Source organism: Anarhichas minor, unplaced genomic scaffold (genome assembly GCF_050575085.1).
Source record: "Anarhichas minor isolate MPS153535 unplaced genomic scaffold, ASM5057508v1 ptg000004l, whole genome shotgun sequence".
In the NCBI taxonomy this organism is placed as follows: domain Eukaryota; kingdom Metazoa; phylum Chordata; class Actinopteri; order Perciformes; family Anarhichadidae; genus Anarhichas; species Anarhichas minor.
In genome coordinates, this window is record NW_027466450.1 from 1670043 (window position 1) to 1783700 (window position 113658).

Sequence of the window (113658 nt, forward strand, 5' to 3'; positions counted from 1 at the left end):
GTTAAAAAGAAATGCTATTGTTATTTGTACAAAAGCGGTTGATGTTTATAGTCGGGGGTTTGGAATGAAATGCTGAAGGGACACAACCTCTACATGCTCCATGTGACAAAGAACAGGACAGTCAGTGAAAAGTGATGTTATGAAAGCCATGTGAAGCGTGTACGTGATGAACTACGAGAGCTTATTTTCAGAGGCTTCCAACAGCATCTCGTGGCCATCCCAAGTGAAGTTGCTTTGTTGTCATGGAGATTGTTTAGTTACTATCACGTGACTTATGTTTGGCATTTCTGTCACCGTCTCCTTCACATAACGGAACATGGTGTCAGTGAGGAGGAGGATGGGGAAAAGGAGATGCAACTCCATCTGCTAAAGAATGCCATAATGTAAATGAAAACAAGCATACATTTTTGGGGGAAATAAATGTGTGTAATACCTGACTTTATTTCCAGCTGGGAAGTATTTTATTTGTAAAAGCAGTTAGACAGGAATGGACAGCCGGGTTAATCGGCAGCCAGCACTGAAACAGGTTCTGGCCCGTTGATGGCTGCCAAATCTGGAATTATGAACGTGGGCCTATTATTATATGATATATATATATTATTATATTATACTGAATTCCCTGTGTGGGTGACTAAAATAAGATGTCCTGACGTGTTTGTCAAAGTGTTATTTACTGCTTTTTTTCATGTTGGAATAAAAGTTAAATATTTAACATTCCAGGAAATGTGTTCACATTGTACCAGAAAGTTATCCAAATATGTTACAATAGTTTTTGGAAGAAGGCCTACAGACTTAATTTTTTTCTTTACTATTAATAGATGGATATTTTCTAATTAAATAGTAATATATGAGCTCTCTTTTCGCTTTATTTTGCTAAAATAATCTATTGAAATACTGGGGCATTCCCCATGAATACAAATATATTTTCTTAATGTCTTACTTAAAATTCCAGGGAAAAAAACGTTCAAGCTACATCATTTATTTGCTTGTATTTAAAAAAAAAAGTGGATATGCTAAAGATAGCACAGTATTATTGATGCATGCATGAACTCAGTGTTCCACCTTAATGGCTTGTAAATAAAAAACATGTGTATGTATATATAAAAATGCAGTACCTTTATACAAGAGCTCAGAGACGTATTGTGAATTGTATAAACTGTATAATATCAATGTCGAATGAGAATACTTAATTTAGAAATTTAAATCACAAACTGTTTTTCCAGGGCACATGAATCACAACAAGATTTTTGTTGTTCACCTAACACTTTGTCATTTGTGTCTTTCCAGACTCTACAGTTTTGCAGCCATCTTTATAGAGTTCCCAGTGACTACCTTCAATCACTTAGCTGGTCCTCTTACGGTTTGAATTATTTTTGTACTTGCATCTGTTCACAATGACTGGGCGTTACTCTGACTACATTAAGTCCTCTAATCTGCGTAGAAAGTCAGCATCCACCGTCAATAAGCGTCTGGAAACACTCTGTAACTTTCAAAGCTGCGTTACTGAGGCATTTGATCCCATTGACAGTTCAGAGAAAAATGTTGTTGACAGTGATCAGGAATTTGAAAATATGATTGAGTGTGGAGCAGAGACTGTGACGGAAACTAATTGCAGAGGCGAAACTTTGATGGAAACTGAGTCTGAGACTATGATCGAAAAGGAATGTGGAGACCATTTTCAGGAAGAACCAGAGTGCAGAAATGAGGCTGATGGTGATAATAGTCAACAGCCAAGCCTCAGTGCTAGCTTGGTTAATTGGGCCTTGGAGTATGGCATCACTTTGGTTGCATTAACTGCCTTGCTGTCTATTTTGAGGTGTCACCATCCATCACTGCAGTCTCACCAAGTTTATGTGACAGATGTGGAATTTTTGGATGTTATATATATATACTGGAGTTCCTCTGTGTTAATATTACCAAAAAAATGTTTTTGTCTATGTGCCCTGCGTTATTAGTTAATGTTTTGTAATTTATCATACTTAATTGTTTTCGGGTTTGCCTCTTTTTTCAATTTTGTCTTTCAGGTCACCTATTTTAGCCTTGTTGGAGGGTTGACCATTAAGGAGACTGGAGAGGAGTCTGGAGAGTCCTTGGCAAGATGGTGTCAAACACATTGGCAAAGACAATCAACTGGAGAGGGGTCAATGGAAAAACAGGCTTTGATTCCCTTGGTTTAAAAGATGTTGTTTGGAGTAAGTATTTATTGGTTTCTTTCATTCTGAATCTTTAACACTTAACAGACACTAGTCTGTCAATACATCAATAAATGACGTTTTTTAAATAAAATTAAGATTATTTCAATGCATTTTAAACACTAGTCAGAAGTGCTCCACAGCATTGAGCATAGTAGTAATCAGTGTCACCAAGAAATTAATGACTAGAAATTAATTATTTGTACTTTTCGACTCTCAACATACCAGTTTTCAACATGTCGGAGCTCTAAATAGGGTATTTAGATATCAAACGTTTACAAGGTTCATCACTTTTTATAGTTTACATGTTATTCTATTTATATGGCAGACACAACACTATACACTATGCGCTGAATTTATTACATTATACGTTTCTTCAACTCCTTTTGGTCCTTTTAGGGTCTATTTTGATGTAAAGCATACAGTATAGCACTTTGATGTGATTGACTTGATAAGTTTTTAATGGGTGATAAGTGGGTGATTGTGGCTAAGTGGATAGCAGGGCCGTCTTTCAATCAGAGGGTCGGTGGTTCGAACCCCGGCACCGGCTCCACTAGTCGCATGTCGATGTGTCCTTGAGCAAGACACTTAACCCCAAAAATTGCTCCCGTAGCTGTGCCTACGGTGTGGAAATGTGATAGACTCTGAATTGTAAGTCGCTTTGGATAAAAGCGTCTGCTAAATGACTGTAATGTAATGAACATGGCCAGTGACCGGTGTATCTCTTCCTTTTAAAGAATCAGTCCGTCGCAATTCTGTTACCGCAAATGCAAGCGATGGAGAAACGGAGCGCTTTATAAAGCGATGGCTCCAGCTGGCATCCGATCGAGATGGAGGGAGAAGAGAGTGGGCCTTGAGGCAAGTGACCCCTGAACCACAGTCTTAGTAAGTGTGCTTTCAATACTCAACACATTCTCACCCCAATGTGTCAGTGCTACTAAGCTTCAAACAATGACTGTACGTTCCCCTCTAGTGTCAGTTTTGGATGTGTCAGGGACGCTCATTACATGCATACGTGTCTTATACAAAAAAAGAAATTCCCACCTCGACAGGAAGGTATGGTTTAGGCAACAAAACCACTTATTTACTGTTGGTTTAGGAAAAGAGAGTCTGAGTCTTGTGACTTACGATAATGACTCACTTGACTAACAATACCTTAGTTACGCATGTTTACAACAGTGTTCTCCTTGACAAAAGTCCTGTGTTTGTTTGACCCATTTATCACTCTCCGGCTTGTGTGGACTATCTCACACTCTACACTACATCAGTTCTGAGCTTGTATTAAGAACGCAGGTGTGTTTGTGTTGGAAGCCTGGTGCGTCACATACAGTGTGTCGCACAGGCGTTGCCGGTGTCAGACATTTTATTACATTATATACAGACACGATATTTGATGCATAAGGAGTGAGAACGATGTGCAATACTATTGATAGATTTACCATTTATGTTTTGTAAATTGTGAGATCTCACCACTCTCTTTCTTGTCTCTGTTTCTACCAGGCTGCAACCTCCGGGTTTGAAGATTGGCATTTGAAGCCACTGCCGGAGTGACAACTAGTTCTCTACCACGGTGTGGTGTTGTTTGTGTTTTCATTTTAATTTAATTTTACCCTTTTAATACTGTATATGTTATAAATGCTTAAAACAGTGTGAACAAAAAATTAAATGAACGGATTTGAATTTCATCAAGTTTCTCTTTGTAAATTGTACATGAACAGAACTTTTGAGATTACAAAAATGAAACTCAACCTATTTTACATCTTCTCAAACTGTTTTGTTTGCCTAGAGTTTTCAGTGTCCATGCTACAGGCTGTTATATTTGTCCATGTCGAGGCGTTTTTTAGCTCCTGGGTAGTCCCTGAAGCAGTTCCTTTCCAGCTGAAGACAGAGCCCAACCTTGCACTCCTCACACATCCAGTCATCCTGTCTCCTCCTGTCCATCCTCCTCCAAAAATCTCACTGGACTTTCCTCTCCCAGGTAGATATCCTCGACATTCCTTCCACTATTTACAAAATGACTACGACGATTCTGGGGCGTCATTCATGCCGAGTCGGCAACCGGGCCAGAGCCGAGTTCGGGCCGATGCTGGCTCCGGTTATTTTCGATTATGGCCCAGTGACGGCAGTGTTGGCACCCGAAATCGGGCCGGTGTATTCGGCCCGATTCTGGGGCGTCATTCATGCCGAGACTCAGCTGAGTCAGCAACCGGACCCGGCCCGACGCGTTTCTTCAGTACCTGTTCAGTAACTCAGTAACCTGTACAGTGCATTAATCTAGTGCACACTGTCAATGCATAAATAACTGTAATGGTAACTCTTCTGTTCGTAAAAAGAAAAGAAAACAAACAATACCACACAGTTAACTCTGAAATGAAAACATGAAACATTTGGTCCATTAACAAAGAGAATATACATATATGTCTCAATATACTCACAACTTCTTATCTTTCTGCTAGCTTAAATGCACATTTGGCGCCACGCACACCAATCCCATACAGCACTACACAAACGGGAATAAACATCTTCAGTACAGTATACACATTATGCTCTTAAACATGAAAGATAACAGAATGTATGTAGGATGGTCTATAACTGTTATTAGCAAACGTTATTAGCCTTCTAGCTCTCTCCTGAATGCTCAGCACATGCTAATAACATCTGTAACGATCAGACCAATTTAATCACCATCGGCGCATTTAGCGTCAAACAATACATTTCCTGACTTCTATACACACATATTAACGTACATCTTTTGATCATTTTGTACAGAAATAACATTTAGAACATATTTACTTACACGGAAAACAACTAACGCTCCACAGGTTATCCGCTCGAAAAGAAAGACTTCACTTCCGGTTTCGCTCTTTACGTCCCAGCTTTCTCTGTAGTACAGCGCCCTCTAGTGGCTTTAGTGGCAACATCAGTTTTCCCACTAGGCTACACTTATAAAGAGGGAGAAGCTGTTTTTGTTTGGTATAGCCCATGCACTGTAAAAACTGTGATTGGCTTTAATTAATATCTCCTAAATAAATAATAGTAACCTTTACATAATAAAAAAGACTGTAAAGTTTGGAATTATATTGAGCTGAATTCAACATATTTCAATTATTTATTAATGACATTTACACCGATGTCATGACGTTACACCGAGCTGCCTTTTGTGGACTGTCCATCACGAATACAAGATTGAATCCAAGAGTATAATCTAAAATGCAGAAAAGAGAAAAGTGATATATCAATCGAACCTCAACGATACTACCGGTAACATCGGTGTGTGTAGCTATATATTGCGACGTCTTCGGGCAGTAGAAGCCACACTGTCAAAATGTCTTGCGAAATTTTCTAGTATTTATATATAATACATATTTTTTAGGTATTTATTTTACTACTCTAGTTGCATCAGTAGATTTATCCTGAATTCACCAAAAAACACAATAAATAATGCATCATTTGCATATTCAAGAAACTATATCTATATTATATATTATATATCTATATAAGTTTTTACAGATGGGTATGTTAATATATAATCTACAGCCTGATTTATAGAACATTTTCTTCTTAAAAACATTGCGAAAATTGATGCTTTTTCATGGCGGTTGAAAGTGTTTGCAAATTTACAAGTGACACAAAGATATATCCTAAATTCCCTCTGTAAAAACCTTTGACACTAATATACATAATTAATAAGATAATGCTTAAGTTGCATATTCAAGCATAACATTTTTGGAAACCGTGAAATACAAATGGGGATATTTATTAGTTGTAGAAATGAAGCCGTCATTCAAAGTAACTGAAAATGGAATGATAGCAGCAGTTATTGTGTGACTGAGACCAAACTGATTTTACTGCTCAAGACACTTTTAAGGACATTTTCTTGAGAATGGGTTCAATCATTTTGTTTAGCTAAGTTAACGTTACATGACAAAACTAGGAAATGCTGAAATCATTGTTGAAACGGCGACTACAAGCGGCCGCCGACGACATATTTGAGCTGTTTGACAAAACGGTAGAAGATTACGAGCAGGAACTGTGTCGCTTAAAAGACAACGAGAGACAACACAAACTGCTGGATGTGGTTTTCAACCCTACACTTCGATTAAACAGATCAGGTTTGTACAATTTCAACGTTTTTCTCAACGTTTAGTCACATTTTAGTGGCAGTTTCCATGTACAGTAGCTAACGGTAGCATTAGTTAGCTAATTATTTCACGTTAGACATTGTTTTAACTATCTGTTTTCAGTGAGGCCCTTTTTCAGTGTCTGTTTTTTGTATACTCATTTTCTTTCGAGTTTTAGACTTTGTTTTTACTTGAAATCTCTCTAACTTGCAAAATAAAATATGTGTGACTAAGTGAGCTACAATAAACTAAAGTTCAGGAATAGTTGTTATTTATTAAGACTTTAACACAAATACGTTTCTACTAGTTTCCTAGAAAATGGCTGCCACTGCCACTAATGTTTTTGTAGTAATATAGATAAAATGAACACCGCTGAACATCATCACTGATCTCACTAATGTAGTATTGACCAGTGTGAAGTCACAGTTGTCCATAATGTGCTCCTTGCAGATGTCCAGCAGCTGCTGGTGGTTAAAGATGATGCCCCCCTGAGTGATACGAATTGATGGTCAGCTGGTGCGCCCTGACGCAGCAGTCATATCCGCACGTTTCATTGATTAGGGACAGGCTGTATAGAGTGAGTCGTGACACTCAGTCAGATCAAGAAAACACAGTTGTTGGTGCCGAAAAGCCGTCGGGAAATTATTTTCCAGGCGGCTCACTATAACCCGATGGCTGGCCACATGGGATATGAAAAAACACTGGACCGGATAATGACCCGAATTTATTTGCCAGGCATTCGGGGGGATGTGCGCCGTTGGTGTGCATCCTGCCCAGAGTGTCAATTGGTAAACCAGCCGGCCATTCCGAGGGCGCCTTTGCGTCCTCTACCATTAATGGAGGTCCCGTTCGAGCGAATCGGCATGGACCTCATCGGGCCATTTCACCGGAGTGCACGTGGATATCGCTTTGTGTTAGTCCTGGTGGATTACGCAACACGATATCACGAGGCAGTGCCGTTGCGCAACATTCCTGCAAAAAGTGTCGCGCAGGCTCTGTTTCAGGACTGACCAGGGCACCTCGTTCATGTCACGCACACTGAGAGAACTTTACGGATTGCTGGGCATTAAATCTATTCGGACCAGTGTGTACCACCCACAGACCAATGGTTTGGTGGAGCGTCTGAATAAGACTTTAAAGTCCATGATCCGTAAATGTATTAACGAAGATGTACGCAATTGGGATAAATGGCTTGATCCTCTGTTGTTTGCAGTACGGGAGGTTCCCCAGGCCTCCACGGGATTTTCTCTCTTCGAACTACTGTTTGGCAGGACACCACGGGGGGTGCTCGACCTGATTAAAGAAAACTGGGCGGAAGGTCCGAGCACCGGGAAAAGTGAGATCCAATACATCCTGGACCTGCGAGCAAAACTCCACACACTGGGTTGAATGTCACGTGAGAATTTGCTCCAGGCCCAGGAACGTCAACAACGGCTGTACAACAGAGGGGCCAGGCTGAGACAATTCACACCGGGAGAAAAGGTACTTGTATTGCTTCCTTCTTCCAGCTCTAAACTCCTTGCCAAGTGGCAAGGGCCCTTTGTGGTGGGGATGTCGATTATGAAGTTGTGCGTTCTGACAGGGGCGGAGCTACACAGATCTACCACCTCAACCTCCTCCTCCTCCATGGAGAGAGGCTGAGTCTGTTTCTCTGGTGTCCGCGGTATCTGAGGGTGAGGAGCTGGGGCCTGAGGTTTCAAAAATCCACCTCGCTCCTTTGTGAAGCCCACCTCTCCGGGACCCAGAGAACAGACATTGCCCAGTTGCAAAAGCAGTTTGCTGACGTGTTCTCCCTCCGGCCAGGACGCACAGACCTCATAGAGCACCAAATCGAGACTCCCCTGGGCGTGACGGTGAGGTTACGCCCCTACAGGTTACCTGAACACAAAATAAAAGTGGTTCAGAGGGAATTGGCGGAATTGGGAATTCACTAATATAGTATTGACCAGTGTGAAGTCACAGTTGTCCATAATGTGCTCCTTGCAGATGTCCAGCAGCTGCTGGTGATTAAAGATGATGCCCCCCCTGAGTGGAGCCCCAGCCTGGACCAGGAGGACCCAGAGCCCCTCCACCTTAAAGAGGAGCCAGAGGAACTCTGGACCGGTCTGGAGGGAAAACATCTCAGTGGGCTGCAGGAGGCCGATATCACCAGGCTGATATCACCATTCACTGCTGTTCCTGTGAAGAGGGAAGATGATGAAGAGAAGCCTCAGTCTTCCCAGCTTCATCAAAGCCAAAGGGACGAGGACAGAGAAGTAGAGCTTCCAGCCAGCAGCTCAGCTAAGCAAATAAAAACAGAAAGTGACGGAGAGGACCGTGGAGGATCAGAACCAGCCAGGAGTCTGGATCAAGATATTCAACCACAAACTGATGGAACGGCTTTAGACTCTTCTGAGACTGAATTCAGTTATGAAGACTGGCAAGCACCTCTGTCAGATCCTGAATATCTGGAGAAGATGTGCCTGCAGGGGAAGGTGAGTCACTTGCAGGCAAAAAAAAAATGGGACCTCAAGAAAAAGTATAAAGTATGTGCAACTACAAGTTAATTAACACGTTTGCCAACATTCATTTCGCTGCTGTTGTTTTTGTTAACCGTCTTGATTGTCCTCTGCCTTAGGATTGCAAGTATCCAGGGTCAGGAGAGGGAGTGAGTGTGAAACCCACTGCTGCAACTTGGCCGTGGTTTGTCCTCATGGATGAGATGTTGGGACAGAGGCCGTCTATAAACCCCCCTGTCCTAATTGCCTCCATCCCTGAGGACACACCAGGGCCAAGTAGCGCAGTGGGTGACCAGGAGGAGGCAGCGGAGGAGGAGGAGGAAAGTCAGCCAGGGCCAAGCCAGGCAGGAAAAGGAAAGAGAAAGAGAAAGGGAGAGGATAAGGATGAGCTGATGGAGCTGATGAGGTTCCAGAGGGAGGCAGAGGAGAGAAGAGTGCAGGAGAGCAGAGAAATAATGGACAGGCTCTTTTCTCTACTGGAGAAACTGATTGATAAATGATTGATAAATAATGTGAATTAATGTAAATTAAATCAAATAAAGTTTTTTTGTTAAATACATTGTTTTATTTTTTATTTTTGGCAACCAATGAACGGAAGTTATTATTATTATTGGACTGAGGAGTGACGTAGAGACGCCGTATACGTCTCTGGTAGAGAGAGACCTAGAGATTGAGACCATAAACTCATGTTTACAATGTTTACTGAGGTAATAAATCAAGAGAGAAGTAGAGTAATTTTCTCATAGACTTCTATACAACCAGAGGAGTCGCCCCCTGATGGACACTAGAGAGAATGCAGCTTTAACACATGAAGCATCGGATTCACTCGGCAGAACCGGAGGTTGCCGCCTGATTTAAACGAGTCTCAGTGAGAGCGATCAGCTGACCTAAGCTGACCAGTTTAAATACCATAGTTTAAATATTATTGAATATTCAATATTAGCTAAATAACTAGAACATTTCGCAGGAAATTTTGACAGTGTGGCTTCTACTGCCCGAAGACGTCGCAATATATATACACGCCAATGTTACCGGTAGTCTTTACCAGTAGTGACGCTCCCATAATTTCTGTATTTGAGATATAAACCTTTGTTTGAGAAGCCTTTGGAAATGGTGGGAGCTGACGCTTTCATTCTGAGCTTCATGTTAAGATATCCCAGTGAGCATTTTTCCGTTGAAAAGACGTCTACGCCCAACGTTGAAAAGACGTTCAGAATTGGTTCAAAAGTGAAAGTTTTTTCGCCGACTATTTGTAGACATTGATTAAAGGTTCACGCTTAGACCATTTCAACGTGATTTGCAATACTACAATTTTTCGTCCTCTACATTGTGCTAATAATAATATATCAGGATTTTAGAGGCTTACTAAGAAACCACATCCACATTTATCAGTTGAAAGCCAGTATTGGAAATCATGTTGAAACCTGGTCTAAACGTGAACGTTGAATCAACTTCTTCAAATAGTCGGCTAAAAAACTTTCACTTTTCAACGTCACCGTGTTTTAACCGTCAAAATGCTCTCAGATCAATATATAGCAACTAAATACTTAATGTTAGTAACACATCAACAGTTTCCACTTACAGGACAAAAAACCAAGTGACACAGGCAACAGTTAATTTGTATTTATTAAGCAAAATATAAATATAAACAATGTTCTTTATATATAATCTCTTTTTCCTACTTTAAAAGTCGTTTTCAAAGCCACACAGGAGCTGGTTTCAGGAGATCTGCCATATTTTCAAGCTGGACATCTGTAAATAAAGTATTTAAAAACATATTCACTTTTAGACCAGTTTTGAAGGTCTCTTCACCGGAGACCATAGACATATTTTAAACGTGTTTTCAACGGAACGATGCTGACCTGGATATTACACAGTATATACTTTATATTGTTTGTATATTGCTATAAACCAAACAACAATGTTTTGACCGTGTTCTTATTAGTACCTTACTTTGTTTTACTCACGTCCTCCACATTTAAACTGTGTACAGCCCCACTCGCTGTCCGTAGTGTATTTTACATGTGAAATGTCCTAAATAAGGGGTGTCAAACTCATTTTCACTCCGGGCCACATCAGCATCATGGTTTCCCTCAAAGGGCCGGTTGTAACGGTAATGGTGCGTTCACACCAAACGCGGCGCGAATTATTCGCCCGAGTAGATTACATACAAAGTCTATGCACAGACGCGATGAGACTGGCGCGGCGCAAATTTGCGATGGCGTGGCGCGATTGTCCCGAATTCGCGTCCAACGCCAAATCGCCCCAAACTCATGAGTTGAAATTTTTCAACTTCGGCGAAATATTCGCGTTACGCCCCGGCGCGATAGCCTATCAGCGTTGAGATGTTTCTCCTGTCATCACTGACTTCCTGCCGTTGTTGAATCAGGAAATAAATACTGTAGCCGTCTGTGTTCACCCAGAGCTCTACGATACCTCATACCAATAGAGACCGGACCAAACTATCTGTATACATGTGTGTGTGTAAAGCATATGGTACAAACAATGAGTAGATGCTGCCGTATTTACGTCTAGATGTCTAGTTATTCTGAGTGTTGGTGGAGCTGCTACAATGTTAGCATAGCCTAGCACCGATCCATCTGAGCTCCATTGAGAAGACAAGTAGCCTACAAATCGGCATCATTACGTAGTTATTTCGGAGTCCTTTTTTGTCGGTTTATTGCCGTTAAATCACAGCCAAATCAGTTTATTTTGTGTTCATACAGCTGTAGTAAACAGCGACGTGTGGCTTTGCTAGACACAGTGAATACACCTCGATAAAATCCACAGAGCTCCTCTGGACAATATTATGAACCCAGACGTGACGCCGTTTAGTTTCCCGGGATATCTGTGACTTCCACAACACGTACTAAGCAGAAATAGAGGTTATTTTTTCCATGGTTGATGACGGACAGTTGAACAGCTTTCAGGGTGATAAGCCACGCCCACTCTCCGGCGCGATTCGCTCAAATGAACACAAATGGTCCCCGGTGAGACCGAGACCGAATTCGCGCTGTGTTTGGTGTGAACACGGCATAAGACTGTATAACTGTAACTACTCCCTAACTTATTGTTAAATAACTCTCTCTGCATTTGATTATTGTTTATTCAAGTGTAAAAATATTGTACATGCAGTTATATAAATGTAAAATGATATTTAAGCACATTTCTGTTATTATAACATAAATCATTATAATTTAGGGTTAAGAAACCCACATTACTCTATCAAAGATCAAACTTTTAAAGAAAATAACAAAGACAAATATTATCAAACACAAGTTATTACATTAACTTTATTCAAAGCTATTTTTGTCACCTCTCTGCATCACTAATGTCCCTCCCTGTCGTTGTCCCGTGCATGGCAGCTACATCCAAGAGCTCCTCACTGAGAGTTAGGTCTTATAAACACGGATAGATGCACTGTATCCGTGTTGTCTGTGCTTTCATCAACAGCTAATGAAGAAGACAATTACTGCTCGTCTATTCGGCTAGCTGTGTTGTTAGATTGCCTGCTAGTTCCTGAACTCGGTCTGCGATGGTGTTTCTTCACAAACTGACATTTGTAAAAGTCTGTATCTGATCGGAGCACACCTGCTCACATACCTTTAGCATGCACTAGGCCAGGGGTCGGCAACCTTTACTCTCCAAAGAGCCATTTTGCTCTATTTTCCACCAAATAAAATTTGTCTGGAGCCGCAAAAATGTTTTGTATATAGTTATATTATATATACAAAAACTATAGTTTGTTGTATTTATGAAATTATAGAACAAGAATAAAGACAATTCTTGACATTTTATTGCTATTTTACCTGTTATAACAATATCAAGCTCTTATGAAGAGGAGAGTTTGCTGCAGCAGTTGAGAAATCATCTCCAGCTTGATACTTTTCAGCAAATGCTGTGTGTTTGTTCTGGAAGTGACATTCAACATTACATTTTTTGCACATATCAAACATACAGGTAAGCCAGCATCGTTGGCAGTGAAAGCAAATTAATACGTCCACGCAGAATTAAACTCTATTTTCCTCCGTGACCGTTTACCGAGGGCGGGGGTCTGCAAATTATGATTAGCCACCTGCAGGGAAAGGCGCTTGACAGGTGTTAAAGGATGTGACGCACATTTTAGTTGACTAAATATTAAAACATTTTTATTTAAGGTCAGGTATTACTGACCTTGTTGTCTTTACTAGCAGCTGTTGTCCAGTTAAAGTCTGCATACACACTCAGAAAGGATGTGTTAATATCATACACACTTCTTGTGTTAGTACTATTTCAACACGTGTTGAAATATGCAATGTTTGTGTTAAAATAGCACAAATATTTCACAGGAGTGACCAACACAACATGTGTTAAATTATTGTCCAATCGAGTTACACACTGCGGTGCCAACGTCATCATCCAAATAAAAACCCTCCCAAAAGTCAATCCATTTTTACTACTCCACACTCCAATCCAGTAGGTGGCGGTAATGTTGGTTTGTCAACCGCCATTCTGTTCCCGCCTCTCTCCTACAGCGCTAATTACAATTATGCAAATTAGGCGATGACGTCATTTAGCGACTTCTAGCGACTTTTAGGACAGCCAATAGCTACTTTCCTTACTGAGGAGTTGGCAACACTGCCACCATTAACATCCAAAGAAGAAGAAGAACGTTCGTTACTTATGACTGTGACAGCGGGTTGCTGAGGCGAGGAAAGTAAACGCAAACAGGTAAGTTAGTCATCAATATTAGCGCTAATACTGTTCAAAATTCGTTTCCGAGCTTGTGAAATGTGGCAGAGTTTTTGAAAATGTTCATTGGAAAACAGTAACTCAACAAGTGGTAATTAACTTTAATGTTGTATCGCGACGGCATTAAAAGTGAATACGTAGCTAACTGCTTTCTCCATATTGGCGTACACTACTAGTGTCGTGTGTTTATGTTTGCTGTGAAATATGGAATGAGCTAAACGTTATTTAATTGTATGGGTCTGCATCTTATCTGATGCTCCAAGCTAACGTTAACGTGATGGATGCTGTCACCGGTCAAAGTCGGAATGAGTGACGGTTGCGTTAATAGCATTATTTTAGCAGACAGCTCACGGTAATGTTAACGTTAAATGTTACCATTCCTTTCTTGAAAGTTAACGATAACACAAGATTAGCCTTATAGCTATTTACCATGATGTAAAACAGAGCGTGCTACATTTAGCAAGTGTTTTTGACAAGGCAAGCTGAAGTAATAAGCATTAAGAGGGTGGGTTAGCGTCATGTTTCTTCGTGCAGTCGGTACAGTAGGTTGTAATGCTTTCCACTATCTATACTGTAATGCAGGTTAACGTAAGTAGGTTGTGAACAAAATTAGCAGTCAAGTGGTAAAGGCGGGAAAAGGAAGATTCGCAAGCTAGCTAGATTTTCTGGACGGCGCCACTTTGTTCATTGTTCAGGCGTTTCAATCTCAAAATTATTTTTCAAATCAGTTGGAGGAAGTTCTGTCAGTAATAATGTGTGATATGTTGATACGGTACAAACAATTTAACTGGGTTAAGTTGGGATAGTGGATGTCACATTTGCAAAATAACACTATTATTTGCTTTTTTTTACAGCTTTCAAATGGAAGAACAGTGTTCCTAGATGGCAGGGAGATGTGTAAGAAGATTCATCAACTGAACACTATTGCAGAAATTCTTGATGCCTGCAAAAGTTAATTGACTTGTAATGCAGAATGTGATAGATTTCTAAAATTTAACACAGATTTTAGTGAATTCATTGACACAGACATCAACGACAATGTCCAAAACTTTGACAAATATCAAATTTTGTTCAAGTCAATCAAGCCAAATGACCCACGGAAGCAGCTGGTATGTATATTTACATAGATACAAATAGTTATGTACACAGTGATCAAGTTGGAATATTGTTATTGTACAGAGATGCAATAGGTGTGATACTGATGTGCAGCTGTACATTTACATTGTTCCTGATCAATCAGTGACATTATTTTCTTTTTAAGGCTGAACCACCAAGTACAGATGCAGCTGGTCCAAGTGGTCAGTAGGAGGTATGTGTCTGAGAGATGCATAGATACTAGTATCAGATATTGGGCTGATATTTGTATAATAATTCCATCCATCCATCCATTATCCAAACCGCTTATCCTGTTGAGGGTCGCGGGGCGCTGGAGCCGATCCCAGCTAACATTGGGCGAAGGCAGGGAACACCCTGGACAGGTCGCCAGTTCATCGCAGGGCACATATAGAGACATTCACGCTCACATTCACACCTACGGGCAATTTCGAGTCTCCAAATAACCTAAGCTGCATGTCTTTGGACTGTGGGAGGAAGCCGGAGAACCCGGAGGGAACCCACGCTGCAACGGGGAGAACGTGCAAACTCCACACAGAAGGACCACCCGGGATCGGGGGTCGAACCCGGGTCCCTCTTGCTGTGAGGTGACAGTGCTAGCCACTACACCACCGTGCAGCCCTGTATAATAATTATAATAATAATTTCATCCTATACCAAGATTTAACTGTTGAATGATTTATTTTGCTCATGGAAGCATGTTGGATCTCTTCTGCTCCATATTGTAAGGCTGTGAACACTATCTTCTCAATTATTATTACTCTTGTTCAAGCGGTGACATCATTTTCTTTTAAAGGCTGAACAGTTGAGTGCCGGTGCAGCTCGTCCAAGTAGTCAACTGGAGGTATGTGTCTATTGGATATACTAGTATCCGATATTGGGCCGATACCATGGTAAAACGTCTAGTGACCTGATGTTCAATTTGGCATAGTGGGGGGTTGGTGTTTGTGTCAAGGACCATTGCATGTAAAATGGAATATGTTCTTTGCAACTTGCCTTCCCAGAATGGTCAAGGACAAATTGATGGTGCGCACAGATTTGATGCAGCCAGTCTGACACCGCTCATTGAGAGCAAGGCCCCAAGTGTACTAGCCGAATATGAAAAATCAGGAACACTCTCCAGAAAACTTATTGTCTGTGATCTGGTGGAGCGAAGGGGATTGTGAGTTAAGAGGTTATGAATATAAAGATCTTGCTTTTCTATCAAACCATTCAAATCATTGGTGACAATTAAATACAGTAGTTCATGCTTCTGAAATTGTGCAGGACATATTCAGGGAAACTAATGTGACCATTTAAAGTAATCACAAGGTAGTTATTTCAAACATGTAATTAACCGTGGTGAAATTCACTCCTCATGAATGCATTGTAACATAAATGTATGTATTCTCTGTTCTCTATACAAGCCTTGTATAGTTTTCTATTTTTTCTGGCCTCAAGATTCTTCATTTTGCTTTCAGTTACCCTTCAAATGCTGACAAACTGATTTTGGCTAAAAGCATAATACCAGTCTTCCCATCACTGCAGCTTGACACAGGGCTGAGATGTGAGTGGAGCTGGGCCTGGATAAAGGTGGAGCTGGGCCTGGATAAAGGTGGAGCTGGGCCTGGATAAAGGTGGAGGTCTAAACAGACGTGCGTACAGCTTCCCGCTGTCACAGTGTTTTAAATACATTGATAAGGCAGGGTATGCTCAATGCAGCCTCTGCTCCAAGGGCTCACATGTCCTCTCATCACACTGTTCACTGTAATGACCACAGCCAGTGTACTAACAGTCCCAACAGTCCCACGTTGCTCCCAAGAACCCTGAAGTAATGAGAGGGTTAAGGTGCCTGTACCTTCATTTCAGCGGGTTGCTAATGCAGAGGTGTGTATAGATCACAGCTATTATTTTACTCTTGATAAGTTACCTCAGCCAGAGTAGATTATCATTTTCATTTAGATAATTGAACTGGATTGAATGCATATTAATTGCAAATAGAAGATAGGCCACAATTCTAACAGCTTTACAGTAACAGTAGAAGTTAATATGAAGCCATACAGTAACAGGGTTCAATGAAAACTAATCACTTTCTTTGTACAGGCAATGGTTCTCGCTACTCTTGCTATCTTTGTTTTTATTTGACCAAAACCTTTGAAAATGAGACCTCGGTCTCAATGGATTTTGTCTAAATAAAGGTTAATATTAATAATAGAGCAGAAATACTGATTAATAACTGAATAAATTAGTTTTTTGCTTAAAGTAAATGTCTTATCACTTAATTTTATTCTCAGAGTACACCAGAATGCTACATTTTAAAGCTCATATTTAAAATAAAATTCTCGGAGCACCCCCCCCCCCGACAGCGTTTCGGGCTCGTCACCTTTTTCACCTCTCATGTGTTTGCAGGTATGCACTTAGCGTCAAAGCCCGACACTCTTCCTGAGGGCTGACGTAGCGCATCCTGATTAAACTCTATTTTCAGATTAAAAGATTAAAAAAACATCCAGAAACTGGATCTTTGAGTGTGAACTTTGATTGAATTGGTCATTTTAGGGAGCAGGAGAGAAGGGAGCATCTCATGTCTAAGGCTCCATAAGACATAACACATATTTGGGGCTTGTCCTCCCTTTTTGTTCCTGTTGTCTCATCAGCTAGATGCAGTTAATAAGTCAATCATTGAGTTGTTAGCGGTGGCATAATGTTTATCGTTGGCCAGGCAGCAACACAGGGTTGCACGTTGTAAAGTACAGATATAAATAGTCTGTGTTATATGCCCTCCATGTGGCGAAGGTTGCCTCATGTACTCTGTGGTTGATGAGCACCTTGGAGCCGACAAAGCCAGATTTTCCTAATCACTTCAACAGCAACATCAACGTTATTGCCGCTGATGGTGCCAAGCCCTAACTCTTTGACTTTCTTTTCTCCACGAGCGCTGGCGAGCACTTCCACAGAAGTTGAGTGATTGCACATTGAAATGTCAGTATGCCCGCTGAAATAATTAAAAACGCACAATTGATCGGCGAGGCTGCATCCACACGTTGTATTCCATTTGAGAGCCACGCTTGTAAACTAGTTACACTCAGACATGTTGAAAGACTTTTTTTCATTTCATTATGTGGTCATGAGATGCATTTGGTTCTGTCGGCACGTGTTAAAAGTGAATATAGTTTCTTATAATGACGTAGAGGAAGAAACATCAATATAAGGCTGGTGACCAGGCAAAAATACTTAAAAATACTTATTTATTCTCATATTTTAGACACGGTGAACAAGTCCTATCAGAGCTGAGCCCTCCTATCATTTGTATGTGCAACTGTTTCATCCTGTAAATATGGAGAAAATGAAAAACATATTTTGGAATCGCTATAAATAATGAGCTCAAAGCAGAGAGGAGGACGTGTTATCTGGTTTCCATCTGAGATTCATTTCTCCCAATTTTCAGAGAAACCATTCAACAGTGCAGCAGTCTTTCTATCCCATTTGTTATGTGCCTTGATGCTGTACATATCCAAAGCGGGATATCGTATGTAAATCTGTCATCTTAATGATTGGAGTCCCAAGGAAGCCGCGCTGAAATGTCAAAGAGCCAGAGGATGTGGTTAAAGGTTTCCCGTGGACTTATTGACCTCTAGTAGGTCATTTTTAAAATCATTTCTTCCTACACATGACCATAATGTTATGCTTAAAATAAGGGAAATATGTGACAGAAATGGTTAAGGTATGGTTAATGAACACGCTACTTCCTGCAGTTGTTGGTACAGAATGTTGGTACAGAAAACTCCTGTGCACTGGATTGTCGACTAGTGTCGAAACTGAATTACACCATGCACAATGAGCGCCATAAAAACATGATAAAAGTAAAGTGATAATACGGGATTGAGCTGAGGACTCAGGAGTAAATCTCATAGTATCAACTCATTTGCAATCCAAATCTATCTCTGGAGCAGATCTATCCCTGAGTTTGAATCATGTGGCAACCTGGTGATTCAGCTCCAAGAAAAAAAAAAACGAGCGCTTGTCAGATGTAATTTGAAAAAGCGGTTGTTAGCTTTCCACATTTTCCATATCAGTTTGCTTCCTAAAAGACAAATTCCTCATTATTGAGTAACCTGGTAACGGATGTGGACATAAATCCCCCCCGGCAGTCAATCTCCACAGAGCACGCTCTCAATTTCCAACCCGACCACTCAGCTTGAGCTGCTAGTTCAGTTCGTCTAAGCTTTTTCCAATTACATACTATATGCGCTCCACATGCTACCATGCTACAGTGAGCCCTTACAAGGTCTGCTGAGTGTTAAACCCCAGGTCAGGTCTTACTGTACGCCAGCGCTGACAATCTCTGGCGAGGGACTATAAGCTGCAGGCACTCACCTGCTCCTATACTCGCTCCTTTGCCCGAAGCCGTGTTTCACTTTTAATCGTGCTTCATTCTCCTTCAAGTATGAAGGAAATTTGGAGCAATTTGGAGTCCGTTGTGTCAACAGTTAACAATGTGTTTCTGTCAAGTGCTTTGCCCTTTGAAAATATTCACTACAGAAGCACCCAGAAGATATTGGAGTGTGTTATTAAGAGAAATGGCCTGACAGTGTTGATGCCTCAAGTGATACTCGAAATGTAGTCGACACATTTTCACTTCTACTGCGCTAAACTCTGGATTTATTTCCCTCCTGCAACTGATTGAAAGACCCAATTCAAGTTAAAGCCAAAGATCACATTTATTTCACTGCTGGTCAAAAGTGCAGAGATTCCTACCTACCCGGATCCTCTGATCTCAACTGCGTCGTGTTTCATGGCTTTAAAAGGATACGGCTTCTATATTTTTCTAACTGTCAACAAATCATTTTGTCAATACTTTCCGACTTTCTTACCCTGTCTGTGAAACTCACCCAAAGCACCAAAGACATAAATCTTTCAAAATGAGCGAGATATATTTTTCATAAAAAAACGAGGCTCAGTTATTTCCTAAAACAGCAGGGCACTGTAGCTTTTATCAAACCTTACTCAAACAGGAGCAAATGGACCATTTCTCGGGGACTATTTTCAGCAGCGGATGAAAACTCATTTGGTGTTCTAGTGAGTATTTACTTAATATGGAATTGATTCAAAATAAACTTCAAAATAAGGCTTTGCGTACACAGGCAATACTTTTTAGTAGGATTAATTATTTGCTGCTTTTGGTCTTTTCATGGGATTTGCTACCAGCTGTATCCTTCAACAGATGTAGGGTATGACTCATTTTCAGTTCACTTTATTTAATCATTCAATTATAAAACTCTGAAGGAGGACATGGCCGCTAAATGAAAATGAAACGCAGACCTCCTCCAGGTCACCACAGCTCTGTCTTACCCTGCAGATTAGGACATGAATTAGAACCCACCATCCCTGATGCACCAGACCAATCACACTGACTATGTGGGCGCTCCTTTGAAAAGTGCAGGGCTCCTGTTTGATTGATAATCATATTCATTCATGTCCTTGATGGAGTCTCATTCCCTTTAATCCATGAGGCATGATGAATGATTTGAGGCTTAATTGGTGAAACAATTATCCCCCTCTCTCTCTCTCCCTCTCTCTCTCTATCTCCCAATTTCTCCCTCACAATTTGACCTTAAAAAAGGACAAATTTGATAACAGATTAAGGTGAAGATAAAGGACATTAAAGGTATATTTGCTCAATTACAGTACACATAAGAAATGTCAAAGACAGTGCTACAGTAAGCACTGCAGATGTGTTTTCCGACAGATGGATTATTGTGACGTGGCGGGCATGTTGGAAATAGCCTGGCAAGCAGAGCATCCCTCACAGCAATGTGTCACACTGGGATTTAACGGTTCATGGCAATGGTCACTGGGGGAGCAGTGTGAATAATTAGTTCAAACACAGACAGTGTTTCATCCGGTCATCAGGCACAGTGACAGATGTGTAGCAACAACGGGCAAAGAGAGGGTCCTTCATAAGAGGAAGTCAGTTTTATATATATAAATATATGTATATATATGTATAATATATATATTTATATATATATATTTATTTATTCATATAGAGTGGGCTGCCCAAGGCAAGTCATTTGTATATACGTAGATATATGTCACTTACACACTTCCTTAATAATACATTACATTTGTATATTAATACATGCACTGTTCATATGTCTTAATGTATATATGCATGTATTGATGTATTTTTCATCACACATTTGTATATATATATATATATATATATGATTTTAGTGTTTCATGTCCAGTTTTGTCTTGTTTTAGAGCTTCTGGTCTCGAATCCCAGCTCGGCTCATTCATTACCTCTCTGATATATTTTCTAGTATTTTTAGGGATTAAAAATAAAGGTTCAGTTAGCGGAGATGGGCGGCTTCTTGGAATATGGGAAGTGAGCATGTCAGGCATTTTCAAAATGTTCTCATTATTATCTGCATGTTATGTGCACTTGCCAGGCTTGCCACTGATAAATCTCCTTTCAGGAATCAGCTGACTGTGTGAGCATGGAAAGCTAAGCTAGCTATCAGACAGTAAATACCTCCAAACTGTAGCTTGTTGAACCATTCACTGTTCATGTAAATGTACCAACACCGGACATAACATGGTGGTGTTGATATTCACATCCATCTTTATATTGTCTTATACTTCTCTTCACTGCATGTTAAACCTTTTCAATAGGTTAAATCGCCGTAGGTATGAATTAACATGATGCTGACCTGTCCTCAAGGTTCCTGCTGGATGTTGGGCTGGATCCGGATCATCAATAACCGGCTCACTGACTATAAAAGTAACAGCAGCAAATGGGACTGACAGAACACGACATAGGTCATTAATGGCTGTGGAGCCAGTGCACGAGTGCATATCGTTCAGATGGCCGCAGTATAACTATTAAGCACTTAAGAAATGCTATAAATCAAGCACAGGGAAACTGATCAGAGAGCAGCATTAATGACGCTGTGTAATATGTCTTGATAATACGAGCATCATGTCCTAAAACTCGTGCATGTGGAGATGAAAGATGCAGTAGGCCCAGGTTTAATAACATGGTAGACAACTGTTGAAAGTTTTAATATATATTAATAATATAAAAATGCTGTAACATTTTAAATAGCACATTTAGTTGTATAGGTGTGTCTTAAATCATCTACTGCACTGCCTCTCTGCTACCACACTCACCACTACGGTTATTTTATGGGCTGCGGGCTTTGAGTTTGTAAGTATTTTATTAAAGTATCCTTATCATTGTTAAAGTTGCAAAATATAGCTTTTATTACATACACACGACAGGAAAAACAACTGAGAATGTAGTATCACATTTGTAAAGCTCTTTGACCGTGTTGATGGAAAAAGGTAACGAGTTGAATGCAACTATTATTTCCATACGGCTTCCAGGTGTAGATTCTTTATTTCTTTTTGCCACTACCACTGGGGGGCGCCAACATTTGGAAATTTCAAAATCCAAGTTACAATTTTGAGTTATTTCTCCACACACAACCTTAGACATACATTGATTTAAAACAACACCACGTCTTAATCTGCACTCTTTGTAGCACCCTCTTGTCTACTTTCATGTCTAACGCTAGAATCCCATTTCCTGCCAGGTTTCCAGCCCGCCCCGCAGGCAGCCTGCGGGTGGATGCTGTTGTGTGTTTTTTGGCTTGGTGGTGCTGGGTCAGTAGTGCTGTGTGTGTGTGCGTGTGTTTTGAAAAGAACAGACTAATGATGGCATCACCACTCACTTGATGCAGCCAAGAGAGTCTCTTCGTTCAATTATTAAATCCTGATGTGTAGAGCCAGCTCTCACGCTCAGGCCAGTATCTCTGCAGCTTGTCTCAATTAGCTTCTCTGTGTGCTGTATATGTCTCTATAAAATCCAAAACCTGAGTCATAAGATTAGCTTTTTACGACACACAAAACGCAGTTACTTCTCTTTGCCTTTTGCATGGCAGCGTAATGCCCAGTGCACGCACTGCATATTTAATCTTTGAAGTCCCAAACGGTAACACTGAAGGGTTTCCTCATATGTCTTGTTCCATTCATACATCAAGCGAAAAGAAAAACAACACTGCTCTGTCGTGGCTGTCTCGGGCTTGTCGGTAACAACGGAGCAGACCTTACTCCCCTCAGAAGAATCTGTTTGGAACTAGGGTGTGCCCCAAGTGGTTCCCCAGATTCAATGCCCGCACGTCATGCTCAGGATACAATGCACTCTTGTGACAGAGACAGGAGATGTCACCGCGTACATGCGCTGTGTTTTCTTTGTGCAGTACGCCAACATAGCTGCTGCCCAAGGCAAGATAGAGACGGAGGAAGAAAGAAGAAAGACTTGGCAGGGATATCTTACCAGATGCTCAGCCACCGTGTGGAAGAGTTTTTCGGCCCTGCATGCCGGCTGCAGGGAGGTATTGTTTCATACATATATATATATATATATATATATGTAGAGGATATCAGGTGCATTGGACTGCAGTCTAGTTTAAGCTATTACCCATGGGTTTAGATAGATTTACAGTGCAAGAATACCTCTTGAGACTGCAAGCCGTCAGTCTCTCAATACTGACTGATAAAGTCTGACTGAGCACCAAGCCCATTCATTCATATTGAAGACATACATTACATGTCTATGATAAGGCTAAATCGTTTTGTTCATTATCATTATTAAGTCATTTAAGAGTAAACAGGGCTTTGATTGTAATCTATTTCAGCTGTGGTGAGCATTTAGAGGAGAATGCCTGCGTTTGTGAGGTCGATTCAACATAAAGTACAATCTGTGTTCACTATGTGCAACATGTGTGACTCATTGATGCGTCTCTTTGTGCTACGGCACAGAGGAATGATGACACATCAGGCTGTGGATACACAGATGCACTGAAATGTAGTGGGTTGAAGGTCTTTTCAGATTTGTTGATAATAATAAAAGTTATGCTCAATTTTTTTTTTTACTTTCAAAGAATTCAACACAAATTCCGTTTTCCTACTAGATGAAGCTAAAGAGCAATGTTAGATCGAACCAAGCGGTGTGATAATGCAAGAATTATACAATGCACATTTTGAATCACATTAATCACGTCTTGCAAAGCGATGAGATGCATCTCATCTCCACGTGGAACTCTCTAATGAGCGGCCTTGCTGAGAATGCTTGCGCCGTGTATCATTTCCAGCCGTGCACACTGATAATAAGCACTGTGCTTCTCACTTGAGGCGTGGAGAGCGGCTGATTTGCTGGCCCATGCCAAAACCCTGAATGCTTCACTCACCCGAACCATGTTGGCCTCAAAACCAGTCCCTACACCGGACCGTTTGACTTCGGAGAGTAGGAAACAGGACAAATCACCGCTCCTTTGTCCCGTTAGTGGGTCGTTCCACCGGGGACGCGCTCGGCTGGTGGATTGCCAAGATTCGTTAAAGCCCTGATCCACATTCTCGCGTATTCTTTTGGACATTAGCAGCTTTGTTTTTGCATAATTGTTTTGCCCTCTATTGTAATTGTCTCCTGTCTCTCTTAGTCCTTCTCCGTCTGTCTTTGCAGCCGGCACATTCTGTGACACCTAGGCCAAAGGATGTGCTCTCAGCACTTTAAAAAAAAACCCGGAATAAAACCCCGTAGGAAGTGTCGATAGAGCAGAAAATTGCCCTTGGTGGTCCCTTAAGTGAGTCGGGGAAATTAGGTAGCCATGGAGATATAGCTGCCACAGAGGCTCCACTTAGCAGCTCACCACACTCAACAGGTGTTTGTTTACCACTTTTACCTTTTATTCAGTTCTTTGGGCTGGCATAGCCAAAGGGCAAAGAACCCTCAGTCAGGAAGTACGTATACAAATATCTATCGACGCATTCTTCTCCCACTGTATTGCCATTTAATGAAAGATGAGTTTCTGCTGGCCAGTGTGATATCGCTGCAGGCCATTCCCACGCACGATGAACAGCTTGGCCTGGCTTTCCAATGGCCTTATTAGCTGTCAAGAAGTTGTCACTGTTGTGACAAATCAGACCGAGCAGTGTGTTGTGTGGCCAAACAAAGCGGTTATTCTTCACCCACTTTTCGAAAGCACCCATATTTCAACAGCATTTGACAAAGGAAGTAGCCCGTGTCCAACTGTCTTCCTCTCTCTACTGACAGTGCTTTAAATGTGCTCGAGTAAATGAATCAGCATACACACACACACAGCACAGATATGTCACATGCTCATTGACCTGAATTAACATGCATCAAATAAACATTTTGGCTGCTCCATCACACTTCATAAACCGGGTGACAGGTGGGAAATATGGCGTGATTTTATTACGCCGATTTCATTTCCTGTCAAGCGTTTCTAATGGCGGCAGGCGCGACGAACAGACCCGACTGTAAACGGGGTTCATTGAAACTCCGCTCTGTGTTCATGCCCCCCCCCCTCCCAACCCACCCCAGAGGGAATCTTAATGTTCTCGTGTAAATATCTTTTTGATGAAGTCTTATAAGATGTGATTACTCTTAATGGGCCAATCTGCTGGCGCCCTGCTGTAAAACCCTGCTCATGATAGCGTTAATGCGCGCTAATGTGGACCACGTCGCCTCTCACCTAGTTGGAGACCACACAATGTGACTGATGATACGGCTCCTCTGAATTCTGTAAGCTTCCTGATTGATTAGGCTGTGATAGACTTTGAGATTTCACAGTTGCGGCTGGTGTGTGTGTGTGGATGTATTCTCAAATAGCAGGATAGCACACGAGCTGATGAGCTTTTTTATTTTTGATTCATAGAAACCCCATGATATTTATTGCACCTGTTGCAATCAAGGCGAAAACACTTAACATTTGCTTTTTAGCTTCATTGAAATAAACAAAGACCCAAAGAGCAGCATATTAAGGCTGGCAGTGTTGTCATGATAAAACGTCCTTCAAGTTCCCTCTGAACGCTGGCAATTAATCTTGAAAGCTGTTCATATTTTCTCTGGCGCATCTTTCGAGGCGGGAGGGAAATCAATGGCTAAGCTAAGTAATGAATTCCTATTGGCCTGCAGCAGCATGTGCACTGGCGCTGCCACTGTGTGCAGTGGTACTGAGAGGCTCTGGAAAACAATTTCACTTCTCACGGATGAGCCATAATTCACCCCTTACACAACACTCTCACCATGACATCCTTATCAATACAGTATGCTTCCCATGGTTACCACTTCCTGATTTGACTCCGGACAAATTATTTTTGCTCACAGTGCCATTCATCATTTCCATTGCAGTTAAAAGGGAAAAGTTTCATAAAAGAGGAACGCATCCTTTTCTAGGAGATATATTCTTAACTGCAGCCTTGTTTGACTGAATATTTTTTGTACATGTTGGGTGAATTTTGAGAAAAAAACTCAGTCCAGTGTTGTAAACTCTTTCCAAAAAAGGTATCTAACAGCACTAGCTCCAAATGTAGCGAAGCAAAAAAAGTTGCCAAGTCGGCAACACTGACAGCCCGTCCCCCTCAGGCCTCCATCCAAAGCCACTCCCCCAAAATGTTCATCATGAACTTAAACAACAAACATGGCTTGTGCTAGTACTCACAACTGTTAAGCTGGCAGCTTGCTGAGGACTCTTGCAGCGCACAATGAGTGCACAGGCAGAGTGCACAAAGGCAGACAGGCAGGCAGCTAGACAGGCAGGCAGGTGGGCCGTCCAATTACTTCATTCTTTCTGACTGAAATGATTGGACGGGCTTATTTCAGTCCTACATCTGCCACAGATATACCAGTTTTTTTAATTTTTATGACGGAGCATTTCATTTGTTGATTGCTGTTGGGATGTAATGAGATAGAAGATATAGCTAATTAGTTAAAGTAAGGAGTGGTTCATGTCGGCCAATCACTCACATTGCCTGAGTTTCCTTTTTCCTCTTTATATATATATATATTTTTTTATTTTACTGAAAAAAACATTTGGTTGTACATGTACAATTTTCAAAGCCTTTTCAAAGCCGTCTGCTTTGGCCCTTTTGGTGATGTTAGATCTCTTTCCAGATACTCTGACATCACTCCTCCCCACCTCCCTCAGGTATGAGAATAAACATTTTTATAAAGGGTGTGGTAGTTGAAGACATGGCTAATCACCCATAAACACAACTTTCATAACCTTAGTATTGTAGATACTGAACCGTAAAGCTGCATTAATCAATATCTGTACGTGAACAATGGGTCAAATAACTACTTGTCGTGTGAAAGGAGTCACAACCGTTCCCGGCTCTGTAGTTCCCTTTAGTTCTACAGAACGTTTTGCTGTCTTTCAGCACATTGTTCTGGGCCGCAGCTTTACTGCTTTGGTGTGTTTGTTGTGATCAACCTTGGTTTCCACAAAGAAAACTCTGATCAACCCACTGCAGTTACACTCCCTCAGCTAGTCCCACTGAAGTTAGTGACTAGCTCGTGAACACAGCGGAGAAATCAGCAGCTAAAGCCAAATATTCCCCTCAGGAGTGGGGGGGGGGGGGGGGGGGGGGACCAAAACAGAGATCGGAGAGTGAATATTGAAATTGCTGTCTTTGGGTGCACGGAAACACAACTCCATATGAATGCTAATGTTGCGCTGTGTCAGCAAGATTCATAAAAAAAAAAAAAGCAAAGGATTTGTTCAACGTGGGTGTGATGTTGATTTTGTGGAGCTCTCCCCCTTAATGGGGACAAAGGAAACTATCATTATTTATTCATTTAATGTTTTAACCATCGTGTAATCGCCTTGTGGCATTAAATGCTGAGGGATTGAATGTAATCTTTGGTTTTGCATAAAAATCTGTGAACTGCAAAGCTTGGGAAATGGGGCACACAGCACTGTAGCAGGTAGGAAGCCCATATCATAGCTTTTAAATTGCCATCATGCAAAGCACTGACAATGCAGCACACAGCTCATCCATAAAACACAAGCCGAGGAGCGAGCAGCCTCACCCACAGCACAGCAGAAAGCAATTCATAGCTGCGAGGGTGAGTCTTGATAGGATGCTTTGGTTGGGAACGGTGATGATGGACGAATAAATCACCTGCATTTGGCTCCAAACTTGGACCTGAAAAAGCAGCCAACAAGTGTGGGGGGGGTGAACGCTGGCTATGTTTTATTTTGGTGCGATGTTTTTGCAGTCACTTGCAGATTGTTAGCACACCGTTTGTTTTCAAAACTAAATAGGATTTGTTGCGTTGCATATGCGGTTCTCTTCCAACTGCTGCTCCCCATGCTGGCCCTGGAGAAAGGAGAGAAATGTTGAGGTGTGAAATTGGGAATCACTTGGAGCGCTACGTAGGCGACTCATCTCTCTTATCGGCTGGACCATTTCAAATGCGATTTCCATTTCCATGTGTTCTCTGCATGTGGGTGCCATCTTGTGTGGTGATCACCATTTGGTCATCGCCCACTGAGCGAGATTTAAGGCTCAAAACAGCCGGCAGTCCACGAATGCAATCATTTACAGTATGCATATGTACACGTGCAACCAGCCGAAATGCCACATTTAAACAGTAGACACCTTTCACACACAGACATGCATTCCCTTTAACAGTCAGCAGACACATGTAAACACATGTGCTTCAATCAAATTGTCACACAAACTTAATTAGATATCTAATCCTCCCCTCCTTTCAGATTCATAAGCAATATTAAATTTTTTATCATATCAGAAAATGTCATCAGGTTTTTTGCATTATGAGAGAAGCACATATTGAAAAACTTTGGGAATACAGTGGACCACATACAGGATAACAGAAACAGCAGTATGCATGTAACAAGCATGTACAACTTTGAATCAGGAGTTACATAATTAAACATGTTTTATGCTAGCCATGCTGCTACACCATAACCTCCTGCGTGCTGGTACCCTTTATGTTTTTTTCATCCCTGCCCCTCAGACAGCCAGAGTCCACCACTGACTGAGAGGGCTGCATTTTGTATATTGTCTGTCACTACTAAATGTATAATTTGCTAATGGGGGTCACACTAAATTTAATGAAAGCCATAAATGGAATACCCCCCCACCCCCCACACACACACGTCAACCTCTCCTCTGTGATCTGTGGTACCCTAAAACTAAATGCAAAATGTTGCATCTAAATCATTGATTTTACGGTTGCCTACAACTGCAAACCTCACACTCTTATATTTTAAGGCGTTCCAGGGCAAAAATAAACCATGCAAGAGTCTGCTGATGCACACACACACACACACACACACACACACACACGGACATTGAATGTGTAGCAGCTACTCACCATTACCATGATGAAAAGTCATCTCTTTGTGGCCTTTGATCTGCTGTTTCTCTGCATCCTCTCGGTGCACAGAGCTGGATAATGAGTCAGCGGCACAACAGTCCTGAATAAAGTATCTCTGCATGGATTCAATAATTCTATTTCAAAGCCCCAGCTGAGCTGAGACACGGCAGGCTTGGTTTGACCGATGGATCTGTGACTGATGCGGATAAATCATCTCCAAGGTCATTGCTGGGCTCCACATGAGACCCTGTTAGTGGAATGAAGCCACGCAGAGAGACATTTTATATATTATAGTTGAGACAATTCAGCTGAGGTGATGGTCACTACAGTGTTAAAATAGCTGCGTACATTAGATAATGATGCTATGGATGACAGTAAGTGGACATTTATGGACTGAGCAGTACTGTGGAAATCCCTAGGCTGTCATAAGGCAACGGACCATGATGCCCCTCAGGGTGATCCCAGTGGAGTTCTTTATTCTTCAGAATGAGCAGTATAAGATAGAAAAGTAGCATAGTATGGCAAAGTCTAGGAGAGTGGTAAAGCAATAGTCTATTAAAGTTTTTCACCCTATACATTTTCCACATTCAAGCAGCACCAGGCAAAATTGGAAATGTTCCCATGCTTCGAGGCATTTTGAGTATGCAGCCAGACCTTTAGACGGATGTTTATGAGGGAAAGAAATGAGAATATGATTTCCACAAGTTTTGCACAATGTGTTCTCTAAGTTATGATGGCTCTGGAACTAGAGCCAGGACTTTGTTGTGGTTTTAAGCCACCTTGAACCTCTGCAAGGTCTTGAGCAAGGTTTGATTTTGATGCCTCTGACGGTGGCCACAGCAATTATTATCCAGCAGCCATGAATCATGAAGTTTAACTACCACACTGAGAATTTAAGAAAAAAACAAAACTATTCCACTGCTGAATATCAGGCTGCACCGAGCAGCCAACCAGTCACTGTTGACAGGAAAATCAAGACTTACGTCGATAAATAAAACCTACTCCACCCACAACCTCACACCAACAACACATTTGAGCATTTCATATACACTTCTGTTACAAAGTTCTTACTGCCCTTTTACTCTTACATGTATTCTACTGTATAAGTCCACAACCACATCATCATACTTCTCAGATGTGTCTGCGTTAGCTAGAGCCAGGAGGCAATTAGCTTAGCTTGCCACTTCACCAGTTTTGAAGATTTTTTCCACGCCCTTGTGCCCTGCACCGACCTCCGCTGTGGCCTCGCTTCCCAGATCTCTTTGCCCCTCATGGACGCAGCTTTTGGGATTTTTTCGAACCCTGGCAAATAAAGTCCGCCGGTATCTCGCTATCTTCGCCACAGTCCACAGGGAAACGGAAAAGGAGTTTCCTAGCAGGTCCCTCCACTGGAACAAATCCTGGCATCCATCCATCCATCCATCGAAGGCCACTTTTGTCAGCAGGCCTAAACCCGCTCTGCTGTCTCCTCTGGGCCAGGTTTATGCTCGCCTAACTGACCGCTCGCACCAGTGTGCCGCTCAAGTGTCTCCGCCATGGCCACTAAACCCGGGGCTTTTTTCCCTGAAGCTAGTCACGCACATCAGGGAGGCCATGATGGCTTCTCTGATCCTCACCACATGGCGGTGTCCAGAATTGTGGCAGGGCAAACCATAATTCGGCCATTTCATCCTGCCATGAAGGCTATGCAGACAGATGTTTTTTTGTGCATCCTTTGGTGAGGCGCTCTTTGAAGGGAATAGGGCAACAGAAACCTGTCGCGGTTCTCTCACACCACAGTGGGATTTACCACTGGTGCTGTACGCTCTTGGGGGGTCCTCCTTTTGAGTTGATAGCCCAAATATCTCACTAGATCTCTCAAGACAGCATGCCTCATAGCCCTGAAATTGGCTGAGAGAGTGGCTTACCTACGCATGTGTTCTTCCCTCCACCTCATCAGAATGAGGCAGAAGAAGTGTGTCTCCGACTCTTCCCAGTTCGCGCTTTATCTCAGTATGTTATACGCATGGCAGACTTTAGGCGGACACAGCAGCTGTTTGTCTCACTGACTGTGTGACGCAATAACACAAGCCAACAGTGCAGCGCGGGTTGACCGGGCACACTCCACGAGAACTTTATCCTGATCTACGACCCTCGTCAGAGGGATGACAGTGACAGACATCTTTCATCCGTTTCTATCTGCGAGATGTATCTGAGTTTTCCCTGACTTACTCAATGTAAAATGCGCTAGACGGCAAATGAAGCGTTGCCTGACACTGGCACTTTTACGCACGTGTCAAACGGTACGCCTCTGATCCGATCATCACAGATTAGTGGGCTGCATGGGGACTGGTGCATAATGTCCCACTCTCTTGCAGCGAGAGTCCTGTTTGAAGAGGTTGTAACATCACTCGGCCTTCTTTTTTTCCCACACAGGGCTGACATGGTGGTAACCGATGCACAGTCAGTGCCTCCCTGCATTATTACGCGTGGCATTTACAGTTTAAGAACTAGTGTACGTTGGCTGCTTGTGGACCTTGTTGTCAAAGTGGAGCAGAAACTCAGCTTCGCCCTTAAACCAATAGTGGCAAAGCCTAATCGATAAAGAACGTTAGTTACCTATTGTAACTCTAGGTTCCATGAGTATAGGCTTAGCCCTCTAAGCCGTGGGCCCCTCTGGCTCCAACTATGCCAGTTTAAGAAGTGCTGGTTGATATTGGGAGCAGAACTATGGTTGCATTGCTGTTATATGTCGCAAGTGCAGACATAACGGCAGGCACAAGGTTGCGAAAAAAAATTACGCAAGTAGGGATAAACCCAATTGTGAGAGCTCTTAGAGGGTTACACTTAGACTCAAGTTTTGTCATGTCTGCCTGTGTTCAACTGATTAGGGATGTAGATTGTCACATCCAACTCCTGGCTAGAATGCAAATAAAAGTGCATTTAAAGGGACAGTGTGTAGGACTTGGTGGTATCGAGCCGTGGTAAGGTGAGATGCAAAGTGCAAAACCACGGAAACCATCCTGAACATAATAACACTACTTTAGGAGCAACAGAAGTTAGTACCGAGGTTTTGCACTCTGCGTTTGATATTCTCGTGATTTCACATGCATGTCGGAGAAATATGGTGGCCTTCGGGTAACTTAAAAATGTGAAAGGCCTCCTCTAGTGCCAGTGTTTGGTTTGTCGGTTCGGGGCTACTGTAGAAACAGAGCGGTGTTACTCGGCAGACTCCATGAAGAAGTCCCACTCCCCATCTTATTCTAAGCGAATGGAAACTCAATAATTCTTAGTTTCAGGTAATTATACACTCATGAAAACATAGTTTTCATTTATGCTAATAGATCCCCGAAATGCTACACACTGTGTAAGTGTGTTGTGAATAACCATTGATAACATTAAGTGCTGGTATCATGTTGTGCTGCGCGAAGCCCCAAAACATTTAGAAGCCTCTTGTATCCACACATTACATTGTTCAAGTTTGTCCTGGAGACAGGCTTAAATTGATGGGGAAGCAATGTTAAGTTATTAGTAACGCTGAATTAATTTGATCTGACAATAGCGAACGCATGTCACACACAGAATGATCAAAAGAAGCAACATCAAATTGTGGGCTGACTCAGAAAAACTGGAGCAAATTATGCTTTTTTTCAACACAGGGGTTTTAAGGATTTCACTTGACAATGCAATTTCCTTGGCTTCAAGGTTTTATTAATTCCAGACCCCAGCAATTAGCTCATTTTATCACCACATTGCTCCAGAGAATAGCTTATGCTAAAAGGTTTCTCCAAACAAACTCTTTAAAGTTGCGGTCACAGCTGGGTGCTTTAGTTCTTCACCAGAGTGGAGTCACACGGAGCTGCGAGGACTCATAGCTGTTGCTGTTGGGATGAAGAACAGAACCTGGCACATGCACTGAGGCAGAATGACAGTGAGCACCTCTAATCCTCTGCTCTAATCCACCTCTACTAAAGGCAACTTGCCCGCTTTTAGCAGAGGTACATCACTCGCCAGAACACCTGATTCAGCAGGCACAGTAGCCAAATGCCTGAAATCTACTGAATAGAATATAAAGAACATCCTATTATCATAATGTGATAATAAAAGAGGGATATGCAGACAGCACTGTATTCAGTTACAGCTTTGTGGGCCTTTTTTAGTGGCTTTAAGCTGTTTATAATATCTCTGGTATTTTCTATAGAGTTCTCTCTGAGGTGTGTGCATTTTATTTGGTGTCTAATTTGTTTGCACACACATAAGACGTCCAGATGATGAAAAATAAGAAGAAATTTGACAGGATTGGTCAAGAAGCCACATGCTTATATAATGGACCTCTCAATATAATGAGAAAAACAAACTGTAACACAAAAGGGTAAAAAAGAACTAAGATAAGCTAACAATGAATGTATATATTATATATATATATTCACAATCTTCACAACAACACTATGAAGGCCTTACACAATAATATACAGGTCACAAAATACATTTGATGTCTTTATCTGAAGGAATAAGCTATTAAAATATATAAATCTCACGGCCAGTGTTCCGATTCAACACTTTTTCTCTCCGTCTCCTCTCGTTCATTCCAGCCTTACATCCCCGTCACAGGTGGGGGAGTAAGTCTGTTTCCCATTCGGCGACATAATCTCCGCTCTAAATGTATTGCATGTTTTGGATGATCTTAGATTTGCTTATTACATGCAGGCTTTTATTCCCAGGATTATCTTGCTGAGTGACGGAGAAGTGTTTCACTTGGCGGAGAGAATCCTGCGGGCCTGCGGGCCTCCGATAACAAGAACACAAATTGGCAGTGTCTTTAAAGAGAGTCGATTCAAATTAAACGGATGGGTGTTCTAAAAACAGTCACTGGGAGAGGTGACTGATGTCTTTTGCTGAATGTGTAATGATGACTCATTTGTGTAGAATATCCCCACTAAAGACAGCTGAAAAATAATGTGATTGGGGCTGGTTTTCTTTGGAAGTGTTGGGAGGAGAAACAGCATGGGACAAGCATAAACCTGTCAGATATGGTTTTAAAACAAAAGCTAAAGGGGTGCCGTTAAATTACAATGGTGAAGGCGGAAACATCTGTCTGTGATATGAAATTGGAGTTACAGAGTTGTTAGCCTTTGTCCGGTTCGGAAGCTGGAAAGTCAATTTTCACGATGCCGTTTAAACACCTAATACGTCGTCTTTTAGCTATTACCTCAGATGGAATATAAGGCTCACAAGCACCAGCTCCTTCTCTTTTGTGTTCCACCGAGGAGCACGATAATGAGGGTAATAACATCTGCAACACATGGACTCTTCAACACGGTAATGAAGATTTGATTTACTAGTATCTGCCCTCTGGGTCTGAGTAACCCGAGGCTGCAATCACGCTCAGCGCTTTCATGCTTCATTCCAAATGGCTTCTCTCGTATCTTTTTTTTTTTTTTTTGTGTGTTTTTGGTTGGCTGTAAATTTAGCAAGACATAGTAGCATGTATCTAATACACAGAAAGCACAGGGGACCATATTTGCAGTAGGAGATGTGTCATTAAGAGTTAGGGGGAAACTAGGTCATATTTTTAAGACATCAGCTTGCATGTTGCATATCTGATGAGATGAGCCCAAGATCAGAATTGAAAATATGTGGATGATTTGATATTGAACATGTGTTAAAAAGACTGTAGACCGGCTTTAGAATATCTTAAACTAGGCAGAAACAGACTTGCAGTGTGTGCATATGAGAATACAGCCCTTCCAACGTTAGAGGAGTGTCCACAGTATCACACCAGTTACAATAAACAACTATTACCAGGTCACCGTACTCAAATAATGAAATATACAATTACAATGACCCGTGCCTGAAGGTTACTTTGATTACTTTGCAAACTCATCATGAATGCAAAACAACCACAACCAGTGCAACAAGTGTCACTTTGCCAAAGAAAATCATGATAGACTAATGGGCAACACATTTTGACGATGAAAAAAAAATCAATAAAAGTCTTTCCCTTTCCCAAACACTGGTCGTAGTTTTGACGGCAGATTCTTAGAACACCCGGTAGCAGCAGGTCCTGCAGCATCAGTTGCTTCGGCGAATGCCCCAAAATGACAAATGTTTAAACTTAAGTGACAAAGCCCTCTAGCGGCCATTAGGATGAGGACTCCTGTCTGTCTGGAGCAAAGGAGGATATGTGTAACATGGTTACAGAGCCACAAAGTCTGCCCAGGGACGAGGTTGATTTGGGAGACCACAGATTCATTTCTGTTTCCTGCTGACAGTCAGTGTTGGTTTCTTTCAAAAGACTATCAGTACTGTGGACGAAGATAGAACAATGTTAGGTTAAACGGCAATAAACACATTGGGCCCCATTCAGCAATATGCACATAGAAATGTTCTTACTCTGGGCACAAAATATGTGTGCTTATTAAATGACTTATAGATTAATGACGCACACTGGCCAATTTAGTTCTTCTCGCCGCGCGCAGGTAAGTGAATCAGAATCATTGTAAATTGATAGGTGCGTGCCCGCTGTTCACAATCAGCATACTGCCACGCTCCCATGTCTCTACATAATGGAATACGCCTCGAGGTGTATCATGGGGAAAGCGGTGAAGTTGTTGTAAAAGAGAAGCATGGCCCCTAAAGCAAAAAAAAAAAAAAAGGACTGACATACACAACTGAACATTGGCTACATGTGCTCAATTTCATGGCACTAGGAATTGTCAATGAAAATTCTGAAAAATTAAAAGTGTTCCATTTCAATATACGCTACGAGTGGTACACTTCATTTTTGAAGTCGAATATTCTAATTATGACAATGATTAATGAGCTTTCTTAGATATTTAATACATTGCATTAATGCATTAGTAAATGAATGGCTTTGAATATTGTCTGTTAAAACCTTTTTTAAATGCATGCAGTTTTCAAATTCTAAACATTAAGTTGAAAGGCGTGTGTTAACATTTTGTAAGACAGCCGGGTCTTCATCGTTTTTGGCGTAAGCATTTTCCGAGGCAGTTATACATTTGTTCATAGAACAAATTCAGGATAGAAAATATTGATAAATCCTAGATTTGTGCCTATAAACTGTTTGTGAATGAGACTAATTGTGTCTCATGTCAGTGCAGACTTTTTCTGCACTAAACCAGACCGTGATCTTTCCCTAACAGAGTGCCGTGAGTCCCTTAACATAACCATGAAAAAGTTTAATTTGGCAGCAGTCACACAATATTGATATCCGACATAAAACAGTCGGGTGGGAGCGCATATGAAATACTTTGTTAATAAACATTTAAGTGATACATTCAGCATCAACATTGTTATGACATGCAAGATAAGTACATTTGCCCATCATGTTAATATGAAACGTAATCCAGTCTGCCACATTACATTCCCTTCAAAACCTATTTGCTGTTACAAATGCGTTCTATATGAATGAGACAGGGTTGGTGCTGCACGCTGAGCACCCTCACCTCCCTCACCTTAAACAGCCTCAACACGCTTTTTTCAGTCTTACTGGTCTCCTGAAAAACATGCCCATTTCAGTTGGCTTCAGTTAAACCCTTAGAGAAAAAAACAGAAGTGAAAATAGCTGATAATGACGATGACTTAACCCCGTGATGGCATTGCGACACGTTCACGCGATTCGACTGATTGTGACACAAATTGAAGAAGCCTGCTAGTTGAATAGAGAGTTTTATGATGTTGTTTATCTGGATTTAGTGTCTTGCTTCCATCAAATCTCCTCAGTATTCTGTTTTGCCGCTGCCACTGTGTTGTAACTCACCATTCTTCAATGATTCCTGAGCAGCCGTTTCTTCTCCTGCTGAAGCTATTAGGATCTTGCCACCAGGTTGGGCATGTAGCTCTGCTCTAGTCTTGCTGTATAAGGAGAATAATATTACCGGCTGTAATATTAATAACAACTCCAATCAGCAAATTTTACAACGCAGGGTGAAACCTAGCCTGCAGCCTGCTTCACACAGCAAAGGTGTCTTGGAAAGACAGCACGATGCCAATTCCAAACATGGCATATGACTTCTTCTTTTTTGCAATGATATCCATTTATATTTAGAGACACATTTGACTAATTACCATATCTTAAGATGGTAATATACTAATTTAAGATCTGCCCTCAGACTCACCCTTCTGCCTGGATCCTGAACACCTAGTGAGGGAAGAGAGAGGAAGGAGTAATTGATGTGAGTATAAGGCATGACAATGCATGTAATCATGGTGAATCTTTTTTGCCAATAAAGCGGGATAAAGACTGCCAAATCACAGCTCTCTGATGGCCCCCGCTTCATGTGACGTCGATACTCTCATCTTCACATGAGATTGGATGTAGGGGGTGTAGCGCTCTACGTTTGAAGCAACCCCCGGCTCACAAAGCCACCGCATGGATTTCAAATCCAATTATTGCAGCAGCAGATCACAGGACAGCTGAGTTTGAAATACCCTCCACATTAAAATGAGAGAATGAGTGGACATGGTGTATCTCTATATGCATCACCTGAGAAAGAAGATTATACAGCGCAATAATTCAATTCTTTGTTTCATATTTTAAAGGATTAACACCACATATGTCTGTGTTGTGTGTGACTGCTTATACTGTCTGGCTATTGTATGGAAAGCCGCCCTACTTTGTCCTGAGTTTATTAACTCCAATGGGAGAGGTGAACCTAAACACACATTATGACCGATTGTTTCACTCCGTGGACCCATTGGACCCATTTTTCACAAGCCACATATCTTTGTTTGTCAGATAAGTTCAAATCAACCACTGTCGTTGCCTCAGCCTTAACAAGTGGTTCTGTTGCCTAAACCTAACTTCCTGTGAAAAAGGAAGTTTATTTTGAAAGGACGTAAATCCTGTTACGAGCGTTAATTGACACCCCCTCCCGACACACTCAGCAACTAACACTAGACACTACATAGGGTGTGATATCCGACACAAAGGGGCACTGACCATATGGCGATATTTGACGAGTTAGGAGTGCGAATGTGTTGACGTTTGAAAAAAATTTAAAAATAGTAAATAAATCAAGCTAATTTTACAAAGAGACAGAAATAGAGCCTGCACTCTGTATAGAATGAAAGCTGTCAAATTGCCACTGAAGTTTCAGTAGCTGATAGTGTGGAAAGTGCAATGATGTCGGATATGTAGATCTGCCTTTAGCTGTGCAGCCTCATCTCATCACCGGATGGAAACGGATAGATTTGTTGATGATGGGTATTTTCTGAAAAGAGAACCCTGTTATGGACCGAGAATGGGATTGCAAATGACAGAATGAAACAGAGGTAGCTCATATCGCAAGACCTTCAGTGCAACTGGAAAACCTATTCTCTTTCTAGATAAGAACGAATCTGCATTGTGGAGACGGTGTGAATCTTTAATAAACACCTGAAAATAGCTGTGGTGCTGACTATACACTAAAACATGTCAAAAACAATCAAGCAGGGTACGGCGTGCAGTTGGAATCAGCAGGCTCTGACATTATTCAGAGGAGACAGCATCCCTAATGCAGGGAGCCCTTTGAAAAAGCATATTTTGTGTGTTCCATGCACTGTGAAACAGGGAAGCTGGCTGACGGAAAGAACAGTAAATTGGGAGAAATTGGATGAGGCGGTTTGTGGCTTTGCCCTGCAAATCAGCAGCATTTCTTTTTCTTTTTTTTTCAACATCAGTATATCTACAGCAGTAAATAACATGGCCACAAGTGCAACCTGCCAAATGAACTGGATCTTTAATTTACATACCTAACGTTTTTGGGGTATTTGCCTCTCCTCTGGGATTTGTTCCAGGAATATATTGTAACAGGCAACAAAGGAGGTTTGATTTTTCATTTCACAGTCAGACAAATATCCTTTGAACATGGTTATAAAGAGTCACTTATGTATATAGAATGATTTTGTTGTTCATTTGCTTTTTTGAGAATACCCTCTATCTTCAAAGAAGTGTCCTTGTTTTTCTTGATCAAAGGCACTCAAGAAGGACTAAAGCTTGTTATCCAACAACAAATGTCCTTTTATATAATTATAATTTGCAACACCAAAAGCATTATGAGAAAATAAAAATGCAGCCTGAATTAGATTTTTTACGTGACTTAACAAAAAGATGAAATGTATGTTTTAATAAATATAACTGTCCCGTTGCTAAATGTTCTTGCTGTGTCACTTGTTGTGTATAAAATACTGTTGAGAAGCTCGTAGCACTTGGTTATGTGTTGGGCATGGTTGGAATAAGGATGCCAATACTCTAAATTATAATATTCAATGTTGTCATTGTCAAAAATCCCATGCAAAGACTATCATTTGCTAAGTGTTAGCCAGTCTCTCAACAAATTCTGATTTGCCGACCCTGTGAAAGGCAACCAATGGGCCCCAAGGCCTTTAGTTCCTTCTGCAAGTCTCTGTCATTTCTTAACGGCAGAATCATAGACTCGATGTAAGAAGTGGACGTAGTCATCGTGACATCACCCGTTGGTTTGTTGACTAACGTTATGAAGCCTCGAGTTCGAAGATTTTGTCCGTCTCCATCTTGGATTATGGCGGCCGCCATCTTGACTTTTTGCAACCACTGAACACAAGTAAGCATATTTGGAATGCGGAAAAGTGATGTAGAGACAAATCAAGTGAGAAGTAGGGTCATGTGCTCATTGACTTCCATACAATCTGTCTTCTGTTTGCAACCAGAGGAGTCGCCCCCTGCTGGCCAGTGGAGAGAATGCATGTTTTAAGACACTTCCGCATTGGATTCACTCGGCAGAACCGGAGGTTGCCGTCTGGGCAAAATAAGTCGGATTTGTCAGTTGCAGTTTTTAAAGGCAACATTCAAAGTTGGCCCCTATTCCCCCGTCTCAACGAGGGTCACAGTGCTTCATCACGTAAAAGCCTACCCCAGATTCACTCTCGCTTTGGATCAAGCTCTGTCAGCTTGTCGTTAATTCCTCTTGGATGCATCCTTACAATCTGGCACCTGATCGCTACGTTTTTATAGAAAGGTACCAGACAGAGCAAATAAGGAAATCCAGGCAGAGGGCAGGGTTACTTCTAGTGGGTCATAAGTGATGATTGAGAGTATATGCATTGTTTTTTAGGACAACTGGGCACTGTAACTGTTGTAATGATAACAGTAATACATAGCACATTTGTTGGAGACTATTTTCAGCAGCAGTGTGGCTCAATAATGTGTTTTTAATCGATTTTGGACAAAAATGGGGCTCTGTGGCAGAGAACAATAAGTTAATAGGCTTTATCAAATACTTTTTTGTTGGTTTTGGTCTTGTCATTGGAGTGCTTTTGTTGCTTAAACCCAATTTAACCGGAAAGAAATGTTGCCACTGACCGTAATCCAAGCAATTAAGTTTCCGATAAAAAATGTTTGACAAAACAAATTAGTATACAAATGCAATGCCTAGCAGATTGATTTGTGTTATCACTGGGGATTAAATCCAGACTGTGCAGCTGAAGGGAGGCCTGCAGACAGAGGAAATAATAAAAGATAGGAGTGCTCGTTACTGAGGGAAAGTTATCTACAAAATTCAAATCATATAAATCAAATATTCATATTATGTATCATCAAGGACAGTTTAATCCATCATTGTGGAAAATGTTGTCGGCCCTAGCCTGAAATGTGGAAGCCAAGGCACATGCTGTATCTGCAATGTCATCAAAAGAGACTCTGAAGTTGGCCAGAGAGGGACAGACTGTAAATACTGTGACAGCACCTGGGGTGATTCTCCTGTGATATTGATACATTTTTAGCAAACTGTAGATGAGGGAAAGTCATCTGTTGGCGACTGTCTGCCAGCTCCTTTGAGGTCAGGCTCTATAATCCACTGTGAAATATATAAACCCGACTAGGGATGCCATGAAATTAACTTAATTTTCTGGCAAAAGCTTTAAAAAAGAGCCAACATATGCAAAAGCCAATATCTCATTATCATAATATCCCAGCCATCATGGATACAGTGACTGAACAATTTGGAATTTGTTTTGATTCTCTTTTGAATCCTTAAGATTTATTTATAATTCAATGTGATGTGACGCGTCACTTATCCTTGTGGGGAGTTGTCTTTTTGCTCTCCTCAAAGCCTGGAATTATTGATTATTTTCATTATCAAGTATTCTCCCTACTGTATTATTCTGACATAAATCAAGTAATAAAGTAAGCAATAAAGTAATAAGTAATATATATGGTGTTTTAGTTGGGTATGCTATGAATCACTGGCAGATATAGGCACAGCCTCTTTTGGACATTTGAGTGACCTTTGCGCGACATTTAGAGATGCCCCATGCTTCAGTTAACACAATATGATTTGATAAAACTATTTTACCATAAAATAATATCATAGAAGTAACCAGAGATGAAGTGAAGACTGCATACCACCGAGTCTGCTCGCTCTTCAGCAACAACGCCTGGTTTGGCACTTGGAGTGTCAAATAATGTCTTCAACACATCAGTTAGGTTTGCATCATAAATATTAACAGCGTGAATAAAACCACACAGCACTACAATCTGCAGAGGACCAATATAATTGCTGAAGCTGACTCTACCATTTGCTCGACTTTTTGTGGTGTCATGAGTTAGGAGTTCCAGTTGTCAAAACAAAGAGTTGGACCACAGTGAACAAAAACAGAGATTTTGTGGGTGACTTAGTGTGCATAGGGAACACTGAACCGTTGCAAAACGACATAGACCAGTCAAAGTCAGCTGATGTGTGGTAGTAAAGTAAAAAACAGACACAGCTCTCGTCACGTACCTGTATGTACATTATGTACGATGGCATCACAGAAAATTATTTGATCAGCACTGATCGACACGTATAGAAATAATTCACAGTCCGCCTGGCAACAGAAACGGGGACATATGAAAATACGAATGACTGTATTAACTAAAACACAACGGACAGACTGGGGTTTAATGAGCTGAAAGAAAATAAAACAAGGCAGCTTATAGTCGTCATTCCAGAGCATCCCACTTGCTGCCAGTAAAGTCAGATACTAATAGTCACACCCCTTTCAAAAGATTTGTATTTGTTAATTTCAAAAGTGCAAGTCAGATCCCTTTAAGAGGATACGACATTTAAACATACACTTTCCATATCTTCCTAGAAAATGAATCGATAGGGTAAACCACACTAGGCCATGGAGCAGCTAAAAGCAGCTGTCTGCCACAGTGTCATTGTTTTCATACCTTTGCACTGTCTTTCAAATTATACACAGAGACTCGAAAACTGATTAGCAAATTACACAATAGGGGCATTGTGGCTTCCAGACAATGCCTCTGGTAGCCGTGTTTCCGCCTGAGCTTCCCTTAAAGATTTTGAACCATAACAGACATATCATTTCCATAACACACAATGTATTTAACTCTGGTGATTGGGGAACTCACAGTTCAAGTTTTGTTTGGAGAGAGGAAGAGCAAATACAAAATGGGAACACACGCTCCACTGCACTCCTCTGTCGTGTGCAATAGTTTAACTCGATGCAAAATCTAATTTGAAATGTATTACACCACTGCCAGATCAGCAAAAAATGTTTCACAATCACGATTATGCTTACATCCAGATGGAAGGGCTCCCCCAGTCGATTTGGGCTATCTCCCCAATTAATTGACTATTGGACCAGAATAATTTGAAATGCTGCAGAATGCTTTTAACACATTTATTAATTTGAACACAACAATTATTCACAACCCCTTTACAGCTATTTTGGTATTCCGCATGACTAGGCTATAAACTTTCTGTCACATGCAATAGCTTTCGCTGCTGTAAAGATGGCTACTAGAGGCCTTCTTACGCCTCAGCTCCTAAACGTGAAGGTTGGATTTAGGAAGCAGTCCACCGAACTGTATCAAAGTTGTGAAAAATAGGAAGGCTACTTTACTTTGAGGTCCCTAGAAACTTTTATTTTATTTTGGAAACCTCATAAAACACACACGCACACAAAAAGATAATATCCTATTATTTATATATTCTTTTACTAAACTAACTAAGGAACTAACTTTACTGACGCTTAATTTGTCTATTAATACAATTTGGAAAAGCTAAATCACTATCAGTAGTCTATTAGCTTAAGGTTTGGGATAAGAAATATGGGCTTACCTTCGTTAGCCGGCTAGCATTACACCAGCTAACGTTAATTAAGCCATTGGTCTCAATTACTGTGTCCAATTACAGCAAAGATTAGACTAACGAATAGCTAGTACTTCTTAATGGATCAAATTCAGCTACTAGGCAGTCCTGATAAACTTTAGACTTGACGTTGCGTTTAAATTACTGTACTTTACTGTCCGTTTGTGCCACTATTTTTGCTTTTGGTGAATGTCAAAGTGTCCATTCTTTGACATCTTCATGCCCAAATAGTAGTGCAGAAACCCCGAGCACCTCCTGAAGCAAAGAAGCTGCTTCATAACTTTCCTCAGCAAGGCATGCTTGCAGCTACTTGGTGTGTAGCTATTTTTTTAATGTTTTATTCAGACATTTATGTCCACTCTATTCACATTTTCAGAGCTGAGGCACAGTTTTTAATGAATATGGTCGTGAAAGGGCAAGCCCCGTATTTTAATGTGGTGCCTGCCTCGCCGATTCTTTCCGGTCGCGTCTTTCCCCTCCTTTCCCCCCCATGTATTATTCAAGTTGCGACCAAAGAGCTTCGCCGGTTGAGACTGAGTGCTCGTTGACGTCAGCGAACTTCTCCAGCGGTAGAGGAGCCGAGGTCTGAGGAGGGGAGAGGAGGGAATGAGACTGCTGGATGTGGACCTCAGACCGTGGAGCGCCGTGCACCGTGGGCTTTTTTTTATTTTCTACTACGGGACTTTTTCGGACCTCTTCTTGTTTCGGTGTAAGTACAGGCAGTCTCATTTGTTTTGCCCCCCTCCCCTACCACCCCCCTCTTTGGCGATGAGGACTGAGATTCCCTCACTGCTTCGGAGTTTAGCGGTCGAGTTTCTCGACAATCTCTCGTGTATCGGTGCACACGTTTGCAACCTGCGAGACGTTGCCCTGCCGTCAAAAAAGTCTGAAGTTGACATTGTTCCCGTGGAGTACTTAGCATGTGTTTTCAGCTTTTTATTCAGTCAAGGAATGTGCTACACGTTTGTGTTTCCGTAATGAATGCACGCAACCGGACCTAACGGGAAACTTTGTTGCGCAAGTCCAGTGCAAGGTGGATTCTGAGCTAGCGTCGAGTTCAGCCTCTCTTTCGTGCTATATTATTTTTATTTTTTTACTAGTTGTCATTTTGAAGCAAAAACACGGCAAAATATCTGCGTGTCACCCACTCGCTTTGACCCTCTTTGACAGTTTTCGTAGCGAAACCAGCGGCGCTGACATTTGTATGTCCAGTGCCGGGTAGATATGTTGTGTCAGTCGTCGTTGTTGATGATGATGATGATGATGGAGGTATACACGATAATAAATGTCTACTTCTTACGGTGTCTAAATATAAACGACTCAGGTTAAGCTGCTGTACCTCAAACACATCTATTCTTTGGTTGTGAGCTAATGTAAAATATCTTCTGAGGCACTATTTCAAGAGTTTTGCTCATATTTGCTGTGAGTGTGTACAACCCGTGTGTGTGTGTGTGTGTGTGTGTGTGTGTGTGTGTGTGTGTGTAGACTGAGGCTTTGGGATGTTGAGAGCATTATTGTCAGGGGGAGGGGGGGTATGGAGACAAGGGGCTCCCAGCCTTCAGAATGAACAAGGATCTATTCAATGACATCTACCTTTCATCCTCACTTGTCAGACATCCCGTCTACACGACTGTTTTCAATAGGAACTCGGCAACCTGACAATGGCTTTATGAATTGCTGTTGCCATTGTGTTGCTGTGAGCTATTAATAACGTAAGTAATGGATATAAAAACCCACTTGCTTTGATGTTGGATAAGCGTCTGACTGTGTGGCACTTCTGGTTTTCTGTTCCAGGGTTCTCATTTCATGGCTGAGGAGTCACCGGTTTCTTTTTTTTTTTTTTTTTGGTGGTTGTGAAAGAGAGGTCTTTGGGAAACTTGTTGAAGTCAGCAATAACCATTGTTTCACACATTCTCAATCTGCCGTGTGCCTTTTTTTTTGTAACAGGTTGATGGGGGTAACATGCGTTGAACAATCTCTGGATGTTTTGCAGCCACCGGCAGCAGTTATTGAGTTGCTGCTCTCCAAGTGGCTCATGATTTATGCTGTGAATATCAGCATGAATTAGCCCTGAGGCTACTACAAATTGCAATTCAGGACAGTGTTAGTAGACCGTAGTAGTAGAGCAAGGTGATCTTGTAAATCTGATTCCAAGCAGAGTTGAATAAAGCTCATGTGGATGTAGTGAAAAAGCCTTACTCAGCTTCAAAATAGTGGTGATTATGAATTGCTGGCAATGTTGTAAAGTTTGTTTAAGAAGCTGTAAAAATAAAAAATAAAAATAAAAATCTCCTGAAAAATGTCTGTAATTCACTGTTGATGGAGAATATCATTAACAGTACATATTCAGGTTTAACAGGACGGATTTGAAATAGCAGGTGTGCATGCAGGCTTTTGTCATATATTGTTGTTTTCAGCCATCATTCGCCGTGTCACGTTTTAGGTCTAGGAGCCTCATGTCCAAAGGGTTTCAACACACGGTACAATGTCTGCATATGAATGGAAGGAGTGTCAGTGTTATAACAGGGGATATAAGAGCCATTTTGAGACATCCTGTGCCTCATAGTATAAACAGACACACAAATTAAATCTCTTTTTCCTTTTTTTGGTCGCCCCATTGTTTGCCTTTTTTCTTGTCAAACGAAAATATGCTTTGGATGATGTAAACAGGAAGTGCAGGGTTGCCATGTGGAGGGAGCCTTTTTTTTTTTACAATTCTTTACATCTTGGTCACACGCCTGTTTGTACTCTGTGCATTAATGAGTACATGGTTAATCAGCATGATCACTCTCCATTCTGATTGGATTCCTCAGCAGACTGAAGGAGTTTATTCTCAGTGGACATCTTCACTTGTACTGTATTTAAAAAAACAGTAATAAGTTGTGATTTCAGTCGTCTGTTTGTGACATCTGTGTGTTCAGACAAAATAGAATCAACAAAAGGGGGTGTCGGCTTAGCGTGCAACAGGTTCAGAGGGTTGAATATATCGGTAGATTGCATTTAACAAACACAGACAGACACACACCGGTGTTAAGTTACCTGGAGCAGGATTTAACACAATCAATCCCCCGCTGAGCTGAATCACACACATCCTGACACGTCTCGCTGTCAGATGGAGCAACTAGACGAGGGCTCGAGCGGTGTAGCCTGACTCACTGAACACGTGGCCTTCTGCTCGTTCGCAGAGCTCAACAGCTTAACATTTACTGCAGAAATAGGCAGCCGACTGATCCATTAGTCGATCGACAGAAATAGGAAGGAGAAAAAAAAAGAAGAAAACAAAAAGCCTTTATTGTCATCGTAGATAATTAAACACAAAATGTAGGATCGCAGAGGATAATTAGCTGGAGGGTTCGCTGCATTTCTCTCATCTGTTATTGTTAGGTGGAAATCTTACCTTTCACTAATTTTTGGGACATTTTTTTAGAAACAATTATTTACTAAATTGGAAAATGAATGGGCAGAATATTTGATAATGAATGTTAGTTCATAGAAGCCCTGCTAACATTGAAAGTGATTGTTTCTTCGTTTGGCTTGCCAGCATGTATTACACTGACCTACACCTCTAAATGTGTGTGGCCCTCTTGTCTGTAAGTATACCGTGCTTAGCGCTATCGGGGGGGGGGGAACATTCTTAGATGCGTTATGCATTTATGACTCAATGCAGAAAACTCGATAATCGGAAATTTAGACCTCAGTTCTCAACGTGATTCCCTGATTGCAACAGACGTAATGCACGTGCGTCTTGTTTGCGTTCTAAGCTAGGCTAAATACTAGCGGCGTTTTGGTGAGGCTGAGCATGAGCAGCCGAATATGGATACAATCCGACCGGCACCCCCTGGTTTAAAAGCTAACTTATGGAAGCATTTCGCTTCTTCTTCTTCCGGCCAACTAGGGAAGGGCGAAGTGAGTCAACAAGTTGAGTGCAACTTTTTTTGCCAAGGAGTTTTATTTATTTTCTTGTTGGTTCTCTTTGCAGTGCTTGGAAGTGTAACCCTCCAGTCGACACGTCTCTTCTATTTGTTGCTAATATTAAATTAATAAAAGATAATTGAAGTAAATTCATCTGTTTTTTAAAATTATGAATCATTACAAATATGCGGTGTTTAGAAAATAGCAGATATTTATAATCGCATCGTAGCGCTCTGAACCGGAATAGAATCGTGAGGTGCCGAGAGATTCCCAGCCCTAGCAATCGCACCTGCTCTTTGACTCAGTAACAGTTAATATATAGTCATACCTAGACCTGTCAATATAACTACTTTAGTCAGACGATATATTGTCCCAAAAATAATGTAGATAAACAATATTATTGTCATTTAAACACCATTTTAATGCAACTTATATATTGATCATATAATAGAATAATAATGTGTGTACACACTGTTTAATACCTTTTTTAAGTCTTAAAGATATTCAGGAATTGGAATGTGAAAAAAAAAAAAAAAATATATATATATATATAGATGGATAAATACAACCAGACAACCCAAAAAAAATAAAAAAAGTGGTCTCTCAGCCCAAAATGTTCAGCCCACACCGAAGCTATGGAGTGCGGCTTATTCTTCCAATCTTTCTAGCTGTTCAAAGGCCATCTTCACTTCACCTGGTTCCTTTTAGCTGTGTGTGTGTGTGTGTGTGTGTGTGTGGAGGAGATGTCTCAGCCATGCCCCCCGCCCACGCAGAGCAGATGAGGGGACAGATGCAGCGAAACCAGAAATGACAGCAAAAAAAACACGTGTCTCGCCGTAGTTTTTTTTTTCTTTTCTTCATTCGGCTTAAAAATAAATGCTTTGAAAAAAAAATAAAAAATGCTTCGGCACGGTGCCCAAGTCTTCTAGCGGTAGGGGAAACCCCGCTGTTTATTCTGGCATCGTGTTGGAGACGTTCTGATGTAAACAAACACAACGGGGTCATGTTGTATGACAAGTCGATAGTGGAATTATCATTCTGGTTAAGAGGGGAGAAAAAAACCTGCTTTGGCTTGTTTGTATTTTTTTAAACCAATCACAATCCTCTTGGGCGGTGCTCTTGCTAATTCTGTGCCGTCTATAGTGATTGTGATTACAGTAATGGCTCGCCCATACTGACTATCGCATCCGAGAAATGACCGCGTTAGTTAGGAAAAGCGATCGTGTTGCCGCTCTAATGTTGACATCACTCATGTGTGCCACTCGCCGCCGGCCTTCAGAAGGTCTTCTCCGTGCGAGATCACACAGTGACTGATAACATCATCACCGATCTGCTCTGTGCTCGCCATTCCTCACTGTCACCGGAGAAAAACTCTATCAACAACAAGTTCATCTTTCCACCTAGAGCCGTTTGTTGTCAGATCGCGGGAAAAGCCTCTTCGTCAGTCGGAAACATCAGAGAGCTTCTCCTCCAGCGCGACTACTGCAGGCTCTTACACCCCGGGAATCAAGTTTGAGCAGGATGATTACACGGCCGCTTATTACCGCCTCAATTTTCCCCAACGTCGTCACGTCCGTTTCGAAATCAAATCCCTCGTGTGGGCTAAAAGAAACACACCAGTGATTTTTGCCTCAGTCAAAGACAATTGATATTTGTGTCTTGCAGGGCGAAGGTGTCGACTCCTACAAATGTCAAAGCCTTTGTTCTCACCGTCTCTGTGATTTAATTAGTCCGCTCGGCATCTCAATTAATCACGAGCTTCTGCAAATGAGACGGCTGAGGTAAACTTGGGTCTATGCATGTAACTGCCTGTTTTCCATACTCATGTCCCGTTTTCTTCTGTCCCTGGATGAGACTGGTTCATATATAGCGCTGTTCCAGTCTACCGACCGCTCAAAGCGCTTTACAACACACGCCTACCCGTTCATACGCTGATTGGCTGCCAAGGTGCCAACCTGTTCATCAGGAAAAAGGTTAGAGCGTTCGCAGTGCCTTGCTCAAGGACACTTGGGACACGCTCTCTAGGGGAGCCGGGGATCAAACCGCGAAGCTTACAATTACTAAACAACTGCGCTAACTCCTGAGCCACGCCGCCCCCATATTGTAAAAAGCTTCTTTTCTAGTGCTAATGGTTCTTTTCTTTTTTTTGTTAACTTCATATGTGTCATTCTGGAAGAATATTAAGATGCACGAAGAGGAAAAAATAAATGAATACTGAAGTCCCAGGCACTTGAAAAGGTATATTTGACACTCTGTGCTGTGATGTTTGAGATGGAAATAACACTTTTTATGACACTTTCTAATGCATAAATTATTTTAAAAGGCTGGCATAGATAACCCAGAAGGTAGACGGTAGCTTCAGTTATATTTCAATTAAACCCGCAATACAATGTGCAGTTATAGCTGTATAAAGTAATCTTAACACTTGTGTTTATTGCCCTCCTTTTGACCCGTGGGTCATTAACATAAAGGCTAACCATACCATCCCTTAAACATAGAATTTCAGTTGTCGATACCAATACCAATGAATACCAATTCCAGTAATCCCTCAAACCTCATTACCTAGTTCAATACCATGGTACAAAACCAAAACAATGAATCCCATGTGTCCCATGTCATTCTGTGTTTGACACATTATTAATCCTTGATCCGCCTCTAGTTAAACACATCATAATGCTATCATTTTCCTGTAAGTAGGTCAGCGTCGGGGCTTATTCCAGTCCGGCGTATGAGATTGGTCTATTTCTGTCTATTAATTGCTCTGCTGATCAATAGAAAATTAATTGGCAACTGTAATGGCCAAGCATTCTTGGTTAACAAGGTTTTACAAGTTTTCTTTTTTTTTATTTGTCATTGGTTAACAGGTTGGTTGCACAGTAAATTCCGATTGTAGTTTCACTAAATCAAGCTTCTAAATGTTAAAGAGTTGCTGCCTTTCTCTATTCAACAGCAAACTGATTATCTTTGGGTTCTTCAACCATTCGTTGACACAAAACAAGCAATATGGGGATGTCACCATGGGGCTATGGAATATTGCAACTGAAACATGTTATTGACCAAATAAAGTAAAATGTAAGTTTAGAACTCAGTATGTTTTTTTTGAGATGGATCCACCACTGACTGGACTTACCAGGTCAGAATTGACGTCGCGGACATGCTCGTATTGGAGTCTATACCACAGGAAGCTACATTGCTTCTGTGCAGTAGCAGTAAAAACTGGTGCTGATCTGTAATCACACCGCTGCTCTTTGACTCAATAGATTTTTGTAGAGGTTGATGTAATATAATTATGTCCACTAACATAATGGGACTTGATCAAATATACATACAACAACAAAAAGAACCAAGCCGATATTATAGACGTTTTTGTTGTCTGGACACATTTTATTTTATTTTTTATAGCAGTTGGACCTTTAAAAAGCCGAATGAGTCAAGGGTAAATAAATCTGCCAAATAAGTGAAAGCAACAAGGTTCCGGCCCTAATGAAAACTTTCAGCGTGATAAATGAACCGTAATATTGGCCCGGCTCCTCGTATCCTACATTACAGACCAAAATGGAAATGGCTTCTCTGTAAAAAAAAAAAAAAAAAGAAAGAAAGTCCCATACTCTAGTTGTGCCTTAAGGGCTTCATTCAGGCTCAGCACTTACCGCCTCACTTCTGTGACAACTCGTAATGCAATATTTCTCCCAATGTCGGGAAACGTTATGAAGTGTTGTGGTATTCACAGCGCTCGCTCGTACAATAGAAAGCTTCCGTTTCATTGGTAGTACTTTGAAAGGTCAGCTGGTCAAGATTGAAATATGCTGAGATGCAAACTGAATTGTCAAAGAGTAGTGCCGACACCAAGGTAGGCAGCAGAACTGTACCATGGGAAACTATAGGTCAGTCGGTGCATATCTGTTTTTACCACAAGCCTCCACATGTGCTTTATCAAGAATATCATTTGTAATGTCGGGGACTAATTGGTGTCCATAGCTCTTAGTGATTATTTAACACACTGCATGTAACCGTACAGTCCGTCTATGTTAAATAATATGTGCTTCTACAAAAGGATGCTACGCCTTTCCATTTGTAAGTTGTTTGAGCACAGCCTCTGTGTAAATGTGGCTTGTTGGCAAACCTGTGGGATTTTTACTGATATAATATTTCTGAATTATGCAGTTTTAATTTGTATTGCACTATTGTGTGCAGTAATAACTCTTGTAGCATAATGTGCTAATATTGTTAAGAGCTATTATAGCTATTGATATTAACTCATTGCAAATATATCAGTATTGGCATGTAGTTTTTCTTTTATCTGTCAAAAGACAGTTGCAATCATTTTCATTTTTTTATAGTTTGCCCAAAACCAAAGTGATAAAATCATTTATTATGGCTAGCATACTCCTGATTATGTAGATGATGCTATTTCAGCCGGAGAATTAATAAACAATGATTAAAATAATCAAAAATAAATACATTGCAATGTTTAATTACCGCCCCGCTGATTATTTTCTCCTAATTGTACGAGTAAATTGCCGTAAGATAACAAGTTTGTAGACCTAAAAGTGACGGCCGTTAAAGTGCACAACAACGAGGATAGTTGGGTATCCCAAACTGGCATTCGGACGACTCCAAAAAATGTCACTAGAAAGTTTGTTGCAGCGATATTTGAGTTCCGTTTACCGGAACCCTTTAAAAGTTTGTAGACCAGAAAATAGATGAACGAGTGCGAGAGGCACTTTCTGCATTCGTAACCATCTGTTGCCCGTTGACATTCGGATGGAAACGTCTTTCCGGGATAGGTCAGATGGATCTAAATCACAACCTGAGACGAGGGGAGCCGATAACCGAGGTAAATGGAGCAGGCGAGCTGATGAGAAAGAGCTCCCATCAGCCTCATTACATTATTGCTTTCACACTGTGACCCCAGACCTCCTCTGATTTGAGGCAAATCACGACGGCTGATTTGAATTAATGCGGCCTCGCGTCTCTGGCTCTGCGTGCGGCGCTGCATGCTGTTCCTGTCTCCCTCTGTTACACTTTCCCGCCCTTCCTGTCTGAACTCATCGAAAAGGCATTTGTAAAAGCTAAAATGCCCCCGACACGATTCACACATTTGCAGACGTGTAGCTATTAATATGCTCCCTTGTAGTGTTTCATTCCACTGTGTGTTTTGAAGAACGGGTGCTTGTGTTAACGCAGTGTAGTGTTTTAAATCGAACAAGAAGAAACCTGTGACTTGAGCATGTTTTTTCGTGTCATTGAAGGCTGGGTCAGCGCAGAATGCCAATGAGGAGTGCTTGGCTTAGTTTAGGCACGAATAACGTTTTACATTCTGATTAATGAAAGTCTCTCTGCAATCTAATTTCCTGATGAATGTGGCCTCCGCCTTTTTGTAAGGGATAAGCTAATGGGATGAGAAACACGGCTTTCGAACAATTAGCGCTCGTAGCTATCAAAATTTGATAGCGGTGGTCAGGTTCGCTAGACACAAGACGTGGGCCGAATGCGAAGTCGCTTTGCGGTGTTTTAATGCTTTTCGTATCGTTCATATCTTCTCTTGGCAGCGAGCTCCTCAGCGTCAAAGGAGATGACCTTTTATTGTGTTGTGGAAATCCATGTTGTCAAATTCCCAAAAGATTTCAAAAGTCCAAATCCACGGGGTAACGCATGTTGTTCGCCCAGGAGTACATTTGTATTCCTGCAGCTCTGTGCGCGCTCAAGACCCTGTGGCAGCTTATTTGACTCATGGCTCACCCACACTGTAGTGCAGAATAAGCTCTCCACTGAGACAAGAAAGCCGAACTTCACTCTCCCGCTTTGATCAAACATTCAGTGAAAACGCTTGCTACTGGCTGGAATCAAACGCACTGCCATGTAAGTCAATGAAACCACATCAGACAAAGGAGGGCCGCACAAAGACAGCTATAGTTGTCTTTGTGCGGTTCCATTTAAATATTCTAATACCAGGGGTGTGTACTTTGGTATAAGTACTGCTACATTATATAACTTTACATACCATTTAAAGCTACTCATGTTAAAAAAAAAAACTGTCCACTTAATCTCCCCCCCAAAAAAAATGCTCTTTTTGAGTACAAAACTTTAAAATGCTACTTTGCTTGTCAGCAACCAGTCATATGGTAACTCAGGAGGAACTTTGGCTTTGTAGTGCTCTGATTAATATGGCATGCAGTTAACACACCAGTCATCATTTTGTTTTCATGAAAACTGAACTCCTGGCTTTTGCTCTGGAGAGATATTTCACTTTGAATGGTGCTATAGATCATTTTAAATTCCGAGCATAGCTATTGCCTCCACGCGGCTCTCAACATGGCATCGGCTGAGCCGCTGACTTGCAGCTAACAGTGTTAACAACGGAAAAGTGCTGACAGAGCCAATAGTCCTAACCTGGAGGCGAAAAACGGGGGGGTGGGAAAAACATTTTCTATTTTAGAACAACATTTAGATATTGTGTTTGTCACATTTACAAAGCTGAACATCTCTCATTTGTCATAAATTATTTTGGAACTGGGCGAACATGTTCGTTTCTCAGTTCCTCATTTCTAAATATCGTTTATAGCCCTGGCCCCTGATTGATGTTTGTGATCACTATCAAAATATGTGTACATATGTCTACATATGCTATGATACTACAGATCTGCATATCAAAGTGTAAGAAGATGCTGCTATAGACGTAGAGCTGTAGGTGACAGGCGCATAATGCATGTTATGCAAACATCATCCTCGACCATGTAGAGATTTGTCACAACCGGCCCCACCAACGCGTCTCTTGTTTGGTCTCGTTACTGGTGAGCGCTGATGGCTTCGACCAAATCAGACAGACTTAACACCGTCGGCGCTGGTGTTACAATTCGGGCCGACGCTTTATGACACGTGTCGTCTTGATCCAGCACCTCCCAAAAAAATCAATGGCACACGACCATCCGAGGCGTCCCCGGTTAATTCAAGAAGTCGTCCTGTTGTGGGCGAAAAGAACCCACTGCTTTTTATGGCTCTTTTATTTCTTGATGAGTACCATTCATTTCCAGTGGCAGGCTTCATCGCTCCGCAGCTGGCTTTTTTTCTTCTTCTTTTTTATCCGGTTGAGACAGCATGACTGCATTATCCTCCTCCTGGTAATGAATTGGCAGGAGTTATGTGTGTTTTATTGCTATTGTTTAGCACTTTAGTTGGGAGGCTGATTTCTCTGTTCATTCTCTGAGTATATGGCATATCTCATCCTTGCAGGCCTGAATGGCTATCTATGTGTTGTAGATGTTTTGCCAAGGCTGCAGTCTGTGGAATAAATACTTATCCTTCTCAAGTACATTAGTTATTTATCTTCTACACTGTCAGCCTGGAAGCTTCCCCCATAAAGATCATTCACATTAAAGCTAATTAGATTTATTCGGGCTCGTTACGATGCCGCCTCCCCGCGCAAATTTCATTGTTGTTTGTTTGCGCTCTGAGTTGACTACGACATAAAGCTTCTTTATCACTGTGGCATATACTTGGCTGCCTCAGCTAAGTCGCTTCTCCAACATTATTGTGGTTTGTTCAAAGAAAGATATAACGTCAAGAGAATTGAAAACCAATTACCGATAATAACCCGCGTCATCTATCTGTGGGCAGACCCTCTTTTTCCTCATCTGCTGTCAGGCTACATAATCTTGCATGTCTCCGAAGCCAACAAGCACAAATCTACTAAAAAAGATGGATAAATCATTTTGAGCGTCACAACCCCTTTTGTGAGATGACTTGTTTCACGATCAGCATTTGATCAATTTGGTATTATGTGGAAAGTCTAGAAGAGCTGCAAGATTGAATTATTTCAACCCCCATTCATGTTAGCATCGTGCTAGCTAGCTAGTTTGCCAACTTGATCGGCAGGAGTCTCAAAAGTAGCGTGCAGCAGTGATAGCCGACAATAAGTGTTGTATACACTGTACATATGTGATCAATTCTCAACGACCCGACCCGTTACTTATTAAAAACCATAATTCCTAAGGACAATACTCTTGAAACTGCAAACCACACCATTTGTTCCCCCCCCCCCCCCCCCCCCCATGTCACTATGAGAATGTAAATATATGTACATTGATAATGCGTTTGTGATTACCTTAGTAAATGGATGTAGATGTGCGACATCAACACAATATTTCAGTTATTTGATCGCCGTACATAATGGGGGAAAATGTTAAAACTAATACAAATGTGGTTACAAAATAAAACATTGTTATAACATGTTTGGTCATATCGTCCAGCCCTAACACATCACTTAACAAACATCTACAGAAGCAGAATTCTAAGTGTAATATTCCCTTCACTATTAGCTCTGTTAGTCTCTCTTTTTAAGGAAATATCAAGCTTTCTAAATGCTCCATTTCCGCCATTTCCATCACCGTGTCCTCCAGCTATAGTCGCTTACTTTGTTTTTCTGCTGCTGTGTTGTATTGTACTGCTGAATCTGCAGTGAATGGCCAAAACAGTAAATTTGGAGGCTGTTTAACTAAAACAAAGAGCTTAAAGACCCTCTAAAGCTCTGCAGAGCCGAGAGAAGCTGCAGAGAGCAGGGTGATGATTCTCAGTGTGCTCTTCACTACAAACTGCACCTTTGACATTACACTTGGAAAAAGTTCCGTTGTGGATGTTTTCGATGTCGCACTGTCACAGCAAACCAGGATTGTTTTCAGTCTCCTGTCAGCCGTTTCTTCGCTTTATCCCACTCAGCAGCTTGGTTGGTGGTTGCTTGGAAAGCTCGTCTGGCAGCATGGCCAAAAAATGAGGCCAGTGACGAAATCCAGTGTGTAATTGCAGAACTCACAGCAGCCTGGGTTAGCTCTTTGTGCAGGAGCTGAGATACAGACCCGGAGGGTGACTTCTCAGGGACCGTTGATGCGAGCCCGGCCGGATAGTCAAGTCGATACCATTTAAATATTATATCAGAAATTGCAAACTTGCCCCACAGGGCTTTACAATCTGTACAATCTGTAATTTACTAAATGGACATCATGCTGTATTGAAGAAGACTTGAAGCTATAGCGATTACTGAAGTAGTGAATCAAGTGAGAAGTAGGGTCATTTTCTCGTAGACTTCTATACAATCAGACTTGTTTTTGCAACCAGAGGAGTCGCCCCCTGATGGCCATTAGAAAGAATGCAAGTTTAAGGCTCTACCACATTGACGCGGAGGTCGCCTCCTGATACCAGTTTTGACTGCAGTTGGTACAATTCTAATAATCACAGAATTTTGTATTTTAGAGTACACCGAAAGAAAAGAAAAATATTTGACTTTTCCTTCAGGTTTACATCAAAAACCTGACAAATCACTCTCAAAACATTACATTTACATTACAGTCATTTAGCAGACGCTTTTATCCAAAGCGACTTACAATTCAGATTCTATCACACCGTAGGCACAGCTACGGGAGCAATTTGGGGTGAAGTGTCTTGCTCAAGGACACATCGACATGCGCCTAGCGGAGCCGGGGATCGAACCGCCGACCCTCTAAACAAAGTATTAAGACGTGCTGGAACAAAAACACATCAAACATATGGAAAAGAATAGCAGCCAACGTGTGATTTGATGATTTTGGATTACATACTGGCAGAGTATCCTGCAGCGTTGTCTCTTTTTTTTTTACAATAGTCTGCCATCAAAGCCAAAACACGGCTTCGAAAACTTCCCTTGTCATGAGGAAAATTAGAAGTCACAAAATTCCCGACACTTAGCTGAGGACTTTCGTCACACTAGCGTGACCGAAGGAGACATCTCTCAAAAATATGAGGGAATGGTCACGCTCTGCAAATATCCTCCATTTGCATCTGCATATTTTTAGATAACTCGGTCGCTTTAAGTTGCATTGTAGCCATTCTTCTCTAACGTTCCCGCACACGCAAACAACGGGTATTGGGACCTTTGTCACCTTCACAAAGCACACATTTTCTTTTCTCTTTCTCTGTCCTTATCTTGACCTTTCAAAATCCGATGTCCCAACTTTGTCATTTGTTCCAGCGGGGCAAAGCTCATCTTCTCCCCTCCCCAGGCTTCTTTCTTCCCGCCATGCCTTTGCTGTAGCCCCTGATTGTGCCTCCTTCATCTTGTCACGGCCCTCTCGCTGTCACAGAGGAACAGACAGTGATGGATGCTAATCACTTTGCCTGTGTGCCCGCCCCCCCCGTTGTCACCGTTAGCGATGTACCTGCACCTCCTTGTTGAGCTCGGGCTGCATTCATTGTGCGTCGCATAAAGAAGTATGCACACATTAAAAAAATGTGAAAAATAAACGAGAAATATCTGTGTATTTCTACTAAATCATTACCTCAAACTACAAATACAAAAAAACTGATTTCTCCCTCTGATGTGAAATACAAAGTGAGCTTTCCCCGGCCTCTAATCTACTCTGCTATTCATATTGGGTTTATAAAGTGCAGGAAATGAAACACTTTACAGTCTGAGACAGTCTGAAATATCCAATATTATCTTCTTTTTTTTGTGGGCCCAAAACCATTTATTTCTTCTTCGCTAAAAAGATGAAGTTCAGGCTGGGAGAGGTCTCTCGGTGAAGCTACCTCCAAATAACCACTTTGATCTGGGCGGGAGTCGTGTCCTGTTTGTTTGCACAGATGGCTTTGTTGTGTTTATTGCTGTGGATTGTTGCTCACTGTAATCGTTTGAAATATTTCTGGGCAGCTGATTAAAACGTATGCGGCACAAAACTGTTAGAATTCAATCCACCCCACCCACCAGTTCATAAAGCCCTTTTGTAACATTATCTTTGGATTATTTGGTTAAAGTACATACATTGTGGTGTGGCATGCACTGTTTAAACACATTTCTGCCATTTTTGATTTGACAAAGCTAGGAGCGAGCTCCATACACACTCCTAAACAACGCGTTGTGGTTTGATGAGTGCCTCTCTGTGGTCCATTTCCAGTAAAGAGCTGCTGCAATTTACTATAAATGAAAATCAGCCACATGTCACTGAGTGAAGGACATCAACCCTCTCAGAATGATGCCTGATGTCTAGAAACTTGGTGGACAAAATGCATGAAAGCATGTTACGTCCTAAAACTCTTAAGTCCGATGGATTTGTGTTCATAATCCTGGAGAAGAAATAATGGTCCTGAGTGGTGGGGAGTTCCCAGGCTTTTAACTGTCTTTTTTTTTGCTTTGTCTAACATGCAAATGGTAAAATACCAACAATTAGGAAACCAGAATATTTGACATTTCTGCTGGAAAAATAACTTTGTTTGATTAATCTGATAGCTGTGTTGACTTCAAATAATAGCCAAGAGGCTTTCCCAACATAGACCATCAATGACTAAATGGACATTTCATTAGGCTCATCATTCCAAAAGTCCGTACTGTGTTTGGTCATAACTCCTTTCATTTTGCCGCTGCAAAGGACTGGAACTCACTACAAAACACACTCAAACTAACAGCTCTCACCTCTCTCAACATGTTCAAACATAAGCTGCAACAAGTTATAGTTGACTGCTGTACTTGCTGACCAGCCCTCACTTCTCTTTCTTTCTTCCATTTATTTTTATTTTTTTTACAAATAACATCCAGTAATCTGCCTTTTATTTTGTACATAGTGTTTATTATTTTTGTCATTTTTCCATTGTTTGTCATACTGTATTGTATCTGTGTTGTTTGTGTAACTTGTGTGGACTGTGCTACTGCCTCTTGGCCAGGTCATCATTGAAAATGAGAATTGGTTCTCAATTGATTTTACCTGGTTAAATAAAGGTTAAATAAATAAAAACATTATTTCCTACATGAGTCGAAAGAAATGTTGAAAAATATGATTTTTCTCATTTTCTTTTTTTTTTGTTTGGTGAAAGTGAGGACAACAGAATTTGTTCAAAACAGGGCCCTGCCCTGAATACTCCCCTGAACAATTGACCCGCCCACAATGGATTGTGGAATATTGAGGGCTGTGAAGTGCACTGCTTTTATGTCCAAACCATGGGGACAATTCCCCGTCGGTTAGTCGGTTATGCCATCATTTAGTGTAGAAATGAGGAGGCTCCGGCCCGTGAACAGTTGCCGGATCTCGTCTTTCTTCGGGGGCCGTGAGCTGGCAAATCCGTGGCTCATTGAGTCCGACGGTAACCAGGTTTACGTACAAGGCAGTGAAGCGTATTGACCTGAAACGTATTCTTCACTGGAGCTTTCCCTTGATTCAATAGGCACCATCCTCGTGGAATAGTGTCACCGTCATTTGTCCTTTCCTGCTCCTGATGGCCCATTCACCTCGGTCTCTGAGTGACGAGCAATGGATATGAATCAAAGCCAAGTTTGACTTTTGACCCTGGCACTTTTTAAGTTACAGACGGTAACTTGTTTAGTAGTAAAGAAAAAATGACTGTGTTCGAGACTCCTCGGCTCTGATTGGTGGTCAACAGCCATCAGGAGCAGAGGAACGTTTCACAGATCTATCTCATGTACTACTGTCAGGATATATTGACAGTTTGAGGAAAATATGACAAAAAGTCATTGTTATTATAATAACCAACGGTAGCTTTAAAGTCACAATTTGAACAAGCTCAGAGTAAATGATTCTCTGTCCATTTATTCATCTTTATTATCATACATACCCACCAAAAATGGGATAACAAGTCGTGCAGACTTTAATATATATTTATATATGTTATGTTGCTGCTTTTGTTGTCAGGTGTTCCGCAATAACTTTGATTTACAAGCACACATAGTAGCTGCTCACCCAAACAGCCCAGCAGGGAGGTTAGCTATGTGCAAGGGCACAAAATCTTTCTTTTTTATTATTATTTATTTCTCAGCTTTGCGATCACAGCTACTGTGCACTCTTAGTAGGACAGCTGTTCTTTACAGACTGTGGCAAGGTTATCTGGAGCTTGATAAATACTGTATATCATAGTGAATTATGTAGCCGGCCCACCTGCAGTGTGCAAAAAAGGCTCGCATCCAAAGATATTCAATATATATGCAGGAGATGACAATTTGTTTCCAAGCGAGAGCCTGATGACTCGTTCAGCATTGGAGCAATATTAATGACTCGGCGTAAACGCTCTTGATCTGCCCCGCGGTGAGTTTTGAGCTCCGTGTAAGAACTGAGGGATTCCTGATCAAGATGAGCTGGAAGGAGTCCGAAGATGTGTTTGGTTTTGCTCAAGTTACCGTCGAGGCCTTTTTTCCCCTGTCACAGCTCCTCCGTACACTGACAAAGAATGATCGCCCCGTTGGCAGATTGTTTTGGCCACTGGCCCACACATGCATTGAACTTTCAAGTTGGCACGAGGTTCCGCCTTTCTTTTGCGTGACTGGAATCCACTCCAGGGGAAGTTCAGTCCAGGAGTCTTTAATGTGGGGCCGGGTAGGAATATACCCAAGCCGTGTGTCTCAACAGCGTCAGTAAGTTCAGGAAAAGGTTGCCGCGTCAGTCTTGCGGGCACACTTTGACTTCAGGAAACATGATACACAAGAGAATCAGCAAAATGTCAAAAAAATACGAGCAATTAATTCCATCCCACAAATTGCAGTCATTATAGAATATGTCCATAGCCTAAAACAACCTCCAGAGGGAATACCATAAGGGAAGCCATGAATTTAAATGTGATTTAATACACATATATTTTTTATTTACAGGGAATGTGAAATAGTGCCTGTTCCCTGGAGGGTTTTGACTACTGAATGGGTGAAGTAAATGTGACTCTGACATATATTATGTCTGTTTCATATTCGATAGAAAGATAGGAGAGAGAATTTTGTCCACAGATGGACTATAAAAAGAAATTGTTTCTAAATGGAACAATGAATTGCCACCCTCACTGCCATGCAGAGTCACCATGATAATACGTTTTCAGGAAACTGTCTTCTCAAGAAAATGAGAAGACTGTAATCCAATTTACCGTCTTCGTTTGTCCCACTTGTGAGTTTCCTCAGTGTGCTACAGTATTGGAGTTGCTCAGCATAGTCTCCCATTGTCATCCATCTTTAGTGGTACACTTGGCCCAGAGACGGTATTAAAGTTAATGAAAGCGGATGACTCCCCATCACTGGCTTGGACATATTGTCTAACGTGTTCCCGTCAAATTTGAAAATCAAAACTGAAGTCTGCTGTCAACACATCACAGCTGCCGAGATGCTTCCAAAGATCAACACATTTGGGAAAGGTCGCTTTTCTAAGAATAGACGTGGAAGGTTTGGAGGAAAGGGCACTGCTGAGTAGAAGCTCAAGAACAACCAGCGTCATTGCAAGACATGTACAGCGTCAAAATAACACCAAAGTTCTGCTTAATATTAGCGGTACAAAGACTGGAATGGGCATATATTTGCGTATTCATCTCAAGATATGGGAATGAGCAGTTCCAGGAGAGAAGTGCTTGCCATTCAATCGCTGGAAAATGCAATTCTTACAGGCAAAACCTTCAACTGTCAAAAGTGTTCGATACCAAATCGCACCTTTTGTTTTTTTCAGTGGTGTTCCCTAAAGTCTTGGTGTCTTAATGTGGTATTTTGAAGGAATTCTTGGCCATTTTTGATCAATTTTCAATTGCTATAAAATCATTAATCTCACACCAAATCGGTGTAAATGGTATCATCCAAGGACTTGCTGAAAATACCTATGATACATATAAGAGCTTGGGTATGGCTATCATATACTTGCATCATAATGTTCTAAGCCCTTATATACTGCCTATACAAAACACAATATTTACTACAGATTCATGACTAGAAACACTTCACACACAGTGCTGTGCTGCTTCTCAGATTAATCTTTAGGTTCCCAGCTTTCAGGTGATGTATACCGTTTATATCTGGCATATATTGTTGACCTGCTATCTCCCTCCGAAGATCCCCTCTCCCCTCAAAAAAAAAAGACAAAAATGTGACTGTGGTGAGTCGAGTGGAAGATGTTAGAAATGCTGCTTGCCCTCCGTCACACTTTGCTGATTCCACTCACTGAAGTGTATTTGTCTCTGAATTGAGTCGAAAGGACTCATTTTTGGTTTCCTAGAAGAGAAAATAATGAATGTCAGGCATTCAGTCACCTCGAGATTAAGGCTGTTTTTAAGCAATGTCTACATTTTTCCTTGAGTGCCTCCTCGAAGGAAGCTGCCATCAGAGGACGTGTCCGACTCTTCACTTCGGCTTCAACTCTGAGTTTCCTCTTTGCCCTGTTTGGGGGCCCGATCACATCTTTCTACCTTTTTTATATTGTGCAATATTGCAATGCAGCTATTTAAGGAGATTGACTCTCTTGGTTTTCTCTGGGCCATATAATGTTTTTCTGATACATTTTTACATTCAATTAGAAGTTCAACAAACCTTTATTGACACTAGTATAAAAAACAAAATCACAATTCTTAGGCCTGGGGAGCTTGTTGCGGAAGGGCGCTGCAAAGGAATACTCCGAGTCGAGAGTGTTTTCAGGACGCCAGCTGCACAGTCGGGAAGCAGGGATTGATTCGAGCAGAGCCCCCTGTGGTGCCGGTTCGGCAACCGGGCCCCAGGAGGCGTGGTGAAATGGAGAGATTTTGACTAAAACACAGGCAAATTCTAGCAGCAGCCTAAGTGTACCACTTTCAGTCCATCGGGTCGAAAAACTTTCTTAGACACCTGTAAAGTTCTGCGACTGCATCGTGCACAGTTGCGATGCTTTCACAGACATATAAACACCCCGTAGAAGTACCAAAGAGCGATTCTGTGGTAGTTCCAGTCTCCAGGACCACATTTTGCCGTGATGACACACACAAACATGCACCGACGCGGCCAGGTTTGACATCCTCGGGAGTCTTAATTTCCCTTCATTTATAAACTCACGACTGTAGCATTCTGCGTTAACTCATCACCCGGTCTTTTGAGACAAAGCAGCGGGGAGGACGTCACAGTAATCCAATCTGCTGTAGATAAATTGCACGTTCACGTTTTCCTCCGTCGAAAAGGTGGGTAGGAATTGGGGCTTAAAATAATCTGCAGAGATTTTCCAGGCTCAACTGCCTCAGCTAGACTCTCAAAATCCTGCTGGAGCTCAAAGGATAGCCTCAGCCTTTAGCGGTTAGCACCTGCAGGGACAATTACATCCTGGGCGGTTAGATGGATTCTGTTTGCCTCATGATCGGACTGAATATCCCGAATCAATCAGTGGATGTAAGCGGTAAGCGGTAGTGGTAGCTACCGGAGCAATCAGGGCTTCTTGTGTTGACTGAAGACAGAATGCATCTTATACAACCAGGGTCACCGACACACAGAAACCTCTCTTTTACAAGTGTCGGCATTCACTTGCAATAGTCCCTTTTTCATTGCCATTCTGTTGCCGGAGCGACAGCCTCGGGCCACGTTTTACTTCCTGTCGGCCACTGCATTAAAAAAACATTGCAACAGGAAACACAAAGGGGGCCCACTTAGGGTCTTTATGTTGTCGAGTTTGAAAAGTTGAAACATTTACAAATGGTGTGTTTCTTCAGCAGCCTGTTGGTTTAACTTGCTCAGGTCAGCTGCTTGAGGAAGTGTCAACACCAAGACAAAGGGAGAAAAGCTCTCCTTCAGCTCTCGAGTGTCATGCTCAACGAGGGCGGGGGGGTATTTGTTGTCTGTCGAAACCCTTCCAACGACATGAGATAGTCCTAGAACGCACTCGCACACTCTGAAGCGAAATGCTCGGTAAGCCAGGCTCAACAGAGCCGGAGATGAAGTGAAGTGCTTCTGTACTTGTTTCCTAAATCAAGGAGGTGTGCTGGTAGTGTGTGTTTTTTTTATCAATAATACAAATCCCCGCGTTGCATTCGCTTGTCAGCCAGCGGCCTTGCTGCGTGCAGAGACGGGATAGATTTTGCATCACTCGTTCGGCGCCACAGTCCAACTTCGGCTTGACTGAAGTTGACCACGGAATATCAGTGAGTGTTTGAAGTGGGTCAGGTTGTACAGCAAAACTGCTGTAAGTTCCCTTTTTCTTCTAAAGCACACCAATGGAGATTCTGCTACATCAGAGTTCTGCTGTGTGTGTGTGTGTGTGTGTGTGTGTGTGTGTGTGTGTGTGTTGCTGGCAACGTTTCAAATCTTCTGAGCTGCAGTATATGACATGAGCACAAACACAGTTTGCACTTCTCATATTTCCCTGTTGTTGTTTTTTTCAATAGACCTTCTTTTATTCATTACATGTCCGACTCAATTTTCTCCTCCCTGTGTGCACTGAAGAACGCCAGCCTCGCAGCTTCAAACCACGGGGAGGGAAATAGAGTTTTATTTTCCTCCTCCCGGATCTCATTTTGGAAGTTTTTTCGCCAATCTTTTCTGGAAACACTTTACTCAACAATTTTATTGCTGGGATCTGGGGGATACGGACGAATACCAAAAAAGTCAAGAAGAAATATGATAATAAATATTTTAAATCATTCACTGATAGTAAAAAGTGCCTATGAACATATATAGTGTGTTTCATCCCTGATACGGAGCATGTTTATGATGCAGTGTATATTATATGCAGATGATTACTGTACATGATTTTCCTCTTTGCTCTGTTGTTATGGAATTTTAGATGACCCTGAATACATCACATTTGGATTCATAATGGCAATCAGTAATGAGAGGCATAACACGCTTTATTCTTTTTTTTGTTGTTGCTATGCTTCTTTCTCATTTAGTTGGGAAGGTCCTTGGATTCTCTATTTCTTTTTTGAATCACAGAAGGTTGAGGACCCCTGCAGTAGATTCACAACATCCCCAAATATCAGTCATAAAGCCAGTGAATGCAATGTTGTGATGACAAACAAAACAAATAACTCGTATGAGAAAGTAATATTAGGTTTCAATCAGCAGTACAAGATTGCTCAAGAGCCGCTCATGATACATACGCTAACAGTTCTCAGTGGTGTATTTAAAGCACACATACATAATCTTTTCCCATCGTCATTTCAATGCCGTGAGAGCGCTAATGCACCGTGAAGGATGAGCTATTTAGAAGCGGCCCAGGAGTCAAGAAGTCTCCGCTTCTTATATTCATCGCTGCAATTATTTTGAGCAACCTTTTTGTTTCTCAGATGTCTCAGAGTCTGTAGTTTATCTGTGTAGGTCAGGGTGCTTTTTAAGATGCACTCGCCAGCTCGTACCCTCTGCGCACGGAGCCTGGACATGGAGCCCCCTGGTTGCAGGAGGAGTCCCGGCCCTCAGGAAGTAAAAAAAAAAAACGTGTCGGAGTCAGTCCGGCGCTATCTGTGCCTCTGCCTGCCTCTTATCGACCGCTTCCAGCATGCAGCTGTGTGCCATACTGGATCTTTGCCCACACGATGCCCTGCTTTTTCTTATCAGGAAACTTTTTTACAGCCCAGAGGGAAGAAAAAGAGGTTGAAGATCTTTGGGGGAACTTTTTTATTTTTTAATGAGGATTATTAGTGTGGAAGGTGCTGCACCACCAGGACCTCGTCCACTAAAACACATTCCTCGCTAATAAGCACCACCTGCACCTGGAGCAATGGGGAGAACTTGATTCCAGAGTTTGATTGGACTTACGTACGTAATCACTCCCTCCTGGACATAGTTCTCGGGTTCACTTTATTAGATGTCTTGTGTTGGATTTACTATATTAGTATTAGACCTGCTGTAATCCTCTTGTTGGATTTGAATCCAATTTTCTGCGACAACTATCTTTTTTGGTAATTAAAATGTGCCCTCCTTTAGTCTGCTGCAGCCCCTGAAATCGTTTTGAGACCTTCAGCTGGGTTCATGTTTTGAGCCTTTCGGATCCCATTTCATACGGGACCGTGCGAACACACTTGGACTTGACTTGGAATGCTATATCAAGGCCCCGCTTCTTTGAGTTTGTTTTGGTGTCGAATTTCTGCCGAGCTGTCAAAACTCGCCGAAGGAGATTAATCCAATAGACCTCCCTCCTTCATGACAAGTAACCCGACCCCTCCCCCCCTCGTCCCCGGGACTTCCAAGCTTCTCATTGCCTGTGTATCTTAATTATGATTTTTGGGTGATGGGCTTCCACTAATGAGGGGGAACAGGGTGAATTAATTTCAGCTGAATGGTGCTGTGATCCTCGTGCCTTTTTTCTTTCACATGTTCCCCCAACGTGCCGTTATTACAGGGCCGAGCAGTGCAGCGTAAACTGAAGCCTTTCATTGGGGGCTTGATTGCCTGCCCACTAGCCGCGGACCAGGCTTTTCCTTCCATGGCGTTTACACTACTACCGATTGGCTTAATTTAATCGTTAACCACTTAAGTTAACCACATAATGACATTGACTTTCGCAGTGTGCACAGCATCCTTAACACCTGTTTTCTTGCTGAGATCCATTATGTAACCCGATGAAGGTCGAATGAACGTTGTTATTAAATATCTCGGAATGCAATTGAAGAAGACGACGCCGGTGAGTCTTGTGGTTCTGCGGGATCTATAATGTAAAACCACGTTTCCTAAACTCATTGCTTGAGGGCAGATGAATATGTTTCTTTATCTATTATTCCACATTATTCATCGTAAGACTCTGTGAGATGCCACGTGACCACATTGAACCCAGAGAGAAATGCATTCTAGGTTATTCCTCAGCTCGAGACAGACTGGAGACGTTTCATCATGCCGGCTTTGTTTTTGTTGAGGTGGGAATTATATTATAGGGAAGGAAAGGATTTGAGTTATGCAGGTTATTTATTCTCAATAAATAAAAAAAAAAAGCAGGCTCCGTCTATTAAGGTTAAATTACACAGATTAGCTCAACACACTTAGCATTTTAAAACCCTGTCGCCAGAAAAAAGAAATGTTGACATACGTTGAATGTGTAAATAAGCATGGGATGATATGAAAATGTTATCCTGGCCAAAGTAAAACAATAATATCCTGATTAACATATGCTTAAAAACGCAATCAGCAATCACCCTACCTTACATTTTTGTTAAGAAATACATATTTTTATTTCATGGGACACGCATCTTTTTTTTAGAGAACATCCGTTTTATGTGGAAAACAAACAAATAATCTTAAATAAAGTAATTGCAAGTCACGCTTTCATAAAGGACAAACAACAAATAGTGTGATTCTGTTCTTTCTTATGTGATGACTCCTGTGTTTTATGCAATGCAGCATTTTACCTAAAAACAATTCATAGACTCATGCAAAAGTAATTCCTCCTAATCATCACTCATGACCCACTACAAGTGCATGTCAGAGTCTGTACCTGCAGAGACTCTTTCCCTTACCTTCTCATGTTGCTGTGTTGGTTTCTAGGCGTCAGTTTTTGGTCAGTGGGTGTGAAGCCCCCCAGCCAATAGCAGGCGAGGTCGGGACTTAATCAAAACGTATGACCAGGTCCTTTGCTGTCTCCTTCTCCTCTGCTATCTGTCTGTTTCATGGATGTATAAAGAGCTGCAGGTCAGTGTGTCTCTTTGACCCAGAGCGGGGATGAGAGACACACACACGTACACACATACACTATACAGGCAGAGCAGAGAGGCCAGGACACGGCGGAGTCGAGCGGACAGGATGAAGCAGCACCTTCGTGCAGGGTTGTGCAGAGGTCTGGGTCGTGTTTGTTTGTGTTTTGCAGTAAGACAGTCAATAAAATTTTTTTTATTTGATCTGATTCACTGCTTTGTTTTCACTAACGCCACTTGCTCTCTTTATTCACTCTGTAGCTTGCTGGCTCACAGCTCGCTCCGTCGCTCGTTGAGCCGGGGAGGACGGGCGCAACTCTGAATGATGCTTTTACAAACACCAACCAGCAATGCTGAATCAGCACCTTTTAAGTCAAGCTCTATTTTCACTTCTCTGCCGTGATAGAGAGCTAGACAGCTTTTTATAAGTCACTCGTGATGATATTTACCATTATCCCAACAATGGAAATTCATGATGATCAATTTATTGAGAATTGTTTTATTGCAATCCGCTATATAATCCTATCTCGTCCCATCCTTATTCATGAATACGTTTCATATAAGCCTTGTATCACGCTAGTTAGTTTTATGCAACATAACTTCTTCAGAAAAAAGATCATGGTCAGTGGAAAGATAATTAACGCAACAACGTAACGCAACAATGTAGCGCAACAATGTAGCGCAACAATGTAGCGCAACAATGTAGCGCAACAATGTAGCGCAACAATGTAGCGCAACAATGTAGCGCAACAACGTAACGCAACAACGTAACGCAACAACGTAACGCAACAACGTAACGCAACAACGTAGCGCAACAACGTAGCGCAACAACGTAGCGCAACAACGTAGCGCAACAACGTAGCGCAACAACGTAGCGCAACAACGTAGCGCAACAACGTAGCGCAACAACGTAACGCAACAACGTAACGCAACAACGTAACGCAACAACGTAACGCAACAACGTAACGCAACAACGTAACGCAACAACGTAACGCAACAACATAACGCAACAGTATAACTAGCGTACTTTGTTATGGAACATTACGTAATTGGCATTACAGCCTTAGTTGACAAACTCACCATCTATGGTTTCACCCGGGACACCTCCAGTGGTCTGAGATGAAAATCCTGTTTTTGTTTGAGCCATCCACCACAATTCCAACCCGCCCTTTGTGGACTTTCGCGCTCTTCATACTCGTTATTATAGCACGTCACTTACAATTGCTCTGCGCATCTCTTGTTGTAATATTACTTACTACGCCCGAATGCAATAACGTATTTGTGGTTTGCAGAAATGTACAATGGCAACATTTTCCCCTGGCGACTGGGCTGGGATTTCAAAATTGTTGAATTCCATATTCTTTCTATGCTGGATAACTGCAGCCGTCACTGCTGACTATGCTTTTTCTTTTTCCTTTCTGTGGATATGCATGTCAGATTTTTGCTGATGTGTTTGACTTCGGTGCCATTTTATCAGCACCGGGAACCTGTAGGGCGTAGGAAAAAAAATGTCTTTGTGTGTGTTATTACTTGTTTGTCTCCAAGGCCACATGCTCAATTTAGAAAACTCAAAATGAGCATGTGCGTGGATGATCTGCAGCAGTGTACATCAACACAATCATGCTTACAGTACTCATTCATCTCTTATTAATGCAGAACCTTCCACATTTATGCACACTCTGCCCTTTACTGCTCTGCATGTCATTCCTTTAGGCACTTTCATGATATCTTCTCAATACTACAAGGCAGGGCATACCTTTGGCCCTCATTTATCAACCACTTTAATGTGGAAAGGAGTCCTTTTAAGGACTAAATTAACTTTCCCTCAATTCTAAAATGTTTAACCAAGAGTCCCGTAGGGAACAACTTGCAGCTCTAATAAAGAAAAAAGGAGATCTAGCATTCTAGTGAATCTGGCTGTCTTATGGTTTTTGATTTCAGATTTGCCAGAGAAGCATTTCATTGATTTTTTTTAGAGTGATTGATCAATGTGTTTGTTTGCTTTCTTTAAACTATTAATAAACATTTGACAGCTCACAAATCTCCGTAGCTGACAACGTGCTCCTAATTCAATAGCTTATATGGGTAAAAATGCTTTATAGTATTGGACAGAAGGCACAGTTCATGGTGCTTGAATAAAACACTTTTTTTTTTAATGTGCTACCAGTGGAAAGAGCTGAGTCAGCGCCTCCGTCATCAAGCACACACCAACGTAATAACTGCGGTCGAATATATTCTCATTTTATTTATTTATTCATCCCGCTAAAACTTTCATGCAAACCTGAAACTATGTTTCCTCAGTGTTCCTGTACTTTGTGTTTTTCTAAAAATATCAACTATTTTAAAATCTTTAATGTAATCTGTACACTGAGTCGGCTTGTACTGCTGTTTCGTTTCATATCTAAAAGCTTGATTCTTTTGTCCTACCCACAGAAGATGCAGCAGTGATGAGCTCCCATCAGCCTGTAGATGAGTAAAGCACAACAAAGACACGCGACCATCAGCAGTCTGCAGTAACAGTAAGGCCCCATATGTGCTGTTACACACTCCACAGCTGTCTGTGAAGTTGTCATTATATATCATTATCATTATACAGTTTCCAAGTCCCCCTCAGCCCAGATCCTCCCAGTGCACATGCGCCTGCTGATTGTTCTGTGAGTTCCTGTGTGATTATGGGAACAAAAAGCACATCCAGCTCTGACACCACATTCAGCTGTACGTTTTATTGTCAGGGTCCCTTTGCTTTGTGATATAACACAGAACAGGAACGAGGTGACATTTTGATGCCATCCTGCTTATCTTCTTAGCACAGGTTTTTCTCTACTTTAAAGAGCAGCATTCACATTCATACAGTTCATATATATATTAGTGCTGGGCAAGTTAACGCGTTAATTTCGCGTTAACGCATTCGTTAATTAGTGCCGACAATTATTTTATCGCGCATTAACGCATTTTTTAAATTTATTATAATTTTTTTTTAAATTTTTTATTTTAATTTTTTTATTGAAAGACAAGAGACAATGCATATACATAACAACAATAGGATGACAAGAACAGTGGGATAAAAGCCAGCAAACATCCTAGTCAATAATTTTAGTGCACCTATATGCTGAAATTCATGGTAAACGCATTTAATTAAACGGCACAGATCGGGAGCGAGCGAAGGACTTTGAAAGTTAGCGGAAAGATTAACGTGAGACAACATCCGGTTTCTTCAGACCAACATCCGGTTTTCAGAATAAGATGCCAACAAAGTATGAATTATATTCACATTAAGTATAAAACATGCTACCTGCATCTCGTGAACCAAATGTTATTGCCCTTTTGTTCATATAGCAGTACTTTTAAAATAAAAGTGCGCAATACACTACTTTTGAATTCATTATTGAACTTTGCCATAACAATGCGATTAATCGCAAAAATGTGTGTGTGTGATATTTGCTGGAACTGTAAAGGAGTATAGTCAGCTTACATTTTCAACTTTTAAAGGGACAGTACACCCCAAAATCTAAAATACATTTTTATCCTCCAGCGCATACAACGGTTTTGTACAATATCATATAAGTTACTCTTTTACTCTTTTTTTTTTTGCCGTTTTCCTACGAATGCCAGCAACAAGTGTGAATTTCCGCTCATTAAATGCATACGATGTTTTTCAAAATAAACTTCCGTCTCCACAGGAAACAACTTAGTTAGGTTTAGGCATCAAAACTACCTGGTTAGGTTCAGGAAAATATTGTGAAACCCTCAGATTTAGGCAACAGGTTACATGACGAATAAATCAACGTTTACTTCTCATTTGACACGGGAAACAAACACGTCTTTCTGGGTGAAAGATCGCTATTCCTTTTAGTTTTTTGTTGTTTTTTTGCCAACAATTGATATTGATTAACAACACAGCATAAATATGTATTTTTGATTTTGGGGTGAACTGTCCCCTTAAGGATAACCCCCCCAATAAAAACAACAACACACTTGGCATTATGCGTTCACTTGCAGAGAGATTAGCCTCTCTCGAGCTTAAACGCCACCATTAGCATTGCTTTTCCCTGCCGATGAGGCATTCAGGCGTCTGCTCCCTCTCTCCACATGCAGAGTAGTTTCCTTGTTGGCTCACCTGTTGTTGTATCAGACTGCGTTGGGGACTTTGATAACGCCATTTCTTTGAGCACTGTGCACAATGACATATCTTTCCAGCGCTTGTTCCGTCAGTCACTATTTCTGAAGGCTGTGGCACCTGTATGCCAGAAAGTGCTATGTGCTACTATGACAAACCGAACTTAGCTGTTTTTAATATATTGCGCTTTCAGTGTTTACCGCTCATGCCTTTCATATTGATATGCTTGTAAAAAGGCACTTAATGGGAATGTTGTTGTATTAAATCTGGTGGCACCATTGCACTTCATGCAGGTATCTGATTCTGGCATTGTCTTCACTGAAGATCAATCATTAGATGAGTAAATAAGTGACGACAAGGAAAACATTACATATCACACACCCATTTACAGCCAGACTTCACTCACTCGTTGCAGTTCATCGTGGCACGCTTTTACCAGGTGAAAAGGTCCATTACACAGTACTGTGTGTGCCTTCTTCAATGTGAGGCATTATTTCACAGGGCACTCTGAGGACAGAGAGTGATAAAGAGGCAGAGAAAGAAGGGGGGCTGCATGCTGCAAAGTGGGAGCTTTGATGTTTTTCCTGCATTGAGAATGGCAGTGTGTTGAAGAAAATGTGATGTGAAGTTCTTGTTTTTTTGGCGAGACTTCACATGAGTGGCGTTTCTCTTGCTTACCATTTAAAAGAGGGCAGTTTGTATGGTAGCAGGGGGTCTTTTTATCATGTAGATCCCAGCTGAGCTTCTCTGCACTCTTGTGTTGAGTCCCCCGTCTGCTCCTTTATGCACTTACGTTTTCTAAACGAGCGTAAACGTGACCGGGAAAGACTTTTTAAAAAACGTGGTCTTGTATAAAGGACTATGGCCGTGATTGTATGTTAAAGCTGAGGAATGCCTCGTCATGCAGAAACAGCAGTGTAGATTATAAGTAAATTACGAGGTCGATTTTGGCTCATAAACGGCCCGTTGAAATCATTCTTTAAGATTCACGAGTGTTCCATCAGCGTGTGAGTGTTCATTCCCCATGAGATGGCAGTGGGCATTCGGGGTGGAATGAAATAACAATACGCTTGAGGGTCGCGATATTATGTTGTGTGATACTGTACCAATTTTCCAAAACACTGTATTGACTTTGAATTAATCGTTAACATACAAAGGATTCATAACAGAGAGTGGCTCTGATCTCACAGAAACGTTGTGCCACGATGTCTGTTGTCACAGGGACAGGGGTCAATGCAAATGAAGATCGCACTGTTCTGATCCCACATCTTTTTTTTTTTAACTCTTTTTTTTTTTAACTCTTTTTTTTTCCGCATGTGTTCTTCATACTTCAGATTTCTTTCCCCCCTAAAATCCTACTTGTTGGTGTCTTGGATGCAGCGTAAGAATCCCTTCATCGTGGCTTTAGATGATGGCCCTCGACAGATCCGTGCGATGCTTATCCAGACAATTCTGAACCAGACTTATCCATCAGAGCTTGATGAAGAGAAAAAAACAAAACTGTCAAGGCACTAATGGTGAGTCTTGTACCCAAGTCAGTGATGCATTACTTTATAAAATGACACTGATGTGAATGTTAACAACACGGGCTTTTGCTGAAAATGACATTTTCCAATTTTTCTTTGGAAATGGTTCCCAGAGTAAAATCTTAACTTATCTAAAACTAATAAGACTTTTTAATTAAAGCTCTCAGATGTTATCCCTGTGCTCCCTGCTCCGTATTGCCAGAGATATTTGTTAGAAGCACAATTCAACATTTTTGGAAAATATGCTGGCATGCAATACGAGTGAGATAAGAGGATCCATATATCAAACTCATGTCTGTTCATTAAATGCAGAGCTGGAGTCATGATGCGGTTAGCTTAGCATAGCATAAAGACTGACACCAGGGGCGGAATAATGTTAGGTTGGCTCTGTGCAATGTTCAAAAATGCACCCGGTAACGCCTCTTAAGCTGACTCATTTACACAACCCGTACATAAACAGACATTTGTTGTGAGGGGGAATCGTGTGCATGAACTATTTCCTGGGGAAAAAACCCTGTGCAGCTGTAGTACAGATGTGGATGAAGGTTCTGGTCTCTGCACAGGCACAGTGGTGCCAAATCTGTCAAAATCAATGTGATGGCAAGACTTGGGGAAGCTTTGCACCAGCACTGTTGTTTGCCAAGAACAAAGTTCCCTTCTACATTTTTTCAATGTTATGCTTCACAAACATAATGAGGCTAAACTGAGTCCTACTTCACTTTGTGATTTTAACACAACCCGTGTCACAGAATTATAGCTGCAGTAGTATTAACTCGTTGGTTGGAAATTTCAGGAAATTGTTAACTTCGTGTAATTGTCAAGTTAGATTAAGCTTCGGCATTACAGTGAAGACTCCACTTATTAGGCCGGGACACCACACCACTGAAAAGGTCTTTATTGCAGTGATTGTAATGGGATTTCTCTTTTTGAAGCTTTTTTCAGGGTTACTTCCTCTTTTCCTCAATATTTTTTTTCCCCCTTCTCGGCTTAGGTGCTTATCTTAATTGGGTTTTCGGTGGCAGATACTCTGGATTCTTTGGGGACATTTATTTTCATCAGTGAAGCACCATGTAGCCCTTTTAGCCTTTTAATTGTGATTCGGAGCAAGACAAAACTTCACTCTTAACATGTAGGTGTGTATTTTCATTTTTTAACGACCAACTATCGAGAAGAACTGAAATATGTCAGGAGTTCAGATTGCACCTCGGAGCGACGGTACATGTTAGTGGTCATTTCACTGTCTGGACTTCAACACAGGCCCTTGGGGTTTATTCTGATAAACACAGTATGACAAAGAAAAGAATCTACTGAAATGATAGATCATTCTCTAGAGTTAAATAATACATGCAGAAATTCTCGCTACTGGGGATGTTTGCTTGGCTAATGGAGTTTTTATTTATTCGGTCTTTATTTTTTATATATTTATTTATATATTTATTTATATATTTATTTATATATTTATTTATATATTTATTTATATATTTATTTATATATTTATTTATATATTTATTTATATATTTATTTATATATTTATTTATATTTATTCAGGCGGTCCACAGTTGTGAGTGACTGACGCTACCTCATGTCGTTTTCACTATGATAGACACATTTCATTTAGCATTCTAAACACTGGCCTGGCACTCCGGTCCAATCAGTTTGCCGGGTCCCGATGGCCAGCTGGGGCCTGACACTTTGTGTGAAATGTGTTTCTTAAGACGGCAAATGTCCTTTACTTGTGTGAACTCTCTGTGTGGATTGAATAGCTGAACCACTGCCAACTGGGTTTCAATACAATTGTGCTCAACACTTTCCTCCCTTCATAACTTGTATCCTCAAGAAGCATATTAACATTTTTTTTAGGCATTATGTTTTCCCTCCGCGTGTTTGGTCCTTTCTCGTGAACGCGATATCCGAGCAACGACTGGAGGGAATTTCTTCTTTCTGTTTGCAATGACCAAATGCATTGTTGTGTTTAACCAGCAGGAGGCTACAATGCACTTCCAGTGCTGGCAATTTAAAGAAGAAGAAGAGGGCGAAATCAAAACAACACACTCGTAAAAAATATCTCTCTCTGCATTTTCAGACGTCGTGGTCAACGCCAGCTTATTTAATTTGAGTTACTGGAGATGAGAAAAAGGAGGGGAAAAAACGAGAGCTCCGGTTTTGATGATGTATTTCCCAGGTACGTCCTTGTCAGGGACGCATCAAGAGGCATTAGCATTTACACTAAAGAAGACGAGTGGTCTAAAAGCACCCCCGGCAATCTGGGCAAGTGGTTCGTGCTCATTTACACTTGTAAATGGAGCTGTCCACTTGTGAGCCGACCACTCAATACGCATGTTAGTGCCAGGTGTAAACAGGGTCTATGTCTGGTAAATGTACACGTACAAAATTGGGAGCTTGACTTTGGCTGTCCATCCATCTAATATTGCTTCTAAAAGTCTAAGTCACTACTGGTCTGATTTTGAAAGAACCTGGAGGGATTAAGCACCTCTGAATTTACACGATTTAAAAGAGCTAATGGGCTTAAAAGAGGCACCTCGAGAAAAGGTCAGAATTTGTAACTCAGACGTTATTAATCATAACTTGTCCAATTTAATGTAATATAGACAGATAGTCAATTTCAGTTCTCTTTCGGTTCCAGCTGGCCTTTATAATATTACAGATTATCCTTAAGGGTTTTATACTACATAACTGACTTTTAACAATGAGTTAGTTATGTCATCGTTGGCATTCGATGCTGGTGACAAAACCTGAATCGTGCAGTGCTTTATAAAAGCATGGGACCTTGTTAGAGTAGAGAACCCACTATACTGAGACCAATATACTTGGAACAACAAAGCCATTGAGAGCCCTGATTTACCATTAAGAACTGTAAGTATTAGTGCTTGTTATAATAACAACACAACAGGGATTGCGCTATGTTAATTTTGTCTGATTCTATTGAGACTTTGTTCTTCTGAAAATGGCAGAAAAATGTCTGCTGAATGCCAAGATTCTTAGTAAAAACACTGAATGATGTAAATGTAATTCATTTGACAGTTAAAGCTTTTGTTTGGGTTGTTTTTCGGCTCTGATCTTGTCTCTACCACTGCCTGAGGGTAATGTGGCACTTTAACTGCTAAATGCACCACTATGCTCAACAGCTATAGTCACTAACTTGTTTTTCTCCGTGCTGGTTGGTGCTGAGCAGGAAGTGTACAGTGTTTATCAGAGCCAGGCAACCACTTCCATGTCTGAAAGGTGAAGCCATGATGGGAGTGTCTTAAACTTGAGTTATTTTTAATGGCCTTCAGATTGCGACTCTGTCTGATTGTATAGAGGTCTCTAAGAATCTCGTATGATTTATTACCTCAGCAAAAATTGTAGTTCAAAAATGAGTTCATGGTCCCGATCGTCTTCTTCAATACGGCATGATGTGCATTTAATAGATATTCCAATTAGAGTACAATAGATGTTAGAGCAGGGTATGCATCAGGGACTTGGCTTGCTGGTGATTGACAAGTCGCTAAGTCAGTTGTACTTAACGCCACCTTCTTGTGTCACTTATGGCTGCTGCAAAACCAAGATGACGACGGCCAAAATGACAAAATTGAAGCTTCAAAACTGCACTCCATAAACCAATTGATTTCACAGGGACTCGTCGACTATGATCGCAGCTTGTTTGCTTGAAACAGCTGGCTGCTGTGGCTCGAAACAACGTCAATGAGAGTGGAGTTTACGGGAATGGAAAACGATATCATTGAAATGAAAGATGCCAAAAAATCATTATTTTTCATAATAGAATTATGATTTTTTTGACTGTTGCAATATTAGCTGTTAAAGTTTTGAGTCACTCCAACGAATGGTTTTATTTATAGTGGACATTAATCTTCCTGAAATGACTGTTCAGCAGATATCTGTAACAGGTTTCACATCTCCGTGGCACAGAATAGAGCTTTGAGAAACATGTTTTACATCAGAATTCAGAAATGTAGTACTGTTGGAATTAGTGGAATTAGTTTTCTCCAGATTCCTGCTGGACAGAGACAAAAGGTGAATTACAAAAACAGTTTAATTAAAACAACAACAACAACAAAAAAGAAGTAGTTATATTCAAACCCCCAGTACAGCATTACAGCAGACATCACACGACCTTTTGAGCGGTGTGTAGCTCCGCAGTGACAAGATGAACATTAGCCGTAGCCTTGTACCTTGCGATATTGCGAGGCTCGTCTCTTTTAATTAGCCTCCTGGTGTAGATTCAGCAAAAAAAGGTCAGTTCATGACCTATTGAGTTATTCCTGTTGGACAGTTTGAAGGGAAATTGATTTCAGTGTGACATGTTCCTTTTCTTTAAATGAATGTCAATGCACTTCGCCTTCCAACAACTAACTGCATCATACATAGTTTACAATGAGAACACACACTGAGATGTGAACACGTACACTAAAGCTTCAGAGTTCAGTCTATAGATTGCTCCCCAGGTGACATTATGTTTTACTTATAAACAGGAGCGAGCAGCCATGTCGGGTATAAAGAAGCCAGCTTCCTCCATCTATAACAAAAGCCCACAACATCGAGGGACGTCCAACTGATTTTACCCGTTATCGCATTGCTTCTTCTGTGTTGACATTGATGAATGGAACGGGACAGTGCTCTTGAAGTCTAGTTGCAAAACTAGATGGCAAAGTAAAAAAAAAGGAAAAAGAAGAACTGCTAATGGCATGTTATTGGCAAATCACGACATTGAATTTTTTATTTTACAGTGTAGCCAGAAATGTAAACTGATTTTGTACATACCTTATAAGGCTTCAAATCAAGGGCAGGTCTCACGCAAGTCAATTCAACTCAACTTTTTGCTTGTGCTAATGTAGTTAATGTCTAGCGAGCGGTAGCAGCGGACGGAAATGATTGCACTCACTCTTGACTGTACTCGTCAGAGGGCTGGTGCAGGAAATGTCAACAGAAAACATCGCTGGCACCAAACGTTACTGCTTTGCTTTACTAGTTTCATGGAACACAGATCATGCGGAGTCTGCAAATCTCAATGTAAAATCCTCTGAGATGCTTCTCATTGAGATGCACATTCCTGCTTCTCCACCCACTCCCCCGCCCCCACGCCATCCAAGCCAGGACTCAAATAATTAGACCCTGGATTCGTGCAAATGTGTAAACCATAAGGACGGTAAACATTAGTGCTGAAGTAGTTGGTAGCGGCATGAAAGTCCTTGAAATCTTCTGTGTAATTATTTTTTATAGTGTCAAACTGGATTTTTTTCTCCTTGTACATTTTGCTGCTGAACATGAAATATGAAGGAGAGAAAAAAAAAAGTATGAATCCGTAGCCTAGTTACTAAACAAAGTCTGAAAGGATGACTCATTTGGTATTGTTTTCAGCTATTGACCTAGATGCGTTTGAGTTGTTGTGTCTGCCATGCTTCCTTGCTGCTGATATAGGCAACCACACATTTAGACACCGTATATACCCAGACAAATAAGTGAAAAAAATGTGTTATGGATATCAATCCTAGCTTAAATGTCTTCACTTCCTCTATATATAATGCAGCATTTTTCCCCTCACTTTTTCCTTATTCCTTCACAGTTTTACCAATGGCTGTGTAGCATCAAGGGCCCCACTTCCCTTATCCCACACCAGCTGTATTAATACAAGACGCAAACATGACATGATACAGGGCAGTGAAAAGAAAAACCCTCGACAAATAAAGTGAAGAGAACAGCCCAAATCCTGTGACCCTCCCAGTTTTAAATGCTCTCTCAGGCAGAAACCAAAGGTCTGCTGGCCAGCAAAAACACACCACCACCCAAGGCCCTGACCGAGCAAAATCTCGAACCAGAAACCATTTAAAGAACAAGAAATGTCCTACTGATTTGAATAACCTTTGTAAAGTTACAAGTGCTTGTAACCTTTTTTTTGTTGTCTTTTCCCAAACAATGATTATCTGAAGCCACTTCTTCCTCCGAAGGTGCAACATGCCACATTCACAGAGTTCTACAGCAGCTCTTTGAAGTCCATGAGCAAAATGCAAAGCACACTCGGCACTTATGTTTTCACATCAATGCTAATACAGTCATGAATTCATCTGGGTCGAGGGTACGATCGTTATATTAGGATGAATGTCTCCATTGTTGTGGAACCAGCTTAAGGCCAATATTTAAAATTCCTCTTCGCTCTAGCTGTGCATCGCCAACATTTTTATGAAGACATGCAAGCCGTCTGTATATTATAGTTTAGCAACCTCCTTTTCATCCTTTCCGAATGGAGATTTCTCCGTTATCACAAATTTGTTCTTCTGTAGTGTCTGTCTTTGTTGAAAAGGCCCATGCATTCTTTTTGACTCTTCCATAAGTGGTCAGTTGCCCTTCCTTAAGTAGTTTGGTTGTGAAGCCAATGAGGAAGTGCCTTGAACTTGAATTCTTTCTAATGATCACCAGCAGAGGGGGATTCCTCTGTTTGCAAAAAGCAGTCTGATTGTGTAGAGTGCTGCAGGAATAAGTCCTAAAACCCAGAAATGAGTCAGCATTTTTGCAGCTCCGGTTCCCTGTCTCAAAGTCTTTTGAATCTTTCAATGTTATTTTTTAGATAAAGTATGTGGTTAACACATGTTTTATGATTTTTATGTTTTTTTCTACGACATAGTTGTGTGTGTTTTTGCCCTGGAACTTTAAACCTTTTTCACAGTGTGTTTTTCATTGAAAGTTATTTGGAATCTTTTTGGTCACTCGAAGCCTGACGAGATCGAGTTCTGTATGATATGTTTTCCAGCGATTCTCACCTGATCTGATGACATCCCGAGAATCCAGCTGTCGGGCAAAGGTAACAAGGAAAGGAGCTTTTAGATGTGGAGATGAAAATAAACGTTCAGGTGTGTTTGTCGGCTCAAACATTGTGCTTTTTTTGCCCTCTGGTCTTCGCTCTGATGGTTTCCCAGACATGTCATCTCTTATGTGATAAAATAAGGACCATCAAGTGTCAGATTTGAAAGTGGTTTAACACCATTTCAGCTGCCGGGACAAACACTTTTGAGCGCTGAATGTTTCTGGAGTGTGGTGGAAGAGGAAAGGTTATCATTACTTTGACATAATCCCACAGGGGGGCTTTTAAGGCTTTCTGTTGGGAGGGGTGTTGTGACTTTTTTACTCCATAATGTTTTGAGCCATACCGCTGTTTTGATTGATGCCAAGATGTTGACCTGAGGCTGCTGCCAGGACACATAGTGTGATGATGAGTCACATACTTCGGCGAAAAGGGTCAGACTGCAAACCTCTTGCACGTTGGCATTAATAGGTCATCTCGGCTGTGCCACGGTGCATCTAGGTGGAACAGTTCCTGTGGAAAGGGGTCTCTCTCTTTTTTTTTTCTTTTTACATTGCACATGCAACCCTCAAAAACGATTCCTTTCGGACGAACTGTGGGCGGAGGAAGTGGGATTTGAATGTCAAGTATCATGTGTCTAGGCAAAAGTTTCTTGTTGAGTTTGCAAACCCCATCAGTTCTCTGCAGTCTTTAGTGTACCACCATCTGGCCCACAGCTGAAAACTATTAAGATCGGCTGGAACTTCCTCCGCTCTATTCCTCCCCAGTTTGAAGACGAGTAAGTAGCTTTTTATCTCAGCTCTGTTGTTGTTTGCATGTTTCTCTCCATAGAAATGTCTTCTTTTTCTTCTTCTTCTCTAGCGGTGTGATAAAGTATGTCAGGGCGCTGCATTTGATCTGAAGGAGTTCAAGCACCAGGCTTTGAGAGGACAGTTCTGGCTTTTAGATTAGACTCCGAGACACCACGGGTGATTCAACTGAGGAATTCTGGGACTAAATTCATAAACAGATTGGAGTTGCGATGTCTAATGTGCCGCGCTTAGCCAAGCAAGATTCCAGAGCCGGGGAAGAAAACAAAGGATCTTTGTTGATTTGCTTTCTCTGAGGCATTCTGTTGGGACCTCGGTGCACGCTCTGCTTCTAGTCCATGTTAAGAGCTCGCTGCCTTTTTAGCGCATATGGGTCAGATTAGTGACTGGCTGAGAGGCATTTATAAATGGGAATGTTAACTTTGTCTGTCTTTTTCTTTTTTAATAAACCTACTCAAACATTAACTTTTGTCAAACCTCTGCATTTGGAGTCATTCCCATTTGTTGTTTGGGGCTTGAGAGAGAGAGGGAGGACTCCACGGGGTCAAAGTAGGTCACACTCATTCCCAGAAAGAGTCGCTCCGAAGATAAATTCCAAATGTTTGAGTCACCGAAGGTGAATGGTTAGACTACGGACATGGCTTTTGCTCTGCTGTTTAGAGGCTGATATTACAAGAATGTAAAGTGTTTGCTTACGCTTTCTGCAAAAAGTTGAGAAACACATTTTGGACTGCATAGTGTGTGTTTTGTAGACCTAAATGTTACATGTTGACATTTATATTCTAACGCTGATTGAAGTGTCTTTTTTTTCCTGATGTTCAGACTGAATGTCTGGTACCTTCTGTAACCGCATTCTGCGGTTTTAATCACCATTCCATTGTGGTTCGTGTGCCCATTTCATTTAGTTAATGTTGGAACAAACTGAATTATGTCGCATAAACGGATGCTCAGTCAGGTGTGGACTCTGTCTGGACTGTTGGGAGACTGTGAGCACATTGTGTCTCACCGTGTCTGCGAGTACACACACACTCTTCAAGAGAAGAATTGACCAGACCTAACCTGGTGCTTCCACTGCAGCTGGCAAACATCGAAGGAAGACTGAGGGAGTTTGCAGCTCAGTGTTAAGTCTGTGTGTGTGTGTGTGTGTGTGTGTGTGTGTGTGTGTCTTGGGGTCGATAGTTCTCCCAAGGGGGTGCTGTTGATTCACCAGACAGGAAGCTATTAAAGCAGGCCGAACACTGCCAGCTGCCAATCAAAATGAGTGACATCACAGTCAGGTGTCAGGAGAGGGGTTGCATTACACCTCAGAGTGTCACAAACAAACGGAAAGCTAGCCAGACTCTGTCCGCTGCCAGACATTTCTGCAGCGGTTGCCAAAGTGAGAGCGGCATTTTGCTTTAAGGGCTTAAAGCTCTTAATGGCGACTTTCAGCGACGTCTATAAGCCAATGCACAGGACCGGGATTGGGGTCGGATATAGAAAGCCTGATCAGTTTCCAGTCCTTTTGTTTGTCGCCAACTAATTTACTGCGAGATTGCCAGCTTTCGTACACGCCTCGTGTCCTGGAACACAGCTCCAGTGGGAGTTATTTCACTTTTTTATGAATAGCCTTTTTTTTTTTAAAGCAACATTCTCAGGTGTACCACACCTCTGCACTTGCTTAAACATATGTTTTTTATGATTCATGGTGGATATGAGGGGAGGCAGTCAAGATCCCCTCCATACTTCCTCCCACATAAGATTCCTACTGATGACTCTCTCTCGCTAGATTTATAAAAAAAAAAGTTATATAAAATACAAGAAACCCATTAAAGGGAAGTCCGATTTTTCCTAATTCAGTGCAAATAATATCTATCTTGCTTTGAAGACGGTGCACTTGAATCCAAAAGTGCTGGTTCTCTAAACTGCTGAGGCCAAGGTCATAATTTGGCAGTCCAGACACTGCTGAGTAGATCTGCAGAATCCACCCTCCCCTTTCTCTGGTGAAATGTAAACAATAGCGGTGTCCTGGTTCATCTGCCCGTGCAAACGTCAACAGCAGCATGTGCGACCCGTAAATACGGAACACAAGTTGTCTTTTTTTTCAGCAGAAAAGATATTCTGTTTTTGCTAGACTGAGGAATGTCCCCGTCCCCACCCTGAAGCTTGTTCCGTTTAACTGTTCTGGAGCCCTTTCCAGGGCCTCTGTTTCCAGTAAAATATCCCCTTACTGTGAGAACCCACATACATTGTACTTGTATCCGCAAACTACATTTCCCTCAATTATACGCCACATATAGTTATGTACAGTCTGCAGCTAAGCTTTTCCTTTTTTTTTTTTTTTGGAGACAGTTGCTTATCATGGCAGGGCCTGTTTAATGCAAAGTTTGTCTCCAGCTCTCCCCAGCAGCAAGACAAGATTTGACTCAATAGCATGACTCCGTCATTTCGCAGTGGCTCCTCACTGCTACTCAGCCAAAGCTAATGATCCTTTAACCTCCCATGTTACAGCCATCGATTAGTTTTCACATTCTTCAGTTTTTATCTTATTTCTCAGCCCCAAGGACTATTGTTTGCTAATGCATTTCATATAACAGCTTATTTTCTAAATGCCACCGTTTATGTCACGCTCATAATTGGTGTATCCGTGCTTCGTAAAAGGCACTATGCAGCATAAACTCCCTCAGAGTTTGTTGCAGTGGCAGGTGATGCAACAAGCCAAGATGTATGGCGAGAAGCACCGACAGCATGAGAGGAAGGATGGAGTACCAACCATCTAAAATGTGCTCTCATTTGTTACATTTCAATTTTCCAATGTAACCCAATAACATTAAGTGTTCAACCTAAACATGTAGAAGGCAATGAGGCACAACAGTCCACGTGCGGGTATAAAAGAAGTATATTTAGTTCCATCTGGTTCGGTAGGACCCCCTTTGTATCGCTTCGGGTGTGCGCATCACTATGTGTAATGCTTGAGCAGATATGAGCTCTGACTCCCGCTTCTGAGGTTATCAGCCAATTAAATGGCTGTTGACAACGCGACCATAGATTTTAGGTGATCATTGATTATCATTTATTGGTAAACGTGATCAACGCAGGGAAGGTTCAAAAGTGTTAGCTTACGAACATACAAACACAGGACTTTCACCCAGTAGGCCGCTGTTTGTGTCCCATAGTGAAACCAAAAGTCAGGAGTATTGACCGACTGCATATTCTACATATATTCCTACTTTTTGTTTCTTTTTATGCGACTAGATCTAATAAATCCAGGATGTTCATGTTTGTATCTTTTCAAAAAGTGTAGCAGTCTGTCGTGGCTACAAGATGTTGGCCGTTTCATTCCAAGGCATGAGCAGGATTTGTTTTCCACTTTCACTAGAAATGAGTAAGAGCTCAGGATTCCCTTGATAAATGGAAAATACCAGATATGGAAAAATGTAATTCATTTTCTTAATTGCCCAGCTGCACCTTCATTTGTTCGCAAAGATTGATGGCTGTTAACGTGGCAGCCCTTGCATATTCGTTCACAGAAAAAGAGTAGAGAGTATGGATTGTGGAGAAGGCTGACGGCTTCCTCGTCCTGGACAGCGTGTCCTTGCAGTCACTCTGGACGACTGAACTCCCGTGGGGAATTGATGTAAAGGCTTGAAAGCGGTCAAAGCATAGTGTCACATTCTAGAGATGGGGAGGTGGGCATTTTGAATTTGTAACAGAAACGGCTTCCTTTTTTCTGTAAAGCAGCAGCAGTGTTAATGTACTGTGCCAGTGTCTCTGTTAAAGCACAACTGGGCTGCTAGGGGCTGCAGCATTAATCAAATATCAATTGCAATCACAATTTTGGCTTCCCACAATTAAGCGTACATGCTCGGGTGCGATATTGCTGTTTAACATGTGTGGTCTGCTGCATATCAAGATCAAGCACTGCCTAAACTAACAGCCGGCCACCAGCCGGTGACCTGTGAGGAACCCCTCCAGAATCGTAAAGCAGCAGTTCAGATTAGAAGAGTTAGACACTATATTTGACTCTTTTTGCCCATCTGCTCTCTACAGAGAGCGGGCGCGTCTGCCCGGGGAATTCAAAAGCTGAGGGTCAGTTATGGCCGCTTTGTGTGGGAGCATGCTCTTGGCGGTGATGGCTGACCCTCGTCGAGCTCCAGTGACCTGTACACAAACACAAACCAGTCGGAGACGTTATTTCACATGGCGTTGTCCAAGAAGAGAAGAGAGAAAAATGAGTCTTTAAACAAGAATGGACAGACTCTTATATCTTCATTCTTCCCACGGGCAGTTTTAAAACCAGTACGTCTCACATGTTCAGAGACCACGAGACAATGCACAAATCTTTTGAGCAAACGTACCCACTCGCATCCGAAGTGAAGGCACAGAAAATAAACAGTCTAAGAGCCAAGTATGATCCGAATCCTAACACGTTAATTCACTGTCCAACAATGATGCTAACAGAGAGGAGAATGGAGCTGAAACAAGTTGTTTTAATAACCACAGATATAACGTCAGACCCTGCACACACATTTCGTAGCACAACCTGGAAGTGAAAGCACTGCTCTGTTTATTTCAATGTGAAAGTGCGACAGAAGAGAAAATGACTTTGAACACAGTCTACACTCTCTTTTTATCCAGACTATATCGCTACAAGTAGAATAATGATGTAAGGCAATGTTGTTTTTTGTGAGATCATTTTTATTACTGACATAAATCTGGAGATGATGACTAGTTAGAAATCACTAAAGGTCAGCGTTGACATCTCTTGTGATGACTTGGCTTCATGGGTTTAGTTTCAGGTTCTTTGCCTTGTTACTGTGTGTGTAGCTGGATGTGTGTGTATTGGTGATATATGTGACCTTGCAGCATTTTGACAGAAAGATATGCGCTGGTTCTGTTAGATTAGAAAATAATAAACAATGTTACATTGTACTGAGCCACACTATTGTAGTAGAATGACAGCCTCAGCCAGAGATGATGAGTATGATGAGGCCCAGTGGTAAACAACTGTAATGCAGACGGCCCGGGAGGTTAACGGGAACACATTCTGACAGCTCAACATTGCTTCACTCTCAGAGGGTGGGGATTTTTTTTGCAGAAAGAAACATCAGACTCGATGTTTTTTTTTTTTCAGACATTCTGCCATTTTAAAAGGAAGTTTGAGGTCAAAGCCATTTTTAACTCGCTTCTCCCTGCTGCTTTTCCAGGTGGATTATAGGCAGACACTCCGGAGGGACCTCGGAGACGCACATTTTCCACTATGAACCGCGCCTTCAACAGGAAAAAAGGTGAGCAGAACTAACTAATGCTTATTTAGCCTATGGAACTTGCTATTGCCTGATTTAGCTACAACCTTGCCAGAGGCTGCACAGACTCCCTGAGACGACTGAGACGGGAGCACTGTCGTGTTGGACGAACACAGATCGCTCTCTGTCACGGGACCTTTTTATTAGTTGCAGCAACACAATAAAATGTCAAGCATATTTTAAGAGAAATTTTGAAATGTTGCAAGAAAGAAATTTAAATTAGGTCAACAGTGTAGTTCGGTCAGTGCTAAATGCTAGGCATGGCTGTAATCAGATAGTCAACAGTGTAGACGAAGTACAGGTCGCGACGAACAGGAAACAAAAGAGGTCAGCTTGGCCATTTAACCCATGAACGATAGAAACGTCCTCGGCAACTTTCTATTGTTCTTTCAATGAATACTTTTAATCTAGTACTGACCATGTTTCATGCTGTCCAGAGACGAAGACAAATTAATGCAACGATTCTAATGCACCAGCAAGGGCCGTCGACAGAGGAGACAGTTCATCATTCATGCGAGTTAAATGTTCCCTAAGTCAGAATTTATTTGGCAAAGGCGTTTCCATTATCCATGAAGGCAAAAGACTCCTCAGGCGAGCGTGAACACTTTTTTGCGCAATTTATCGAATTTCGTTTTTTCCATACAGCATATCTATTCCGATGTTTCAAAATGTGAATGAAATACCTGACTGGATACATGGATAGTGATATGAAGTTACTACATCACTTACGCTCTATTCTATTTGTTGGGCCTGGACAATGATCCCCTTTCTTACAGTAGTGTCCTAAGTTTAAGTGGAATTGCACAATTAAGTGGGGCACGCCACCATTTTAACAAATTCAGTTTAGTTCACTCGTCACAAGGAGTAAGACTATAATGTATAATGTCCTCTGTGGCTCTGGAGGAGCTTTCCTAAGTGTGAAAAAATAACCCTGATAATATCATCTAAAAGTTACATTTTTTAACAGAAGGTCTGCGTTACAAATTGGCAGTGTGGGGTTTGAGAGATGCGGGCATTAAGGGGGCATTGGGGTCCGATGAAAGATGTTTTCCAGTTGCATTATGGGGGAATTTAGGATCTAGTGTTTTTGAAGCTTGACCCACTCTAGATACTAACAGTGGGGTTCAGTTTTGTACCATGTCTGGACTCGAGGACTGGAACGGCTTTCTTAAATATTAGCCCCATACAAGCCAGCTATTTGGCAGGACCATAAACTCTTCACACTTCAAAGCTCCAAAATATAAAAAACAAAACTTTGTGATGTTTGTAATTCTGGCTGATGAAACGATTTTATTGGTTAGATAAAAAAATAATGCACTGTGCAACTTAAAAGGCTGTTAACTGAAAATTACTCATTTCCATAAAACTAACTGTCAATACAGGCGGAATACAAAAAAACCACATTAAAACACATGCACCCTGCCGCGCATTCCAGTAAATGTTGGACAGTGAAGGTGGTTGTGCAGCACTGCAGTCTTGAGGTGACCCTTCCCAAATGCAGAGGAGAGGATATTTGGGACTGCAGCTTTTCGAAACAGCTTGATGTGTTTACCACCATCTGCTCCGCTCCCTCCGGTGTGAATCAACAGACCTGGAGAAGCCTTGGACAGTGTTGGGGAAAGTGTCCTGGGCCCAGGTGGTGCATCAGGCTCTAATGATGTCTGGGTGTTATAATTCATTGTTTCCTATTAAGTTCTCCATTTCATGAGCGAAGGATGGTGATCGGGGAGGGCAGATAGTCCCTTCTCACCTCACATTAAGTTTCCCTTTGATTGCGCTAAATGGGAATGGCTCCACTCCTCTCATTTTAACTGGGATTTAATCTCTGTGAATTCCAGCTGATACCAGGGCATACCATTCGCACACATGCCTGTGCTCATACTGTAGGGGGGGGGGGGGGGGGGATTTTGGAAAAGTTAAATAAAAAAATGAAACTAGACTCAACCGTAAAGGTGGCTTTGGGAGCAGACAGATAATGAGGGCCCCTGCAAGAGAAAGAAAAAGAAAATAGGAAGGACAGTTCGACAGACGGTAAACAGCTCCCTCAATATATTCTCCCGGACAGGCTGCCACACACCCGTCCAACTCTTTCCATCTGTGTGGAGCTGCAAACGCCGCACACATTCACACAACTGCCATCAAAAGTGTGTTAAAGCCTTTTTTCACCAAGAGCAGGGGAATCGTTTCCTGACCTCCACCATGCACTGTTGTGTCCCAAGCGCCAAACGGACGCCCGACCCTCAGGCTTCTCTCTAGATTTCATTCCTGCACCAGTTGTTACAGTCGGTCCACGGCAAATGGTGCCAAAAGGTCCACAGCAGATAGCTCGGCTTCCCCCCCCCCTTTCCCAGACAGATAGAACGCCTTTTATTTGAAAGTGTGAACCATAATAGACGAAACATATCTGGAAGCATTCACGTGTATTATATTTAGCCACTGGCATGCGTGCTTAATGGACCTCAGTATTGCAGGTTCCCCCCTGTTGCAAAGACAAAGTGGATGTTATTCAATGTCACTTCAAAGTTTCTCCCCCAAAGATTTTTTTACGCACAAATCTGAACAAAGGACTTCATTACACGCGATTTGAATTAGTGTGTAAATTAGCTGGCATCTTGAACCATTCGTAATAAAAAATAAAAAAAAATTCTATGTTGAGGAAGATAAGCAGATGCATGGTGCAATAATTGAATCACATTAGAGTAGATTTAGATTCGGACCAGCCTGGCAGATTGTTTCTTGTGTCACTATGTAATGATGTGATGACATTTTCCAGTTTCTCTCCCCATATTTGACCTCGGTTGTGAATGAAACGTTCCTGTCAGCTGGAAATGTCATTGGACGTGCAACTTCTTCCTCAGCCGACAACCTCCCAACGTGTGCTGAGCGAAGGTTTACTTTGCTAGTGGTTTCACATGAGATTCATTTATTCAGCCTCTGCTAATAGTTCTCAAAGAGGATAATTGCCTCGTGTTGCTGATGCTGATTGCTCCCTTCCATCATCATTTGTACTTTTTTTTTGATTTTTGGACGAAGGCGACAGGAAAGTTCCGACTCATCTCATTGTTTTCTTTCCCTTCTTAATTTGTAATAGTTAAACTGACAACAGTCAACAGAGCAGTCCAACACGTGTACAAGGCGTTCATGTCTTTGTAATGTTTTACTCTTGGCTGTGAGTGACGGCTGGCACTGACTCGCTCCACTGATTTACCTCCCCCCCCCCCTCTGTCTCCGTGCCCGGCTGTGTTTTGTGGACTCGATCACGTCGAACAGGTAATGCCAACGGGGGTCTTGATCATTTTTATCTCCTGCGTTTATTGCCCCGTGCTCCTTTGGACGTGACTTGCACTGAATAGTTGGACAGAGTCCTGGTGAGCCACAGATTATAGATATTATGTACACCCTGAATAAACCCCACCTTCATGAAGGTTGATTTGACTGATTGGTCACTTTGAAGGCTGTCGTTTGTGGTCCTACTGAATTATATCGTCTGTCATATTAAGTCTAACCTCACTTATAGAAATTGGCACGTTATAACCTCCATAGAGGAGGAATTATTGACAGTATTAGGCTGCATTTGTGTTAGCTTGGAGTACCCAACACAGGAGGCAGAACAATGGTGAGCGAGCTACAAAAAAAAGCAAAAAAATAAAATGGGATTTAGTATGCCATGATCACTGAAAAGTCTCGGCGGGACATAAATGCGCTTCAGTTCCCAGCAACTCTCTGAAGATGCTAATAACTTCACTGTAACTGTGTGTGGCCATTAGGGCTGATCTTTGTTTTTGCACTGAGTCTCATATGCAGAGGAAAAGGGCCAATTTTGCACAAAATATATGCATATTAACCTAACTCTCAATATGAGCAAATAACACCGGAGCAGCACGGTGCATTTCACCCTCTGCAAGTGCTTTGAGAATTACATGCTTTCTTTGTGTCTCATTTGTAGCCGTAATAGCCCACGCAATCCTTGTGGGACTTGCCATCTTGGAGGTACTTTTCCTCATGCAGCAAATATACTGTACTTATTTACCACTCAAGAGGTTTTGTGGAGGTTTCTTACAAATGATTAACAGTCCTGAGTTGGCAAAAGCTGCACAATATGTAATATATACAGTATGTAAAAAAATATATTTATCATCTTGATTTGCTATTTCTTCTGCTATTTTAAGTTTTTCTTTGTTCATAGTGCAATAACAGTGACCAACAGGAAGACACACAGCACTGAATGACATATTGTTGTATGCATGTGTAAAGGTCAGTGTTTGTGTGGGTGGGTGTGTTAAAGACATTGAGGGAAGAACAAGTGAAGGAGACAATATGAACCAAATGAAGGAATGAGAGAAAATAGAAATTAACTTTTATTAAACCTGAGCAATGTGGAGAGATGTTTTATCTATAATAATACCTGTCATTGTACAACAGTTGCTTAATGTTGGTTTGAATACGTGCACAATATAATCATTCCATCTAGGGTAACTGCCACAGCATTCCTAAATTATTTACACCTTCTCCTTCTAGCTCATTGAACAATCTTGAATCTATGAATTTCCAAACATCACAGTGAAGTAACAAGAAGAAAAACAATTTCAAGAAGAAAAACAATTTCAATAATACAATGTTTAATACTAGTAGATAATCACCTCCATCAGTTCTGTTTTGTTTTAGCTTTGGTTTTGTGAATTTATTAGTATTATTCATTAAATTCATGATTTGTTAATAATGACATAATTATATGTTATTCCTTTCCAATGCATATTTTGAATCTCTAAGCATTTTTTTTTTTTTTAAAGAACACAAACAAACCCCATCGCTGTGTTACAGTGACACACCACATACAAACTTTGACTGTAACAGTTAAGTTCATGAAACATTGACTGTGCATGTTATAGTGTCACTCTGTCCCGGTGATGCATTAAAAAAAAACTGCCCCATCCTTTTATCATTCTATCAATGATTGGAAGCGCACACTGAGTCCACAGTGTGGATTCATCAGCGCTGCACCAGTCCGGGTTCATTTCACTGCGGGTCACTGTAATGTGCTGCTGATTGACTGCAGTAATACATATTTTACTATTCTGTCACACCGGCAGATGGTAGCCGAAGATTAGTCATGTTCCGTGAAGAATAGCCTGAATATAATGTGCTGTGAATATACATTAGGCGAGGACAGCGCACCGTTTGCCCTAGATCCTCTTCCAGCAGGGGGAAACCGGAGCTACTTAGGTGTTTTGGTGACACATATTTTCTCAAGTCTACTTATAATCACACGCAGTCACGGTGACTCTAACTTTACTGCATAGTGTTCAACTGCAGGAGCCAAATAAATTGCAGATTCTCCATGTTTATTTTCTCATTTTTTGAAGAGTGACTCATTTCGGTTACGAGATTTAATAGTCTATTGCCGTTTCAATCCCGGCTGATTAGGAATTTGTTTCGGTGCGCTCAGCATCAAAACATATAATCACACAAACGGCACAAACGGCAAAAGCCATGCAGCAAATAGAATAGTGCGACCAGATGGCCACTGCCCTTAAAGTGACACGTTAAAGTGACTGAGTTGTTCATACGACCAGTAAAGCATTAAGCATGCGGATGTGAAGGGCTATTTTGGAAGCGAGATGTTGTAATGTCGTAATAGGAAGGGACTGCATTAACAATGTCAAACCTTTCCGCCGCATAGGGATGTGCTGAAGCTCAGAAATGGTTCGGGAGTACACAGCCAATTGTTTTTTAAGCTGCGGACACACAACTCTTTTCATTGAAATCACAGCTGATAAAACCAAACCGAGTGAGGTGATTGATCGAGCTTTCTGGTGAGGTCACATCTCAGTTGTGTGATATTCACATAACTGTCACTCCTACGGAAAATTAGATGTTGAGGATACGCACGCGCTTTTTAATTTCCTCGTGACCGTGCCGGACACTTTAAACACCAGCCTAAATGATGCTCGGTTCACAAACGTACCCTGGGACTATCGCAGCAGCCATAACTAATGGTCCCTAATGTGATTGGAAACCAGATACAATGATGGTGTTTTTTTTTTTCTCCCATGAATGTAATGTATGCAGGTCTGATTGGAAAAGACACAATGGTGTAAACAGAAGAGTCTGCTCTGTGTCTGCTCTGACCATGCTGCTTTATGCAGCCATATGACATCCAGTAAACCATGATGACTGTTTCAAACCTTTGTCCTTTGTTTGTGCTTTCCACAAAATACAAGTTTAAATCATTCTATTCCAGTCATTGATTTGGTTGGGAGGTCCTTCATCAGGCAGTGAGTAAACAAGAAGAAAAGCAGCCTGGGTAATGTAGTCATCTTTATAGCGTCTATTTGATTGTACAAATTAATTGGTAATAATGACCAGCGATAAAGTTCTGCTTTGATTTCACCTTTTTTGGGAACATAAGTGTGTTCATAGGTGGCAGATTCATTTTTAGGTATTTGCACTGTATATTTAATCATGTTACATTTCCGTTTAAATTGAATAAGATCCCGTTTTTACCGCCGAATTGCATTCGATTGCTTGTGATATTTCCCCCTAATGTACTGTATTTGGAGCAGACCAAACCTCAAGTGACACTCTCTCGAAGGACAGACTGTCATAGCAACATTTTTTGGGTTTCACCCTTTATGTCAAACTGCGGTTGACGCATGGAACCAGATGCATCTTTGTGCCCAAACGCTTCATCTCAAAGTAACGCCGTCCTGCTGGGACTCGGTAGAAGGGTGGTGCGGGTCCTTTCTGCTCGGAGCCCCCTCTGAAGTTGTCTTCTGCATGATGGAGAACTGTGCATACCCAGCATATTCATCGGGTGTCATTGATTGAGCGCTGCGGTGAATTAGGCTATTGCCTGCACCACTTGGTTGGACCCGATAGAAAGTGCACTTACAGCGCAGCACTTAAGCTCTGAAAGGTTAGAGCTGAGCTCGGAGAATGTTAAAGACGGGTGACCACAACACTTAACAATATGAGTTGGACAAAAAATAGTGTCAGGATAAGTAATCTGATAATAGTCGATTAATAACATACTTTATTCCCGGTGTCCTTGTTTTTCACAATAGTGTGGTGAAAGACTGCAAAGTGCGACAAAGGAAGCAACCACACAAGTGGAACGGACATGAGACAATAAACAAGAAGTTGTTGTCTTTGGTTATTTTGGAGGATGCCATCTCCTTAGGCAATTAGTTGCAACATGTAGCTGCTTTGGGAGCAAAGCTCCTGAACTATATCTGGTCTTTGAAAGCGTCTTGTTGACAGATCTTTTTTCTTTCAGTGAAATATTATCTTTATCCTTACTTAGAGTTTTTCAAAGGTGAAGGATATGTTATAATATATACTATATATATATATTTTTTTTTTTTTTTGTATCATTCTTTAGCGGAGTACTTTCTTGGGATGCATACCTCAAGGACTGTGAAGAGCCGTTATCACCTGAATGCCTGGATTCACAGTACAATGTGAGATAAAGGGAGTTACAGCTGTTAGATAAGGAATGTTTGTGATAAAGGCGGAACAGATCAAACCATCAATACATCCACACATTACCGCAGTGTGCTTTACTGGTTTCTTATCCTCGATTGCACCCCAGTACAAATATGCTGTGCGCTATAAAAATGGATTGCTAAAAAGGAATAGTACTGAAGAGGCAACATTTTCAGTGTCATAACTCGGGGATACTTCGTTGAATTTATTCTAAGATAACTCAACTGTCGCAGTGTTATCTGCAGCTGAGGCAGATCATAGTCATCACTGCACCAGAGCCTTTCTTTATTCAGGAATTAGTCTTTATAGTTGACTAAAGGTACACATTCCTTCTTCTTATGTGTGCTTCTCCCATGGTGATTAACGATTAACCATTTATACCCGTCTGCTCTTTTTAATTAGAGCGGGTATCTACGGGAAGCATTGCAGGCTGTAGTCCACAGACTTGCCAATAGATCAGAGGGAAAGAGAGAGCGCCTTCTGTGGCCATAACCTCGCTGATTTGCGGGGTGACATTTTGTGAAAAGATCAGCGGGTCGGATGTTTTTGAAACCTGTTTATGCGTGAAAATAAATCCCAAACCACCCTGAGCCTACTATATGGACAATGAAGCTGTTAAAGAAACATTTAGGTAGCGATCGTGCACTTTAATAAAACAACTATTTTCACTCTTCTATCCTTTCCTCACGGGGACACATAAGGGATGCGATGAAATGACCGATATCGGCATGGATGTTTTTGTCTTCTGTGGCGTGTCGCCCCTCTTTGAACCCACATCTCTGCCAATCTCTGGGCAGGAAGGAAGCAGGTCCCGGTCAATTCAGCGAGCTGGACAGCAGGGTCGTTCAGCGTGGAGACGTCTTCTCTACTGTCACACGAGCTCGAGCACTGACACTGGAAGTCCAGGCGGGGGATAGAATTGACAACTCTGAAATACCTGTTTACTAAAAGAGCCAGGAAGCCATCCTGGAGAAGATGACGGCAGCTTTAACTATAACAGTAGTTGCTGGAGTGTGTGTAACATGCATGAAGGACATGTGACCTTTCTGCTGTCACGCGACACTAACCGGCCCTGCAGGAAAACAGAGAGGCAATGCGTTTTCACTGTCACTTTTCAACCCGTCATCTCTTGAATTTTACCCTCATCTTCGCCCCTAACACCTGACAACCCAAAATACACAGAGTGACCCCCCCCCCTGTCTGACAGCACTTGTAACTTTCTGTGCCACTCTTGGTGCGCTCACGTAGTTGCCATTTGAAGCTGTGAAGTGAAAGAAAGGAGTAGAGAGAAGCCCCCCCGCCCCCCCCCCCCCCCTTCCTTTTAATCAGAACAGTGTGTGCTGACGCCTTGAAAAAACATTGTCAGCCTACCTGCCATGCCGCTGTGTCAGCCCTCACCCCACCCTCCTCCTTCGTTCCTCTCTCTTGGAATTTACCGTTCATAAGCCTCCTGAAGCCGCACAAGAAAGGAGGAGATACATTATCCCTCTATCAACTTTCATTCAGGAGTCCCACCAGGGAATTGATTGCACTTTGGTGGAGAGCGTTGCGAGGTGCGAGCAGGGATAATCTCGTTCCACAGCTGTTAAGTAAACTTTAACGGATTACAATGGAAGTAGAGGAAAAGGCTCCCAGTGTGCCGTGCAGTGTCTGAAAAGTGAAACAAAGTTCCCGTCTTCTTGTGGTGTTCTGTCCGCCCCGTGTCCTTATTTTCCTGCAGTCAAACCGATTTCCGGAGGACTTAAAGAGGACTTCCTTGGTTTCCTTGTGAATAATATGGGGGATTAGCAAACGTAAGCAATCACAATTAAGCAGATGCGGAGCTCCAAATTAACACTAATTACAATAGGCTTTGAATTCATCAAGCTACTTTAGCCAACGACGTCAATGCAAACAAAGTCATTAACGTTGCTCGTGCGGAGGAAGTTGACTCGTGGCGTTTGCACCTTTGCAAAGTCTTGATTAACGCAATCAACCCACAGGAGTTGAGAGCCCCCAAGGTCTCAGTCGTGCATCATTTGTCACAGGACTCATTAACGGGGCGAGAAGCCCTTCACCAAAAAGGAAATGAATGCGTAATCAGCGGATGATTAAGAAATGCTGAAAACCATCCATGACCTCTGACCCACGGGTTCATTTAGTGTTGGTGCGATCTTCAAAGACTGTCCTGCACCTGGCCTTGATACAGCACAACCACCTCTCTTGTGTGTTTGTGTAACAGCTCCGACTCTCACTGATCACAAAACCTTCCAGCAATCCCAATCCATCTTTTTCATTTTGAGTACAAATCCTTCGCTTATCTTTACATTCAGTGTCTCGCACCATATTTCGTAAGCCGTTTTGATGTAGCGCATTAGAAAAGCTGTATGGAAACAACAAAATAAGATCAAATTTCCTCAATTGCAAAAAAATTAAAAATAAAAGTTATAAGCTCACCAAAGGTTGTTTTTGCCTTTTGGTGAACAGAAGTTGGTGTGCTTCAGGGATTATGGACAGAGCACACATTACACTCACCTGCCTGATCAGCTGTTTCCACCGTCTGCGTCTTTCCGGACATTCCCATAAATGTGCAAATGCTCGTCTTTGTCTCCGGACAGCATGAAGACGTCGCCAAATAATAGCTGTCATGAAAGAACACAAGACCTCTCTCCATCGTTCTATCGTAGGTTGTTAGATAGCCGAGCCAACTTGTTTTGTTTACGGTTCACAACCTCTTCTTCTTTTTCCCTGTTTACCGGCAGATCGCAGACACGCATAGCACCATACCGCCAACTTTCAACCAAATGACGCTTTAGCCAAGCTTATTGCCTCCAAACTAGTCTTTTTTTTTTGCGACATTTAAAAAGTTTGCTTAAAATTAGCTTGACAGTCAAATGGAGACACTTGGCTGCTGACAAACACGTGGAACGTGTTTCCTCCCTCGTGAAACACTTTTTCATATTAAAATGTTAAAATCACTGTTTATTAGCTGGCAGTCTTCTTTTTCTCTGCCTTCGTTGGGTCGTTATCGTTATTATTGTTGCCACCGACTGTCGATCGGTAGAATAGCGTGACGTCAGAGGCAGGGATGCGTGTGGCTCGCGTGATTGCGCATGTGCACGATAGAAATCATTGCTCCACAGTGCGTAGAGTGGTCGGAAACTCGTACCATTCAAATTGCAGCGTGTGGAGCACAGAAGTGTACTGCGTTTACCACACCTGCTGGACAAATGAGGGTGGGAAAGTGAAAGCAGCATTCTCCTTTGCCTAATCACCACTCTAAATGTGCCCTTGAGTATGCCCCCCCCCCCCCCCTCTCCCGCCCTACCTAACACCCAACTGTGCAATACAGCTGCTCAGTCCCAAACAAATCAAATTGCACTGGACAACGTTCAAGTGTAAATGTGTGTGTCAGAGTGAAGCAGTCCCTGGAAAGAGAAAGCATTGCTCTTAGTGAAACTAACGTGGTTGGTTAAAGACTGAAAGAGTAAAATACATATCAGTTAGGAATAGAAAATGCTTTGATCAGGCCCAGTTTTGATCTTTCTCTTTGCTTCTGGAAGCTCGCTACTTAATACATATTTAGTTCAGCTCTCCTTTCTCTGTGATGATAAAGTCGTGTGTGTGTGTGTGTGCGTGCTTTGTGCATGATCATCATTCCTCACGGCTCACACGTCTGCGCTGCGTGAGGTCTAACCACTTATGTCTCGTATCTTATTGGACGAGAGCGTCGATGCTTTATTAAAGTCAGCTGTTTGTGTCATTTCAGATAAATCATGGATGCACACCCCGGAAGCACTGGCCAAGCATTACATACCCTACAATGTCAAGGTACGTTTCAGCGTTGCAGAGCTTTGTGACCGCTAAGTCATTCAAACGTCAAACAACCAAGTGGTGCTTTGCTGTAAAAACAGTGGTGAGAAGCTTATAAGGTCTCCATGAAACACAGAAACAAAACGGAACTCCTCCTTCTGTCGCTTCCTCTTTCATTTGCTCGCTCTCTGTCAGGCCTGTCGAACCCACGCCTCTCAGTCCAGGTATCCCATGGTGCATTTCTCCTGACACAACCAGGTCCGTCTTGCACCGAGGACAGCGGCTCGCAGTCTGTGTGACAGTCCAGAAAATTAGCATGGCACCTGATGGAGCCACCAGTGTTTGCTTTCCAAGTTATCTCATTTAGGAATGAACTGATGGCAATGTGTTGTATATTTATTGGTGGATCATTTTATGTGGATGCCACCACACCAAAAGTGTGAACTCTTGTAATATGTATCTTCCCGAGCAGCTGCTTTCCCTCGGTGCTGTGATGGGAGGAGGTCGTACTTGTCAAACTGTCATTGTGAAAGTCTCTCTCTGTGTTTAAGCCGTCTTGATGAGTTTCATTTTTCAACGAGTGTGTGAGCGTTGGGTGTTTTATGTAAAGTGTCCCACGCTTCCGTCATTCCCGGTCCTGCACACGCGGAAGAACTTGAAAGGAAAAACTCGAAACCTTTTCTTTTTTAAAGTATTTCTCAAGTAATCCAGCAAAATACATCTAACCTGGGGAGCTCTCTCCTGTCAGACGGGGTTTCCTGCTTCATTTTGACAAAATAGTTACACTCCTCTGAGGCTGTGACTCTGTCAGCCTACATCCCCAGCTTCAGAAATGTTATGATGGATCTGAGGTGGAGCTCCAAAACCGCTGCATCCTCCAAGCTGCCGAAGCTCCCTTACTGTATGCGGCAAAGAGGCAGGTGGAAATGGCAGATGACACATCTCTAATGTCAAAGCGTGTTGTCGGTTCCCCACACTGTCTGCATATTGTCGGTCTCCTGTCTGCCTAAATTTGCTGAGATCTGAGCACACTACTCATCGCTGAAGGAATGAGTCAGAGACTGTGCGTGGCCTAATCTCCCTGCCTTAAAGCATTCGGAATGGTTGAAAATGAGCTATTATTATCATTCAGCTAGTTATATCAGAGAAGGATACCTCAACAAAAGACATGTTTCTTTTAAGATTATTTGATCCATTGAGTCAACAAGGTCATACAAAACCGTCTGTGTATTGAACCATTGTGATGTGATGGCATTTCTAAAATATCTGCAATGTTTTCTCCTCCTAATGATGCTGAAGGTTTTCCTCCAGGCCTTCTGGAACGAAACCTGAGATGGAATGTGATTTGTGACATGAAACATAGTGGAAAGCAGCGCTGTAGCTACTAATGAGAACACTGAGGCCAGGTTCTCTCCAGCTTACAATCTGCAGAGAAACATATAGAGTACATGGCGGGAAACCACAGTCTTAGTCGTATCAACAGCATTAAGATCCACATGTTAAGAAATAACAGCAATGCTTTTATTATTTTCACTATGGATGAAGTTTCTCATTTATTCAATTAACTGTTTACTCTAAAAAAAAAATGTCAGACAATTGCAAAAAAACAGCCAAAAATGACATCTGGAAATATTATGTTTTGTCGACCAAGAGTCCAAAGATATTTCCTTTTCAAATTGTTTTCAAAAAACAGAGAAAAAGGAAGAACATCCTCACATTGGAGAAGTTGGCACCAAATTGGCATCTGTACATAAAAAAAATACTGAAACAGCCAATGGATTATCAAAATAGTTATATTGATTAATAAAATAATTGTTTCAGCAAAACAGTAAATGCCTCATTTTACAGGTTGGTAATTAAAAAAAAGAAAACTAGGAGGTTAATATGAATAATTATGTAATTATTTAGGGAAATTACAGTTAAGGTTCTGAAACTTCTCTTTTAGTCAGAGTTCAATGGCATTTATTGATTTCCAAATAAACCTGGAAAGAACTGCTCAATTTTAAATAAAACATGGTGAAAATGGAATTGAACAGCTAGCTGATGTCAGCTAAGAAAAAAAATGAAAACACAACTTCAGCACTTTGTACTAGTGAGTATTTGCTCCGGCCCTGCTTAAAAAGTATCTCTTTCATAGGGAATAGAAGGTGTGCTGCTGTGTTTCTGTGATGCTTTACATCGATGCTAGAGTTGCAGCGATCAGTCGATCGCTTTGTCAATCAATGGACAGAAAATCAATCTGCAACTATTTTGAAAACGGACGAATCAGTTTTACTCAACCTTTCACGCAGAAGAAGAAAGCATTCTCGGGTGTCAGCTGCTCAAATGTGAAGGTTTGGACTGTTCGACTGTAAATAAAACAATCGTAAATGCTCATGCTTTTATATAATCTAGTCTTCACACTACATGTCAACATTCATCACACACACACTCATCCACTGATGGCAGATGATGTAAAATAGGTAAGTCAGTAAAATGTATTTATACAGCGCTTTTAACCGACATTTTTACAGACAACAAAATAAAACATTCAACACAAGGTGACCACACAAGGGCCCGCTCATTTAAGAGAGCAGTGTTTAAAACACACGGCTTCAATGACTTCCTGCTGACCTCTGTAATCAACAAGTGTTATTGACCTCACCACTGCAGGAGGAGAGGAAATGCTGAGTGGTTTCTAAGCCGGTGGGACGAGTGTGCGTCTGACATCGAACACGTCACATCCAGAGGTCGTTTAAATCGCACATGACACAGACCCTGGCCTTTTCTACAATTGTGTCAAAAGAATGATGGAACCCTTCAGTCAGGAGGAGTGAGCTGTGCATAGACTATGAGGTGGAACTCTCGAGGGCAGTTTCCACTACTCATGGTGTCATCTCAATTAGTTTTTCAGACCTGCCATGGAGAAGACATATTTGATTGTGCATATTTTAGTTAGTTGCTCAGTCCCCTTGAAGCTAACGCGTGGATGGTCACCGTGGGGAATGAGGGTCAGGGGGGGGGGGGGGTGGTTCGTCTTGCAGCTGAGATGCACCAGTTGATGGATGAGCCTCCGAGCTTGTGGTCTACCTTGTGAAACCTCCCCAGTCGCAAGCCCAGAATGCACTGGTCAGGAACAAGCGCTTCTCCGTTCTATTTCGGGCATCTGTCAGCGGCGCTTTCAGACACGTGTGGAGTACGTGCTGACACTTTCAAATACAGCCTCCATACCGATCTGTTTTCTTGCTATTTTGATAAATGCCCTTTTGGGTGTCTCTCGTGCCACGTTGCATTCTGTTAATGCATTTCCTATTGCTCGCCTCAAATGTTTTCAGAAGCAGATTTTTGAGTGCTGTTTGGACGAAAAATATTTGAAAGTTTGCTCGGCTTTGGCTCGACTCTTTTCAACATGGCGGCCGGGTCACAAACAGCTAAATGTTGCACTAAGATATGCTTCTGAAGACATTTGGGATGCGCTGTCTTTGTTTGGCAGTTTGATCGGAGTTCACAAGCTTCTGAAGCAGTGCTCGGCGGCTGCTTTAGAGACTCCTCGGCTCTGATTGGTTGTTTTGGTGGAATCTTGCAGATGCCATTAGGAGCACCAAAAGGAGGCACAGGAACTCAGTGCCCAGTGTACTTCTGTCAGGATATTGTGACAATTATTTTGGAATTAAAGTTACCAACTGTAACTTGTTAAACCTGAATATATATACACATACTTTTTTTTACATGAAAGTATTATTGTTATTATCTTTAATTCCTTATTTTTTCTTATGTTAGCATGAACACACTTGTCAGTACTGATGTCCAAGTTCATTAAACGCCCTAAACAGACAGTTGCTTATAGAGTAGAGCATCGATTCATACACAAAAATCATTTGTCTTTGCCTGTCTGTCTATTTGCCTGCATAATTGAAATGTACATTAGCAAAGCCAAAGTCATGGAAGGCTTCACACAGACTCTGCTGTGTCGGCGAGACAACCCATGTCTGTCTGAGCTGTTTGCCGAGTTCCAGAGGGAGACGTTGTTATTTTGTTTCTCCCGACCTTTAAGGGGCTGACACCAGTGTTTATGAAGTCTGATATTGGAACAGGCTACACACATTAGGCTCAGGAGGCACTGGAGCAGAGTGTGTGACGGGAACAATTACTGCTGCTGCTGCTGCTGCCAGATGGGAAACACGATGTTCAGGCTCAGAGGGGAATGGCTCCATCTGTTGGAGAATGGCCGAATCGCTGCTCCAGTGTGTATATCCGTGTGTGTTTGTTTTGCATTTAGTGTACATGCATGTTGGTACCTCAGCAAGTTATTGTGTATAATGCGGTAAATGTATGTCTCTAACGCATACAAGCACGGATGATTTGATAGAAAGGTTATCTAAACTTAGTTTACTTTAGAAAAAGAGATACCAGATGATATTCACACAAATGTCACCAGTGATTGGTATGCTAATGTGGAGGAGTTTATTATTTACGCACATAGAAATCTACTAATCTGCAGTTTATGCACGAGGGACTGTTCCACAGTTTACATCTACTGGCCTGATTTATGAAATAATTGTTCATCATGTCGAATAAAAGCATATAAATAACATTAATTTCTGTTTTTTTCTTAATTACCTTTATGTGTCGTTTAATGCACCGTACTTCTCACACTGTGTGTCTTTGTTGTGTTGCTGTCGTATCACAGTGAGCCTTTTTTTTTTTTTTTTGTTTGTTCTCTTTCCAGTTCCTCGGAAACACAGAGGTTGAAGCCCCGAAAGGCACAGAAGTTGTGAAGGATGCGGTCAGAAAGCTAAAGGTAAAGCCAGTCCTCTTGAGTAAGCTGTAGCCCGAAGCGCAGAGGAGAGCTCTGGAGTGACCGGATTGGTCAGGAGACTCGGAGCAGAGGGGGGGGGGTGGGAGTGAGTGAGTGACAACCTCTTCCCTCCCTCATCAGTCACCATCCACCCAGCAAGGTGCCCTTGTAGTTTTTCAGCTCCCGAGTGTGGGTGCCTATAACTGCTGGGACCTGCACGGCAGTCTGCTCAGTCAACCTTCACCACCGGGCTGATGCAGAATTCAATAGAAGGGATATTTACCTGCCATGAAACCTGTTGTTCCTGAAACTTGAATCCTTCAACCCGTGACATTTTCTCTCTCGAGTGTTTTGACTAAATATGTCACTTTATGAACTTGCAGGTATTTTAATTAACTGCCACAGCCTATATTTTGCAGTGCTACAACCAATTTGCATAGTAATGAAGAAAAATTACTGTGTTGATATTTTGAATACCACTCATGTACACACAAGTTTGCGGTCCTATCATTTTCTGATTAATGCATTTGATTAAAGCTGCACAAATCATATATTAGCAATGGTTTTAATTACTATATGTCAAGTGAAAGGTGTCACTAACCCACAGAGAATTGTCATGTAAACGAGCAACTATTTGCTGGAACGACTCAAACGGCCATAAAACACGTTATTGCAGTTTGAACATTGTTTCCAACCTGCATTCATTGATTATTTTGGGTCATTCGGGAGCAGTGTAACAAGCTGTAATCGCACCCATCGACACATCGCATCATTAAGTCGAACGGGCAAACTCTACTTCGTTTGTTTGGTCTCCACCAACTCCTGAGAAAAGAAAAGGAAAAAAAAAAGTCTCTTTTGCTAAATGTTTGACAGCCGTACCTGGCTGTCTGTCTGCCGTTTGGTGCTGGGCAGGTATAGGGTCCATTACTCATCAGCAATATCACTTAATCACTTAATCACTTAAACATGAATTCATGGTATTACAGACTGTGCCTACATGCACACTGATATTCCACTATTATTCTGATATAACAATAATCAGAATGGTTCACGCAAACAGCATCCAATTAATGCCTTATTCCAAATGTAGCATTTATAGTGTAGGACATGTGGAATATGTCGATATTATTTGGGTTTTAAGAGCATCCTTTGGACATGCATATAGCACGTTCGGAACGAGTTTCCATTGGGGTTTGTGACACACAGCCTATTGCCTGTTTACAGCCAGCTGTGGAGTTTGCCAACAGGGTCATGTCTAGTTAGTTGCCCAGGAGTACCAACACAAGAGCAAAGCAATGTACTGCTGTGGACGGGGGCAGCAGAAAATAGTATTTCACCCAAAAGAAAGGGTCGCCGAAAAAGTATTGAAACTTATCTATATCATTTTTGTCAATGGAGTCTTTTGGCATAGGTACATTTCAGATTCAGTTCCCAGTCGTATGACGGCAAGATAAAACTGTGACAGGATTCTAAATACCGCCGACACTTTTCTTAGGTTGGGCCTTTCTTCTGTGTGGCTATAATACGTTTTGCCCCCCGTTCACAGCTGGTACTCCTGCCTGTTTCCCCAAACTACTGTAGGTAATACACTGACTATGGACCTCATACAACCCCACTTCAAAACACCCGAACTTTCCCTTTCACAGATAGAAGGTTACTACCATCTAGACACAACCAGCCAACAGTTAGCAATGCTGGGGAAGAGAAGAATGGTGCATGCCCACAATCCTACGTCATCAGGTCTATAGCAACCCTATCAACTTTAAAGAAAGATATATTACATGTTGTTGTTTATGAATGTATTATTTTTGACATTTAGACACCAGAACTTTGTTGAAAACAAAGGTTGAGGAATAATAGGTAATTAGGTGCTTAATTGAATGTAGTTCGACAGGTTGTGATGAAGTCTTGGTTCACTTTGGACCTGAAGTTTGCATTTAAGAGTTATGGTTATAGTGCAGCAAAGACTCTGCTTTCCCACAGCCTCTGGGTAATGTAGCTGTGCTCGCTGCCTGCTGGCCTCTCCTCTGTCTTCCCCTGCCAAGAGTTGAATCTGTGAGGCCACTTGTAGGGGGAGGACTGCTTTCCCAAACCCCTACCTCTATTGTTAAATTACATTAGATCTTGAAAGCCTGTTTGGAGACCAAGGCTCCATGGTTACTCCCCCAGATACACTGGCAATTAGGACTGTTTTTAAAGATCATGTGAGGAGAACTGAGAGACAGCTCCAGGAAGGCATGTGTCCAAGGTTTAGGTCACATATACTGGAGTCTCATCATCAGCTAAGATAAGTTCATGTGTGTTTCTACTCAAGCAAGATGAATCTCCTTGAAACACACACTGACTGTTCTTTTGCCCAGTCTGTTCATATTTGTGTCTGCAGGCCCTGAACAATGATAGAAGCCTAACTCAAGGCCTCACAAGGGCTTGATTACAGCTGTGAGCCTTAAAGTGCCGTGGTGTTAGGAGATGCTAGCACTTGTGCCTCACAAGGGACATTTTTGGCTTTACATTGTTTTATTATTTTGGCTGTATTAATGCATACGGCATACTTTTTGACATGGTAGTGAGGTTTTTTCATTTTAGTTTTATTTTGAAAATCAACTTCAGCTCCGATAATGAGTCTATAATAAACTCTGTAGCCAAAATACAGACACTCAGATTCGTATGAGTGAATTATTAAACATTAAAAAGTACTCTTGATCCCATGACCATTACAGCATAAAATCATGCATTCTATTATATCAGGCTTTCGATCTGGAGCCCTGGCTTCAAATTGATAGTTTTTACTATTATATATTATATAACAGATTGAGACGTTTGCTCATGTTTGCCCTATGGGGCAAATACATACTAGTGTCATGGTTTCCTGCACAAACCTTTTTGAAATGCATCAAAAGTATTGTTGTTGCTTATCAAGCTGTGTTAAGCAAGTTAATCAGGAAGTGTAGTAAGTTATTTATATTACTCCTTTAACAACTAATACTGTTACTTTACTTATTACTTATCAAAAGTAATCTATCAAATAACTTGCTATTGCCATACTTTACTTGCTCAACACTGATAGTGGATATTTGTATATATAAAACTTTTTTTTTTAAATGTAGTGGTTTATTATTAGCTTCCCGCAAGTTTCCTCATGTGTGATGATACAGTGTCTCCTTAACTTGACAGTGTTATTGGTAATTCACCTAAACTGCCAAGTCCTGTTGGTATTTATGTCAGATGGCAACATAACCATGACAGACTTCTTGTTTTTGGCAGTGCTTAAAAGAGTTACCCATTGAATGAATCACAGATTTATTTAATTGTAGTCTTCCCTGAAGCTCTTCTTACGTCTTAATTATAATATTTTCTTGAACAAATCATCATCGCCCTTAAAAGATAACATGCTGGCGTTTTATTCCCAAGCAAGTCAGCAGTTTGCCATGAAACAAGCCTTGATAAACCCACTGTACCGTAGCTGCTCAGCACCCGATGAATGCCAATGTCGCTCTGTGTCTGCCGAACGTGTACGTAGGCTATTGATTTGCAGGACGTTCGTCATAACTTTTTTGATGCGAGAATGTTGTGTTTTCAGCTTGTTCTGCTTCCCCGTATTGTCCAAAGAACACACTTGAAAGGATGTGTACATTACAAGGCCCCGATAGTTGTGGTGTTTTTATTTGTTCCTTTATAGATATCAATGCATTAATAAGGTGGACTAAACCCAATCTGTCTTTTGTCATTTGAAGTTCCAGAGACATATCAAGAAGTCAGAGGGACAGAAGACCCCTAAAGTGGAATTACAGATCTCCATTTATGGCGTGAAGATACTAGATACCAAGACTAAAGTGAGTCCACACATTAGAATGCTTTTTTGTTGCATCCTTTGGACCATACTGCACATGACACCTGGAGTTCTACTGGCAACAACCACCATGTAGAGAAAGAAGAGATCCGCATACAACGCGGCGTGTATAAATGATGACTGCACTGTGTTTGTTTTGCAGGACGTGCAGCATAACTGTCAGTTGCACCGGATATCCTTCTGTGCGGATGACAAAACTGATAAAAGGATATTTACTTTCATCTGCAAAGACTCAGAATCCAACAAGCACCTCTGCTTTGTGTTTGACAGTGAAAAGTGTGTAAGTGCCTTTAGCTTCCTGGTGTTTACACTGAAATGAATGTACATTTGACAGAATCATTGAAAATGTTAGATATTTGAATACCGCGCCCTCGTTTCTTTGGTGTTTTGACATCTTGTGGTTAACCATCAATGTTCAATTCAACTGTAAATAAGCTGCAGAGACTTTTAACTGTGTATATATCGTGAGCAAGTCCTTGTCGCTCCCCCTGCTTGCAGGCAGAAGAGATAACTCTGACAATCGGCCAGGCGTTCGACTTGGCCTACAAGAAGTTCCTGGAGTCCGGAGGCAAAGACGTGGAAACCAGGAAACAGATTGGGACCCTGCAGAAACGAGTACGTCTCACGTCCAGCTGATTCAGCTTGTTTGCTCCCACATGGACTTTAATGCGCTTCAAACCTGTAGCACCATGCTGACACGTTGATATTGGTATTAATTAATGCATGGCTTGTCTCTATCGATTGCTTCCAATCATGCAGTGTGGACAATTAGGCTGCGTCGTTGACAAAGGATGGCAGTAATGAATGTTAATGAGCTCTGTTGTAACAGACCCAAACTGTAACTGGATTATTGCTCACCCTGCTGAAACTGTGGAGCTTGCCCAGTGGTTTTGTTTAAATGGCCACTTAGTCAACAGGAGGCGGGAGCTAAACACCGGTGTGAAATGTATTTTAAGGTTAATTTACTGTCATTTCTGAAACGGTTGTTAAAAAGACTTCCATTTGGTGTAAAAAAGCTTTAAAAAACATATTTTGAGGGTAAAAACTATCGAAAATATGGCAGGTAAACAAAATTCATTGTTGACCTTGGAAATAGTACTTTGTAAAATAACTTACTTGCATTTGAGGCTTTCAACTATATCACACAGTCTTCATCAGTGGTTATATACTGTTCAACACGGACAAGAAGTCCTAACAAATATGGTGAAGACTATTTTATAGGACGGAGAGCCCTTTAAAAGAGAGTAGTGAACTAGTAGTAGACTAGGGAAACTGTCATAGTTGATCAGACACCATGCTGCAGCTCCTTTAACGTACTGTGGCTTCTAGAATGACTCGACTGCTCTGGTTTTCGTGCAGATTCAAGAGCTGGAATCAGAAAACTCTGAGCTAAAGCAACAGCTTCAAGACCTTGAAGAGCAGCTGATGATAGCTCATGTGCCACCAGTAAGGACACACACACACACACACACACACACACACACACACACACACACACACACACCTCTTCAGTTTAGAGATTTAACCAAACTAACAGACCAAGTGAGGCTGTAGCAGCAAAACCTTTCAAGTGCTCTGAATTGAACAAAGGTGTGTTTTTTTTATTGCTTGTGAATAAAACTTTTTTTTTTTTAACTTAATTGAACTATTCTTAAGACTAAGATTAGGTTAATTCCTATTTCAAAAGTCACATAGTTTTGCTTCACGACCATCTTTTAATTATGAAAGTTTATCAAATATAAGCTTGCAAGAATCTAAGAGCAGCTGCGTCTGCAGATATATTGCTTGTGTGATTAAAGAAAACCGCCTCCAACTCGACCTATCTGGAGGGAGTCTGTGGGGGTCTAAGCTGCGTCTGAAGCAAAGCAATTACACACCTGATTGGCCTGATGAGGAATGTGGTACATTCTGCATGTAATTGGGCCAAATGCCAGTACTTGTGACAGCCCCCTGGGAAATGCAATTACCCACACCTCTCCCACTCTTAAACGACTGAATGATATTGTTCCTCTCTGGTCATTTCCTGTCTGCGATTCCTCTTTTCAGCCGCTGCACATAAACGCAGAGAACGAAGCGTACATGCTGCAGAGGCCCTCCTCTCTCTTCTGGTGCCACAGCATCAAGTCCTTCTCCTGCCTGGAGATCTCCTCTCTCACGCTCACTCCCATGAGCTCGCCGGAGTCCAACTTGTCCAGCGGGCTACTAACTCCTCCTCCGCCTGCCAAACCTGCTCTGCTTCCTCCTAAGCCTACCGAGGGGTGCAGCATCCCGCGACCTCGCGTACGCTCCTTCCTTCCTTCCTTCTTTCTCTGTGCTTTGTCGCTGTCCCCGGGGTCTCACTGTCTCCTGCTTTCGCCTGTCTTTTTGCTATTTATTCTTTTTTTTTTCCTGCTTCTTCTCTTGCTTTTCTTTGAAAAAAAAAAAGTGTTTGTCTTGGTGCGAGCGTACACAAGTGTGACCTCGGCTTTAACCATCTCCTCGACTTTACATACAGGGAGGGAGCATCTCCATGAAACCACAGAAACCGACAGACGTTTTCGACATGGTCCCCTTCTCCCATGTGACACCGCTGGCTCCCACAATGCTCAGTAACGGCTGCCCACCACCGCCACCGACCACTTTACCACCAGACATAAGTGAGTAGTAACTTCGATTTAGTAATAACAATAACATATTTGAGTATGTTTCTTTATTTGTTTTCCCTGATGGTCTGAATAAGTCGCCATTGCCACTTTAAATATCCGTCGCATGATACGAAGAAGACATGAATTCACTCTCTGCCGAAGCTCCTTTTCTTTTTCAGTCAGTGCGATGTTGATCTGCTGTCTGTGTTTGTCGGCAGGGAAAGACCTGTTCGGTGCGGAGCCGTTTGATCCGTTCACCTGCGGGTCAGCTGACTTCCCTCCAGATATTCAGTCGAAGCTGGACGAGATGCAGGTGAGTGGAAACTGTTTCCTAGGAACTGCAGGGAGTCACAGGCTAAACAGCGGGGTCCTGTCCGCCTTTGTTGTCTGTATCGGCACTTTGAAGGTTCATATTTTCTCTGGTTTATGTGAACAAAGGCTTTGTGCATCGTAGGCGATGCCAATGCTGAATCCTTTCATTGGGACAGTTTGGTCCTAATTGGCCTGTTGCGGGCTGTAAGCGAGCTCCAGCACACTGTTTATTAAGAAGAATAATGTTGGAATAGATGAAGTTTGACATACTGTTGTGTACAGTGGGAAAAAAAAGCGCATGTGAGGGTTTATGTCCTATTTGTTACTGAAAAAGCTGAGCACGATAAGATTTCTAATCAAATCCTCGGCTGACTCGGTGTTTAATACGACTAACTTCTCTATTTAGAATAATCTGGGACGGTTACACGTTCATTTAGAAATGCATTATTAAAAAAGAATATTGTGTATCACTGAGTTCTGTTTCCATGTTCCTTTATGCGTTTCAAAGGAGTGAAGAAATTAAAATGTTCTGAGTGTTCAGTGGAAATGTTTTCATATTACAGTTCATTATTTTTATGTAACAGTATTTCTAGTCTGGTGGAGCAATAAATGTAAAACCGAGCTTAGTGTTGTATTCGCAAATGAAACATAATTAGCCCCCCCGCTGTCTGGAAGTATGAATAGAAACTCACTCGCCAGCATCTCACCAGAGGCTCGACCATATTCTATTGGCGTATTTATAATCATCAGATATGTTCCTGACTCTGTGGCTCAGTGGTTCTCAAACTGTGGGACGTGTATCGCTCTCTCTCTCGGGGACAAAGAGCCGTTGCAAGGGGGCTAGAACAAATAGCAAAAGAAACTTCGATTGGATATCTATTTCATGCGGTCGGAACATACAAAACAAACTGTTCACTAGCAACGAGATTTATGTTATCATGATTCATTTGGACACGTCGGATAAAGTTGGAGTCAAGAAAGAATGAAGAATTTGACCATCTTGCTCTCAGGTTCTCAAATGACGCATTTCCACTGCACGGTACGGCACCGCTCTACTCAACTTGACTCCCTCTTTTTTTTGTTTTACATGAGCGACAGTTATTTTCCAAAAGAGCTTAGTCGATACTAAAAGGCAGAGTTGAAACACTGCAGACCACTGGTTGACGCCACGAGCACGACACTGGACATTCTGCACAAACCCGTCGTTTTAAAATTTGCCAAACTACCAGCAATTGTTTTTATTCACTCAACCAATATTTTTAAAAATGGCGTCCGTTTAAACTACGGCGTCGTACGATAGAAGTGCAAGACGTTCCTCTGTTGACGATGAAAGGATCCAGCGAGTGTCGCGTTGAAAATGGTGTCGCAGCAATTTCTCACGTAGTCTGCTGCCTTTAAAAATTGAACTGACTGGTACCAACAGTGAGTGGAGTTGAGCCCAACCGTGCAGTGATAATGAGGCATTACTGTGCCAGCTTTCTGCCTTTCGGCCGCTTAGGTTTCATTTTCTCAATAGAGACTCATGGTAGACTCAATGGAATTAGGCAGTTCATGTTCTTGGTAGTATTATTTTCAAACTTAATTCAAGTGTTAAAGTAAAATAAGTTTCATTGATAAAAGATTTATGTTGTTGTACCGCTCTCCCAATATTGTTAACGGTTGAGAAAAAACTCATTTGTTTACAGTGGTATTAGTGAGTATGGCATTGTTTTCTCCTTCCAAATGGTGAATGAGAACAAGTTTGAGATCCACTGCTGTAGCTTGAGTTGGCGCGCAATCACACTGTCAAACACAAAAACATCACAAATACAGTTCAGGCCGTATCCGCAGCAATCAGCCATTCTTTGTGGGTCTGTGTGAAGGTTTTGAATCACAGTATGATTAGAAAAGAATGACTTCTGGAAGTGAAAACCAGCTGCAACTTCTGCGATTGTGTTTGGAAATGATCTGCTGAGTTATTGCCAGTAGGAGGCGACGTTGCATTGGCGCGCCCGTTTTGTGAGGTCGCTTAACATTTCCTTCAAAGTCTTCCTCTTCTTCACTATTAACGAGTGAATGCATCTCTTGTCCTTTCCACTTGTAGCGTCAGAGATGGTTCGTACTCTTTGCTCTGCTTCTATATCTGTGCTGTGCCCGTGGTTGTGTCTTTGTCTCGCATGCCTGTGGAGGACGTCGAATGCTCCCACACACACTGCGTGATGTGATTCACCTCTTCCATCATCTCTAAAATGTTCCCCTTTGACGCAGTAGACATTTAGTACATTGTGCCCGAGCCTCATTGTCTTTAATTAGCAGTTTGTCTTCCCAGCTCCCTTGCTCTGTGGTTAATGAGCTGCTTGTGCCAGACAGAGGCATATTAATTAATGTGAGCAAACAACCTTTCTATATTATGATAGATGTTGATTTTCAGCCAATAATCGCTATATTTAGTATGCTAAAGCTTTTGGAATAGATGTCACATTTAATAAAAAACAAGCACATTTTTATTAAGAGATACAAATAAAATAGCTTCTGACTTTTCCATCTGATATAAATGAGTTCCACCGCTGCTTCTCTCATTAGCTGCATGCTTTATTGTTTCTGCTGACTCCGCACGTATCGCACGTCTAAAGGCATGGCGTCGTGTAATCTCTGTTTTGTGCAGCATTTCATCCCCTTTTACCCTCAGCGGTTTAGAGATATCCCATCGCCTCTAATCCAACCACGACTCCGACTTCCTGTTTATCAACTAAATTGGGACATGTGACCTCACAGAGACCAGTGTCGGTGTGCGTGGTCACCGGGGCGTCACAGCTGTTCTCTGGCTTGTCTTTCCAGGAGGGGTTCAAAATGGGACTAACCTTAGAGGGCACCGTCTTCGCTCTGGACCCGCTAGACAGCCGCTGCTGATGCCATGAAGATGCTCTTTGTCGCGTACTTTTAACTCGTTTGTATGAAGAAGTGCCAAAATCCACTCCACGGTCGAGTCGAGATGTCACGGTTTTCATCTTGAGGTTTATATGCATTTGCATTTAGATTGTTGTTGTTTTTTGGAATATTTCAAGGTAGACTCAGATCCATTATAGAAAAGAACTATTTTTGTAAAACAAAAAGAAGAGAGAGAAGTACTTTTGCTTGCACAGGCAATGAGAGATGTAAATAGTCAAATATGTCCAATGGTACACTCTGTGGCAGAATTTTCATATGAGACAATTTGTGTGTAAGCACCATTTGAACTATATTGTTGTATTGTTGACACATTCCTGTTTGTATGCTGAACACAAGCTGGCAAAGAAAATAAATGGAATCTGTATCATTAACACAAGCATCAGCTTGCACATAACAACACATTATTATGTTATGTTACTCAACATTATGAAGTTAATTAATCCAGTCTGATATATTTTTTTGGCTTACCAATCTTTCAACCTGTTGTTTTTGACATTGATGTTTTTTTGTTTGTTTTTTGTATTTTGAAGGTTTGAGTTGCCATTTCAGTATTTACTTGTCATATTTTTTAATAATCATCATTTTAGTCTCTTTTCTTGCACCAGAAGGCACCTTTTTGGACAGCCTCTGTCCTTATACAGTACTTTTCCATTATTTTTACTTTTGGTTGCATTGACTTTGCTGTTACAGATATTAAAGAAAATCTGCGAAAAAAGGCTTCTCATTGAATCTATCATTTTATAATATTCGTGTCACTTTTAGCTGTTTAGTATTTTTGTGTTTTAGATGTTTTCTCTTCATTCAAGGATTTCATTATTAGCTATGCTCCCAGCATGGTTCTATGGATGGCATTGTTGATCCATTGGTCCACCACTTTGGTACAGATTGAGATATCTCAATGGCCATAAATACCTTCTACAGCCATTCATGGTTCCCAGAGGATGAACCCTCTTAATGTAAGTGACCCCATGATTTTTCTCCGGGGCCACCAGCAGGTCAAATATTTCCCTTATTCAGTGAAATAGCTATGTTTGCTGGATGGATTGGCACAACATTTTGTTCACACATTCTTGGTTTCCAGATGATGAATCCTACTGACTTTTTCTCCAGCACCTCTTTGAGGATGCTGGATTTATGCTCTCATCACCTGCAGCTCTATTTTGTGTTCAGGGCTAATTAACAGATGTAAACAAACATTTCCATCAGCCTCAGCTCCACTTTGTGTGCATTGCTAATTAGCAAGTGTTAGCAAGTGTTAGCATGTTAGCATAATGATTTTCCCATGTTCCTATTCCTTTGTGATTAGTGCTCTTTAGCTAATATTAGCATGCTAACACTAAGATCAAATCAGAGAATAAGATAGCAGAACAGGCAAATATTACCTGCCATGTATCAACATGTTAGCATTATCATTGTGAGCATGTTACCATGCTGGTATTAGCATTATAGTAGCCTACTACTATGGCTCATAGTCTTGTTGTAGCTACTTGTGTGATTTGTAATGTTGAGTATGTCTCAGTAGCAGTTAACTCTGCAGTTGTCCTACTTCTTCAGTTACATCTTTGTTCATTTTGTGGTCCGACATTCCATTTTTTCTTACCTTCATCTCTTTTTCTCTGTGTTTTGCGCCTCAGGATTTTACACGCTCTTGAGGCTGATATGATTCTATTATGGTACAAAGGACCAAATTTATTCTTCTCAAACAAGAACAGGCAGAGAGAAGTATTTTCAATATTTATTTTCAAGGACGAAACGCATCTGCTAGCAGTGTGGAGAGCCTCATCCTCCTCCTCCTCCTCTCTGCCTCTGGAGTGTTATTAGGCAGGCAAGCCTCGCAAAGGTTACAAATCTATAATAAATATACTCAAATATGAACCAAATGGTCACAATAGATTAACTTGAAGGAACATTCATGAAATTTTAAAACAGACATGCGTACATTATAAACAACTGGACATTACGTTAAATACATAAATGCTTTTTTAAAAACTACAAAATATGTCTACAAAAAATGAACCTATACCTAAATCAATATGACAAGAGCTTGGGGGGGATTAACAAGCAGTTTGTTTAATTTGTTGCATAGCAGGAAATACAAAGCAAACAGGCACTCACAGCCAC

General features: G+C 41.5%; 1 protein-coding gene across 4 annotated transcripts; it reads left to right on the top strand.

Annotated features, from left to right (window-relative positions):
* The first annotated feature begins 43503 nt into the window (after positions 1 to 43503).
* LOC142964943 (PTB domain-containing engulfment adapter protein 1) lies at positions 43504 to 112783 on the top strand. Of its 4 annotated transcripts, XM_076105545.1 has the most exons (12): positions 43504 to 43666; positions 69649 to 69734; positions 85671 to 85751; positions 97003 to 97064; positions 101755 to 101826; positions 105558 to 105656; positions 105816 to 105953; positions 106172 to 106288; positions 107033 to 107119; positions 108168 to 108309; positions 108516 to 108610; positions 111427 to 112494. In XM_076105545.1, exons 3-12 carry the CDS (start codon positions 85724 to 85726, stop codon positions 111496 to 111498), a joined length of 912 nt encoding a protein of 303 aa, XP_075961660.1. In that variant the 5' UTR covers positions 43504 to 43666; positions 69649 to 69734; positions 85671 to 85723; the 3' UTR covers positions 111499 to 112494. The 4 variants fall into 4 exon arrangements, with proteins under 4 accessions (XP_075961660.1, XP_075961671.1, XP_075961679.1 ...); XM_076105556.1 differs by lacking the exon at positions 69649 to 69734; XM_076105564.1 differs by lacking the exons at positions 43504 to 43666; positions 69649 to 69734 and adding an exon at positions 107720 to 107953 and having other exon boundaries at positions 85709 to 85751; positions 111427 to 112783.
* Positions 112784 to 113658: the final 875 nt, after the last annotated feature.

What these genes read in the sequence shown, in the direction of transcription:
- LOC142964943 (XM_076105574.1), top strand. Translation starts at nt 85,724, where the DNA reads ATGAACCGCGCCTTCAACAGGAAAAAAG. An exon ending in CGCCTTCAACAGGAAAAAAG is followed by an intron (nt 85,752 to 97,002) that starts GTGAGCAGAACT and finishes GTGTCATTTCAG; the next exon opens with ATAAATCATGGATGCACACC. An exon ending in TACTAGATACCAAGACTAAA is followed by an intron (nt 105,657 to 105,815) that starts GTGAGTCCACAC and finishes TTTGTTTTGCAG; the next exon opens with GACGTGCAGCATAACTGTCA.